Raw genomic sequence first — 144,179 nt, forward strand, 5'->3', positions numbered from 1 at the left:
TTTCCGGCCCCACCCCCACTCTGTCTAAAAGCCCAGAGCGCTTCAGTCGACTCCTGAGTCTCCATGACTGGCTGAAGTCCTTCTGCTCTTCAAACATGCTGGGCTTCATCAGCAACTTTGACTCTTTTTGGACCAGACACGAGCTCTTTAAATCTGACGGCCTCCATCCCAACACCAAAGGTGTAAGAGAACTAACCAATAACTTCATTCAGCACATTGCATTTAATCTGGACTGATATTTACCACAGCATGACCCGATCAGAAGAACCTCCATTAAAAAAGACCCCCCCGGGAGTCCTGCTCAACATGAATTATACTCCCCTTCCATCTGTGCTGCAAACCTTCCTCCAGCTCTAGACATCACACCTGACTGCCCTCTCTCACCTCCAATGACCCATCCATCTGCTGCTTCTAACGTTGGCTCCCTCTACAGGCACAAACCTGTATTGTATGACCCTGAAAAACAAACCATGCTTCCTAGCTCTAAACTAAATTCCCCACAAATTCTCAAATCAAGAAAGGGCTTGGGTTTTCTTCATCTAAATATTAGAAGTTTATTGCAGCATGATAAATTAGACCACGTAAAGATTTTAGTGTCCCAGGCAGACCCAGATGTTTTGATTCTGACTGAATTCTGGTTAAAGAAGAGTACAGATGACTCTATTGTGGCAATTAATGATTATAACTTATTCAGAATAGACAGAAACGCAAGGGGTGGGGGAGTGGCTGTCTATGTTAAATCCTGTTATTCTGTAACACTTTTACATGCTGTCTCTGTTCCAAATTGTTTTGAATTTATCGCGCTAGAATTATCTTTATCGTCAAATGATTATTTTGTTGTAATTGGTGTGTATAGACCCCCTTCAACTGTAACTAGCTCCTTAAACGATCTAACACATATGCTCTCCAGTTATGTAAATGGAGAGGTAATTGTGATGGGTGATTTTAACGTTGATTGGCTTTCTGGTGCCTCTGAACCTTTCAAAGAAATCTGTAGCAACGTTAATCTTACACAATTAATAACTGAGCCCACAAGACCCAATCTACACTCAACAAAAATATAAACGCAACACTTTTGTTTTTGCTCCCATTTTTCATGAGATGGACTTAAAGATCTAAAATTCATTCCAGATACACAATATTACCATTTCTCTCAAACATTGTTCACAAATCTGTCTAAATGTGTGATAGTGAGCACTTCTGCTTTGCTGAGATAATCCATCCCACCTCACAGGTGTGCCACATCAAGATGCTGATCTGACATCATGATTAGTGCACAGGTGTGCCTTAGACTGTCCACAATAAAAGGCCACTCTGAAATGTGCATTTTTTTGCTTTATTGGGGGTCTGGGGACTCAGAACCAGTCAGTATCTGGTGTGACCACCATTTGCCTCATGCAGTGCAACACATCTTCTTCGCATAGAGTTTATCAGATTGTCAATTGTGGCCTGTGGAATGTTGGTCCACTCCTCTTCAATGGCTGTGCGAAGTTGCTGGATATTAGTGGGAAGTGGTGCACGCTGTCGTATACGCCGGTCAAGCACATCCCAAACATGCTCAATGGGTGACATGTCCGGTGAGTATGCTGGCCATGCAAGAACTGGGACATTTTCAGCTTCCAAGAATTGTGTACAGATCCTTGCAACATGGGGCCGTGCATTATCTTGCTGAAACGTGAGGTGATGTTCATGGAGGTATGGCACAACAATGGGCCTCAGGATCTCATCACGGTATCTCTGTGCATTCAAAATGCCATCAATAAAATGCACCTGTGTTCTTCGTCCATAACAGATGCCTGCCCATACCATAACCCCACCACCACCATGGGCCACTCGATCCACAACATTGACATCAGCAAAGCGCTCACCCACACGACGCCACACACGCTGTCTGCCATCTGCCCTGAACAATGTAAACCGAGATTCATCCGTGAAGAGAACACCTCTCCAACGTGCCAGACGCCATCGAATGTGAGCATTTGCCCACTCAAGTCTGTTACGGCGACGAGCTGGAGTCAGGTCAAGACCCCGATGAGGACGACGAGCATGCAGTTCAGCTTCCCTGAGACGGTTTCTGACAGTTTGTGCAGAAATTGTTTGGTTATGCAAACCAATTGTTTCAGCAGCTGTCTCAGTGGCTGGTCTCAGACGATCTTGGAGGTGAACCTGCTGGATGTGGAGGTCCTGGGCTGGTGTGGTTACACGTGGTCTGCGGTTGTGAGGCCGGTTGGATGTACTGCCATATTCTCTGAAACGCCTTTGGAGACGGCTTATGGTGGATAAATGAACATTCAATGCACGAGCAACAGATCTGGTTGACATTCCTGCTGTCAGCATGCCAATTGCACGCTCCCTCAATGCTTGTGGCATCTGTGGCATTTTGCTGTGAGACAAAACTGCACATTTCAGGGTGGCCTTTTATTGTGGACAGTCTAAGGCACACCTGTGCACTAATCATGATGTCAGATCAGCATCTTGATGTGGCACACCTGGATGGATTATCTCAGCCAGTGTTAATTTTGGCAGCAAATTCTGATTTAGTCTTAGTCTTTTGAATATCACACCATTTAGTCTTAGTCCTATTCTAGTCATCTGAAATATTTTAGTCTTAGTCTAGTCTTAGTCAACTAAATATAAGCAGATTTTAGTTGACTAAATTTACTGTGGACTTGGTCGACTAAGTGTTTATTTCTTCATTGAATGGTATTAAGCTTTGAATATGCAATACAGACACAGATTTAATGGTTGTAATACAAAACATGTATTCTATTTCATTTGTAATAATCTCACATAAAATCAGTGTACCTGACTGGATAGTGGGGAGGGGGGCTTTAAGAGCCTGTGCCCGGGGGCCCATTATCTCATGATCTGTCTATGAACCAACTGGATTCCACAATCTCTTTTCTTTTTGCGGGGAGGATGCACAACAGTGTTTATTTTGGCAGCAAATTCTGATTTAGTCTTAGTCTTTTGAATATCACACCATTTAGTCTTAGTCCTATTTTAGTCATCTAAAATATTTTAGTCTTAGTCTAGTCTAGTCTACTAAATATAAGCAGATTTTAGTTTGACTAAATCTACAGCGGACTTCGTTGACTAAGTGTTTTTCTTCATTGAATGGTATTAAGGTTTGAATATGCAATACAGACACATATTTAATGGTTGTAATACAAAACATGTATTCTATTTCATTAGTAATAATCTCACTTAAAATCAGTGTACCTGACTGGATAGGGAGGAGGGGGGGCTTTAAGAGCCTGTGCCCGGGGGTCCATTATCTCATGATCTGTCTATGAACCAACTGGATTCCACAATCTTTTTTCTTTTTGCGGGGAGCACGCACAAGCATTATTTATAAAAAAAAATAAAATAAAGAAAATATTTTAAAAAAGTGGGGGGCCCCACACTAGGTCTTGAAACGGGCCCCGAGATCGTTAAGGCCGCCCCTGGGCAGCAGCAGCACGCAGTTGAGGTGCTCATACATTTGAGCAACCACGCCTTCCTTTAAGCAACACTGCTGCCGCTGTGTGTGTTCGGACTTCTTTTGCATCAAAGCCTTTTAGATAATACAATTAGAGGTTTTAATTGAACGCTGTCCATGCGTCGGAGTTGATTGTAACTTAAAAACAGAAACTAACGGACGGAGGCGGCAGTTTCACATGGCTCTGTGTATTCAAACTCGAGACAGAGCCTACTACAAACAGATCGCGGAACTTAGCCGTTCCCCTAGACATCGTTAACGGGCAGGATATCCCTGACTATCATTTTTGTCCATCATACCGCAGAGTTTTTCAGCACAGCGGCTCACTCCACCCGCTCACACCTGCGCGGTCTCCCGTACCGACACAGGGTTGCATTCGCTGCTTTGCACTGATTGGATTTCTTCCCAACTTGTCCCACAAAAAGAGTAGTTCTGATTGGATCTCTTCTCCATTTGTCCCGCCCTAACAGTTTCGTCTCGTTCCTATTCGAAGACTATAGTGTCAGTTATATTCGTCTCAGTCTTCGTCATCATATCTGCCTTTTTATTTAGTTTTTATTTAGTTTACGTCCGTGAAAAAGGTTCGTAGACAAATATTTTTCGTCAGTCTTAGTCAACGAAATTAACACTGATCTCAGCAAAGCAGAAGTGCTCACTATCACACATTTAGACAGATTTGTGAACAATGTTTGAGAGAAATGGTAATATTGTGTATCTGGAATGAATTTTAGATCTTTAAGTCCATCTCATGAAAAATGGGAGCAAAAACAAAAGTGTTGCGTTTATATTTTTGTTGAGTGTAAAAAACCCAGCAAAATCAACTTTAATCGATTTAATCCTATCAAATAAATAAAATAGTCTCAGCTGGTGTTTTTGATCTTGGGATTAGTGATCACTGCCCAGTGGCCTGTATCAGACAACACAGTCTCACTCCGAACTCGTCGAAAAGCTCCGCTTGGTCAGGGGCTTTTGGCGTAAACTGCTCACGCCAAAGGGTACCCGTGTGCCTCTTCATTCCACGCAGGGGGGTTTTCAACTCATTTCAATGTAATCCACCCACGGCATATATGAAGCCCTGGGAACGCGCATATTAACCTGATGGCATCACATAGAGACGCTATGACCATTCATCCCATTGGCTAACGGAGGATATATATATATACAGGTCCTTCTCATATATTTTAGATTCATTACACAGAACTGAAGTAGTTCAAGCCTTTTATTGTTTTAATATTGATGATTTTGGCAAAAAAGTAAAGAAAAACCAAAAATCCCTATCTCAAAAAATTAGCATATTTCATCCGACCAATAAGAGAAAAGTGTTTTTAATACAAAAAAGTCAACCTTCAAATAATTATGTTCAGTTATGCACTCAATACTTGGTCGGGAATCCTTTCGCAGAAATGACTGCTTCAATGCGGCCTGGCATGGAAGCAATCAGCCTGTGGCACTGCTGAGGTGTTATGGAGGCCCAGGATGCTTCGATAGCGGCCTTAAGCTCATCCACAGTGTTGGGTCTGGTGTCTCTCAACTTCCTCTTCACAATATCCCACATATTCTCTATGGGGTTCAGGTCAGGAGAGTTGGCAGGCCAATTGAGCACAGTAATACCATGGTCAGTAAACCATTTACCAGTGGTTTTGGCACTGTGAGCAGGTGCCAGGTCTTGTTGAAAAATGAAATCTTCATCTCCATAAAGCTTTTCAGCAGATGGAAGCATGAAGTGCTCCAAAATCTCCTGATTGCTAGCTGCATTGACCCTGCCTTTGATAAAACACAGTGGACCAACACCAGCAGCTGACATGGCACCCCAGACCATCACTGACTGTGGGTACTTGACACTGGACTTCAGGCATTTTGGCATTTTGGCATTTCCTCCTCCCCAGTCTTCCTCCAGACTCTGGCACCTTGATTTCCGAATGACATGCAAAATTTGCTTTCATCCGAAAAAAGTACTTTGGACCACTGAGCAACAGTCCAGTGCTGCTTCTCTGTAGCCCAGGTCAGGCGCTTCTGCCGCTGTTTCTGGTTCAAAAGTGGCTTGACCTGGGGAATGCGGCACCTGTAGCCCATTTCCTGCACACGCCTGTGCACGGTGGCTCTGGATGTTTCTACTCCAGACTCAGTCCACTGCTTCCGCAGGTCCCCCAAAGTCTGGAATCGGCCCTTCTCCACAATCCTCCTCAGGGTCCGGTCACCTCTTCTGGTTGTGCAGCGTTTTCTGCCACACTTTTTCCTTCCCACAGACTTCCTACTGAGGTGCCTTGATACAGCACTCTGGGAACAGCCTATTCGCTCAGAAATTTCTTTCTGTGTCTTACCCTCTTGCTTGAGGGTGTCAATGATAGCCTTCTGGACAGCAGTCAGGTCGGCAGTCTTACCCATGATTGCGGTTTTGAGTAATGAACCAGGCTGGGAGTTTTTAAAAGCCTCAGGAATCTTTTGCAGGTGTTTAGAGTTAATTAGTTGATTCAGGTGATTAGGTTAAGAGCTCGTTTAGAGTACCTTTTCATGATATGCTAATTTTTTGAGATAGGAATTTGGGGTTTTCATGAGCTGTATGCCAAAATCATCAGTATTAAAACAACAAAAGACCTGAAATATTTCAGTTGGTGTGCAATGAATCTAAAATATATGAAAGTTCAATTATTATCATTACATTATGGAAAATAATCAACTTTATCACGATATGCTAATTATATGAGAAGGACCTGTATATATACATACAGTCATATGAAAAAGTTTGGGAACCCCTCTCAGCCGGCATTATAATTGACTCTGCTTTCACAAAAAAAATATAAAAGTGGTATGTCTTTAATTTACCAGTAACAGCTAAGTACTGGGATGTTTTCCAAACAAAGATTTTTTGAAAAGCAGTATTTGGTTGTATGAAATTAAATAAAATGTGAAAAACTGGCTGTGCAAAAATATAGGAACCCTTGTGGTTTTGTTGATTTTAATGCCTGTAACAGCATGTAAAACTGATGACTTTAAACACAAAGTTGGTTGGATTATGTTGTTAAGCCTTGAACCTCATAGAAATGTCTGTTTAATCATGAGAAAATGTATGTTAGGTGCCTAAATGCAAGTTGCACTTCTCTTTGACTCTCTGCTGAAGTGAGACAGAATGGGATCATCAAAACAGCTCCCAAAAGATCTGAAAAACGAAGATTGTTCATTGTCATGGTTTAGGGGAAGGCTACAAGAAGCTTTCCCAAAGGTTTGAATTGTCAATTTCGACTGTAGGGAACGTTGTCAGGAAATGGAAGGACACAGGCATAGTGGCAGTTAAACCCAGGCATGGCAGACCAAGAAAAAAACAGGAGCGGCATAGGTGGAGGATTGTGAGAATGGTTGCACACAACCCACAGATCACCTCCAAATACCTGCAAGAATATCTGGCTGCAGATTGTGTATCTGTACATCGTTCAACAATTCAGCGCAATTTGCACCAAAACATCTGCTTTTTATAAAGACCAAATAACTTAATTTTTGTCTCATCAGTCCAAAGCATTTTCTTCCAATATGAAGCTGGCTTGTCTAAATTAGCTTTTGCATACTCCATGCAACTGTATCTGTGGCGTGGGCGCAGAAAGGGCTTCCTTCTCATCACCCGGCCATACAGATGTTTTGGTGCAAATTGCACTGAATTGTTGAACCATGTACAGATACACAATCTGCAGCCAGATGTTCTTGCAGGTCTTTGGAGGTGATCTTTGGGTTGTGTGCAACCATTCTCACAATCCCCCGCATATGCCGCTCTTGTACTTTTCTTGGTCTGCTAGACCTGGGTTTAACTGCAACTGTGCCTGTGTCCTTCCATTCCCTGACAACGTTCCTTACAGTAGAAATTGACAATTGAAACCTTTGGGAAAGCTTCTTGTAGCCTTCCGCTAAACCATGACAATGAATAATCTTTGTTTTTAAGATCTTTTGGGAGCTGTTTTGATGATTGCATTCTGTCTCACTTCTGCAGAGAGTCAAAGAGAAGTGGAACTTGCATTTAGGCACCTAAAATACCTTTTATCATGATTAAACAGACATTTATATGAGGTTCAAGACTTAACAACATAATCCAACCAATTTTGTGTTTAAAGTCCTCAGTTTTACATGCTGTTACATGCATTAAAATCAGCAAGACCACAAGGGTTCCCATATTTTTGCACAGCCAGTTTTTCACATTTTATTTAATTTCATACAACCAAATACTGCTTTTCAAAAAATCTTTGTTTGGAAAACATCCCAGTACTTAGCTGTTCCTGGTAAATGAAAGACATACCACTTTTATCTTTTTTGTGTGAAAGCAGAGTCAATTATAATGCCGGCTGAGAGGGGTTCCCAAACTTTTTCATATGACTGTATATATACTGTATATATCCTCCGTTAGCCAATGGGATGAATGGTCATAGCGTCTCTATGTGATGCCATCAGGTTAATATGCGCGTTCCCAGGGCTTCATATATGCCGTGGGTGGATTACATTGAAATGAGTTGAAAACCCCCCTGCGTGGAATGAAGAGGCACACGGGTACCCTTTGGCGTGAGCAGTTTACGCCAAAACCCCTGACCAAGCGGAGCTTTTCGACGAGTTCGGAGTGAGACTGTGTTGTATCAGAAGTATTCATTTAAAAAGATCTCAACCTAAAATCATAATTAAGCGTAATTTTAAAGGTTTTAATGAGCAAGCCTTTTTAAGTGATCTCCGTCATAGTGACATTCAACTCACTACAGAATTTTCGGATGTTGAGTTAGCCTTAGACTATTTCATCAATACTTTCACCTCAATTATAAACAAGCATGCACCCCTTAAAAAGCATAGAGTAAAAAGTAGATCAAACCCCTGGTTTACAAGTGAACTGTCTGATTTATTTTCCGAAAGAAATAAAGCATGGTCTCTAGCTAGACCAGGGGTGTCAAACTCATTTTCACAAAGGGCCGAATTACGACATGATAATCACACGAAGGGCCAGACATGTCGCTGCCTTCTTTTTAATCCAAAAATCAAACAACATATCTAGGTATATAACCTGCGTACATACGGGGCATAGGCTAGATTTTGTTTACATATTTTGGGGGACAAATTATAGGTGGGGGGTATGGGGGTGCTCCCCCAGAAATGTTTGTGCGTCAAACACTTAATTTCCTGTGTTCTGGTATATTTTTCCGTTTCTGTTTTCTGTGCCTTTTCTGCGTAAATTTATTGAGGAAATGTCTTTTTGTAAAGGAAAAGACAACATTCAGGTTCCTGGTGAAACAATTCTAAAGGACTATAATGCAGTAGGGCTCTCAGGCATCCTGGATTGAGCGACAATATGTTTTCTCTTGGATTTTTCAAAACTTTCTGCACATTCAAAACATATCACGTTTTTTTATTTAATTTTTTATAGGAATCATGACGAAGCAGTGTTAAATGTTTATGACACTTTACATTGGTAATGAAATGCAAAGCCACCATTGGAAATGAAAGGGGTGGGCTATCAGCGGCTATCTAACGTTAGCTAGTTAGCTAAATTGTAACTTGAGGCAAAAGTTAGAAACCAGATAATGTTAGCATTCATCCTTAGACAGTTGACACAATCAATCACCATATTAGCATGCTATTTAGCCCCATAGAGTGGCCTATTTACAGCCATTAGAAAAAACATATTTTCTTCAATGCAAGTTCATCAATTCATGGCTTAAAATCCTGAGCTGTGGAACTTTCAGCAGACATTCCTAGTGGTAAGCTGTGTGAGTGTCCTAACGGTTGGGAGCGTGTGCGACGTGCGGATATGGCACAGGCTCCGTATGAGAGAGAGAGAAAAAAAAAAAAAATCATATATATATATTTTTTTTTTTCGCGGGCCGAATTCAATGGAATTGCCGAATTGGTTCGCGGGCCAGATTAAATATTGAAACGGGCCAGATTTGGCCCGCGGGCCAGAGTTTGACACCCCTGAGCTAGACGCTCTGGAGATAATTCCAATTGGACTATTTTTAGACAATTTAGGAATAAGTGCACAGCCATGGTCAGGAAAGCCAAATCCGAATATTACCTTGAATTAATCTCCGACTGCTACTCTAACCCTGCACTATTTTGTAAAGCTGTGAACTATAATAAAAACAATTCTAGCACAGTTCCCACTCAGATCAAATTAAATTATCACACTCTCAATGATCAAAAAGAGATAGGCTTAGCTTTTAATAAACATTTTATAGCTGCTGGTCAACTCTTTCAGAATGGAGGATGTACACCTTCTACAACCAGTAGTAATGTACCGCCTGTCTCTCAAACTCCTATTTTCAGCCTTGATCTTCTTCCCACAAGTGTTGTTGTAGATGCGCTCCTCGCCATCAACCCCAAGAAGTACATGGGAGAGGACAATTTGGACCCGTTTTCAATCAAGCTTTCGACACATATAATATCAAAACAAATAACCCATATTTTTAATCTTTCCATCTCCTCTGGAATAGTTTCTAAAATTTGGAAAAAAGCTCACGTAATTCCTTTACATAAAGGTGGTGACAAAAATAATCTTAATAACTACAGGCCAATTTCCAAACTCCCATGCCTGGCAAAAATTCTAGAATCACTTATTAATAATCAGTTAAAAACATTTCTAACTAGTGCTTCCATTTTGAGCCCGTACCAATCTGGTTTTAGGGCAGGTCACAGTACTGTCTCTGCTGTGACTTTGGTTGTAGACAACATTGTTAGAGCATTAGACAAGAAAAAGCACTGTGCAGCACTTTTTATTGATCTTTCAAAGGCCTTTGATACTGTTGACCACCATCTGCTTTTACAGAGGCTGCATGACATTGGCTTTGATCATTCTGCATGTAGCTGGTTTAGGGATTATCTCTCTGATAGACAGCAGTCAGTTGAACTCGGAAGATACCAATCTGAGTTTTTAACTGTTACAAATGGTGTCCCACAGGTCTCAATTTTAGGTCCAGTTATTTTCTCAATTTATATAAATAACATTGTTTCATCGCTAAAAAACTGTCACGCCCATCTATACGCTGACGACACAGTACTGTATTGCATTTCCGATTCGGTGCACCAATCTATTCAGAACCTACAAAGCTCTTTTAACACCCTACAGGACTGTCTAGTGGACCTCAGGCTGGTTCTAAATACAGACAAAACCAAATCAGTGGAAAACTTTACTCAAGTTCATAATGAAGAAATAAAATCATTTATTCACTCAAATGACTCTGAATAGTTAGTCAGCACTCCCTACAAATGATGGAATGAATATACTTTTTTATAATGTTATTGTGACAGAAGACATACATAGAAGTAAAAAAAAAAAAAAAAGAAAGTTCCGGTCCAAATTTATGTGCATTTAATACAGAGATGGATTGAAAAGATTGAAGCTCAACGAAAACTGCAATAGAAAAACCGAAAGACACAAAAGTAGAATTAAACATTTAGATAAGAGAAAAAAAGAATAGAAGTATAAAATGTAATCAAGAATAAATATGTACACTGATGCAGCATCCCTTCTTAAACACAAACACACACACAGATACATAGGCACAGTAAAAAAGAAAAAGGTCTTATAAAATGTGGACGGGCGCACAGGAAAGAAGAGCAAAGGTGCTTTAATTCTTCTCAAACAAATCTCTTTAATGTTAAAACAGAAGCTTTATAAAAGCTGGAAGCTATTATAAGAGATTTAGGTGGGTTAATTGCAAATAATATAAAGATAATATTATCATATCAGGTAAAATTAAGTCTACCAATTAAAAAAAGCCACACAGTAAACGACGAAAAGTTAACCTAGTAACGTTGACTAAAACAAAACACAAAAAGAGCTTGGCAACCTGCATTTGCTAAATATAACTACCTTAACATGTTAATTCAAACTGAATGTTAGCTAAATGAAAGTAGCACCCAGGGACAGACATGGTGTTACCTTGGTCTATAGTTAGTGTTACGCTTCTGAACAATGAAAACCTGCCACGAAGCTCAACAGGCTCAACATATAAACACAATGTAACCAGTGTCTGGTAAGAGGACAACATCTAGTATTTCCATTAACAACAGCAGACAAAAAGCAGATCATCCTTCATTATTTAGGCTAAGTTTAACACACACACACACACACACACACACACACACACACACACACACACACACACACACACACACACACACACACACACACACACACACACACACACACACACACACACACACACACACACACACACACACACACACACACACACACACACACACACACACACACACACACCTGTAGCCCCGACCATGGTACAGTACCGTCCAGTCAGATCCTACACATAAGTATCCAGGCATGCTTTGGAAAGATGCACCAAACTGTCCAGGTATTAGTTCTCAGCTCGTTTCAACAGGTCTACGAACAATTGTTGAACAAACCCTACTAGGTCCAAATTCAGCTAAAGAACATTAATGTAAAGCCAGACAATTATGATATTGCCACATGTCAGATTGACAATTGTACCAATGTTTCAGCACATTTTCCAAAAAAATTATCTAGGTCTTGTGGATATGTGACGCCAAGAGCACAAGAGCATCCAGTATGGACAAAACGTAGTTTGTCATACTTTTACAGGTAGCTTCAAACACCTGTCAAAGTCAGACTGGTGGAAAGATGGGTGGAGCCAGCAGCAGCAGTGTCTCAGAACAGGTGTGTGGAGGAGCGACTGAATGTGTGGTACTTCCTCTCAAACATGGAGGGCAGGTTGACCATAGACGGAGAATGGCGTGCCTGGGAAAAAAAAGAGGGGAACCAGTAAGATAAGGGAACTGTGTGTGTGACAGAGAGGTAAAATATTAACACTGCATTATGTTGTTAGAAGAACTCTGTCATGTCACTAGAACAAATGTGGCAATGGACAGGAGCAATCTGCTAGAGATGCTAGAAAGAGCACATTGAACTCCCAAGTTATTCATCCTTATTTAGAAAACAAAACAAAAAAGGTGAACAAAATGAAAACCCAAAACATTCCATTGTAAACATCCATCTCTGTTTAGACACCCATCTTCTGCTTCAACTTAAATCTAAAATGTGATAACCATAGTTGTGTGCACATTAAAAAAAAATCCGGTTAAAAAGAATGTGAAATTAGATGTACAGGTGCATCTCATATAATTAGAATATCATGGAAAAGCTATTTTTCCTCTGTAATTTAATTCAAAAAGTATAAATGTCATATATTCTAGATTCATTTGATATAAAGTGATATATTTCAGGAAGTTTTTCAGTAATTTAGCAGATTCCGGCTTACAGCTCATGAAAATCAAAAATCCAGCATTTCAAAATATTTGAATATTCCGAGATCGCAGTAAGCAGGCCATGTTGTAGGTTGTTTATAAAAAAGGGCTCATTTTCAAGCCTCTAGACGTGGCAAATAACCCATAAAGCTTCTAAGGATGGGTAAGACCAAGAAAAAGAGCCCAAAGATGCTGGACAATCTTTCGGGGAGTGAAGGTGACTTTTTGTCGAGCGAGCGAGCTAGCAGCTCACCAGGCTCGGCTAGCATGAGTGGTGTCTTCGCGGCAACACTAATGGAGGATGACTCTCCGTCTGCTATCATACAGGCCATTAGACGAATGGAAAACTATCAACATAAGGCTTGACAACATAATCGTCTCACACTGAGGCAAAAACTAGTTAGGCCACACACTCATAACACACGCATAACCAGCCTGGAAGTGACTCGAGACCACTACGAGACGCGCTACGCGGAGCTGGAAAAAACTTGCAATGAGCCGTCAACACATTAACTCTTGAGAGCTAAGGTGTGTGACCTTGAAAGGTGATCGCAAAGACAAAACATCAAAATTGTTCCCGCCTAAGGAGTATGTGTCGGACCTGTTGCCTAAACTCCTGGGAGCTGACAGCTTCCCGCATGGGATCAAAGCGGACCAGGCTCACCGAATCGGGCTGCCGAGCAACAACAAGCCACGCATCATGATCGCTAAAATACACCACGACCCGGTGAAGGAAAATATAATGCAAACAGCCCGCAACTAAAGCCCATTAAACTACCAGGGACAGCGCATCAGCATCTCCCCGGATCTTTACAGCAGACGTGATCAAAGACCACAGAGAGTTTGACGGCGCCAGGCAGGTGCTGAGAGAAGCTGACATCCGCCAAGTTTGTTTCCTTCCCGGCTGATCTTTACACACGGAGGTGTCACTAAAATATTCGACTTATCACAGGTACAACAGCATGCACATCCAAACCTCCAAACTGCTGCACCCGGAGCAATAGCTTAATTGACTGAATAGCGCCGGGATGCAGTCTCTCATCTCTAACCAAACTGTAACCTACTCCATATAATGGATTGGATATATATAACACTTTACAGGATTCCAGGTTCCATTCATTCACAGTCATACCGGTGGTGGTAAGCCATGATAGTAGCCACAGCTGCCCTAGGTCAGACTGACGGAAACGTGGCTGCGATTTCGCGCCTAGGGCCCCTCCGACCACCACCTCAAACATACAGCAATCATACACATTCACACGAGGCAACAACACAACAATCATAGCACAGGTGGCAGGGCGGGAATCGAACCACCAACCATTCAATCATTGGCCGACCCGCTCTACCACCTGAGCCACAGTCGCCCCAAATACTCCATAATCCATATGTGAAGGTATATATTTAAAAGGAGCTTTTTCCCAAGAGGGCTAACAGGCTTCCACCTGGACAAAACCTGTGTGTCCCAGCTGTACAACAGACAAGCTCCAGTCTAAACTTTTGAACACACTGTGCTAATAATAGCTAAACTGGTTCTACCAGACTCTCCTACTTCATTTAATTTGTACAGAGGGTCTGGAATCGCTCAATTGACAAAGGTTAATTCACTTGGAGGCGGGTGTCTGTTGAAGTTTAAAACTATTGGATCTGCCCAGTGCCACTCTGGATCTGCCAACCAATCGCATAACGTTTTGTCGTGACGTATGTCATGCGCCGGCTTCTGACTACAACAAACTGGCGCACAACCTAAACTTCATTGTTCTCAGCCACTCCTTCTGTTCGCTGACTGGACTGCCAAAACTTTGGCGGCGAATATACCACAGGTCCAGACTGACTACTGAAGGGAGATAACAATTGAGCGGAAGTACGTAGACGGGCGGTGCCAGGCTAAATAAAAGCAGCCACTTGGTGAATACCGTCAGCCTCTACCACCACCTGTTTGTCACCCAAGTGATTCATAGGAAAAGTGCCATTCCAAATCAACCCTTAAAATGTCTGCCCTTTACAATTTCGCCAGTCTAAAGTGGGGAGAAGCATCACACACATGCTCCCTGTATATTTCTTAACCCTCCCTTCAGGCCCTAATCCAACCTCTCTATTGGGGCTCAGCTTCTAAGGAGTTGATTTGGGACCAGAAATTAACTAGTGGTTTTTGGTAGTTCATTAGCAAATATAAAGTACAGTTGCTTACTAAAGTATTCATACCCCTTTAACTTTTTCACATTTTGTCTCGTTACATCCACACACGTAAATGTATTTTATTGGGATTTTATGTGATACACAAACACAAAGTGGCACATACTTGTGAAGTGGAATGAAAATTATAGATGGTTTTCAATTTCTGTTACAAATAAAAAACTGAAAAGTGTGGCATGTAAAAGTATCCAGCCGCCCTGAGTCAATTCTTTATAGAACCGCCTGCGCTGCAAGTCTTTTGGGGTATGTCTATACCAGCTTATCACATCTAGAGACTGACATTTTTGCCCATTTTTCTTAGCAAAATAGCTCAAGCTCAGTCAGATTGGATGGAGAGCGTCTGTTAACAGCAATTTTCAATCCTTTCCAGAGATTCTCAATTGGATTTAAGTCTGTACTTTGACTGGGCCATTCTAACATGAATATGATTTAATCTAAACCATTCCATAGTAGATCTGGCTGTATGTTTAGGGTCGTTGTCCTGCTGAAAGGTGAACCTCCGCCCCAGTCTCAAGTCTGTTGCAGAGACAGCGAAGCTGGTCAGCGTTGATGGAAAGATGGATGGAGCCAAATACAGGGCAATCTTGGTAGAAAACCTGTCAGAGTCTGCAAGAGACGTGAGACTCGGGAGGTTCACCTTACAGTAGGACAACGACCCTAAACATACAACAAGATCTACTATGGTATGGTTTAGATCAAAGCATATGTGATAGAAAGGCCCTTTGAGAGCTATTTTGCAAAGAAGAATGGGCAAAAATGTCAATCTGTAGATGTGCAAAGCTGGTAGAGACAGACCCTTAAAGCCTTGCAGCTGTAATTGCAGCTAAGGTGGTTCTACAAAGTATTGACTCAGGGGGGCTGAATACTTTTGCATGGCAAACTTTTCAGTTTTTTATTTTTTTTAAACCATGTATCATCTTCATTCCACTTCACAATTATGCTTCACTTTATGTTGGTCTATCACATACAATCCTAATAAAATACATTTGTGTGTGGTTGTAACGTGGCAAAATGTGAAAAAAATTCAAGGGGTATGAATTATTTTGCAAGCTACTGTATATAGCAGAAAGTGAGGATTCATTAGAAATTAAAAATGGTATTAATGCACCCCCTTGTTGAAAATACACCAAAATAATGTTTGCTCACTTGAGACTCCAGGACTGTTTTTTTAGAGCAGAGTCTCCCTGCGAGGACTGGTTGGGACCAGCTTGTGTGGGTCGGAGGTGGGGATTTGGGGATCCCTGCCTTTGATAGAGACATGCTGGGGGAGAGCCAGGGGCCGGGGCTGGGATCCCACAGGTGCTAAGAGGTGTCTGGGCACATGGTGGCTAGACTTTGCCTGGGAGATTTTGATGTGAATCTGAGTGGAGTATTGGACAGCGGGGCTGACAGTGGAGACGGGGCGGGCTGATGAAGTGTGGTGGCCTGAGCCAGGCTGTGCTGGTTGGGCAGATAGAGGAGCCTGAAGGATGGACTTGCGTTCCTGTTTGCTAGGGGAGAAGCTGGGGTGGAGGCCGGGGCTAAGCTCAGGGCCAGGGTTACAGGGGGGACGCATACACACAGGGACCCTGGCTCTCACAGGGGGCGGGTGGTCCAGAGAGTTGGAGCGCTGCACCATAGCACTGCTCTTGGCAGAACCATTCAAACTGAATGTGGAGGCAGACCGAGACATCTGGAGTAAGGCAAGGCAAGGCAAGGCAAGTTTATTTATATAGCACAATTCAAACACAAGGCCACTCAAAGTACATGACAGAAAGGACAGACACACACACACACACACACACACACACACATATATATATATATATATATGGAGCAGGGATTTATATCAGGAATACAAGAGGAGATCAAATTATATTAAACTACAACCCCAATTCCAAAGAAGGTGGGACTTAATGTAAAATATGAATAAAACAGAATGTGATAATTTCCTAATCCTTTTCGACATGCATTCAAAACATAACAGTACAAATACATAATTTGTATTTGTTTAAACTGATTAACTTTATAGTTTGTTTGTAAATATACACAAATAAACAATTTGAAAATTGCAACACGTTTCAAAAAAGTTGGGACAGGGGCATGTTTACCAATGACTTACACCTTTTTTTTCAACAGCACTGAGTAACATTTGGGAACAGAGGACATTAATTGTTGACATTTTGAAATCAAAATTCTTTCCCATTCTTGCTTGAAATACAACTTCAGATACTCAACATTCCGGGGTCTCCATTGTGATATTTTGTGCTTCATAATGCACCACATTTTTTCAATTGGAGACAGGTATGGACTGCAGACAGGCCAGTCTAGTACCCATTCTCTGTTCCTATGAAGCCAAGCTGTATTAAGTTGTACAGAATGTGGCTCGGTATTGTCTTGCTTAAATAAGAATGGACGTCCCTGAAATAGACGTTGTCTGGATGGCAGCATGTTGTTCCAAAACCTGTATGTACTTTTCAGCATTAATGGTGCCTTCATAGATGTGCAACTTAACCATGCCATGGGCACTAACCTACCCCCGTACTATCAAAAACGCTGGCTTTTCAACTTTGTATTGGTAACAATCTGGATGGTCCTTTTCCTCTGGAGCCTTGAGGACATAACATCCATGATTTAAAAAAACTATTTGAAATGTAGACTCGTCAGACCACAGCACACTGTTCCACTTTGTGTCAGTCCATCTCAGATTAGTCCAGGCCCAGAGAAGTCTGCAGCATGTGTGGAGGTTGTTGATATACAGTGGCTTGCAAAAGTATTCATACCCCTTGAAATGTTCCACATTTTGTCACGTTACAACCACATACGTACATTTATTTTATTGGGATTTTATTTTATACACCAACACAAAGTGGCGCAACATTGTGAAGTGGAATGAAAATTAAACGTGGTTTTAATTTTTTTTAATAAATAAACTGAAAAGTGTGGCGTGCAAAAGTATTCAGCCCCCTGAGTCAATGCTTTGTAGAACCACCTATCGCTGCCATTACAACGGCAAATCTATTGGGGTATGTCTATACCAGCTTTGCACTAGGGTTGCCGCGGTAGTGGGTGTTACCGGTGTTACTCGGTGTTGAGGCCAACACCGATTACGTCACGTGCACACCGGCAACACCGAGTTTTTTCAGTTGCTGCACAGACGTTCATTAAATAATATAAATATAAGAAAGAAAATAAATGTGTGTAAAATAGGCCGCAGTTCTGTTCTGTGCAGAAGATCATAGACACAATGACCGAGCATTCGATTATGAGGAGGAGAGTTTGCAGCCGAGAGATTAAAGGCATGCTGCCATGGAACGTTATGCTGTCACCGAGCAATCCAAGGCGCACTGCCATGGAACGTTACCCCGTCACCGAGAATTGGCGCGCTGCCAGACGCTGTCATCGAGTGTTTTAATCGCGTGAGGAAGAGAGGACAGTTGATGGAGAATATGATGGCAGTTGATTTAGTTTCGAAGTTTAAGGCAAAGGCGCCTATTTGGAAGTATTTTGGATTCAAACCCAACGCAAATCGGGAACCGGAGAACACGAGCGAGGCAATATGCAGACTTTGCAACATGAAGGTGTCAGCAACTGGAGGTAACACTTCAAATTTACACACACACCTCAAGGTGCACCACAAGAGTGAGGCTGTGAAGATGGGGCCTGCAGCAGCGAAGCCTCTACCGGAGAGTTCACAGCGGCCGACACAGCCATCCATTTTTGGAGCGTTTGCGAAATGTACAAAGTACAAAAAGGACAGTGTTAGGTGGACTGCATGTACCGATGCAGTCACCAAATATCTATGCAAGGAGATGGTGTCCTTCAACACGGTGGAAAAAAAGTCCTTCATTGAGCTTTTGGCGACACTCGACCACCAGTATGACGTTCCAGGGCGGACATATTTCTCGTCCACTGCCATACCGCGCGCTTACACCAGTGTCAGGAGTGAGCTACAACGGACCCTCTTATTGGTAGAAGAGTTTTCCCTCACAACGGACTTGAGGTCGAGCGCAACGATGGCACCGTACATGTCACTGACAGTGCATTTTATTGACCAGGATTGGAAGCTGGTGTCAAAATGCCTCCAGACGACCTTCTTGCCTGAGGACCACACCGCCGTTAATTTGGCTGATGCGCTGCAGGAGGCTCTGCGGGAGTGGGCATTGAGCGCGGATAAAGTCTCCTGTCTCACCACCGACAGTGGAGCAAACATAAAAGCAGCTGTGCGGAACCTAGGATGGCCCTGGTTGAGCTGCTTCGGGCACAACCTGAACCTCGCTGTGTCAAACACTATAGAGAAGACGGAGAAAGTGCGCACAGACCGGGCCCTTGCAGTCTGTCGCACTATCAACGGCATGTTCTCTCACAGCTGGAGGAGGAGACGGGAGCTGCAGAAAGCCCAGGTCGAGCTTGGCCTCCCACAGCACTCGCTGGTGACGGTAAGTTAACTAAGCCTCATATTCTTTTTGGGAAAAAATTTAAAATATAAATAAAATTGAATAAGCCTATATTAAGCATTACTTTTTTTTTCACCCAGGATTGTGCAACACGCTGGGGGTCAAAGCAGAAGATGGTCAACAGAATGCTAGAGCAGAGGCTGGCCATAAACAGAGTGCTGTCAGAGGATCGTAAGAGCAACTTGAACCTCACTTGGCAAGATGAGGATGTGCTAATGGCAATGAACGAAGCGCTGAAGCCGGTGAGCGACTTCACTGACATTCTCTCCGGGGAGAATTACGTCACTGCCTCCTCTCTACTCCCCGTGCTGCAGTTGGTAAAAGAGGGAACGTTAGCCCCTTCTGCTGAAGACAGACGTTTAACTGCAGACCTGAAGGCTGGCATCATCAATGTCCTTTGCGAAAAATACAGAGCACTGCCGCAGGCAAGCCAGGAGCTAATGCGTAAGGCAACATTCCTGGACCCGCGGTACCGGGCTGAATACGACTCGAATGTAAACGAGCTCAAACAGATGGTGGAGGAAGAAGCAGTCATCCTCGGGCGAGCAGCGCAGCCAGTGAGAGCGGAAAATGAAGAGGAGGAGGGAGCCGCTGCCGAGCCCCAGCCAAAGAAAATAACTTTGGCAAGTTTGCTGAAGAGGAACAATTGCGCACCTGCCTCAGCCACATTAACGCTCCCCGAAAAGGCAGCCGCAGAGATTGCCAAGTATTGTCAAGAGGCCGGCATCGATGCTGATGAGGATCCTCTTGGCTGGTGGAAATCCAACCAGATGAGGCTTCCCCTTCTGGCAAAGGTCGCCAGAAAATTCCTCTGCGTGTGTGCTACTAGCTGCGCATCCGAGCGGGTGTTCAGCACGGCAGGGAACATCGTCACCCCCACAAGATCCCTTCTCAAACCGGCGAAGGTTAACATGTTGGTTTTCTTGGCAAAAAACATGTAGCCTATATATTGAGTACATTTTTTTACTGTTCGCTTAGCCCTATAAAACTGTTTTAATATTTAATATTGCGGGCGGCAGCACGGACAGGATAAGCCGGCCCGTCATCTGTCGGCTTGTTCGTTTATTTTACATATTTTATTTTTTATAAAAGTTTTTTGAGAGTTTGAAAATAAGTAGCTGAATATTGTTTCTTTGTTTTTTAGTAAACCAAGCAAAATAGTAATAATAAATGAGCCTGTTGCCTTTCAACGGTTTAACTGTAGCGATATTTTTTGTTACTTTTTATTTTGTTCCATAGGCCTTGTGTTTTGCTTAGCCTATTTAATTGTAGCCCATTCGTTTATTAATTTGGTTAGATAGTGTTTGATTTTGTTATCTTGTTTTACCCTTTGTGTTTAAAAAAAAATGTAAATAGGCTAGTTGTGGCAATTGGGCTTGCAGCCTGCGGCCCGAGGCACAAGACGAGCATACAAGTCGCCGTCATAATTTGTTTAAAAAAAAGGTTCTGCAGTTTGTCTTTGCACTGTTTTATTGTTGATGTGTTTTTTCATAAAAAAAAATATATACAAAACCTTCTAAGCATTCGTTTTGTTCAAAACGTAAGGCGGATCTACAGAAACAGAAAGAGGGAAAGCCGCACTACAGAGCCTACCCGTGTCTTTTCTTGAATGTGCGGTGTCGCCTTTTAGTTTTTTTTCCGTTGCAATTTAGCCTACAGTTGGTGTACTCGGTAATACCGGTGTTGACGCGAGTGTATTACTCGGTGTGAAAAGGTCCACACCGTGGCAACCCTACTTTGCACATCTACAGACTGATATATTTTGTCCATTCTTCTTTGCAAAATAGCTCAAGGTTCAGATTTAGCATCAGATTGGATGGAGATTGTCTGTCAACACCAATTTTCAAGTCTTTCTCAATATTCTCAATTGTTTTTAGGTCTGGACTTTGACTGGGTCATTCTAACACATGACTATGCTTTAATTTAAACCATTTCATAGTAGATCTGGTTGTATGTTTAGGGTAGTTTTCCTTCTGGAAGGTGAACCTCTGCCCCAGTCTCAAGTCTTTTGCAGACTCTAACAGGTTTTCTGCCCTGTATTTGGCTCCATCTATCTTCCCATCAACTCTAACCAGCTTCCCTGTACCTTCTGAAGAAAAGCATCCCCATAGCATGATGCTGCCTCCATCATGTTTCACTGTGGTGATGGTGTGTATAGGGTGGTTTGTAGTGTTAGTTTCCGCCACACATTGCATTTTGCATTCAGGCCAAAAACTTCATGTTTGGTCTCATCTGACTATGCATGGCTTTTGGCAAGGGTTGGAGGAAGGTGCTCTGTTCAGATGAGATGAAAATGGAAGTGTTTGGCCTTAATGCAAAATGCAATGGCCCTCATTTATCAAACTTGCGTGGAAACTGGTGCAGATTCTGGCGCAAATACCTCCCTACGCCAGGTATCGCGTGGGATTTATCAAACAGTCGTATCTCGCCAATCTCGGCGTACGCCAGGCCATTATTGATAAATGCGGCGGCTGAAAACAATCGTATCACGCCCCTATATTTTCTCAGTTTAGAGGCCTCGCCCAGAGGTTTTACGACATGGATATGCGCATTACGGCACAGAAGAGGAACTTCTCTGAAGTAGAAATTGACAAAATAACAGCAAAGAAAAAAAATAAAAGAGTTTCATTTCGGAGCATTACAAGCGGCATCAAAGAACGACAGAAGGCACCAGTTAGGAAGGAAATAACTCCTGCGGTCAACAGCATTGATGTTGACAACAAACGATCTCCAGCGCTCAAATGCTATAAAACAGCATATACAATTATATGTCGCCATTTCTTTACATAGATGAAATAAAAGTGGTCTGACTCAAAAATCGCCACAAAAAAAAGCGTGTTGCTGTTCTGAAATGCAAGCAACGTGCGGGCATAATATAAGTGGTAGGCCTAGAGGAGAAAAAGACGCACCAACTGTCCGATAATGGTCCCCATAAAATAAATACACGTCTGCAGAGATTTGAATGATTAAAATGTATTGGCCCTTTTAGATAGCACTACTCAAAAGGGGTTTAAAAACTAAAAATAACACATTTTGCATTTTACTGTATGACAGCATGTGCTTGGCACGAGTGGTCAGCCCGGCCGTCAGCTGCACAAGCCGACCAGGCAACGATCAGCTGTGAGAGCGCCCACTGTCCTGCTGAGCTGCTCCACTAGCAGATCAGAAAAACGTGCCGGTTAACGGTGAAAAAAAATCGCTTGCTTAAGCGATCAATGACGCATTAAAAGAGGAACTAACATCTAAAAAGTGCGTCAAATAAATAAAATGTTAAGTTGAATGTTGTGACGTGTATTTTTTATCATAAAGAGCAGTGTAGGCCTACTACATATTTAATACTTAGGCTAACATTTTGAATGAATGCAGCCCCTGTGCCTCAGTGTCCCCCCAGCTGCTCCAAGTCGAAGATAACTGCCCTTAAGCAGTCCCATGCAGCGCTCCTAAGTGGCCAGTGTGCGCACTATTGAATCAGCTCTCCTACTCAGTTTCACACCATAAGCTGCACAATTTTAAGTGATTAATATCTTTATTTCGGTCTGAGCAAACACTGCATTTGTATTACCTTCTAATAATTGTCCAACACAGTCATCGGCTACCCGGCACAGCCTGCACTGCGAGTCCATGCTGTTTACAAACTTGCGTACACGAGCTGAGAGCTGGCGTGGGATTTGAGCGTATCCTACGCTCACGTCCATATTGATAAATGCCGAGATTTGCATGGAAATGTACGTACACCCATTTTTCTGGTCTACGCACGGTTGATAAATGAGGGCCAATGTGTGGTGGAAAACTAACACTGCACATCACCCTGTACACAGCATCCCCACCGTGAAACATGGTGGTGGCAGAATCATGCTATGGGGATGCTATTCTTCAGCAGGTACAGGGAAGCTGGTTAGAGTTGATGGGAAGATGGATGGAGCCAAATACAGGGCATAAAACCTGTTAGAGCAGGGGTCCCCAAACTACGGCCCGCGGGCCAAATGCGGCCCGCTTTTTATTGGCCCGCGGCCGATTTAAAAAATATAATGTAATATGGCCCTTTGAATTTTATTTTTTTTGCATTTCTTAGTTAAAGGCCTACTTCACCGGTTTGAATATGAAGGTGTATTGAATTCTGAGATCCTATGTAGTATAAATGTGCGAAAAAAATTGAAATCGGATCATCCTAGCCCGAGAAAAGGCAGAAAGAGTGTTTTTTTAACCCTATATTTCTCTTTCTCGTGACATCACAGAAAGAGAAATATAGGGTTAAAAAAAACACTCTTTCTGCCTTTTCTCAGGCTAGGATGAACCGATTAAATTTTTTTTTGCACATTTATACTACATAGGATCTCAGAATTCAATACACCTTCATATTCAAACCGGTGAAGTAGGCCTTTAACCCACTAGCGCAGGGGTGTCAAACACTGATTGATTGGCCCGTGGCACATTTTAAAAATATAATGTAATATGGCGCTTTTAATTTTTAAATAAATTAAATGCACTCATTATATTACAGAGAAATATGTCCCATAAAAGAAAATGAGCAACAAGCCCATCCCAGAGGACTCTGCATAATATTTTATTTTAAATTAATATTATTATGGAAAATCTATGCGTCCTTCTCCAATAGCTTCTAATTCATCTGACACAGTGTCTCCATTTTTTTCATACAAAATTCTTCAGATTTAGCCTCTTAATTTCCCTCTCAAAGTGCACCAGATTCATGCATTTCGCTTTAAAAACTTTAAAAAATCTCCCGGGGGGGCATACCCCCGGACCCCACCAGGAGGGTCAGGACCTCGGCTGGAAATTATTTTCACCCTGCTGGACATTGGACGCAAAGGCAGGAAACACTGGGTGTATCATTGGCATATAAACAAGAGGGGAAATGTGTCTGTTTAATGTGCAAGGAAAGTGTTGCCGTGAAGAAGGATTACAATTTACGAAGACACTATGAAACTAAACATCAGAGCAGCTACATGTCCTGATAAATGTGTTATTTTTGCAAAGTGGCCTGTCCCTTCGTAGATTTGTCTGTATGTGTCCCTCAGTGAAAAAAGTTTGGAGACCCCAGTGTTAGAGTCTGCAAAAGACTTGAGACTGGGTGTAGGTTCACCTTCCAGAAGGACAACTACCCTAAACATACAGCTAGATTTACAATGGAATGGTTTAAATCAAAGCATAGGCATGTGTTAGATGTCCAGACCTAAAAACAATTGAGAATATTGAGAAAGACTTGAAAATTGCTGTTGACAGACGCTCTCCATCCAATCTGATGCTGAATCTGTAGTTCGAGCTATTTTGCAAAGAAGAATGGGCAATAAATATCAGTCTGTAGATGTGCAAAGCTGGTAGAGACATACTCCAATAGATTTGCAGCTGTAATGGCAGCGATAGGTGCAAAACATTGACTCAGGGGGCTGAATACTTTTGCACGTCACACTTTTCAGTTTTTTATTTATAATTTTTTTTTTTAAACCATGTTTAATTTTCATTCCACTTCACAATGATGCGCCACTTTGTGTTGGTCTATCACATGAAATCCCAATAAAATAAATGTACGTGTGTGTGGTTTTAACGTTACAACATGTGGAAAATTTCAAGGGGTATGAATACTTTTGCAAGCCACTGTATATGGCTTAACTTATATGACTCTCTATTGGCGACAACACTTTTGTCCTGCCAACATCTGACTTTTCTGTGTTCATTAAATGATCAATATTTCTTCAGTGAAGCAAATTTATTTTAGTTTATTAAACATAATTTGGCAGGGTTTTAGCTTTCATATGAGCCATTTCTAAAACCAATGGATTAATTAAAAGTCAGGTTATAAGCTGTTGTTTCTACAAAATGGATAAGTGACAAGACTTTTGTCCGGGACTGTATATGAAAAAGGTCCAGCACATTTAAGAGCAGACGCATTTTCCCTGCCTTTCTATCAACTTAGATCAAAAGGACAGAGAGCAAGTAGAAGTGAGAGCTGTTCCATCATGCTTTGACTGAGAGATCAATTGAATGCTTCTCAGCAAAAGAGGCCGGATGGAGAGAATAGAAAATAAATGAGGAAGAGATGGACAGATAGATCAACAGAGAGAGCCCAAACCCATCCTGTATTCACTTATCATGATTAGAACGTATTATTTCTGAAGTACGTACATATTGTGAATAAGTGACTATAGTATAATAAGCTGTCACAAAAATGCCTATAATGATGGACTAGCTGTATCCTGACTGAGCAGTGATTTGATAATTTGTTCGGGAAAGTGAAGAGAAAAACTTACAGCCAAGGTAGAGCTGCTCCCCACACGGTGTTCACAACTCAGCCTCTTCTCATCCGGAGTAGTGTTGGCCATGAAGGCCCTCTGGATCACACGCTTTGGAGTCTTAGTGAAAGAAAAGACCCGCGTCACCTGCAACACACAGAGAATCATTAATATAAATGTTGTCACATGTTACATGAGCACCTTCTTGGAATTTCAGCCTCTACATTTCATCAACACACACACGCGCACGCAAACACGGCTCCTGTTCACCTTGCCGGTCTGTATGTTACAATGAGCTACGGTTAGAACTAGTACAGTTGGGCTCTGTTGGATTGTGTTGCTAATACCTTTTTAGAGGTCTTCTTGATGGCCCGGGAGGCTTTGCTCAGGGTGCTATCCATATCCTTGGTGCTGACCTGCAGTGACTCTGGGTCTGTATACTGAATCAGGTCCTCCTGGTTACAAGACAAAACACAATACAGTCTCAAACTCAAAGGAGGAAATCATGACCTCAAGTGTGCAAGTCATGGAATCAATACCACTAGATCCATTATGCTTTGCTGCCAAAATAGTTCCAATGGGGATTCACACAGTCTTTATTTCTCTATTTTCCCTGCAGTAGACTTGTTAGTGAGCAGGGCTGGAGCTGGTTGGTATTCACATTGTAGCCAGTAAAAACAGTTTCAGGAATGCAGCTGCCAGGCAGAGCAGAGGCATACATCGCCCCCTGCTGCTAGCTCTGAGAGATACAAGCACACAGTCTCACCTCAGGCTCTCCCAGTGCCTGATCAGGCTGCTACAAGTCAGCTTTCCATCATTTCCCCCAAACCATTAAAAGGTTAAAGCTGTTATACGCCATTTCTAGTGACCGTAAATGTTATTGCAGGCCCTTCTGGGCCAGAGTTGACATGGCAGAAGGACATTTTATATTTGTAACGCCAGAAAGAGATTTTTAATGTTTCCTGCAGTGAACAGACATTCGGGTCTACCTGTACACGCATAATTACAGCGAGGAAGAATTGATAGTCGTAAAGAGGAAGAGGAGAAGCTAGCTGCACAAGCAGCTGCCTGTGGGTGACGACGAGGAACAATCGCTGTGCCTATGAACTGGTGGAGTCGATGTGTGCACTGTTTGTCCATACCGGAGCAAAGCTACGGTGAAGTTACTGAGAGAACATATCTCAGTATCGAGAAGATAAACTGGAAACGCCAGCTAAAGCCTGCAGGGAGAGACGGACATCAGGGGCCGTATTCACAAAACATTTTATCTTAGCGCTAAGAGTACTCCTAAGGAGCACTAAAAGTTCTTAGTAAGGAGTAATTTCTTAAAACCTATTCACAAAGCTGATAAGACCAACTTTTACTAAGGAATGGGAGGGACTCCTTAGCTAAGACTAGAGGGCGGTGTTGACCCTGTTGCTATGGATGCTGTCATGTTCATACCTTCTATGCCCACAGTGATTGGCTGAGAGGGAATGAGAGCTAAGAGTGAATTTATGATGGAAACACTGTGGGAGATATCGATATCGTGTCGCTGTATTAAAGTAAAGAGTTTTTATATACAATTAATGACAAGTGACACTGATTTAACATGAAACCAAGATACTGCAGGGTTTCCCACACATTTGTTCACAATTAACCTACAATAGTGCCACATAGGTCTATTAATTTTAAATTTTACAATGATTTGAATCGGAAAAATATCCTCATTGAACAGCTGCACGCCATGCACTCTCACTGTATTTCTCTCAATGGCGGACTATGCAGCAATAGTCAGACAGCGACAAACCAGGAAATTCACAATTTAGAAACAGCCGGCGAAATCGTAAAGTAGCCTACATGCGGAAGGAAAAAGGCGAGACGCGCAACTATACAGTAGCGGATCTGTGGAAAGGAGGAGATGCTGCGAAGCGCCACATATAGGCCTTCTCTAGTAGGAAATTAAACCCAAACGTGACACCAACAGTAACTTTCAGTGCATCATAAACCCAAAGCAACTGGAGGAAAATGAACTTAATAAATATTTTTTTATAACAATATAATAAATATAAATGTGTCAATACTTTCTAAATATAGCTTTACTAAGATCATTAAACCCTTACAGCTATTAAAAGGTACCTTTTATAAAGCTCACTAGCATTAAATCTCTCCAAAACACCATTAAATAGTTGTCTGTGATTTACTCTTAGTGACTTAGGAGTCCTCTCGAGGACTCCTAGCTTTTTATAGATTTAGGAGCTAGTTTTAGCGCTAAAATGCTTTGTGAATTACACTTATCTTAAAAAGTTAGGAGTCCTAAAATTAGGAGTGAAACGCCCCTTATTTTTGAGAGTTACTCCTAAATCAGCACGTTAGGACCTACTCTTAGCCTTAAAATGTTTTGTGAATACGGCCCCTGAGCACAACACAGTAAGTTTTTATTTTTACTCATCCCCGCCACACATCTTGCGTTTGCGTCTGCCTTTCTTTTTCCCCCGGCATTTGTGTTAGTAGATCAGAGCAGCCACACAGCGCTTTATTAATGGGAATTATCAAAAGGAAAATTCTATGTAAAAACTAGGCTGGTAAAAGCAGCACTGCAGCAGTGAGACACTGACTTTGCGAAACTGTATTAACACGGGACGTAGTTTGTTTACACAACTCGCATCAGAGTCAGAGGTCAGACCACCAGACAACACGGAAAAGGTGGGTGGGGCCTTTGAGGGCAGCGAGCACAGTGCATTATGGTAGTTGGCAGAGGTGGGTCGTAACGCGCTACATTTACTCCGTTACAAATACTTGAGTAACTTTTTGAATAAATTGTAATTTTAGGAGTAGTTTTATTGCAACATACTTTTACTTTTACTTGAGTAAATATTTGAAGAAAGAACGGTACTTTTACGTCGTTCCATTTGGCTACCTTATTTTTTTATATATTTTATTTATTACATGCGAGAGCTATTTCTCTCATGATTTCTCTTCCCGGGGACGTCTTCAGCCAACATCTCTATCACGTGACTATTTCAACCAATAAAAACCACATTACAAAAGCTTGCCAATCAAATGCAGCCACTTCAGTCACATGACAAGTGTTGTCATGTTGTCATAGGGCTCAACCATGGGCTCAACAATGTCCGCGGACTTTTTTAAAGGCTGCGGTTCCTCACCGATGTTGTGTCCGTGGCCGTGCCATGTAGGTTAAACGCATATTTTACCGACTATCTGGGTGAGTCGAGAAAATGGAAGAAACCGCTGATTCCGAGGAGCAATAGCCACACCCCTGGCCTCAAATACAAACTCACACACTCGCAAGCTCTCAATCACACTAACTCACAAAATAACAATCACACACTCACAATCACATTGACACAGACTCCCACACACTCGCAATTACAGAGAAACTGTTCTTCTTTGACACATGTCCTGTTCTCCCTGTAGCCTACTCACTTCGCATGCCCCAGTCTGGCTGTGTGAGAGTCTGCGAGTGGTCTCTTTGTTCAGCCACTCTAGTTTCATACGTTAAGTGAGTGTGCCAGCAGGTTTTGATGTGTAACGAAGTTTAATTTTGTGTTTTATATTTTTGGGGCTAAACACAACCTAGATAATTTTCTCAGGGCCAGTGACATATTTTAGGAATTTGTTTTAAAATGTGTATGTGCAAAACAATTGCAACAGTGTTATAAGTGTATTGGTTTTAATTAATATAATTTTGGACAAGCCTAATTTATTATCATTTTATCTGAAGGGTGATGTATTTAATTTGGCAGATAATTAATGTATTATTGTTTGAGTTCAAGGGTTATTCATTTGATTTTTAAATACCTTATTTATTGTTTTATTTAAAATTATGTTATTTAACATATCTTTATTTGAACATTGCTGTTTTATATTATGTTCGTGTCTATTCTGTACCGTTTGTGTTGCTCTGTATAAATAAATAAATCCGGAGTAATTCAGTAGGCCTACTTGTACTCTTGAGTACTTGAGTAGTCTTTTCACTGCATACTTTTTTACTCTTACTCGAGTAATAATTTTTACGAGTACTTCTACTTGAGTAATTATAATCTTAAAGTAACTTACTTTTACTTGAGTACATTTTTTGGCTACTCTGCCCACCTCTGGTAGTTGGAGGATTTCCTACTTTCGAGCCAGAGAGACCATAAAAAAACTCTTTCTGCCTTTTCTCAGGCTAGGATATACCGATTTCTAAAATGTTTGCACATATACAACATAGGATCAGCGAGTCCAATAAACCTTCATATTTCCACCGGTGAAATAGCTCTTTAAAGAGCTCCTATTATGCCTTTTCATCTTTTCTGACCTATTAATGTTGTTAGAATGTTTTTTAGTCATGTTAAACGATACCAAAGTGTCAAATCATGACTTACATGTATTTAGACGTATTCCCTGCCGACAGTCAGGGGTAGCAGTGAACAGCGCTCAACACTAGGGACACCAGTCGCGATTAATTTGTTAAAATTTTGGAAAAGCGAATTTCCACGTATATGGTAATGCTGCTACACGCTCAGGCCCGTTCCCTTCGCATGTCTTCCGGACGGTAAGCAATCACAACAGAGTAGGTTCGCGGGAGGGGGGTGAAGGGGAGGAGAAAGATGAAGCCGAGTGTTGACAGAGAATGCAGAAAGCCCCCAGATGACATGAAGAGTTCTCTTTCTTAACATTTGTTTCGATGTCTCACTATTGGATACGCCCCCTCGCGTATTCGCAGAAGCACCAATAACATTACGCCAGCCCTAATTGGCTGGCAGTCATGACGTCTGAGTCAGGACCTCACGCCTTATAAACTCCTGACGCAGCGTCACTCGTCATTCAATCACCTCTTCTCGCTTCCGAAGCAATATATCTCCGTTCTGGTTTCTGCCACTTACTAGCTCAACTGTCCTCTGTCGGAGTGGACACCTCCGTAGCCGGACGCTAGCGCTGCATTTACCAGTGGACTGCCTTCACCATAGGTACGTTTTTTTTGCGAGATTTCTTGGCTATACCTAGCAAGCTAACGACACAGCTGCGGTCACCTCACTGCAGCTTGTCTACCGCTCGAGCTAGCGTTAAATTTACAGGATTATCACTCCAGATAACCCTCTTTTTCTCTCCCTTTAGCACACCAGCTAAATGGATACAGCTGCAAAGCTGTCTATCCCCAGGGAACAGACGGAATCCACCCGCCTGTGCACCTGCGGGAACAAGATTTCAGCGAAAGTATGCTCCGCTTGCCTCGGGCTGCAGTCAACGACCCCGGCTCGTGCATGCATTGCTCCCGCTTTACATTGAAGAGCCTCCGCAGAAGGCTGGCTCGCCAAGCCTGCCTTTCGAATAGGGACCCCGTCCTGCCCGGTGCCAACCGCGAGGAACCCCAACCCGACCTGGTTGAGGAGGACATTCCTGAGGAGGAGGTTCAAGGCTGGGGCTCGACACTTGACCTGCTAAACCCGCTGAACGAGCCGCCCCTCATGCTAGACTATGAGGAGGACGAGTCAGCGGATGACTTTCTGGTGTCGGACGAGGACGACGAAGATGATTCTTCCTTCGTTCCCGCCACACAGACCGGCTCTCCGTGCCTTTCCGCCGCCATGGGGGAAGAAGGGGCTGCACAGCCTCGGCTCTCCTTGAGCGTGGATATGCACGACGTGTGCAAACGCGCAGCCGAGAAACTGAAAATCCCGTGGCCAGCTGCCGTGGCGGAGGCCCCGCGGTCCCGTTACGAGGGGAAGAAATTACCCCAGGCTAAACGGGCTTTGAGGCAACTTCTCCCAGTGTTCCCGGAACTCCTGGATGAAGTAACAGTCTCCTGGACGGACAAACCGTATTCCAGCAAGACCCCAATCCAAGGGTCGTCTTCTTTGGATTTTGAAGGGATGGATAAGCATGCCATGGCCCGGACTCCGCCCATGGAACCGTTGGTTGCTGCCCACCTCCACCCCCATCTGTCGGCTGCCTCATCTAGGCCACCAACTCTCCCCAATAAGTCCGACCGTTTTCAGTCAGCCATGACCAAAAGGGCTTACAAGGCGGCTGCCTTGTCCGTGAGAGCGCTCAATGTCTCCTCCATGTTGTCCGCCTACCAAGCGGAGCTTTTCGAGGACATGATTGACGTGCCAGAGACCGCAGTATGGGACGAAATAACCACCATCGCGGATATCTGCCTGCGCGTCCAGCGCTGCGCCGTACAATCTGTGGGAAAGTGTATGTCAATGCTGATGCTACAGGAACGGGCGAGATGGCTTAACCTGACAAATTTGTCAGAAAAAGAAAAGGAGGACATCCTAGACATCCCCGTCGTCCCGGAGGGTATTTTTGGCTCTGCTTTGGCCTCTATGCAAAAGAGGTGCGAGGCCAAGAAGAAAGATGATGAAGCTTTGCAGCTCTGTCTACCTCGGAGGGCACAGCCAGCTGCACAGCAACCTGCCAGGCGACCGTTTGCCCAGGCGGTCTCAAGAAGCGGCCCGCCCACTTTCCGCATCCCAAGGCGACCCAAAGCTCCGACACTGGCCCCAGTGTACGTCGCCCCGGCCGAGTCCAAGCCTGCCTGGCCGAAGACGGCTTACAACGCACCCCCTAATCGGGCAGGCCAGCCGACTCCGTCCACCAGCCAGGTGAGGAGGAGGAAGAAGGTTGTTTAGCGGCCCAACTACTGCTGGAGGCGCCAGCTGTTCCCTGGCGACCCCAGCCCGGCCTCCCAGTGTGCCCGGGGAAGACATCCCCTGTGCCAACTCTCCCTCTTGGCCACGCAAGGGCCCGGAGCCCTGTTTGTGTGTTCCGGCCAAGAGGAGAAGAGACGCTGTTCAAATGTTGGATTGTTCAATGCCACATTTAATATTGAGTCTCACAAGCACATTACACACTGTGAAAATAAAAATGTGTTCACTGTCGCAGCCAGGAACACAGCCGAGGGCACAGTACAATTTTTCAATCAGAAAAAAAGTGATAAACACAAAGTTGCAAAACATAGTGCTATTATCCCCTATAACACCGCCAGGGGGGGCCAACGCCCTTCCTGGGGTGACAAGTCTCAAACTCTGTCCCGAGTCTATCAGCTCGCGCATGCGCAGCAGTAGCCGGGCGAGCCGACCACTGTCAACCGCTAGAGGGCGGCATTGTACAGCAAAAGCAGATCTCCAAAGATCGTGTAGGTCAGACAGAGCTTTACTCCCCTCTATCTTTACGGATAGAGAGTTGAAAAAAATACACAGCGTCAAAGTGGGTGATAAAAACGCTCTCCAAGGGCTACAGGCTCCAATTTGCCACGGTGCCTCCTCGTTTCAACGGCCTGATTGCTTCCCGTGCTCAGGGAGAGTCTGCCCAGGTACTACGAGAGGAAATTTCCGCTCTGTTAAACAAAAATGCTATTCGAATAGTGCCGTCCGATCAGAAAGCGGAGGAGTTCTATTCGAGGTATTTCCTGGTCCCAAAGAAAGGGGGGAGCGGCATACGCCCTATCCTAGATTTAAGTGTTTTAAACAGGTATCTAAGGATATACAAGTTTCGTATGCTCACACAGCATTTTCTAATATCAACCAAACGCGCCAATACAACACACCTGAATCTTCACCTTAAACACAATCACCCGATGCAGTTTTCCCAGCTTGGGAAAAAAACAAATAGACTGAGTCAATTTTATTTATTGTTTTTGGTTGTTTTGTTAATTTATTCTGGATATTTTAAATATCTTCCAGACGTCCAGTTCCAGTGTTCTTTAAAAATTAAAGTTTATTGATCTTCGAAAGGGTGTACTTGCATTATTATGCCATTATCATTATATTTGTTGAAAATGGTCTCAAAACGGCAATATTATCGCTTATCGCAATAATTTCTGGGGCAATTAATCGCACAGAAAAAATTGTTATCGTGACAGGCCTAGTTACGACACATGAAATTCCCTTTCAGTGCTCAATTGGTGCAATTCTGTCCTTCTTACAGGACTTAATTGACAAAAAGAAGGCATTTTCTACAGTCAAGGTTTATTTGGCTGCTATTTCTGCCTGCCATATTGGTTTTGAGGGCTGACGGCAGGTCAACACCCTCTGGTTTGTAGGTTTATGAAAGGTTCCCGGAGACTGTTACCCAGCTCCAGACCTATCACGCCCTCTTGGGACCTGGCTGTGGTCCTGGAGGCTCTTACCAGGCACCCTTTTGAGCCTATAGAACACAGACATGAAGGTCTTGTCTTTTAAGGTGGCTCTGTTGTTGGCTTTAGCCACAGCTAAGCGGGTGAGTGATATGGTGGTGGGTGGGGGGGGTGGGTGTATTAAGCACTTAGTGTTACATTTGATTGTATGAAAAGTGCTATATAAATAAAGTTTGATTGATTGATATGCATGCTCTGTCTGTACACCCTGCATGCATGCGATTCACTCCTGGTAACCATGGGGTGACCTTGTTGCCTAACCCGGCCTTCGTCCCTAAGGTGATCAATACATGTTCACCGGACAGCATTCCAGCCACCGCCTAATGGCTCGGAGGAGCTGGAACGGCTACATGCACTTTGCCCATGTTTATGTGGAGAACTAGGGCTTTTAGGAAAGCAGATCAGTTATTTGTGTCTTGGGCTAAACCTCACTTGGGTAAACCCATCACAAAACAGAGACATTCTCATTGGATAGTGGATGCTATTTCACTGGCATACTCTAGTGCTGGCCTTCAGGTCCCGGCTGGGCTGCGGGCTCATTCTACCAGGGGTCTAGCGACCTCTTGGGCTCTGTTTAGGGGGGTCTCTATCCAGGAGATCTGCTCTGCAGCTAGCTGGTCATCGCCCCTCACTTTTGCAAGGTTTTATAAGTTTGGATGCGACGTCTCCGAGCCTGGCCCATGCTGTCTTGAGCGTGGGCTCCTTGGGGGACTTGCCTGGTCCACAAACCTCTGGGTGAGGGGGGTTGGTAGTCAGTCGTCGAGATAAGCTTGTCTGGCAATACAGGAGTCTCCATATCCCATAGTGAGACATCGAAACGAATGTTAAGAAAGAGAACTATAGGTTACTTTCGTAACCCCTGTTCCCTGAGTAACATGAGTGAGATGTCTCACCGGACCGCCCTTCTTGCTATTTGGGGGAAGCAAGAAGAGGTGTGCTTGTTTTTTGAATGATGAGTGACGCTGCGTCAGGAGTTTATAAGGCGTGAGGTCCTGACTGCCAGCCAATTAGGGCTGGCGTAATGTTATTGGTGCTTCTGCGAATACGGGAGGGGGCGTATCCCATAGTGAGGCATCTCACTCATGTTACTCAGGGGTTACGAAAGTAACCTATAGTTTCCCCACTATCTATTCTACATAGTTTTTTGTGCCGCGGCTACACAGTTATCGCCTTCGACCCACAGGATAAGCCGGGGCCCTGTTTTTCAAGGTTTATCTCAAGAAACGGGAAACTGTTATCAAATCTGATAAGCATTCCTCTTCAGCCACAATCTGCTGAAATAAATCGGGCTGACAATGCTTCGAACACACTAAATTTAGCTTTATTAAACATCAGATCCTTGGCAGGTAAAATGTTTTAATTAATTATCTTATTACTAGGCACAATCTTAATTTTATGTTTTTAACTGAAACTTGGTTAGACCAAGATAACAGCTCAGCTGTTCTGATAGAGTCCGCCCCCCCCCCAAACTACACTTTTGTGAGTGAATCCAGAGTGCATAAAAAAGGAGGGGGGGTTGCTATTTTGTTTAAAGAATCTCTACAATTTTGATTAATTTGAGTATGTGGCTCTCCAGTTAAATTCAGCCTCTAGAGCTATTTTCATCAATATCTACCGGCCACCACAATACAATACAAGCTTTTTAGATGACCTTTCTGAGCTGCTGTCTGTAATCTGTATTGAGTTTCACTGTGTATTCATTGTTGGAGACTTAAATATTCATATCGACAAACCCGAGGACAGATGTGCGAAAGAACTGTGCTGTGTCCTTGACAACTTTGGACTAAATCAGCATGTTGACAAACCAACTCATAACAAAGGGCACACTCTGGACCTTATCATTTCCAGAGGAATGAACATTTCAGACGTAACAGTGGCAGATATAGGTCCCTCTCAGACCATTCCTGTTTATTTTTTGAGAGTAAAATGTCTGTGCACACAACTGATTAATCAAAAGTAATCAAAAAACGGTATATTACAGAAAATACCAGTGAAACATTTATTCAAGCATTTTCTTTAAAGAGGACCTATTATACTACTTTTCTGGTCTTAATTTCTTGTTTTACACTGCTATAGAGCAACCTGACACGAATCACATCACAAAAAACTATGTAGATTTTCGGGAAGCTCTTTCTCTTATTTTGGCGATCCAGCACATCCTGTCAACACTTGAGTGTGTGTGCTTCGGCAATCTCCGCTCCCTCCGCCTGTGCATCGGCCATCTCCGCTACCCTCCCCCCCTCCTGCAAACCCCACTCCGTTGTGATTGGTTACCTTCCTTCCGGAACACTTTCAGTGGCGGGAAGCGCGAGCATGGACCTATAAGGGCGCGAGGCAGACGCGAACAGGGAAGTGACAGCATTACCATACATGGAAACATCCGCGTGGTCACGTCACAAATTTTTATGCGACGTCACAAATTATGAAAGGGTAGACCGCTTTGAAGACGTGACTTCTCGACTGGCTAGAATAGTGTTTAGTGCTCTGCACAGACACCCCAGACGGTCAGCAGGGAATACGTCGAAATGCATGTAAGTCATTATTTGATAATTTAGTATGGTTAAGCATGACTATGAATCATCATAACAACGTTTATAGGTCATAAAAGTCAAAAAGCATCATAGGTCCTCTTTAATACCACCCCTCCCCTGTAACTCAGTTAATGAGCTTTTAGACAACTTTAATGGCAAAATTACAAGTGTTATAGATGCTATTGCGCCCACTAAGATGAAGGTTGTCTCTGGTAAGAAAAGATCTCCCTGGAGAAATGCCCCGCAGGTCAGAATAGAAAAAAGAGAGTGCCGTAAAGCAGAACGCAGTTGGCGAAAAACAAATCTCCAGGTTCATTATGACATCTTCAAAGAGAAACTTTGCACTTTTAACTCAGAGATGAAAAGTGCAAGGCAGTCTTTCTTTTCTGACATCATCACCAAAAACAACAACAATGCACGTGCCCTGTTTGCTACTGTCGACAGATTAACAAACCCTCCTGTGTCAGTAGCGTCTGAACATCTCTCCACGAGGGCCTGCAATGAATTTGCCTCCTTCTTTACTGAGAAAATTCACAAAATTAGACAAGCTGTCACTGCATCAATACAAAGTTCAACATATGTGTCATCGCTAAGCCCACTTAAAATCAATCCAAATGCAATGACACAATTTTATCTGATAAACCACAAAAACCTGGAGGACATTATACAACACCTGAACTCCTCCTCCTGTTGCCTTGACATTCTTCCCACAGGCTTCTTTAAAACTGTTTTTAGCTGTATGGCCTCAGATGTTCTACAAATTGTCAACATGTCCCTTCGGACAGGTGTATTCCCACAGGCCCTGAAAACAGCAGTCATCAAGCCACTCCTAAAAAAGAACAATCTAGATCAGGGCTGTACAGTGCAACAGTTTTGATCGCATTTGCTACTGAAATTGATCACGTGCGATGATGAATACAAGTCCACTCGCACTAGTGCACAGGTTGCTAACGAGCAGATGCTGCTTTGAGGTATTGAGTATTGAGGTATTGAGTCCACCCTCCACTTTGGATGGTGAAAGATGTGTGCTCGGGATCTGTGCTCGTGCGGCGATAAACTTCACCAACGGTAATAACCGGAAGGACACGGCTCTCTGCTCTTAACATTACCGCAGTTAAGTTAGCGCGTGTGCAAACAGAACATTTCCTGTGCGCTTTCACATTAAAAGCCTGTTACCACCCAAACGTGAGTTGACTTTTGTTTTGAAGCCGGTAAGAACAGGAAGTTAGTGCTTTACAGCACTAGTGCTCTAGCTTGAAAGGCAACTCATTCAGCTGCAGAGAAAAGTCAACAGTAGTCTATTTAAACAAAGTTTGAAATAATAAGCCACGGAAGAGCTACTCCCAACACATTCACAACAACCTATTTAATTTATCCTAAATTGTGCCAATATGTAGCCTTATTTATTTAATATGCTATGTTTAATGTTTTAAAGTTTGTTTTTAATTAACAGGACATTTTCTAAAAAAATATTATTAATAATATAATAATTATATGTATATACAAAAAATATATAGATATAGATATTATTTTTATATTTTTATGGGGAGAAATAATTCTGAATCAGCGAAAAAATTGCAATTGGCAGGTTAGATTCTTTTGTCTAAATTGCAATCAGTGCACCCCTATTCATTTTTCTATCATTATTACTGCACACACTAGGATATAATATTAATTTAGATTCTCAAATGAGACCAAGATGACAGGCTCAAAGGTAATTAGAGCGAAATGTAAGGGTTAAGGTTATGCAAGTTTTCGATCATAGGGGAGAACGGGGTAAGTAGGCACACTATTTACTCTAGTGAGAATTGCTCATCACCAAAACATCTGTCAATAGCCATTCCTACATTAAATTGAAGCTTAAGGTGTTGGCTAGAAATGTGTGTCTCTCTTTTTTTCCAACTTATTGTAATGAAGAAGTAATTTACCATCAAAGACACTCTGACACATTGTGACAACCAACCCCATCAAGGGGTCAGTTGTCACACACTATGGGGTTGTTTGTCACAATGTTATCTTAATGGGAAAAATCTTAAAAAGAAGGCAAGGAGGCAGAACCAAATTTGAATGTTTAATTGCATTGTCAAGTTGACAAATAGGCCTACATAACTTACTGTAGCCTTGGCAGCTGGTCTAGTTTGGGATGCACTGGGTTGTTTTGATTTTGTTGCCCTTTTTTATTTTGCTTGCTAGCTGCCTTTTCCTGCTCTATTCTTTCCTTCTCTGGGGTGTCAGTGAGGATACAGCTTGACAATTTCTTTCGTTATTGAGTTCATTTTCTGGCTGCAGCCTTGAGATAACATGTGACAACCAACCCCCCAAAAAATTTGACGACCAACCCCAACTTGAATTTCTTGCTAGCATCAAGGCCAACAACCATCTGACAACTAGTTAGCTTGCTAACCACAATCTAAACTATAGTTTACCCTTCACACTTTCTGAGGGTAACAAGTGTTTTGTTATAAACCCATTGTGTAAAAGCCTAGAAGAAAAATACTGAGAAGCAAAATATTTTGAATTTGACATGAAAAACACAAAACATCCTCTCACCTGAAATGCAGCAGTCTAACTCCAAGGAAGTCTATGTATGTGACCTCTGATCCCAATTCTGGACCTTTTTTATATCAACATTTCAGAGCTAGCGCGCTCTGGTGGCGAGATATAACGAATGTGACATCCAACCCATGTGACAAATTACCCCGTTCTCCCCTACTTTGTGTGCTACCAAATTTATTTTTGTGCTACTGATTTTTTTTGCTTGCTAGCACCAGTGCTACCACCTAAAAAATAAGCGTACAGCCCTGTAGATACATCGCTCATGAACAATTATAGGCCCATATCTAACCTACCATTTTAAGCAAAATCATTGCTACTTAACAATGAACAACTGCTTTGATGTTTTCCAGTCAGGATTTCGACAACACCACAGCACTGAGACTGCTCTGGTTAAGGTCCTCAATGACATCCACTTAAACACAGACAGTGCAGGGTTCGACATAACGTATAGCCCGATGGCCCGGGGGCCAGTAAAATCATATGCAGGCCAATCCCAGTTTGTGTATTTTTTGTTGACAACATCATGATTCGCTAAAGTACACACGAGAGACGCTATAACCCCGCCCTCCCGCCTTTTTCAAACTGGCGGATTTTAAAAATGTCTTCTTACGCGGAAACGAAAAGAAAGCGTTCATTTTTACCGTCCTGGAAGACGTCCTTTTCCTTGGCTTGCAAATGGCGACCACGGCTTGTTTTGCCAAATTTGCAGACAGTTCCCTGCGAAAGCGGATCGGGGGGGGTGTGTTTTTTAAAGGGAATGAGAACTACAGAAAGCAGACCATAGAAGCGCACGATAAAAGCAGGAGCCACATAAACTGTCTAATCGCTAAGCGGGTTGCTGACAACCCTTCTTCCGGCCCGCTAAATATGTGGGTGAGACGAGCGACAAGTGAAAACAACGGCAGGTTAGAGAAGCTCATAAACACGGCTTACCAGATAGCCAAAACGGAGCTGCCGTTCACTCTGTACGAGCACACGATCGCGCTCATGAAGAAGAACGGAATGCCGGCCTGCTGGCGCATCAGTAGCCCCTTTTACACAGCGTTCCGGAATGAAAGAGGTGCTTGTAAACAGCATCAGGTGTGACGTAAACATTTAGCGCCGCGCTGGTCAGCTGCTTTCCAACAACAACACTGGCCGGTGAATTGAGAGCAGAAGTGCTGGAGCTTGCAGTAAGAGGGCCGTATTTTACTGTCCCCGTGATGTGCCAGTTGATCTCGCTATGCGCTGAGTCCAACATCACTGGGACTGTTAACCAAACTGACAAAATCACTCCGCTCACTGTGTGTTTGTGTGACAGGTTGGCTGTGAGCGAGTCTCTTTGTGAGGGCAGCGATCTGCTAATCAGACATACACATACACACAGTGTGTGAAGTCACGTTACTGTAGACAGAAATAAAGTGTGGATATACGCTCAGACTTAGGATAATAATAGCGGCGGCGATCCGGTCGCAGCCTAGCTTAGTCTAGCCTAGCTTTCCCATTGTACAACTTCCCCTGGGCAGAAATAGACTCATAAACTCTGCAAAATGAAGCGTGGGGGTTTGGATTGAGCAGCGGACCTTATGACCAGCTAGATTAACTAGTTCCTTTTATTTGGTGATTTTTACGGGACATCAGGCCGCCGTGGTTAATGTTAAACACAGGTCCTTAAACTGCTAACATGGTTGCATGTTTAGAACGTAGGCTATGGAACGTCAAACGCCCCCCTGTTCCGCAACAACAAGCTGGCCGCATTTATACAGAGAGGCAGAACTGATTGTGTCTACTACCCCCCGAAGGTAGTAAAATTCCCGGAACAATCTCTCGCACCTTTCTTCCCCCGTTCCGCAACGGTCACATTTATACAGCAGGGCAGAGGGCCGAAATTCCGGCATATTCCCGGCTTTCAATGGCTGTGTAAAAGGGGCTATTAATGAAAAATTAAGACCAGAAAAGTAGTATACAGGTGAAACTCATATTAGAATATCATGGAAAAGCAATTTTTTAAATCTAATTTCATTCAAAAAGTGAAAGTTCCATATATTCTAGATGTATTAGACATGGGGAGAGTGGCCTAAGTTGTGCCACTTTTTACTCAAAATTATGTTTAAGCGAGGCCTTGACAGTTATGTCTCCAACTCAAATATGTACATATATTTCAGGGTGTTGTGCATCCTTGGCAATAAAGACATTGGATCTGGAATAAACCGTTGAAGAAATATAGCTTTCGGAAAAAAAGTTGTCTTGTGGCACAACTTGCCCCCGGTGTGGTGTAAGTTGTGCCGTTTGAGAAAATACCATGGGGTAAATTGTGCCATTGATATACAGGTGAAACTCGAAAAATTAGAATATCGTGCAAAAGTTAATTTATTTCAGTAATTCAACCTAAATGGTGAAACTAATATAGTATATAGACTCATTACATTCAAAGTGAGATATTTCAAGCCTTTATTTGTTATAATTGTGATTATTATGGCTTACAGTTTATAAAAACCACAAATTCAAAATCTCAGAAAATTAGAATATTACATAAAATCAATAAAAAAAGGTTTTTAAATACAGAAATGCCGGCCCTATAGAAAGTATAATCATGCATATGTACTAAGTACTTGGTTTGGGCCCCTTTTGCATGAATTCTTGCCTCAATACGGCGTGGCATGGATGCTATCAGTCTGTGGCACTGCTGAGGTGTTATGGAAGCCCAGGTTGCTTTGATAGTGGCCTTCAGCTCCTCTGTATTGTTGGGTCTGGTGTGTATTAGGGGTGGGAATCTCTTGGCACCTCACGATTCGATTCCGATTCAGTGCTCAACGATTCGATTCAAAATCGATTTTCAATGCATCTCAATGCAAACATTTTTTTATGTACATACCCATGTGTGAATTTCAAAAATATATTTATATGCACATCTGAGTTTGCTACTCAGAGTTTGCTAATCACTTCCTACTTTTGTGATGATCATTTAAGACAATCAACAGATGAATTGCCTTCTCTAATATTGTATTAAGAGAAAAGCTTTTCTTGTCACAAATATGACTTTCTATGAACAGTGCAATAATCAATGCAGCTTGCATTTCAACACAATATGGAAGTATGTAAAAACAAAACCGATTCAGTTTTATTTTATTTCTAATCTCGTAAATCATGTTTCTATAGGATTTCTATTCTATTATCTATTATTTTCTATGTCATTTCAACACATTGTACAAAAAGTATGGCTTGGAATTCAGCTCTCATACAAAAACGTAAACAGAAATATAGCCGGTGCAGGTCATGGGTTTGCTGCTCTCTACCCTTTTGAAGCCACTTTGGAAACAACTCGCACATGTGTGGTGTGCATGCGCAATGGCGCAGGAAGTATTAGTATTTACAAAAAAAAAAATTAAAAAAAAAAAATAAAAAAAAAAATCGATTATTAACTTTTCTGAATCGATTCAGAATCGTCCGAGAGAGAATCGATATTAATCGGAAAATCGTCTTCCTCTTGACAATAGTCCATAGTTTCTCTATGGAGTTCAGGTCAGGAGAGTTGTCTGGCCATTCATGCACAGTAATACCATTGTCAGTCAACCAGTTACCAGTGGCTTATGGTACTGTGGGCAGGTAAAATAAAGTAAAATAAAGTAAATATTTTACAAAGATTGAAGGACAATTTTCTTAAACAAGGCCTAGCAGACCTAATGGTTTTACCTGCAAGGCTCACAATGACAAAGTCACCATCATCATCTTTATGGCCATCTGAACTCTTATCAGTGGTGTCGTTAAGTGGAATGCAGATGTCAGTCTCTTCTGAGCTAATGTAGACAATCGCTTACTTTTGGTGACAAGCGTATACAGCCATGCCAATGGCACAACTCTCAGAAATGTACTTTGCACTAGCTGCTCCGCCCTTGTAGAACCAACTGCCATCTGGCATATGCGATTCCCCCTCCATTTCTGCCTTTAAATCAAGGCTCAAAACCCATCTGTACACCCTGGTTTTTCCTCCCCATTAACTATCTTACCTCTGCACTACTATCTTTGTTTATATGTGGATGTCTGGGCTTCATTACTTTTATTTTGGTTATTGTTATTTTACCTTAATTTTTTACCTACTGAATGCACTATTTTCAGCACTTTGGACAGTGCAAACTGTTATAAATGTGCTTTTATTAATACATTTTACTTACTTATAACTCACCCCAGGCCCTCTGGCACAAATCACCCCAGTTCCAGAATTTTGGATAATAAGCATGATGCAGCAGTTTAGGGCTGACATCGTGCTAACTATATAGACACAAAGTGTAGCATACTAAAGCACTAAAACATGTGTCAAATGTTTTCAAACGTGTCTATAATTGTTCAGACACAATAATCAAAAAACCTTGATCATGTAAATTGTACTTTGAAAGGCAAAAAACTGTTTTTTGAGCTTAAATGAGCTGATGTCTTATTCCATTTTCTCCCTTCTTAGATATGTGGTCACATTATCAATTTCTTCTATGGTTTTCTAGAAACAAGGGGTGGCACAACTTCCCCACCGGCACAACTTAGGCCACTCTCCCCTATAGTGATATATTTCAGGCATTTTTTTGTTTAAATTTACAGGATTCCGGCTTACAGCTCATGAAAACCATCGAGCATCTTAAAATATTAGAATATTCCATAAGGCCTATCAAAACAAATATTTATGATACAGAAATGTATGCATCATAATTATTTTCATTCATCTACTATATACTTGGTCTGGGTTCTTATTTTGCATGAATTATTGCATTAATGTGGCATGGCATGGATCAGTCTGATGCACTGCTGAGGTGTTATAGAAGCCCAGGTTGCTTTGATAGTGGCCTTCAGCTTGTCTGTATTGTTGGGTATGGTGTGTATCATCTGCCTCTTGACAATAATCCATAGATTATCTATGTAGTTACGGTCAGGAGAGTTGTCTGGCCAATCCAGCACAGTAATACCATGGTCAGTCAACCAGTTACTAGTGGTTTCTGGCACTGTGGACAGGTGCCAAAACTTGCTGGAAAAGGAAATTGTCATATCCATAAAGCTTGTCAGCAGACTTATGCATTAAAGCGGCTACGAGTAACATTTAAATATCTTTTAAACAGCCTCATGTTTCCTCTGATAATCATAAATTACCTTTAACAGCAAACGAGACCATCAGTGCAAAGAAAGATGTTTTTAAATAGTTTTTATTACTGCTTTTGGTCTGGTCGCACACCCAGTCCGATTTTCGGTTCGCTCGTGCAGGCTCTATGGTCACATATCCATATTGGTCCCAGATTTCAGTGTGGCGCAGCAACGTGATTTGAGAAGCCTATCCCTCCAGGTGAGGGAAGGGGAGCGGGAGCCTTGTTTGAGACAGTTATTTGTCGTCATAATGACTGATAACGGGGCTGAACCATCAAAGAAAAAAAAGAAAATGCAATGACGAAAAGCTAAAAGGGAGAGTGATATAGGCTACGGGGGACGAGGGCGTTGCCAAGCAACGTGTATACAATTTCACGAGAGTGAAACTAGACTGCAGTGTTTACTCCTAAATGAATGAGCGGTTGGTACTAACACAAAGTTTGCTTTGCTTCATCATCATCAGATAACCATTATCTGAAATAGTCATTATTTACATCAACAACACAAACATTACCTCATCGTGATCCATACTAACTGCCGTCTCTCGTTCATTCGCTTTCTGTGAGGACACGTCTTTCAGCTCCGTGAGAGAGAGTAGTTAGGTGACACTGCTGCATCTACTCATTGCAATCAGGTGTGTGTGGCAGTGACTGGCATTAGTTGATGCAGTGTCAAAACCACTCTCACGGAGCCGAAAAGAGTCCTCACACTTTCAACACACGGACATGCACTAGGCCTATATTGCGCCCTTCTCAGTTCACAGTTGCACGCCTGTCACGCGCTAGTAAACAGCTTTGCGACAGCGGGCGTCGTAAAAATACTACCGCTTTTGTCCAAAGGGGACGCCAACGTGCCATCTTACTCGTAGTGGCATCAAGTGCTCTAAAATCTTCTGGTAGATGGCTGTGTTGACTCTGGACTTGATAACACAGTGGACCAACAGCAGCAGATGACATGATACCTCAAATCATCACTGATACAAATGAAAGGTTGCGTTTCATTTTGAAATCAAGGTCCCACAGTCTAGAGGAAGAGTGGAGGGGCACAAAATCCAAGTTGCTTGATGACCAGTGTCAAGTTACAACAGTCAGTGATTATTTGAGGCACCATGTCATCTGCTGGTGTTGGTCCACTGTGTTATCAAGTCCAAAGTCAACACAGTCATCCATCAGGAGATTTTAGTTCACTTCATGCTTGCGTCTGTTGATTAGCTTTATGAAGATGCTGATTTCCTTTTTCCAGCAAGACTTGACACCTGCCCACAGTGCCAAAACCACTAGTAGCTGGTTGACTGACCATGGTATTACTGTGCTTGATTGGCCAGACAACTCTCCTGACCTGAAACCCATAGATAATCTATGGAGTACTGACAAGAGGACCCAACAATACAGACGAGCTGAAGGCCACTATCAAAGCAATATGGGCTTCCATAACACCTCAGCAGTGCCACAGGCTGATAGCATCCATGCGACGCCGCATTGAGGCAGGAATTCATGCAAAAGGGGCCAAAACCTAGTACTGAGTACATATTGTGCATGATTATACTTTCTAGAGGGCCGACATTTCTGTATTGAAAATCCTTTTTTTTATTGATTTCATGTTCAAATGCAGGGTTTTTCCTGGCTCAGAATGGGCCTTTGGGGGGTCAGTACGCCGACCAACTTTTTTGGGGTCGCGACTGTGCAACAGTAAAGGCAAAACGTTTGTGGATTTTAAGAGGGGTGTGGGGTTGGGAGTTTCTGTCCAGATAAAGATAATTTCAGTCAGCCTGTAAATCACTGTGTTACCATGGAGATCACTGACTGGTAAAATCACAATAAAGAACCTGTAGGTATGAAGTCAAAATACTAATAATGACTAGCTATTTAATAATGTAATTGTTTCTAATTGATCAAAATCATGGAAATTGCAAGAAGGTAGGGCTGCTCGATTATGAAAAAATCATAATCATGATTATTTTGATTGACGTGTAATCACGATTATTAAAGACAGCTAATCATTGATTTAAGAACATCATGCATTTATTTAACTTTTAACAAGGTTGTTTCTATTAACACAATGATTTTGGACATCAAACATAGGCCCAATTGAACTGAAAACAAGGAAAATAGAAATAGGCTAAATAAGTGATTTTTTTAAAATAATTGAATAAAATAATTGTCAAAATTAAAATAACCCGTAGCAAATTGTGTTGATAGGGCAGGTATTTTGCTAGCAGGAATGTGAGTGCATCATATATTTATGTCTCAAGGAGCTGGCTGGATAGGCAGTTGCATTGTACAGTGTTGACTGTTGTGGTGGCAGGAGTCAAGGAGCTTCAAACTCCTATTTTTTTAATTCATTTATTGCTTGGTCATAGACCCCTAACATTTGACTTAAAGTGAGTAAACTAATTGGTTGAGATGTTTTGAGGTGCAGACATGGTCGCATTTGCCTTTTTTCTCTCTCTCTCTCTCTCTGGCGGTCGCGTAGGCTATGTCACGTGATTCGCGTGTCCGCGTGTGACATATCTTGCACATTATTTTAGTTTGTTGCGAGTCTGAAGTGTTTTCAGACCACACAATTAGTTTTACCTTTCCTCTCGGCTGACTTACTGCCGTCCTCCGAAGTTTTTCAAAACACCCGGCAATGCGCAACATCTCCCTCCTTCTCTCTGGACCAGCCGAAAGCTAAACTATCAGTTGAGGGAGGGGCCGAGCGGAGCGCACAGCAGAAGGGTTTGCTGCATTTACAAACCTGCATGCCCCGGCGCGCGGAAAAATTATAGTTTAAATACGATTATTTTGTTTTCATGATTAAGGGAAGCCGTAATAGTAATCGAAATTGAAATTCAAGTTATTGCCCAGCCCCTCAAGAAGGGTGACTTAAATTGGGCTGAATTTGGAGAGGTTTTAAATGGCTATATTTATTCTCAAATTGTATCATTTTGGCGCTAGTGATTTTCCTTTGGCGGGCGCCAAAAATTGCGGATGAATCGCGGATGAATATGTGAAAAAAAAATAAAAAATGAGTTTGTGTTTTTGATATTAACATCATACTAAGCAAATGTAAGTGATCATACAAAAAAAGTAATACAATGTTTTGGTCTAGATAGTTAATAGCCTAATAATTGAATCAGATCATATAGCCTATTTCAGCCTTGTCTGTGGAAATAAAGGTAGCTGGACAAGAGTTTGTTAACGAAACTTTGTTCCTTATATATATTATAACATTGTAATGCTAAAACATTACATACTGTTTTCTATGAACTTTGTCCTAGTAAACTTAAGAGCCTCAAAGATTATGGCTCTATACAGATGTATGACGTATGTGTTCACGATGGTTAAAAGTTCATGGAGGAGAACTCCCTAAAAATCTCCTGGTGCATTGCTTGATTGCAATGTATGAGTTATTACACCCTTGGAGAGAGAGAAGAGACTCCCTTATTCTTTCAGACATTGTATGAAGAATAACACCTGCTGATGATGCTGGGAAACAAGATGCAAGTTTCTGGGAACATCCTTATCAGTCTAATTAAAACTCATCTACGTCATCAAGGACCAGACACACAAACCTAGTGTGTTCGCATACTAATTTTTCATGCATAAAGCCTTGTACAATTGTTCATTTCGTTGTCTCAATCATGTATGCCACACTTGTGATGCATGTTGATTCCCTTGCTGCTGTTGCAAGTAAAAACCAACCTGCTTTGAAAATGCCCGACTCAGATCTCTTTATTAAAAACACTTGGGTTTTTTGATAAAATAATTCCTTTAACAGAGTTCTTCTGCTTCGTTCCTCTCACTGCATTTAAATATTACAGAGAAATATGTCCCGTAAAAAAAGATGAAAATTGTTCTCTGAGGGGGGGCTCACTCTCTCACACTTTGAAAACCCCTGCTGTAAACCATAATCATCAACATTATAACAAATTAAAGCTTGAAATATCTCACTTTGCATGCAATGAGTCTATATAATATATTAGTTTCAGCTTTTAAAGATCTCCTATTATACTACTTTTCTGGTCTTAATTTCTTGTTAAAAACTGCTATAGAGCAACCTGACACGAATCACATCACAAAAAACCATGTAGATTTTCGGGACACTCTTCCTCTCACCCTAGCGAGCACAGCAGTCTGCTCCACACTTGGCTCTGTGGTTCTCCGCCCCCACCCACCCCCCTCCTGCAAACCCCACTCCGTTGTGATTGGTTACCTTCCTTCCGGAACAATTTCAGTAGCGCGAGCGGGAGATTTCAGAGAAGGAAGGTGGGGGCATGGCCGGAGCTTGCCTGAGCAGCATTACCATACATGGAAACATCCGCTTGTGTGACGAAAAGAATGTCCGGAAATTCTGAACCGATTTCTCGACCGGCTGCCTTAGTGTTAAGTGCTCTGCACAGCCAGCCCAGACGGTCAGTAGGGAATACGTCGAAATGCATGTACGTCATTATTTGATAAGCTAGTATGGTTAAACATGACTATAAATCATTATAACAATGTTTATAGGTTATAAAAGTCAAAAAGTATCATAGGTCCTCTTTAAGTTGAAAGTTACTGAAATAAATGAACTTTTGCATGATATTCAAATTGTTCTTGTTACGAGGAAGGTTGAGAGGTTCACCTTCAGAGGAAAGCTGCTGTAGACAGAGGGCTGATCTGTCTAACTACCTCCTCTTCCCTTGGTGTGTGTGTGTGTGTGTGTGTGTGTGTGTGTGTGTGTGTGTGTGTGTGTGAGAGAGAGATTAGTGTAGATGTGTCTACTCACAGCGTCGGCCTTGCAGATGGTGTCGGCCACGTGGCGACACAGTGTCTTCAGCCAGAAGCTTTTAACAGTTTCCTCTCCAACCAGCTGGAAGCTGAACAACAAGTTCTCCTGTTCAGTGGGAGGACGCACCACCAAGGCAAAGGCATTGGCACAGTCTGAAGGCAGAGAGTGAGAGAGGGCGAGAGATAGTGAAAGATGGACACGGAGTGATAGAGTGACACTGAACAAGTGAAGAGATTGACATTGATAAAGATCATGGAATAGTGTTGCACAGGGAGAAGACAAACAGCCACTTCTCAAAGATGTATAGATGATATTTAAAGGTGGAGTCAGCGATTCTGGAGAATGTTGGTTGACAATTCCCTTTTTGTCAAAATCTTTGAATACCTCCTCAGAATCTGCTACCTGTCAGTTCTGTGTGTGAGATTAGGATGAGTGTTAACACCAGATTTTTTTTTTCCTCCAGCGCACACACAGTACGGACTGTAGATTCTAAGGTAATTGTCTCAGGTCAGAATGTCCGGTTGAAATAATTCCCTCTGCACTTTGAAAGATATGAAAATCACTGTAGCATATGTTAACTAGGGCTGTCAAACTTAACGCGTTAACGCTGGGTGATTAATTTCTGGAATTAACGCGTTCATTTTTTTAACGCATGTGCAGAATGATCAGCCACATGCATCCCACCCGCTCTTTACTACAGTCACTCTAACGTTGTGGCTGACCCAGGATCAGTAGCAGCACGCTAGTCTGTGTTTTAAACTGCCAACCTCGCGGGCGGCAGTTGCTCTCGGAAGCAACAGGAGAAACATTCTGCTCCGTTCACGGGAGGAAACAAACGTCTGCAGTTTTCAGAGGTGTGTCACATCAACATAACGTCGGCTTTCTGTTACAAATGAACACTCCCATAGAACGTGGTCGCGCGTGCAAACACACACACCCGCGAACTGCAATCAGGTTGTAGCCTATTCAGGGATGCAAAACCATGGATTCACCAAATAAATGCCATTCTATAGCCTATCCAATATTTGCTCGAAGACATAGGAATAGAGACAGCCAAATTGAAGTATGGTGTGGTAGCATATGTTTTAGTTGATTATAATTTATTTGCAGTATACACCATCATTTGGAGTTTCAATGAATACAAAAAACTACATTTAAATGTATATATTCACCTTCTGTCCTTTATCTTTCCATTCATACAACAATATACAGAGAAAATGTTAATTTTTCGGGCCTATTTAGAATTAATCGTGATTAATCCACAGAATCCCGTGGTTAATCTGATTAAATATTTGAATCGTTTGACAGCCCTAATTTTAACAAATTAGTTTTACTGAAACAATGAACAATCATGTTTTTTTCATTTAGAACAAAGACTGTGGGGTATGAATGAAAGGCGATAAAAATACATGACTCCCTCTGATGAATGCAGTAAACTGGTTTTCTGGAGTTTGTTTGTCATCGTTTCCAACATTGCTCTGTATACAGGCACACTCCTAAAAAGCCTTCTTGGTAGGGCTGGGCGATATATCGAATATATTCGATGTATCGCGAGATGTGCTCCAGGGGATGTATAAAATGACCCTATCGCGACCATCGAATACAAATTGGCACGTAATGTGTTTTTTTTTAGCCGCCACCGGCAAACTCGCTGGTGTTCGCTTCTCTCGCTCTTTCCTGTGGCTCTCTGCCTCAGACTACATGCATTGGCAACTCACTCACTCACCCCTCCCAACCAGAGTCTCCAGGGCGCGCACCTGTGACGTAGTCTGTGCCTTGTGAGTGTTTACTTTAATCGCCATGTGAAAACAACGACGAGAGGGGGAGAAAAAAAGACGAGGGCTCTGATGCTCTTATGACAGCCGAACGAGCGGGTGGAGGGGGCGCGAAAGACGGCGATGGTGGCCGCCGTTCATAGCATGGACCTTTTTTGTAGACGGGCGCTTGACAGCATAAGCGGCCGCTGTACAGAGCCTGGTCCTTATGAGAGGAAGGCGAATGAGCGCCCGGGGAGTTTTTGGTCCAACGTCACACAACAACGGCATCCCATTTATTACGGGCAGCCTTTTATAATAGGTCCATGTCAGCACCAAGGGAGGTGCACACCGTTTATTAACTAAAAGTCTATGTAAAGTAGGCTACATTTGCGAGTATTTTTTATAAAATAAAACAGTGTTTTAGTGATAATGCAGGAGGGCTAGATCAATAGGTATGAATAGCATCCAGGAATGGTGCATCGGTTAGAATGCAAGGAATGATGATGATGAGACTTTGCTTTCTTTAGACTATAGGCTATTATTCTCAGCCGTATTTATTTAAATCCTCTGATTGTCTTCCAGTTTTATTTTCATTAACTAAATACAGGAGAATCAAACAATAAGGCAGGTAAGAGAGGGACGATGAGCCACCTGCTGTTTGCGCTCGCATGAATCTCTCTCTCGGACTAACAGGCAGAAAGCGAAACTTAACTTATACACTATAGACTGGGAGCAAATGTTCTTAAAGCGACAGTAACCATTATACATGTTAGAGCCTTTTATACACATAGACTACTATTATGGATCAAAACCGGTTCTGCATTTAAAGTGTGGCTGCTATCTTCAGGGGGTTAGTGGTGATAAACAATTAGTAAGTGGTTGTAATGAGTCATAATTAGTGTTCTCAGTTTACAGATTAACAGAAGATGGAAAAAAACTGTTTCCAAATAAAATAATGCTAGATACATTGTATGGGAGTGGAAGGATGTGGAATAATCAATACAATGTGCAAACTCTTTGCCATGTGCAAGTTTCAAATTGTTCCAATAGAAAGCACTAAAGAATATAAACATGTTTCATGTAGCCTAATGCATTGTTAGTGCAGACACATTTTGCAGGGACTATTTAAATCATGTTACTGGTGTGATGTTATGCAAAAAATTAATTAAATTGAGCATTTAGGATGTGCTCAAGAGGAGATTTGAAATATATCGAGATATATATCGTGTATCGAGATATAGTAAAAAAATATTGAGATATTGATTTTTGCCCATATCGCCCAGCCCTACTTCTTGGTATTCCAAAAGAGTTCAGGTTGAGAGGGGAACATGCAGATGAAATGATAAGCAGCAAGTTGATTAGCAGTGTGTGTGTGTGTGTGTGTGTGTTGTGACTTGTGTTACCGTCTGAGTCCTGCAGGTCCAGCACCCTTCTGATCTGGGACAGGGGCATCAGGGCGATGTGTTTGAGTGGAGGAGGGGGTCTCGTCTGTCCCAGCGGACTCTTAAATGTATTGATCACCTTGTGTCGCTTCCTTGCAATCTGTGGACACACACACACACACACACACACACACACACACACACACACACACACACACACACACACACACACACACACACACACACACACACACACACACACACACACACACACACACACACTTAAGAAAGGCAGTGTGTGGCTGAAACTATCGGCTACTAAATCAATGGGCCTTCATAGGGGTAAACGATGCAACTCATTAATGCCCCATTAATTAGATGCTGAGAAAGCGGAAAGAGAGAAGGAGGGAGGAAGAGAGGAAGAGAAAGAGGGTGTAAACTGGATAGAATGGGACACATCATCATGGCTCATTGTTATTGTGGCAGTGGAATGGAAGAGGGGCAGAGTGATTCTATGATTGCAAGAGTTCATCAATGATTAGTGATGATGGAGCGGAGTAGGCCACCCACTCTAAACATTACAATCAGTCAATATACACAGAGAGGACTATATGGACAAGTTTTAGCAATGCATGTGTATGGCTGTTCAATACACACACAGTGACACACACAGTTTGACATAATAATTACAATTATTTTGATTGATATTGTAGGGGAGAACGGGGTAATTTGTCACATGGGTTGGATGTCACATTCGTTATATCTCGCCACCAGAGCGCGCTAGCTCTGAGATGTTGATATAAAAAAGGTCCAGAATTGGGATCAGAGGTCACATACATAGACTTCCTTGGAGGAAGACAGCTGCATTTCAGGTGAGAGGATGTTTTGTGTTTTTCATGTCAAATTCAAAATATTTTGCTTCTCAGTATTTTTCTTCTAGGCTTTTACACAATGGGTTTATAACAAAACACTTGTTACCCTCAGAAAGTGTGAAGGGTAAACTATAGTTTAGATTGTGGTTAGCAAGCTAATTAGTTGTCAGATGGTTGTTGGCCTTGATGCTAGCAAGAAATTCAAGTTGGGGTTGGTCGTCAAATTTTTTGGGGGGTTGGTTGTCACATGTTATCTCAAGGCTGCAGCCAGAAAAGGAACCCAATAACGAAATAAATTGTCAAGCTGTATCCTCACTGACACCCCAGAGAAGGAAAGAATAGAGCAGGAAAAGGCAGCTAGCAAGCAAAAGAAAAAAGGGCAACAAAATCAAAACAACCCAGTGCATCCCAAACTAGACCAGCTGCCAAGGCTACAGAACGTTATGTAGGCCTATTTGTCAACTTGACAATGCAATTAAACATTCAAATTTGGTTCTGCCTCCTTGCCTTCTTTTTAAGATTTTTCCCATTAAGATAACATTGTGACAAACAACCCCATAGTGTGTGACAACCGACCCCTTGATGGGGTTGGTTGTCACAATGTGTCAGAGTGTCTTTGATGGTAAATTACTTCTTCATTACAATAAGTTGGAAAAAAAGAGAGACACACATTTCTAGCCAACACCTTAAGCTTCAATTTAATGTAGGAATGGCTATTGACAGATGTTTTGGTGATGAGCAATTCTCACTAGAGTAAAAAGTGTGCCTACTTACCCCGTTCTCCCCTAATCAAGATTATTAAAGAAGATTTTCATTGATTTACAACACCATTTCCGAAAAAGTTTGGACGTTATGTAAAATGTGAATAAAACAGAATTTGATAATATTCATAATATGTATTTGTTTAAACTGATAAACGTTTTATTTTTTCGCAAATATACAAAAATATGCTATTTTAAAATGGCAAAAAACACGTTTCAAAAAAGTTGGCATAGGGGCATGTTTACCGCTGTGTTACATCACCCTTTCTTTTAACAACACTGAGTAAGCGTTTGGGAACTGAGGACATTAATTGTTGACATTTCAAAAGCAAAAATATTTCCCATTCTAGGTTGAAATACAACTTCAGATGCTCAACATTATGGGGTCTCCATTGTGATATTTTGGGCAAATACTAGATGACTGTGGTTTGTCCTACATTTGGATCACACAAAAGTGCAACACCATTAACTGGTTGAAACTAACTGTTGAACAGAGGTTGAAAGATCAATTTATTCAGAGGTGGCAGAGCGAGCTCACAAACATGACTTCTTGTGACACTTATGTAGAATTTAAACAAGAGTTTAAATTAGAAAAGTATCTGCTGTATGAAAAAAACTAAAAGTCCAGGCAGGCTATCTGTACTTTTAGAGTCAATAACACCACGATTCCTAAGGTCATTGGAAGATATAAAGGGCTGGCTAGAAGTCAGAGAATGTGTAATCTCTGAGATGATAATTGTTTTGGTGATGAGTACCATGTCCTGTTTGAGTGTAAGAATATAAATGTAATGTATTATAGAAAAAAGTACCTGCCAAAACATATTGTGTTAACTTTCCATCTATGTTTAAACTGATTTTTCTTTTGAGGTCAGATAAGCCAAAAGTTATTGCTAAGACAGGTGCCTTTCTAAAAAAGGTCCTACCATTGTTTAAGTAGTGTTTTTGTTTTCGCCCATGCCGTGCACCATTGTTTTGTTTCGTTATTATTTGAATGGTGTGCTCCATACCATGTACTATGGTCGAGAGCCGTTAATAAATAAATTAAAAATGAAAATAAAAAGTACTTTTAGCCAACTGTTGTACTTCTAAACAATATTGAATGTGGTTAAACTTTTTTTTAAAAATAAGCATGAGGAGTTTTGTCATGTGTTCAGAATGTTAAGAAAATCTCTTCACATAGACTAGCATCTCTCTGCATCCTACAGACTGATAACAAACAGTTGACAAACTTCATAATCACTGTATCGCTTTAGAAAATAAAACTGGATCCAAATTTCTATTTTTTTCGTCAAGAAGAAAAAGAAAAATCATTAACATTTTTGCGGGTCAAGAGGTTAATATATATTCTAGCTTACTTTTTTTAAATTAATTGATTGTTGTCTTATATGTTGTGTTTACATTGTTGTGCTTTGTCCTGGTTTGGGGATTTTGGGAATTTCCTGATTTTTTTGCTTTGAATTTTTGTGTAAAGTTTTGATCATCTCCGTTAAGCACTTTGTAACCGTTTTGAAAGGTGCTATACAAATAAAGATTTTTCTTATTCTTCGTATTATTAGCTCTCACCTCGAGGCAGTCGTTGAAGAGGAAAAGTGTGACATGTTCTCCACGGTCACATGGCTGGTCTCCCAGGGCGATGGTTTCTACTCGGTGAACAAGACTACGGTGGGACGAAAGCAGGTTGGCCTGCAGAGAAGACAAGGCACATACAGTAAGAGTAGAGTGCTGGACCAGACAGACAGACGGAGACACAAACACACAGACAGACAGGCAGGCAGAAAGAGAGAGACAGACAGATGGACAGAGAGACAGACAGAGAGAATAGAACCACGAAGGACAGTTACAGTGGCTTGCAAAGATAATCATACCCCTTGAACTTTTTTTTTTCCAATTTGTTTTATTGGGATTTTATGTGATAGACCAACACAAAGTGGTGCATCATTGTGAAGTGGAATGAAAATTATACATGTTTTTTTCAATTTTTGGGCATACACATGCGCCTAAATATCTGTGGAGTTCACCTAGATATTTTCACTGGTCGCACAAGTGCACCTAAAATGTACAGTAGGCTATAATGTCATATTAAATGTAATATCTAATGTTGCACGATTACTCTATTTGCAATCGCAATGTGAGCTAGTGCAATTACATAAGCGCACAAATGGCTGCGGTTGCGATTTAATATATTTAAATGCGCATGCGTGTGTATGTAAACGTTCCAACCGCTCCTCTCTTCTTTCTGCTAGCGCACATCGGCTCCTCTGACAGTGTATGTGTGTGTCGGTGTATTTGTATCACCTACACGGCGTGCAGATAGCAGACTAAACATGGATGCCCACGCGCAACAGCATTATGGCCGAGCCAACGCTGAACTGTGGCGGAAAACAAACCCAACATCTGCTCTATGGGGATATTTAGGATTCAGGTACGGTGTTGTTGAACAGATAGAAGGGCTGTTTAAAACTAGGAAAGTTATAGTCGCTATGTCACGTGGCAACACGGCCGGCCTATCAACACATGACAGCACAGAGAAAAGTCAGATGTATGCATGAGAGTGAGGGTAGTAACGATAGACCAACTCACTATTCGATTTGTATCACGATTTTTGACCCACGATTCGATATATACAACGATTTTCAAAATTTGAAAAGCATTTCATTTAAATAACATGAATAAAAAACATTTAACTTAATGTAACATTTAATATCAAATAACCTGAACAGATTTGAACACAAAGAATAGCTAAATGAATAAATAAATAAACAAAGATTTGCGATTCCAGTTTCGATACGCATAACGTTACAGCCCTAAGTGAAGGCCCACGCAAGTTTCAGGAAGTCAACAGACACTGCTACTGTCTTTGCACTTAAGAGAAATGCATTTATTTTCATGGGGAAAAAACTTTTTGTTTTTTTATAAAAAAAAAATTAAACTATAATTTTTATTATTTTGAAAACTGTTTAAGCTACTACTACAAGGTTTATTTTTATATTTTCAGTGATTCTTAATATATGTATGTTTCAAAATGAGATATACAGGTTTCAAAACTATCAATAATCTCACATTTTCCTTGAAAACCAAGCAAGTAGAATCATACTACCATTTATTTATTATATCTCATCACAAATTGCCATATTGGCCACTATAATCGCAATCGCACAATTTCTCCAAATCATGCAGCACTAATTGGGTGCACCCAAAATATATGCTGGTGCACCTAGATGAAAAATTTAGGAGCACCTGTGCAACCAATGAAAAAGTTAGTCTGGAGCCCTTAAATATACGGAGTGGACTACAAATTAAAATAATCCTTCGTTTTGGGACTACCGGGTTAGCATGTGAAGGAGAAGGACGTGCAGCGCGAGGGCTCCCAAGCGTTCACCATTATTTGACATATTTTAGCACCACACACTACTTGAAATACGTTTTTTTGCTTGGTTATTGCGACCACTGACTGTTTGGCGTTGATGGGCCGCAGCAGGCAGAAAGAGAAAAGGCAGAATTCGCCGGAAAAAGAGGCAGCCACGATGTCGCACTGTCATGGCGGAGACGATATCCTGCCGCAGGACCTCGACAAGCTCCGCGCTATGCTGCTATCCGACCTCACAACAACCCTTACTACAACCATGAAAATGGTAGTGAGTGAAGCCTTGAGGCCAATTTCCGCTGCCTTAGATGCCGTCAAGTCGACCACCGCCATGGAGACAGCCCTGTCTGACCACAGCGACCGGATCACCGCCCTCGAGCAGACATGTGCTCGTTTGCAGTCTGAAAATACACAGCTGATGGCTAAGACCGAAGATTTGGAATCACGGTCACGTCGCAATAATCTACGCGTGATTGGAATCCCGGAGAAGACAGAGGGAGCAGACCCAGTAAAGTTCATGGCTACCTTTTTCACCGAGGTCCTCAACGCCGGCTTCTTTTCCTCCCCACCGGTTCTGGATAGAGCTCACCGCATCGGCCCAGCACGCTCGGCGGAGGAAGGCAGGTGGTCCAGACCGAGAGTATTCATTGTCCGATTCCACTACTTCAGCGATAAGGAGCGTGTTCTGAGACGAGAGAGGGACGCGCAGCAGCTCAAGTACCATGGACAAAATGTTTACTTTTCCCCCGACATGACCGCCAACATCGCTAAGAAGAGAGCATCCTTTGCCGGTGTGAAACGCTGCCTCTACGAGAAGCAAGTTAGGTTTTCCCTCCTGTTTCCTGGCCGTCTGCGCGTGGAGCACCGAGAAGAGGTTTTTTGAGTGCCCAGGCATTTTACGATTCACACTTTTCTGCTTGCTGAGGATTTTCAGACTACTGAACTCTCCCATCCTGTAAGGTAAAAACAGACTTTACCCTAGATATTGGCCACTTAAAGAATATTTTCCCAGCTGATGTGTGTGGGTTTTTTTTTTTTTACATTTATCTAGGCTACTCCATCCCCACACGGGCTTCAGGATACTATTATAAACCACACTGTTTTAGTGTTGAACGTTAATAGGGTTTCCCAGCTGAGTTGCTGTGTTTTTTTTTTCTTTTCTTGTTTATTACACATTGTTTTGTCGATCACTGTTATCCGGCCCCATCCAGTCGCCCAGAGTTTTATTTTGTTTGCCGTTAATAACATGCATAAACTATAACTTATAACAGCGATCGGGACTGCATGTAGGCTACTTACTCACACGCGTGATTCACATGAACTCAAATAAACACGTTTCACATGTGGAATGATCGATTACTGCGGCAACATGCACGCTCACACACATGACCGAGGGAGAAGAGAAAGGAAACTTACTAAACAGACTCTCCGGCCGACTGACGTCACTGCCCTAACTGACAGTTATCCACACGGAATAAAACACATCTTAACACTCTGTAAGAAATATCAAACACTAATTTATGAACTTTGGGGCCTTTTCTACACACACACAGACACACACACAAACTGCAATCAGGTTGTATTCAGGAATGCAAAACCATGGATTCACCAAATAAATGCCATTCTATTGCCTATGCTATATTTGCTCAAAGACATTGGAATAAACTTGCAGTATTTACACCATCATTTGGATTTTCAATTAATAAAAAACTACATTTAAATGTATTCACCTTAGGGCTGGGCGATATGGACCAAATCTTATATCACGATAAAGGTAACTTTATATCACGATATGGATATATATCACGATATAGTATTTTTCCTTTAAATTCAATGGATTACAATAGCCGTACTGAACTTTAATCACAGTGTTTCCCCCACGTTCATTCAGCAGCGGCGCAGCGCCGCTGCTGAATGAACGTGCGCCACTATAAAAATCCTTCTCCTCCGCATTTTCTATAATTTTTTTGGTACGTAGCTCCTTTTAGAAAATGGGCCGCGCGTAACGTAAATTGCGCACCGCGCGTAACGTAAATTGCGCTGCACGCGGTACATAATCACGTAGCCAACATCAAAGAACAGCGAGTGTGGCAGTTGTTGGCAGTAGTAGCCTACACGGTTGCAAAGTTACATTGCAAGCGAGTGAAGCGGAAGAGCGAAGAAAGAAGGAAAGAGAGAGAGAGAGACAGAGAGAGAGAGAGAGAGACAGAGAGAGAGTAAGTTGCTAAAATGTGTCGCTACATGACCACCAGTGTTAAAAACCCTCTGAGCCCTATCGTAATTTTATTTTATTTTATCTAGGCTATAAACCGCAACCTCCGTCCCGTTTTTCCTCTAGTAGACTACAGAGTGTGTGTGTGTGTGTGTCAGTGTGTGTGTGTGTGTGTGTATTTTCGGGAACTTTGAAAAATGAATCCATACTGTTAGATCCGATGTTGTTCTTTATTGCCATATAAAATCCGTTTTCATCGCATATTTTAGTTAGGGATTTATGCTAATGGCCTGTAAGCATGTGGGCATTAGCATAAATGCAGGGAAAGGGAAAAAGCCTATGGACTTTTTAGAGCATGAATAGTTTCTATTATGTATAACTTATATTTATTTTATAATTTTCGCATCACTTATTGACTCCCAAGACAAAGAAGAAGTGTTTTAAGCAATAACAAGCTCAATCAATTTGCCTTTTTATGTAATATCAATAAATAATTGTGAGATATTTTAAGCTTTTTTACTGTCTAATTGATAATTTCCTACATTCAAACAACATCACTGCAGCACACATATTCTGATAGTCCAGGTTGTGACCCAAATAAATGATAGCTTGACAGCTATGCATTATAGGGGTGATGAATGCAATCTTAATAAGAGAATAAATCCAGGTAAACCAAAACATCTCAAAAATGGCTTAGGGCTCAAAGGTTAAAAGGCTGGTACAAGCTCTTAAGGGATGTACTGTGCACAATGTATATATACATAGTTAAATAATATATTACATTTGCAGATGAGTCTAAAAAGCTGGGTGAAAAAGAAAGGCAGACGGGGACAATGGAGGAGCTGAGGTTAGTCAAGCAAAGTCTAAATATACAGCAAAGCAAACTTTCAAGCTAATGAGAATTTTCTTTTGGATTTGAATGCATAATGCTAGGTGATATTATTTGAACATTACAAATACATGTATATAGGGTAATTTGAAGGAAACAAATAAGATTTCTAGCATTTCTTACTTGTTGTTTAAGTGCTCTGCTTTATTACAGAAAATACAGGTAGACCAAGTAAGGGAGGAAAGAGAAGTGACAGAGAAGCAAGGAGAACAAGAGAGAGGGTGCAGTGGTAGATCCTGAGAGGTGTTTTTGTCCAAGATTGCAGGAGATTTAATTTTTGAAGAATGTGTCTTATGTAAAAAACAGTGTGTAGTGTTTTGAAAGAAGTGTGTTGGAGAATTTCAAACACAGTGCAAAGCTGTGTGTTTGTAGGGTTGGTGCTTTTGTTTAGGGCATGGTTACAAAAGTCAGAGGTTGTAATGCTTCGGGCATAGCAACCACTTTTAGTGTTTAAGCATTAGGCAAAAATCTGTAAATAAATTGTGCAAATCATTTTTGCCTTGTGGCACTTTTTGTTTAAATATTAATTTCTATACAAAAATGTCAAAATCTGTAAATGAAGACACAAAAGGCAAAGTTACAACACCAATAATCCTATCTACAGTATTACACAGGACTGTGTGAATAGGATTTAAGTGCATATTCTCCTCTCAAAGTGCACCAGATTCATGGATTCCAATGTACAGGGTACAAAAAAAAATCGGCCGGGGGGGCATGCCCCCTAACCCCCCTAGAGGGTTCGGGGACCACAGCACCGCTGCTGAAAAAATCCTGCGGGAAACACTGAATCACATTAGATTATTTTCATGTTTTGCTTGTAATTTAAATGTCCATACAAAAGAAAAACTGGTGCAAAATACCACACCAGTATGCCTTTAGTCAGTCAGTGCAAAATAAAAATTACAGCTTCAACCAAATAGCCTACATTTTCCAATTGATAGTAGCCTATATCAAAATAATTAAAGACTTGAATTTTCCTGCAGTATTTGCTCATCTTCATTTAAAAAAGCTGTCAAAATTAACTAATGAGCACATGTCTGGTAATACTTTAACTCCAGCTTCAACACAAATAATATTTTCAAGTTTGGCATGTTATAAAGTTACATAAAACCAGCCTTGCTGGCTGTCTCCAACAATAACAGCACTGGGGTGAAGCCCTGAGTAGGCTAAAGATGTCATTATTAGCCAGCTAGCTCACGAGAGCTAACCTATGTAGTTTGCGGCTTAAAACAAGCCAACTCTGCGTCACGGCAACAGCACGCTGAAGCAGCAAGCAAGTTTCCTTTGCCCGATGATATTTTTGACCGTTAATACCAGCTGCTCTGCCACCGTGACACGGAGTTGGTTTGTTAACTGTAGTGATGGCGCACCGGAGCTAGACAGCTAGAGCAACAGATGAGGCTTCTTCTGTTGCGGGTAGAGAAGCTGTATTGCAGCCCAGAACTCTGCTGCAGAGCCCCCGTGTGGCGCGGCGGTGTAACTGCAGTGTAACTGTAGGGACTCGGAGGGACAGCTGCCTCCCGCTCTATCTATGCTCCCGCCACATGAACTGTTTTTCTCCGCGGTATAAACGGTATGGCCAAATCTCTCCCGGTAGACACTTCCATATCGTCCACGATAGGATATCGTCATATCGTCCAGCCCTAATTCACCTTATGTCCTTTATCTTTCAATTCATACAACAATATACAGAGAAAATGGTAATTTGTTGGGCCTATTTCGAATGGTAAAATTAATTGTGATTAATCCACAGAATCCTGTGATTAATCTGATTAAAAATTGTAATCGTTTGACAGCCCTAGTTTTTTCACAATTTTAATCTCTATCTGCCGATATTGTGTTCCTCCAAGAAACTCACATTAGACCATCAGAGCGGAACCGACTGCGCTGCAGATGGGCAGACCAGATATATATATATATTTTTTAAGATATTTTTTGGCATTTTTTAAATGCTTTATTGATATTGTAGAGACAGAGTTGAAATGGGGCAGAGAGGGGAGTGACATGCAGAGAACGACCGCGGGCTGGAATCGAACCCGGGTCCGCTGCTGGCCGAGGCCCATGGGGGGGACGCCCTACCAACTGAGCTAAGGGCGCCCCTAGACCAGATATTTCAATCCACTTTTTCAAGCAATAATTGTGGCAATTATTATTAAGAAGAGCATAGATTTCAGACATATCTCTACAGTAAGTGACCCAAATGGTTGTTTCCTTATAGTAACTGGGTACCTTTGCTCTGTTCATGTAAGACTTCTTAACATTTATGGCACAAATATTGATGACGCTGCCTTTTTCTGTAATACCTTTGATATGTTACCCGACCTTTCGGGCACAAATGTGATTGCTGCAGGGGACCACAATGTAATCCTTGATTGACATATGGATAGGTCATCAAAGAAAACAAGCTACCCTTCTAACTCATCTACAGTTCTGAAAAACTTGATTTCAACTACTAATTTAGTTGACATCTGGAGAATACAGCACCCCACAGACAGAGACTGCTCCTTTTTTCCCAAAATGCATAATTCGTATTCTCGTATTGATTATTTTTTATTAGACTCAAGACTCATCATACCCAACATAATAGACACCAAATATCACAACATCATGATCTCGGATCATGCCCCAGCGGCCATTATTCTTGACTTTGGGAGATCCAAACAGCGAGCTAATTGGCGTCTACGCCCTTCACTGCTCAACGACAGAAATTTTTGTAAAAATCACTGAATATTTAGAGACCAACGATACCTCGGATGTCTCTGACTCCACCTTGTGGGAAACTTTTTAAGTGGTCCTGAGAGGTTATATCATTCCATATGGAGGGTCTTTAAAGAAATCTAGAGAAAGACGTTTATAGGATATTGACTTGGAGCTCACCTCGCTGGAGAGATTATACAGAAACAAGAAATAACCCCGAAACTCTGCAAAATATTATTAGTCTTAAATACGAGTATAACACTATTTTAACTAGTCAAGTGAGTGATCAGCTTCTCAGACTTAAACAACATTATTTTGAATTAGGGGATAAACCACATACCTTGCTGGCCCGCCAGCTCAGAGGGCAACAGGCCAGCAGATCCATACATACAATAAAATCTAGCAGAGGTGTGGCTTTAACTGACCCGAAACAGATAAATAAACGCTTTAAGGAGTATTATCAGGAGCTGTATAAATCCAAAGCTAATGGTGATATCGATGCATGGTTAAAAAAGCTAGACATACCAAAACTAGACAGCGCCTCCCGTGAGGCCTTAAACTCTGAACTGTCCCCTGCAGAAATCGCGGACGCTATCAAGTCGCTGCATAACGGCAAGAGCCCTGGGCCAGATGGCTTCGTAGTTGAATTTTATAAGAAGTTTGCTGACCAAGTAACCCCGATCTTGCATAGAATGTTCTCCCACTCAACCGATGCGAATAGGGTCCCACCAACACTGTATAACGCAAACATTTCTCTCTTGTTAAAACAAGACAGAGATGAAACTAACCCGTCCTCATATCGACCAATTTCTATGCTTAACTTGGATTTCAAAATTTTTACAAACATTCTGGCAAATAGACTAAACAAATTTATAGAATCCATTATTCACACAGATCAGACTGGGTTCATCCCCAATAGGTTTTAATTTTTTAATGTTAGGAGAGTCCTAAATATTATGTATAACAAATTTGACAACTCTGCCAAACAAGCTGTTCTGTGTCTGGACGCAGAAAAGGCTTTCGACCAGGTTGAGTGGGGGTACTTGCTCAAGGTGCTGGAGGAGTTCGGTCTTGGGGCCCCTTTTATTTCCTGGGTGTGTTTAATATATGCCCATCCCACCGCCTCCATTCTAACAAACCAGGAAAGATCCACACCCTTTGCCCTTCAGAGGGGCACGCGCCAGGGTTGCCTCCTCTCGCCGCTCCTCTTTGCGTTGGCCATCGAGCCCCTGGCTATTAACATAAGAGGGCACGCACTTCTAAAGCCAATATCAATAGGTGGGATGGACCATAAGATCTCTCTGTACGCAGATGATCGCCCTCTTTGTAGCCGCCCTGAGAATTCCATCCGCCACCTACTCCAGCTAATTAATTATTTTGACGACGTCTCGGGTTACACCATAAATTGGCAAAAAAGTTAACTCTTGTCTTTAACAGCAGATCTGGACCCAACATTCCTAGCCAGTACGTAGTTTAAAACAAATCTGGTCAGTATAAAATACCTGGGCATTAAATTATCTAAAAACCCAAAGACACTTTTTAAGTTAAATTTTACGTAAAGATTGAACAAACTAAAGGAGAACATAGAGAAATGGAGAACATTACCGATCTCCCTTATTGGCCGTGTGAACGCAGTAAAGATGGTCTCCCTGCCAAGATTTCTGTATCTATTTCAGAATGTGCCAATTTATATTCCTAAATCTTACTTTAAGACAATTGATTCATTATAATGCCTTTCATTTGGAGATATAAAGCACATAGGATCTCAAAAGCCCATCTTCAGAAACCCAGGGAGCATGGCGGACTGGGGTTACCATGTTTTTTACATTATTACTGGGCTGCCAATGCTAGAGTGATGGTGTATTGGCAATGTACAAATGAAAAAGGCATTAGATCTGATCTGCCCCCCTGGTTGGCAATTGAAAAAAGCTCGGCCCCAAAAACTTCTCTACTGCCCTCCTTTTCTCTTCTCCCAGACCGCCTGCCTCCTTTAGAGGAGACCACTTTACCTTGTCCAATGGTCAGATAATTTGGAACCAAATTAGGAAGGCCTGTGAACTATTGAGCACGACCATACATGCCCCAATCTGGCATAATCATGCCTTCCCCCCCATCGTTCACAGATTCAGAATTCAGAGATTGGAGTCGGAAGGGAATAGTAACAGTTGAGGACCTTTATATAAATGGTCACTTTGTTTCATTTGATCAGCTAGTATCAAAGTGTTCACTGTCGAAAGCTCAATTCTTCAGGTATCTACAGTTAAGGAATTATGTCAGACAGAATATACCATCCTTTGAATCCCTGCCCGCAGATGATTCATTGTCCAAAATTGTACTGGGCTCACCAGAAGCTAAAAACCTGATTTCATCTTTTGTGGGAATATTTTTAGACCGGCAGGACAAATCTACTTTAAAAATAAAGCAATCCTGGGAAAAAGACTTAAACATTGGAATAGCTGACGATGTCTGGGAGGGAGCACTAAAAAGCATGAAGGCTTCAGTTAATTAAATTTAAGGTCACACTTAGGTTGCACTATTCTAAGGTTAAACTGCAAAACATTTTCCCAGATCTTTCGCCTTTATGTAACAGGTGTAAGATTGCAGAGGGCTCACCGCTTTTGGGAAAGTCCAAATCTTTACAACTTTGGTGTTTTGTATTTCAATGGTATTCTAATGTTTTAAATGTTTCTTTAACTCCTGATCCGGAAACCGCTCTGTTCGGACATCCATGCATAATCATAGTTTATGGCAGGGCTATTCAATAGGCGGCCCGCGGGCCAGGTGCGGCCCGCGAAGGAATATTTACTGGCCCCCGCCTTGACTACCGACCGTCCCAAAAAAAAAAAAATTTTTTTTTTTTTTTTTTTAGTGGTGCACAATCAATGTACTAGCACGTGTGATGTGTGCTTTTGCATGGTCATAACTGCACGAAAGGCCGCGATCTGCAGTAAATAAATGTGCACATGTGTCTCCAAGCTTTTCTCTATCAGCTGCTCTGTGTATGCAGCTTTGCGGGCGCAATTGTACCGCAGTGTAAGTGTATTGTCCATTATTTGTATTTAGTGTGTCTGCATAATATTGCACCAGTAGAACTTTGCATGTTTGCACAAAATTTGTACCTTCACATAGCAAACAAAATTGCACAACTGTAAAGTCAGTGTCTGTAGTTTTTTTGTATTCAAATAAGCAGTTGTTTATTTCTGTACTGTGCATTGGCATCTTTGAGCAAAATACAGCCAAAATGTTTGCCGGGGCGCCCTGCGCCGCGCCTCCCATGGCCCTGGACAGTGACCCCTTGACAAACACATTTTTGGGGGGAACCACTGTAAGGTGTTGCACTTAGAGTAGCCTATATTTATTTATATGTTTTTTGATAAGCTGTTGCACTCTTAGTAAACCTAGGCCTACCTGTATTTTGATAAGCTGTTGCACTTAGAGTACATTTATTTCTATGTATTTTGATAAACTGTTGAAGAGTTAACCTATTGTGTTTTCCTGAACTGATAAGATTGTTAAACACTTAAACAACAGGCAACCTATGTTAATCAAATATGGATTTTTTTTTTGATAAGCTGGTGAACTCTATTTGATAAAATAAAGACAATATATGCACTCCTATGTCGTTGTAGTGTTTTATAGTATATGTAGCTATTGATGTGATGCTCATCAATTTTAGGCATTTTTTTCTGGCCCCTCATTTTGGATCATTTCCACCAACCGGCCCCCATTCAAAACTAATTGAATAGCCCTGGTTTATGGCATGGTAATTGCTGTAAAGATGTATCCTGAAGCTGTGGAAGTCCGACTTGGCCCCTCAGTTCGATACCTGGCTGAGGGAACTGGTGGGCATTCTACATGTGGAAAGGCTAAGATATGAGCTGTCAGGCCACTCCCATAAATTCCCCGCTGTATGTATGGTATCTGCAAATTTTTAAAGTTCAAATTTAAAGACATTTAAGACCTTTTTAAGACCTCTAAAATGAAAAAATAATACCAATACCGCGGTAACAAATCGACAAAGTACACTACAGTATACTCCGTAAAGGTGCCGGATATCTTTGAAGTATATAAAACACAGATAAAATAAAACATAGAAATCTAACAATTAAACTAGAAAACTAGAAAGAAACAAATAAGGCAATCTCATTAATTCTGCCCCCGATTAAATTTTATGCCGCCCACCCAATAATTCCAGACTTTTTAAGACATTTAAGGCCTTGAATATTGAAACTTAAATGTAATGACGTTTAATACTTTTCAAGATCCGCGGCAACCCTGTGTATGGGGCCCAGTGCTGCAGCACATAGGGAATGAAAATGTGTGAGGTTTGCCCCAGTTTTGTTTTAGCTTTGTTTTTTTTCTTGTGTATTTATAGCTTATTTTCTTAATAATTTTGTCTTAGTTATTTATTTAACTTTTTTTGTGTTTCTTGTCTGTTTATGTGAGGGAGGGAGGAGGGAGTGGGGGTTGTGTATGTATTGTATGTGTTTACTTATTCTGTTTTTTTTTGTCCGTATGTAAAAAAAACTGTAAAACCACTAAAATAAAAGTAAAAAAAATAAAAAATAAATAAAAATCGTTTTCAGGCATTTTTTAAAGAAAAACTTCCTGATGCGCTCTCTGATCATGTACAATTCAGTTTCTAACCATTGTAAGTATTTTGTAAAGGGAAAACATGCAGAGCCTTTTTCAGTTTGTTTTTTCAAGTATGATAATATGCATACAAAATTCCAGAGATAGGTGTACACAACAACACACATATAAATAATAGCAATCTTCAAACTTACAGGACAGCCATCAACTTCATACACAACATCAAAGATCTGCTTCTGGCCTTCAGTCTTCCTCTTGTCCTCATTGATGTGACTGTTTGGAGCAGGGGAGTGACAGGGTTATTTTTCATCTCACTGCTACTCAAACAGTTAGAACGTCAATCAATTCCTTGACCTGGTCAACTAAATGATTTTCTTTTTAATATGTAGGGGAGAACGGGGTAATCTGAGCCACTTTTTAAATTTGCTCCCCTCTAAGGGAGCTAAAATGATTTATCACTCAAATTTACACATTTCCCATTAATTCAGGATGTTTCCTAGAAATGGGCATTAGCAGAATTTCTTTAAGACAAAGGGCAGTGAAAATATGATTGTTTTAAAAAAAGTTGTCATGTGGCTCACTTTACCCCAGCTGTGGGGTAAACTGATCCACTTACTTTTTCCTCTCTGAAACTACCATAACAACACATATTGTAACAGTAAGAATCCTGAAAGCTAGCCACACATTCCAGAACTAATGTCGGACTAGTAAAAGAATGATGGGGTTTGGTCAATTAAGCAAGGCAAATTTTCTAAACACTTGAAAGTAACTGAACAAAATCAAATACAACATATTATAATTGAAAAGGTTTTAATAAGATTCAAATTAAAGATAGAACCAGTTAGATTAGAACACAGTCTGGGGGTCAGAACACAGGACCCTTAGAGCCAGCTAGTGTCTGGGGGTCAAAGCATAGGAAAATCAGAACCAGCGAGAACAGCCTGGGACTCAGAACACAGGAGAAGACCCAACTGGATTATAACATCAGCCTGTCATACTCTACAACTAGGCCTACTCTACATTCCAGCCCTGAAGGTTACAGGGAAAGATGAGAAGGTGCTCTTTCCGTGTGGTTGCCCCAGGTCGTCTTCCAGGTGTATTTCCTTGGCATGATGGCTTTTCTACAATGTGTATGACATTAAAGTAAAACATATGTCATGTAATATTACATTAAAATATGTTTAAGACTAAACTTAACTTGTGCCTCATGGTGGGGGAAAGTGAGACAGTGGCTCACTTTCCCCCCACAGCATTTGGCTCACTTTCCCCCACCACCACAATTTGAGAAAAAACTACCTCTCTTAGCATTTCAGGCTAATCTTCAGTTATCAGCATCACATGGTTTCATATGTTGGTAGTTCATCAACACGTATGATAGAAGTTTTTCTACGTGAATAGATTTGCTTTGGCACAACAGTTGATTAAGTTGGCAGCAAGAAAATGTACTTTTACATGCAAAATACCTATTTTGGTGAAAAAAAACATGCTTACCACAGCACCATGAGGTCCTCTCTTTCAGGGCCATGGGGAAATGAGGGGCTTGAAAACATATATCTCACATGACCACAAATGTTTTCTGTTGCCTAGATACAGGGGGTGGCTCACATTACCCGATGCCTCAGATTCCCCTGTTCTCCCCTATATATTCTAGATTTGACTGTACTGTATGATCTTGTGAAGCACTTTGTAACTTTCTTTTGAAAAGTGCTATATAAACAAAGTGTATTATTACTTTTTAAGATGTTCAAACAAAACATCTTCTGTTGAATCTTGGTCAACAGTAAATTATTAAAAGTTGAACCTACATGATGGACAAGACAGTATAAGAGATGGTTAACACGAGGTGTTAGGAATGATCAAACAATTGCTGTGTGATCATGAAACTAGAAAGGGTTAGGTCATGGTAACTCACGTCATGACTTCTTTCAGAGACTCAATAGCTTCCTCCAGGGTTATCTTGTCAGGGTTGTCCTGTGACGTATGCTTCTTTATGTCTGTATGGTGCAAGGCAGAGAGTATGAATACATGGAAATCATGTAGAGGAAGGAGAGGAAAACAGAAATGGTACGTTAAAAGACAGGTAGTCACAGCAGATAATGGAGGAAGTAAAGGAAGGACAAACAGACAAAAAAGGATTTTTGTTTGACCAAAAGTGTGTGTATGCAAGCGTGTTACCGTTAAGGAGAAGGGCCACACTAGGCAATCTCTGTACCGGTCTGATGAGCAGCTCTGCCAGTGTCTGCCTACCACACTCTGGCTTGGCCTGGTTGATCTGCACAGTGAAAGCTTTAGTGTGAGTTTGTGTAAAATGTGAATTGGAAATAAAAAGCGAATAATCTGCTATAGACTGCTTCATCTTTGAAATACTAACTAGATTGTGTGTGCCCCAACTATTGGTTGACCGACATGGGTTTTTACAGTATACCAATATTAAGGGAACAGGTTGGCCGATAGCCAATATATAATGCTGATACCACGTTATTAGGGGGCCAAGCCCGAGCAGGGAGCTGCTGGGCAGGGAACCCTGTTGTTTTTCTAAGGATTATTATTATTCTTTTTGGTCCCCAAAAGTGTGTCCACAGCCCAAACTGTAAAGGGTGTGGATATGCCACTTGCGTGACTAGATCCAGGTATGTGCCTGGTATGCATACAACAAAATTCAGACATGCTGGCCACTAGGTGGCGCTATACCAGGGAAAACTTGTTTGGGGCTATAACTCTCACACCGAACATCCCACAGTCAAAAACTTTATATCCAAAGATTCACTGGAGTCAGCAGTACCTTACTACTCTCTTAGACTAATGTAACCGCATTTGTCGAGTGATATATTTGAGGCCGGCACGAGACTCCCAGCTGATCACAGTGACGGTGCAGCGGAGACACCGTGCATGTTGTCTTCTAACTGGCGTGTGGCTACTTTGACAGCAAATGTAACAGGCCTACGCATATGTGGATTGGAGCCGTGATGTTATCGTTATCACAGGGAATGACATTGCTATTCACATGGTGACGCTGGAGTTGCGCTTTGAAAAGATTCCACTCTGGAACCTGGTTTCAAAAGTTTACATTTGCAAACTGCAAACTCTGTCATCATGTTCAAACGTAAAAAATACTTTAGCGTTTATGTCGAAATTGTTACTGTGTAAACATGGCTTCAGAAAAAAGTGTTCTAGAATACAATTGCTAAGTTTGCCATTAAATATTGCCATAATGGACTAAGGGAATAATAGAATACAAGATAAATAGAAAGAAACGCAGAAATTGCTCCACAGAAGCCACACTGACAAGGATGCCCGCAGTATCTTCACATAATATAAGTGTATTTGTTTTAATCGGCCTCGTGAGCGCAGATATTTTCTGGATTTTCTTTTTGATATTCTGTCTATCACTGTTAAAATAAACCTAGCTTTAAAATTATAGACCGCTCATTTCTTTGTAAGAAAATCGGTGAGTGATCAAATACTTGTTTCCTCCACTGTATGTAGCTGAAGGTGCAGGTAGGGAGAGACCGACTGAGCCAACAAAGGGGGGTAAAAAGCTGCCAACAACCACAAGGGCTAGCGCAGCACCTATACCGGAGCGTCACCAACATAGCCTGTTATTAATGTAAAGATGCTAATAGATGAACGTTCAGAAAGCATGAGACCCAAAGCTGTCAACCTGCTGTAAGGATGAAGAGACAGACAGATTAGGTGACACTAGTTAGACTGTGTCATGGAGATTAAGTACATTTATAAATACTCTAATTGACAAGCTTATAGTTTGCAGTGTATCAGGCAGACAAATACATACAGTACAAATGAAGAGCTCATACCTTGAGAAAAGCATGGAAGCGTGGCTTTTGTCTCTCACACCGAACAATGGTCTCCTTGCTCATTTCAAAGAAGTTGACAAAGGGCGGGTAGGCCTTCACCAGCTCTCTAGACTGGAGAGAGACACATTCACACACATTCAACAATCAAGTTTCACATATAGGAGAACAAACACTTTGAATCACAATTAGATTGTTTTTTTTATGGACTTCCTCCTCCTAACCTATGCCCCGAACCCCCTAACTATAACCAAACTACAGAAAACCTAACTAACAGCCCCCCCATTTGATAAACTAAGAACGTAAACAAAATAAGCACGAGCTGCACGTCGACGGTCTGGAACTGTGCCCGGAGAGAAGAGCTAAAGGTGGAAGCGCGTAACAGTTTAAAGTGGTTTTCAAACTCGTTTCAAAAGTATCCTCTGGCAAAGCACCATACTTCTATCCCTCCTACAGATGTGTGTGTAACAGCAAGAGCATTAATAACCACATGTTTAGACGTTCTTGTATGAATAATATTAGGGCTGTCAAATTAACGCGTTAATTTCGATTAATTAATCACAGAAAAATGAACGCGATTAAAAAAATGAATGCAGATTAATCGCACTTCTATATTGCCCTTTGACCCGATGCAAAAGAGGTGAGGCGATAGCGGAGCTGCACCTGTAGCTTGCTGACACGGCCCGCACGGGATTAAAGAGTAAAGAAAGAAGCATAGAGAGGGCTCTATGGATGTTTTATGGGAAGTTCCGGGCACATAAGCATGAAGGTAGGAATATGTCTTATGTTATTCTCCGTAGTGTCTGTGCATTATTGATTTAGTGGGTGCCTAATTAACAATGTAGGTTCAAAACAGTCTCTCTCAATCTTCCTCCGTGTCTCACTTTTGTTTGCTAGCTGCGATCGACACTCTCACTCTTCCTAGCATATGCCTGTTTTTTTCCTCCTTTGTGTGTGTGTGTGTGTGTCTGTGTGTGTCAATATTTTTGGTTATGAGTAGGACGGTGAATGAATCGGCATAGGCTATGCGCACCGCACCTGTGGCAGTGCAGCGCTGTCTGTTGTAGGAGATAGACAGTCGTTATTTAGCCTGCTTGTTTTTTTGTGTTTTTTTTCCGGCGCTAGTAGTTCCTAGCTGAGAGGAGGAGAGAGAGAGACGAACAGTAGCCTACAGTTGTTTATAAACAGGCATAAAAGTGTCATATAAGTATGCGATTAATTTAGATTAATTAATCACAGAGCCTGCAATTAATTAGATTAATTTTTTTAATCGCTTGACAGCCCTAAATAATATACAAATGTGAAATTGTTATCGATCATATAGCCGTTGTGTTGCACAGTGTGAGTCCCGCAGCACAGCAATGAATTTCACTATGTGGCAGTACCAAAGACTGTATGGGCAGCAATCATACATCCTACCAGCAGGGGGAGATACTTAACTAGTAGTAGGACACAACAGAACAGGCTCAGGCAGCAGCCTGCGAGCTGCAATAGTCAAGGCGAAGTTTGGCATCGGACAGCTTTAGAACCGAAAATAACTAAGTTCATTAAACATTGTGAAACCTTGTATAAGCGCAAAACCTCAACAAACCGAACTATGTACCACCTGTACATTGAAGCCTACATCGGACCCTGTTTAACGTGTCGCGTTAGCGCCGCTAGCATTAGCAGCTAACTTTAGCGGCTAACTTTAGCATCTCAGCTTTCCTCCTTCGCCTTCATCAGGGAACTAATGTGCACATTTTGTTCATTAGATGAAGTAACGTTAGGTCCTTTACCACTCAGAGAAACGTGCCGTGCCCTTATACAGTCTTTGGCAGCATCTTAGGAGGCGCATATGTGTTTAAAGGTATCGTAGCATTGGCTCATTGTTGGCGCATAGCCTCGGGCTTTAACCAGCGCCGCATTTTATTATTATTTTATTTTAAAAGTTGCCTTGTCTTAATGGATTGTTGTTTGCCTAGAAGATCATGGAATAAAGATGCAATTGGGTAAACACCTCTTGTATACAGTCTATGGTAAAAACGCTGAATTTTGGATGTTCTGTTGGCATTTTTTAATATGTAAAAAGATAACGATTAAATCGATAATTGATCGTTAATTTACCCAATTAATCGATCAATTAAATTTCTTAAAATGCCCATCCCTAGTCTGTACTCACATATTTGAGAATGATGTCTCCTACACTCTTGTCGTCTGACCAGTCTGAGAGGAGCTCCTCAAGGTCATTCTGTTGGACCAATCATTACATACAACAACAATAACATCATCAGAATCATTTCAGTAAAACTTTGAATTGAAAAAAAACCAGGTGAGGACACACTACCTTTATTCTGGTGTGAACCTCGTGGATGTCTGGGATGCTGCCGAATATGGTCTTCATTTCCTCCTGGGCCAAGATTGGTCCGCCCACCTGCTCTTCTTTTTCCAATGGAAGCTTGAAAACCTTCAAAGAGAAAAGAGAGAGAAAAAAAAAGATGTGTAAGAAGTGCATTAACACACAACAACATTTTCCACTAAAATTGAACAAAAATCAAAACACCAATAAGCAGTTATGCTTAGGCATCAGTTATACATTTTTCCAATAAGGACACTGAAGAATCAAGCTTATGACTTGAATACACTGGGGCAAAGTGCAATTGGTTAGTACTTAGAAACAAGTGATTTAACCCTAAATGATGCGGTGAATAGCTTCTTATTTATTTAACAACCTTGTCAGTAGACATATGCTGTGGTTTTGGAAAATATGTAACTCTGTTTCAGAGGGGTGAAATGATTGTAATTATAGTGACGAGCAGTGATGCCTGAGACTGAGTGGATGGGAAGGAAGCAGCATCAACATTGAGGAAGCCTAAAGCTTAATTTCCACTGAGCGGTACGGTGCGGCTCGGCACGCTTCTAGCTCTCTGTTCATTGTGTGGTGTTTTTCTTCTTCATTGAGTTAATAAGTGGGCTACACTGTGTCCCACTGCTATGATGTCACCATAGTTACCTAGCTGCCGCAGCCAATGACCCATATTCTGGCAGCGGGTATAGACATCAGGCATAAACCCCCAGCCCTAACAATAGGGTAGTGTCGGCGGTGGAAACGCAAGCCAGATCTAGTGTTACCGAACCGCACCAGAGAACAACAGATTTTGAAGGGAAGAGAAATGTCAGGAAGGTCATTTTCTCCCTCAGTGGTCAGCTATCCGACTGTGTGCTGGGACCAACAGATAAGAAAGGCCAAGTGAGAGCACATGCACACATAGACTTAATGAGTGTAGCTTAGCCTGAAACGGTTGTCAGGGGCAACTGACTGGCCGACCTGTGAGAGGGAGTGTTAAAATTGTCCACATTGAGCACACCGCTACCTGGAGGATGGTGGATAAAATGTCCACATAGTTGCTCTCGGTCTGGTAGAGCTCCTTGGAGACCTGCCACCGGGCTGACTGCTTGGACACACAAGGAGTGGAACTCTTGGAAGGCTTGGAACTCTCTGGAGGAACAAGAAGGCCAGCTGTTAATACTGCACTCAAACAGTGACAGGGGTTCATCTTATAGTTTTTGGCAAAGATGAAATAAGGAAAAATTGTACTGAATTTCATGCACTATAGTATGTTGTTTCAGAGGAGGGGATTTGTTGATTGGCAGGGCCTAGAGTTAGTTCTCTACATGTAAACCAAACTGTGGGCCCTGCTGCTGTAAACAACAACAGTGAAACAGTAACATTTCAGGAAGCTTTCTAACTTCAAACAGTGTTCCAGGGATCAATCTTTCCTGTGAGGAAAGTTTGTTATGAGAATATAACTGAGAAAATGTTCACTTTTCAGACACAGCCAAAGTCGCATAGTGCACCTTTAATGTTTAGGTAAAACCAATGAGCAGACTACTGGTGCATTCTATATATTTGGACAAAACCCATCATATGTGTATGTGTTTTGAAGGTCTTTAATTTTGCTTCATCCCAGCAGATGGTAATCCAATCATGTTTCAGTTTGATTTATGCCGCTTTTCCACTGCACGGTATCAGCTCTACTCGCCTCAACTTGCATTTTTGGCGTTTCCACCGCAAAATCTCTTGTATACTCCTAAACTGTCCGGGACTTTGAGTATATTTTGTCTCGCTGCGTGCAGCCTTCTCTGGCTCTCCTTCATTTGATTTGAATCACAGATCCGAAAAAACATAATGAAAAGTCCATATATTGGCTAAGCTCACCCAGTTGTGTTGGTTGTTGAGGATGTTACTTTAAAACATACTGTACACGACATGAGGAGACATGTAGGGCAGCTAGCAGCTATATATCCTAGTTAGCCAGCTGGGACAGAAATTATAGCGAGCGATTACATTACAAGCCTCGGACTGCATTGATTACCTCAATAAAATATTCATGCTGAGACACGGCTTGCATTTCAAAACACGTATCCTGAAACAAGCACTAAACAGTCAACTTTAGTCAACAGCCCGTGTTTACGTGCATAGGGATGTACGCGACGCATCCTTACAGCTGACTGAGTGGCCAAGTCCCACATCAGTAGCCTACACCAATCCTCCCTTTTATGGCCCGTAGCAATATTCTTTTACTTCTTTTAGCACAGATACAAGGGTGGTTTTCCTTAAACATATTCGATCCGTATTTTTGGCGGTTGGTTCAGTTAATAGTACAAGAACTGCTCGTAATTTCTGCTTTGCTACTTGGCTCCGGAGTCGGCTTTTTGCCCCTTTGTATGATGACCCCGCCCACGTTCAGGAGGTACTATTTGCAGTGGAAAACCACCCGTGTTGCTACCAAAATTGAGTTGAGCTGAGTAGAGTTGAGTCAGTAGAGCTTCATTTGCAGTGGAAAAGCGCCATAATGGAACTGTCATCCTTCCTACAAATAGAGGTGTGGACATTTCTCAATTATAAAATGCATCATGGTGCAGACATGGAAAATTCTGCATTAAAGCACAAAGCAATGGCAGAGGGTGGCAGCGAGCAGCAAAAGTATTTTGAAAGTGTTCATTTCTCCTATCGCTGTCTGAGCTCTGGCTGATAAAACAGCACCCTCACCAAACCAACTGCTGCAGGACAGGACAGTTCTGCTGATTGTTAAACATTCATTATGGGTTTTGTAAGATTTTTTGGCACAACGTCACTTAAGCCAAAAGTTTCTTTTGACTATTCCTGGTGCATCTCTGTTGTCGACGTTCAAGTTTTTTGTACCCCTGGAACCATTAAAATGAGGTGGTGTAGCCTCTAGGCTGTAAACACAACTGTAGCTCTGTGCCAGGTTTCTGTCAGGAACATTACAATACAAATGCTCATTTCACCATGGATTTCACAAAAAAAACTGACAAAAATCAAACTACCTTTTATACTTAAAACGTCTTCCCTGAAATAGTATTAATGTGCACTGTGCAGTACTATAGAAATTGAAGGATGCAACACATTGCAGATGTATGGAGAATCGTTTTGCAATCTAATAGTTATATCAAACCTTAATCAAATCGAACGGTTGAGTGAAGATTCATGCCTCTACCAACATCTAATATCAACTGGCTTGATATGTGTCTTGAGCAAGGCACCGAGCCCCCAAACTGCTCAGTGCGCCGTCTCTGTGAGATTGGCTGTCCACTCTGACATCTTACCGTTGGGTGTTGTGTAAGAATTTCTCCCCCGGGATTAATAATAGAATAAGAAAAAAAATATCTACTAGCAATGAGCAGGAAAGTCTTGAAGCTGACCTGCAGAGGTTCCTGGCTGTTGAAGGGAACTAGAACAAGGGTAGGATGGTTTCCTCCTCTCTTCCCTATCTGTCCTAGTCCTCCTGTCCCTGGTTCTTCTCCTTACCCTATTCCTGGACACATCTCCTGTCCTCCCTGCAGCCTGCCCTACTCTGTCTGCTGGAATCAAGAGGGGTTACTGGGACAATCAACTACAATCACACAATAGAATATCCTAATAAGACATGGGCAGGTATAATTTTCTGACGGTATGAAAACCTTAAGCCAACACCCGCTCAACAGCTCTCAAATGTGTTATTTTAAAATGTCAAGCAGTCCTTTAAGTCACTTAAAGGACTGCTTTGAATTAAATTTGGTGAGCAGCTCACCAAGGTTTTTAAGAGACATTCTCACTTTCTACACATTTGTCTTTTAGTCAACGTTATGTTTAGGGTTGGGTGGGTATCGGTTGGGTTTTTCCAATACCGGTTACTACTCGGTACTTTTGAAACGGTTCCGGTGCTTAAACGGTACTTTAAAGCCTTAAATTGTACAAACTTTGTAAAAAAATAATGCCCCTTTATATCCAGTGCTAAATGTAACACAATTAACTTTAACAATATAATTACGAGTAACTTACAAATATACTATTTTAAAATTTAAATAAAATAAAATTCACACAATTGACATACTATCTAATGCCGCTTTTCCACCGCACATGTAGCTCGACTCGACTGAACTCGAAGTTCAACTTGGTTTGGTAGCAGCACGGGTCGTTTTCCACTGCAAATAGTACCTTCTGAACGTGGGCGGGGTCGTCATAGAAAGGGGCTGAAAGCCAACTCCGGAGCAAAGTAGCAAAGCAGAAATTACGAGCAGTTGTTCCACTATTAACTGAACCAACCGCCAAAAACACGGATGAAAAATGTTTAAGAAATACCCCCCTTGTATCTGCTTGTTAAAAGAAGTAGAATAATATTGTGACGGGCCATTAAAAGGGAGGGTTGGTGTCCCGATGTGTGACTCTGCCACAGTCAGCTGTAGGGATGCGTCACGTACATCCCTATGCATGTAAACACGGGCATGATAAAGTTGACTGTTTAGCGCTTGTTTCAGGATACATGTTTTCAAATGCAAGCCGTGTCTCAGCCTGATTATTTCATTGAGGTAATCAGTTCAGTCCGAGGCTTGTAATGTAATCGCTCGCTATCATGTCTGTCCCAGCTACTATAGGCTATTTAGCCTAGCTGCTAGCTGCCCTACATGTCTCCTCTCGTATGTTAAAAGTAACTTCCCCAACAACCAACACAACTGGGTGAGCTTAGCGAATATATGGGGAAAAAATTGGTGACGCAAATCAAATGAAAGAGAGCCAGAGAAGGCTGCACGCGGCGTAAATACACTCAAAAGTCCCGGAGAGTTGGGGAGAATAAACATCAGAATTAAGCCGGTAGTCTCTGGCCAATCAGAAGCGTTGGCAGACGGCCGGCCACTGATTGGCCAGAGACTACCGTCTGTCGACGTCACCTTTTAGCATCGGCTCAGCTCGCTTGGAACCTAGAGCGAGGCGATACCAAAAAAAGCAGCCGCTGCAGGTACCAGATACCATGTTTTCGCGGTGGAAACGCCAAAAATGCGAGTTGAGTCGAGTTGAGCTGATACCATGCAGTGGGAAAGCGCCTTAATACAACAATACTGTTTCAAACAATATAATAATGGAGATTAATGTGGAGTCTACCAGGTAATCTAATCTCCGGGCTATATAATGGTAGGGGAAACACTGCTTTGGTAAAGCTCACTATCATTACATCTCTCCAAAACACCATGAAATGATTGTCTGTGATTTACTCTTAGTGACTTAGGAGTCCTCTCGAGGAAATTAAAAGCAGTATTGGACTTACAGTAAGGGAATAAGTACACCCAATGAGAACCACAGACTGAAAACATAAATTGTCATGTTTGCCTTCTCAGGATGGATACGAGATCTTTAATGTAGCCTACATGCTGTTCTAATGTGCAGCGCGCTGTTTATTATTAATATAGCGGCCCGTCATCAGACACATGTAGCCTACCGGATGGTTTTATACATCAATCGCTCCATAAAGTTATCCAAGTCAGAGCTTTTTGTAAGGGCAGAGATCGTTATTTTAAGTGTGTCTTTATAAAGTTTCTGGTTAAACGTTTCCATATCACCGGGCCGCCGTGTACCGCTGTGTGTTTTTTTGGGTTCATCTCCACCGCTGTGCATAAAAGCAGCACTAGAACAGCTGACGGGAGGAAGCGTGCAGGCGGCCGCAGCCTCATCGTCAGCCTACACGTGCCTAATACATCCGTGACAATACTGCTAGATCGCGTATCATTCGCAAAAAGAAATGCATTGCATTGCCGTTCAAAAATAGTCTGACATAAAGAGCGATCAGTCTGTGAAACTGCGAACGTGAGCGAGTGTTGAGCACTAGTGCGCGCGCTCCTCGAGACGGTTGGGCTCGTTCTCGTCACTCACAGCTCGGTGAGAAATGCTCCTCTCGGTGTACACATAACAGCATCCGCGAGCGGACACGCTTCATCGATCATGACATAAAGAGCGATCAGTCTGTCAAAATACAAATGTGACTACAGCATGGGGAGGCACCAAAATGAGGCACCGAAACTTTCATTCTTATTCGGTCTGGTTACTACCGTTTACATCATACTGGTACCGGGTTTCGGTGCACAACCTAGTTATGATGCAGGAATATTCTGAAGATGAATACACTTGTATAATAACATCCTGTGTGTGTGTGTTTTTTTTTTGGGGGGGGCTAATAACTTACAACAGTATAAACAGAAAGTAACAGCGGTTTTGATACCTTGACTTTTTCAAACTGCAGTATCGGCCCGTGCCTAAATCCTAATATCAGTATATAGGAGAAAGTGGGTTGAGTGTGTGATCCATGAGGATCTTACCTGTGTCAGGTGTGTTGGAGATATCCAGCAGAGAGCCTATGGAGTGCTCTGCTGAAGGCCTCTTGCGTGGCGGGGGGAAAGGGGAGATGTCTGACTCCTTGGTGAGCTGGGCCAGTGTGTCCCTGAGGCGCCGGCGCTTCCGGTTACTGTTGGGAGTGAGGAGGGACAGCTGGGAAACAGCCTTCTTCATGACTGGGCTGTCGTTCTGAGGGAGAGAGAGACACATGCAGGATGGGACCGGCATGAAGACAGTAACTCTGAGGGGAACAAATGCAAAGCACTCAAACCCCAAAGGAAGCAACTTAAAATGGGGTAAGGTTGTTCAGGTTTATTCTAACCGCAGCAATATTTGACGCTCAGAGCGAGTGGCCGGGCCATTCACCGAAACATAAATCGGCGAGGTTCTGGCCGTGGTTAGTATAAACATGTCCAGCTGCTAGCTCTGAGCCAGGCTCTTTTGATGGCTGTTAGTGGAGCCGCTGCTGTGTGTAACTACCTGACTTTTCTTCAGCATGCAGACACAACGGGCATGTAGTGATTGATAGTGATGATAGTGATTAGGTATTAGCCAATTTTGTCAAAAGGTGTAAACTCTTTCCTTCAGGCACAAATTTATTATTTTGCCTTTTTTATTTTTGGAGAAAATCCTGGGCAGACACGCTCTCCAACGGGGACTGGGGTTTCAGGCCTTAGGTCAGTGATGTGTTTCCTGTAAGGGCGCACTCACACTAGGCCATCTGTACCGTGCCCATGTACGTTTGACCCCTGAAGTCTAGTTTGTAGGTCCCCTAAAGTGAGTGCTCTGTTCCGTCCTCAGGAACAGTACTGTACACTTCCTCTGCTACGGCACAGTTGGGAGAGGTGTGCTCGGGCACGGTACAGATGCTAAGGAGCCAACACAAGCACGCACATAGAGGGCGGTCCTGACGTCAATTTATATGAGACTGTTCCCTTTGGCCCAATACGTCAAGTGCAATGGACATAAAAGGTTCCTGAAGGATTCCCGTTGGTCTGATGTGGAAGTGAAATGTTTGCTGCAAAACTGGACGGATATAAAATATTATAATATATATATGGATACAGCCTATATAAACGTGGTGACGTATGGCACGAAACAATTGTGCATAGGCCCTCAGTAGCAGGAGTCAACCTTGTACTGTTGCAGCCAGGAGCAATTTATTTTTGCACTTTTTTCAAGCGTAGTTTGGCCAGGGAATACTACACCAACTTGCACCAGTGCAGGGCAGAGTATCCTACATTTAGTTTACAATTGAACGGATATTTATTTTTTGAGGTTAGCATTTATATATATGGAGAAAAGCGATTTTCTGCTGTCCCCCTTCTGCTACCAAGACGTCTCTCCCAAAATCCTTAAAATGACACCTCTTATCGTCATCATAATTAAGGAAACACACTTACTAAGCATCTCATACAACCACACTTCAGAAATACTGAACTCTCCCTTTAATACACCTACATTAACATCAGCCATAATAAGGGATGGGCATCGGAACCAGTGCTAAATTTAGAACCGGTTCCAAACTTTCAATTCCAACGGAATAGGGTTAAAAAAAACTTACTTTATAAATATTACTGTGATGTCTTTTACTGTGACATCACAGTAATATTTACAAAGTAAGTTTTTTTTCAACCCTATATTTCTCTTTCTGTGATGTCACGAGAAAGAGAAATATAGGGTTAAAAAAACACTCTTTCTGCCTTTTCTCAGGCTAGGATGAACCGATTTAATTTTTTTTGCACATTTATACTACATAGGATCTCAGAATTCAATACACCTTCATATTCAAACCGGTGAAGTAGGCCTTTAAGGAATGAAAATTTCAATTCTTTTGATCGATTCCTGCGCATGCGCAAAAGGACGTGCCCTCGTCATGCGACGTCACCGCGCAGGCATGTCTGTGTTTTGATTAGAGCTAACGGTTAGCATACAACAGCATTGCTGTCACGGACCTATTCAGAAAGATTGCTGTAACCTGAGCGAATTAAATGGTCAAAGCAGGCGACCAGGGATAAATATTGCTACTTTTACTGGTCATTTGAGGAATAACTGTTTTAAGAAGCTTCGCAAAAGCATCTCACATATCCGGTCGCATTACAACCGAGCGCCTGAGAGCCGAGTGGCGAGCGCTGCCGTGCCGTCTCCTCCTCCTCACACTAGAGATAGAATCGGGCTGTAGGGCTCATAACCTAAGCAGTGCACAGCGGCACAGCAACGCGACTTACTACACCGGCCCATAGACTGTATATAAAGCACAAGCAACGTCTGTATCGCGGCTGGTGCTGTCGGGAGTAGGCTACTCTCACACGGCCAGTAGCAGCCCCCAGCCTGCTGCTGTAGACAGAACGCACCGTGATCACTGCCTCGTGACCTGCCTCAGTTTGTAAATATAGCAGGCTACGTGAATAGCTATAGATAATAGAAAGAAGAAAAGAAGCCACTATGTTGATTTCAGGTAGAATATATCAGAGATTCCCCTTCTGATTATCTAAAATATGACTTATTAAAGAGCCTGATTAAAGACAATATTTCCCATTGGTTATGTTTCCAAAAGCTAAGAGTTGTGATTGTGGGTTTCATTTATTTTATGTAGCCTGTTTATAAGAACAAGATTGAGAGAGAAAAAACGATAAATAAATGTTTTTTACATAAACATTTGACCCCTTTCCTTTATCTTATTGGAATCGGAATTGGGAACCGTTAAGAACCGGAATCGATAGTCAGAATCGGAATTGGAACCGGAATTGGTCAAAACTCAAACGATACCCATCCCTAGCCATAATACACTCACCTTCTCGTAGAGGTACATGGACTCTCCGGCCCGAGCGTCCATCTGAATGCTTCCCCAGAACCACTACAACACAAGACAGAAAATAGGTTGTTTTTATAGCCCTGGGTTAGGCCAAATAAAATAAAAGGGATTTGATAAAATAATCATATTGAAACCCAATAAAACTGGCATTGTAGGAAAAAATAGGACCATTTTGATTGTGGGGTTATAACTAGAGCTAAACATCTGCCCTACCTTTGTTCACATTAAGCATCCCTTGCAGGGGGAATCTAATATTGATCCCTGTCTCTGACAACACAGACAGAGAGGGAGAGAGCAGAGACTATGGACTTACAGGAATCCTGATCACTGGTCATTTGGCATTGGGTTTAGGTAAAATGGACGAGGGAATTCATTATTTTCTGGCCTTGTGTCTGTGTCTTCCTTTGGAAAAACCTCAGAGTAAACCCATTGTTTTGTTATGTCAAGGTAGCACTGGGCCAGCATCATGAAGATGTCAAAGTGTTTGCCTTTGGAAGCAGCACTGAAACAATTCTTTCCACAAACACTGAAGCCCTACCTCCTGTTTGACCACAAAGAGTTTCTTGCAGGGAGGAAATGGCAGATCCTTTACAGAGTTCTCCTCCACCACCATGTGTGTGCACCTCAAGTCTCCAACCTCACGATAACTGCCACCTTAAGCACAGAAAAACAAGGACATGATGAGAAAATTATGATATACATATGAATATACAGTTGTGGCCAGTATTATACACCTGAAAGATTGGAAAATATTGACGTTGTTTTGCCTTAATTTTTATATCTCTTTCCCTCCCTCCGTCAAACATACACTCTTCACCTGTTGCCAAACTGTTCTAACTTGGACTCATCAGTCTACAACACTTTAAACCAATCTTCCTTTGTCCATTTCTTGTGATCTTTTGCCAATTTCAGGCGTTACACTCTATTTTACTCTTTCAATAATGGTTTCTTTGTTGCTATTCTGCCAATAAGTCTTTCTCACAGTTTCCGACGCAGTTCTTAAAGACTCTGGCTATGTTCGGAAAGCCATACTAGCGTCCTACATCCTACATACTCACCATCTATATACTGCATACTGTCTACTCAAAGATCGATTGTGTATGCGAGCTGCGTCCAAAACGTTTTCAGTTGAAGTATACTCAAGCAATGAAGAATTTCTTCTTCTTCTTATAAGATTCAGGTGGTCAAGATGCTGTTTAGCGTATAACCGCCCTCTACAGGTTAGATATTGAACTAGATTTTTACAGTCCTGTGTTCATCATCTGTGTTTCAGACCTCTTGTTTTATAATTATGTTTTGAGGCGGAGGATCCCTCCGACGCTCTCTGTCCGGCTCATCAGCACTCAGCTGTCTGTGAGTTGAGCTGGACGAGCCGCGGTGTGTGGAATAGCGATCTGTCCTGATCTCTCTCCACTATCAGACTCACATCACTGATTTCACTTAGTAACTCTAATGTTGTTAGGTATTTATCTTCATCTCTTATCTATTGTGAGAGTTTTATGAATGACTGCACGTACAGTTGTCAGATCGCGGACCCCAAACAATGTTGTTGCCTAGCAACTTGCTCGAAAATATTTCATTTTCCTGGGCGGGTAGAATTGACCCAGTGCATTGTGGGGCGGTTGAGTAGGAAAAGTATACTATCGATTCATACCCAAAATCTTCCCGGAAGTTAGTACTCATCCGGGAATTTCTCACATACCCAAACTCGCATACCCAACCGTCACATACTCAAATTGAAGTCAAAATGAGTATGAGTAGAACGTTAGTATGGCATTCCGAACACAGCCCTAGTTGCACCATTAGTCATTGTGGTGTTGATCTCGTCACACAGTTCTCATGAGGTCTTTCCTCGGTAGCCTACTGAGAATTTAGAGATGCTTCATTTGTCCATCTGAAAGTTTCTTTTTTTACTTTTCCCTTTTGGATTTGGTGTGAATTGGTGGCATCATGGTGGTCTAAAGTGTACTTTACAGTGCTTGTGTGTAATAGGCCTACGTTTTTTTTGTAATGAAAATGACCTAAATCTCTTTAGCATGGCTCTATTTTATGTTTTATAGAGCATACTGATGACTTTGTTGATATTTCATTAGTTTTATGGGTATTTAAAAAAAAATATGTATTTACAAAAACAACTTAAATTCAAAGTGTTCTAATCATGTTGGCCACAACTGTATATACTGTCTATACAAATAGTTTTTACTAATGTCAGAACTGACTATAAGCTAAAGCTATTTTCCAAACAGCTATCGTCCAATCATAGCGTAGCAACTCAAACTAGGCACAGCAGTTCTGTCAAAAGTTGGACTTTCCAACATGATGTCCCAATGGAACTTTATTAAGAAAAAATACTGAATATCCAAAGAGTGTGGAAGCGGATCTCATAATTTATGCAATTTTCTGAAAAAAAGAAGAAAAAAGGGATGGAACTGCAACCAAATGAATGAGTAGAGAAAAAGCAGCCATTGCAGAGACACTGACCGTGTTTGATAGTCCTCTCCTCCATGTTGGCCTTGTCTTCATCAGAGAAACCCAAAAAACTGAGAGTGCAGTCCTGAAATGGAGGCACTTTGAACTCTGTTCGAAACTCCTCTTTTCCTGCGTGGAAATGCCTGAACACATGAAGGTGGGACAAGCAAGGTTACTATCCAACCATTTTAATTACTCAGTATGTGTTCTCAAAGTCTAAACATAAAATTTTACCATAACCATAAGGACTTATTGTTAATGCCCATCAGGCTAGTTTAATTTGGTCTTTTGTTATTGCTATAATCCAATACACTGCCTGGCAAAAAATAAATTAAAAAATCACACACTCAAATATCTTGTTGGACCAGCTTTGGCTTTGAAAACAGCACATATTCACCCTAACACATTCTGATAAGCTTTTTTTGGCACATAAGGTTGTTTAGAAACTAGACCTGACCAACTGAAGCAACCCCAGATCCTACTGTACACTGCCACAAAGGCTTGTACAGTAGGCACTAGGCATGATGGGAGCATCACTTCATCCACCTCTCTTCTTACCCTGATGCACCCATCACTCTGGAACAGGGTCAATCTGGTCTCATCAGAGCGCACAACCTTTTTTCATCATTCCAAAGCCCAATCTGTATGCTCCCTGGCTCCCTGCTAAACCCCACTGATAATTGGTTTTCTTAAGGCTACACATCTGCATAGTCCATGTCCCTTATGTTCTCTTTGAATTGTGCATGTAGAAATGCTCTTACATTCACTATTTAACATAGTGAGTTCTACAGTTGATATTTTAAATTTTGATTCTGCCAAATAGTTTTATTTATTTTAAGTGATCTCCCATCATGATCATTAAAGATTATTTTACGACCACATTCCTTCCTCAGAGATGACGCTTCACCACTACCTATCCAGGTTTTAATAATGCGTTGGACAGTTCTTAACACGATTTTAGTAGTTTCATCTTCTCCTGAGTAGTTTTCTTTGTTTGATGCAGGCCAAGAATTTCACCCCTCTGAAACAGAGTTACATCTTTTCCAAAACCACAGCACATGTCTTCTGACATGGTTGTTTAAAGGTCCCATATTATGCAAAACACACTTTTTCAATGTGTTGGAACATAACTATGGGTCCACGGTGTGCCTAGGGACTGCCAAAGTTTCAAAAAACCCTCCCCCCTTTCCGAAAACCTCTCCAATATACTCCAGTCAGTATTCTCGCCGACTGTAACATCACAGTAGGCACAGCCACTTCCCCATATTTTCTTTATATGTCCATGCTTCCCCCCCACATTAGCAACCAGAAACTTCCACCGTGCAGTAGTCTATGATAACTCCACCCCCCCCCCCCATTTCTTATTGGTCCACGGCCCTGAAATCCTCTGGAAAATATTCTGATCGACAGCCATGTTGTTTTCCCCGCTAAGCGACAAGATGCCCATAGTACAGCAAAGCATGCAGAGTGTTGCATAAACCAACACAGAAGCATTCTGCTCATAATCCACTAATCTTAATCACAGCCGTCTTAATAATGCCGCGTTTATAACGAGACAAAGCTTAGGAAGCTATTCCATCGGTGAAACTAATAGGAATCTCCTCAATGGTTGTTTGCCTGTTATTTACCTAGTGTAGCATGTAGATTCGGGAGTAGCACCCAGCGTTTGGTCCTATTACACTAATTTAGCTTTCCCATTGCAGTCTAATAATGCCTCGTTTTTAACACCACAAAGGATGGGAAGTTATTCCTGTAGAAATAAAACTGTGAAGCTGCTGTTTTCACTGGTTTTAAATCGTCTGAGTGTTATTTTTAGCCGTTAGCGCACATGTAGCTTCAGATGTAACACCCAACGTTTGGTCCTATTACACTAACTTAGCTTTCCCATTGCAGTCTAATAATGCCTCGTTTTTAACACCACAAAGGGTGGGAAGTTATTCCTGTAGAAATCAAACTGTGAAGCTACTGTTTTCACTGGTTTTAATCATGCAGGCATGCAAACTCATAAACCATGAAAACGGTGAGAAGTCCGAAAACAAACCCTGGTAGGTGGGTCTGGGGGCATCCCCCCCAGGAGATTTTTTTTGTGATTTGAACATTTAAGAGAAGCAATTTGGTGTATTCTGGTGAAGAGAATTAAGGACAAAGAAAACTTTGTCAGATGAATAGTAAAATGAGCAAAACAAGTTAGTCAGCCAACCTTCTTGACTTTTACAATACAAAGTGTGTAGGTAGCCTATTTACCAAGAAAAACTTTAAAAACAACTTAGAAAAACGGTTAAAAGTGCTGGCAAAACCAGCTTTAAATAAGACAGACAATAACATGTAGCCTCAAATCAATCACACCAAATTCCCTTACAATAAACTAACTATTTATATTGTGGCAAACAGGATTTGCCTTATCTCTGTTACACAACCATCAATCAAACACAGAAGAATACACTCTGTCACCATAGTTAATCTCGTGTTCACGCACTCACACCTCAGTCGTGCGCAGGAACTGAATGGTGCAAAATGGGACAATAGTGGAGGAAGCAGGTGAGTGTGTTATTTCAGCGCTGATCTGCTGTAATCACTACATTCACCTCAGGTGTGTCGGCCAGAACACCACGCACCATTCAAAAACCGAGAAAACAGCAATAGACAAAAGCACATTATTAATTTGAGGTGACACGTTAATCTGCAGTGACAATCCGCCAACCGCGGCCGTTAATCAGCGCGCGCATAAAGCAATGCAAATGGCTGTAAAACAACGGTTGGCAAACTCCGTGAATGTATTTAAAAAGTGATTCACATAAACCGAGTAGGCCTAGGCACATTAACACGGTAAAATACTAGTACTGCGGCTGCGGCTACTTGAACGCTCCGATGACTCGGAGAGAAAAAAATTTAAACTTCCCTGCAGACACTCTGACTGACTGATGTCACCGCCCCTCAATGACAAATACTGTTTCTGATTGGCCAAATGACCGTCAAAGCTCATATGATAGGAGTTAACATCCGTCAATCATAGTTAGTCACTATGGTCACTCCACTTTCTTAATAGGTCCATGCTCCACACAACCCCCCCTCTTTTTTTGGCCGGGCACTGTATGTTTTTTGTAATGTATCATAAGAGAAAACCAGTTATTACGATTACTATCCTAAAAGGAAATAAAAAGGGAAAAGCTTCTCACACACCCACATAAAAAAAAGCTCTGTATGCACAACTAACTGGAAACAATGATAAATTGATCTTAACTATATATAGAAACTATAGAAACATTTTCTGTAGTTCACTGGCAGTTGTACAGCAGAGTTACAGAGTGGAGCCTCTTCCTTAAAGAGGACCTATTATACTACTTTTCTGGTCTTAATTTCTTGTTTTACACTGCTATAGAGCAACCTGACACGAATCACATCACAAAAAACTATGTAGATTTTCGGGAAGCTCTTTCTCTTATTTTGGCGATCCAGCACATCCTGTCAACACTTGAGTGTGTGTGCTTCGGCAATCTCCGCTCCCTCCGCCTGTGCATCGGCCATCTCCGCTACCCTCCCCCCCCTCCTGCAAACCCCACTCTGTTGTGATTGGTTACCTTCCTTCCGAAACACTTTCAGTGGCGGGAAGCGCGAGCATGGACCTATAAGGGCGCGAGGCAGACGCGAACAGGGAAGTGACAGCATTACCATACATGGAAACATCCGCGTGGTCACATCACCAATTTTTATGCGACGTCACCAATTATGAAAGGGTAGACCGCTTTGAAGACGTGACTTCTCGACTGGCTAGAATAGTGTTTAGTGCTCTGCACAGACACCCCAGACGGTCAGCAGGGAATACGTCGAAATGCATGTAAGTCATTATTTGATAATTTAGTATGGTTAAGCATGACTATGAATCATCATAACAACGTTTATAGGTCATAAAAGTCAAAAAGCATCATAGGTCCTCTTTAACAAACAATCTTTCACTGAGTAAAGACACTGACAGAGAGCAGACAACAGACAACTTTCACCTTGGCCTGCCATCAATGGATCACTATGTCACTGAAAGAGACAGACACTACAACTAAAAATTTGAAAACTACTTGAATGCTTTGCAAATGTAGAGCCAGAGTAGGTAGCCGGGCTGAACTCAGCCGAGTCTGCCGGCAATTTGATTTTGCTCTGCAGACTAGTCTGGACCCAACCACTGTTTGGCCCAGTTTACTTCCTCCCAAAGATTCTGGCACCAATCACAAACGCCCAGGGAAGCTAGAGGCAGGCTTAACATAATGACGACAGTGAAGCTGCGATCATTGGTCTAATTGGTTTAAGGTCTATCCAATGCGTACAGAGGCATTTTGATCTAGGCCCGTTGATCCCGCCTCTTCAAACTCAGAAATGCCAACGTCATTATAAAACACAATCTTAAACAGGAGAGGGTAAATGAGCTTTCTTTCCACATGTTGAGCTTACACATCATCTCTTCTCTCCCAGGCCTTCAGAATCCAGGATGGGGTCAGGATGGGCGTCCCCATGCACACTGCCAGCTGAATGAGAAGAGAAAAAACAGTGAGTTCATGTGCGACCCAGAGACAGAGGTAGCCACAGAAAGAAGGCCATGATATATAGCTGTGCAGTTTTACAACCAACTCTCATATAGTTCCACTGTCAGTGCTCAGAGAAGAACTATCTCCCGGGTCTGTCTTCATTACTCCTGATGCAGGGCTGTACAGTGCGACAGTTTTGATCGCATTTGCTACTGAAATTGATCACGTGCGATGATGAATACAAGTCCATTCGCACTAGTGCTAGTTGATAATGAGGAGAGGCTGTCTTTGAAACACAGAGGAGAGATGCACAACACTGCTTAGAGGGCTCTACATTAACACTCCAAATGGGGGTAAATGTAGTCTTAGGCAAGTAAGTTATTGAGTACACCCTTCACTTTGGCTGGTGAAAGATATGTGTCCTCGGGATCTGTGCTCGTGCAGCGATTCTACCATATAAAAACTTCACCAACGGTAATAACCGGAAGGAGATTACCGCAGTTAAGTTAGCGCGTGTGCAAACAGAACATTTCCTGTGCGCCTTCAAGTTAAAGGTCACATATTATGCTAAATGCACTTTTTAAATGTGTTCTAACATATCCATGGGGCCACGGTGTGCCTAGAGACTGCCAAAATATAAAAAAAAATAACAATCTCTCCTTTTCTCACTGTCCCCCTTTCTGAAACCCCCACCCCTCCCCCCCAATATACTCCAGTCAGAATTCTCGCCGTCTATTACGTAATAGTCGGCACAGCCACATCCCCATATTTTCTTTATATGTCCATGTTTCCGATGCTCCCCCCCCACATTAGTAATCTTAACATCTTAACTACAGCAGTCTATGCCTCGTTTTTAATAACACAACGGATAGGAAGCTACTTGTGGGTTTTTGCAAACAGTGAAACTGAAAGAAATGTTTTTATTGGTATGTTTGCCTGACTGGTGTATAGCTATTTAGCTTTGGGACAAGCATTCAGCTTTTGCTCATAAAAACATAATTCTATTACCCATACCAGTCTGGAAATACCTCGTTTTTAACAGGACAAAGGATTGTAACTTAATAGTGTGGAAGTCAATTTTGAAAATGTTTTTTTCACTGATTTGTGTGGTGCTTTTAGTCTTATTTTTAGCGTTAGCGCCCCTGTAGCTTCTGTTGTAGCACCAAGTTTTGCTCATAACACGCTGTTTATACTCCCCACAGCAGTCTGAAAATTACTCGTTTTTAACATGACAAAGGATGGGAAGATATGTAGAAATCAAACTTTGAAGCTACTGTTTTAATCATGTCAGGTCATGTCAAACTGTTCTCTTAGCTTAGCCGAGTAAACAACTCTGTTCGCAGTCACGACTCACGTAGTGTCTCTCTAGTATCGCGAGAGCACGGCAGAGACGGTGGGAGAGCCCCATGGCCATATAAAGAAAGCCCGGCAGAGAGGTGGGAGGGGCCAGCCAGATCGCACAAATATAGGTCATCCTGAGACCAGAGGACAATCAGGGTATAGAGGCTTGCTACAATAAATGATCTGAACGGGTTTTTCAGCAAACATCTAAAAAAAGAAGTATTAGGGACTACTTAGTCCATATAAAATTGACAGCAAAGTGCATAATATGTTACCTTTAAAAGCCTGTTACTAGCCAAACGTGAGTTGACTTTTATTTTGAAGCTGGTAAGAACAGGAAGTTAGCGCTTCACAGCCCTGCAGTGCTCTAGCTAGAAAGGCAACTCATTCAGCTGCAGAGAGCAGTCAACAGTTGTCTAAAAACAAAGTTTGAAACAAGCCACTGAAGAACAACTTCCAACACATTCACAACAACTTATTTAATTTATCCTAAATTGTACCAATATGTATACTTATTTATTTAATAGGCTATGTTCAATGTTTTAAAGTTTGGTTTTAATTAACAGAAGGACATTTTCTAAAAATGTTTATTATTAATATAATAATTATATGTATATACAAAACATATATAGATATAGATATTATTTTTATATTTTTATGGGGAAAAATTATTCTGAATCAGCAAAAAATTGCAATTGGCAGGTTAGATTCTTTTGTCTAAATTGCAATCAGTGCACCCCTATTCATTCTTCTATAATTATTACTGCACACACTAGGATATAATATTAATTGAGAATCTCAAATGAGACCAAGATGACATGCTCAAAGGTAATTACAGTGAAATGCAAGGGTTAGGGTTATGCAAGTTTTCGATCATACTTTGCTTGCTACCAAATTTATTTTTGTACTACTGAATTTTTTTGCTTGCTAGCACCAGTGCTACCACCTAAACAAATAAGCGTACAGCCCTGTGATGGCCCTGTCACTCAAAATAACAGTACTAATAATACCACAGGTAAAAACGCTTTCCACTTCAGGCACAACACAGAAACAGGTGGTTGAAACAGTTCCGTTTTAAGCTTTTGTTTTTTAGTTTGCATCACACTTTGAAATGGAAAACATTGACTGTGTCATGAAGACACCAGGCTCCTGTTATAGTTAGTCTTTTTATGCTCGAAATAAATACACCCTTCACAAGGGGAAAAGGCAGAGGAGGAAAAAAAATAAAATAAATAAATATAGTATCAAGCATCTGTTAATCCATGTAGCGAGAAGACAAGACCATTCAAATTGGCCATCTTTTCATCCAGGCATTCCTATAGCTCTATATATCTCCAGGGAGTAGGCCATGAATTCAATTCAGATTTTAAAAAACGGGTCTGAGTGGTCTTCTTGACAATGACAGTGAAATGAAAGCTAAACTGATTACACACAGAGTAAAAACATTTCCAGATCACAGTAACTCAAGAAGTAGGCCTGTACACACCCTGTATTTCTCTCCATGAGTGGAGTTGGCGATGAGGTGAGTAACCTTGGTACTGAAGTCTTTGCGGATGGTCCCACCCATGTGATGGACCAGATTCACCCAGTTCTTCTACATGGAAAACAAAATTACAAAGCACAAGCTAAGCACACAAAGACAAATGAAATATCAAGGGGTATTATGACAGCCATGTTGCCATGCCATTGGCTTTTCTTTCTTGACATTTTTCCAGGTAGTTACCACCAAAAGTACCAGGAAGGTTTAGTTCTAGGAACTCTTAAAGGTCGCAACTTAAAGGTTCATGTGGCCTGTTATCTTTTTAGAGGGTAAATCAACTACCCAGGAAACGCACAAAGAGGTCCTGCATTCTTGAGACTATTATGGTCCATGATTAAATGTTGTCGGGAAGCACTGGTACATGCATTTTTTTCCCCAAATACCATGTATTCTTTGTATGGTAGGTATTGGAAGGAACTTGTTAAATGAACTTTATTCATCCGAGAATAAATTTGACAGAATTTGGCGCCCCTTCCTAAATTATTTTAAAAAACCAACAACAACTATAGAAGAGTAGCTACCTCCCCCCCGCCCTCTTTTATTTGATTCAATTTTATTTCTTTATGTGTTTTTTCATTTTTTTTTCATATTGATTGTTTATTTCTGTTTCTTGTAGTGGATATTTTGTGTTGTTGGGTGTGAGGGTGGGATGTGGGTGGTGTATGTTCGGGAAAAAATTTGTATTCATTGTGCTACAACTTTGTTACTAACATTCAATAAAAAAATCTTTGAAAGAAATGAACTTTATTCACTAAGAAGCAAAGACAACCACGGAAGACATGGCAGATAAATTGTGACTTTAGTCCTGGGAGTTGGGAGTTTTAAATGACCATATGGACATAATATATTATCATATAGCTATTAGCTTTGCCATATTGTGCAGTGGAAAAGCCCCTTTTCCATCATGCTACTGTCCAGGCCATGGCTCAGTGCCACTTCCACCTCACAAAAGGACAAACTGATGAAAGCAGAAATGAACTATAAAACTAACTCAGATGCCATGTCCATGCATCATGTATGTATGATGTTCCCATTAACATACATGGGAACAACAGATCCGTGTATCTGTTGATAAGAAAAGCTTGAGTCCAATAACACTGACTTTTTTCACAGAAAAAAAGTTTAGGAATAATTGAAGGTTTTTCATTCATCAACCTTCTATAAATAAAGAATCCCTCACCATTTCATCTTTGTTCCTGAAGCCGGTGAAACACATGGACAGGTTGAGCATGGTGGTGGAGTAGAGGGGACGACATGAGAACTGGAGAGGCTGTGGAGGAGGTCAAGAGCAATGATCAGCTTCACCGGAACACTACAGACAATACTAAAGACTTCACATGGACTCATTTACTTCTAGAGGAAACTACAATTGTTTTATCAAAATATGTATAAGGGCTGTGCTTAAAAAACAAACAATGTTTCAATATTTTGAAAAAAGAAATTTCAAGTTTCAAAAAGGTTGGAACTACACCTCCGCTCCTGTAGATGCCGCAGTACGGGTTTTGAATTTGAAATCAAGTTTTGAATTCAATTGTTTTGACCCAATTTATCCGCCGAGATATCAATATAATGTGATGTATTTAGACCACCCAGATCATACACAGCAACTTGTATTTCAGCTCTCTATAGAAATATGGTCACTATATGTGGAATGCCGCAATAGCGGACTTAGTCCTTGACACAGCACTATTATTTATAAAACTAAAACATCAAAAAGTATGGTTTGGAAAAAACAAAAGGGACTGAAAGATGAAAGTCTTACTGATTTTTGTGTTATTGTTAGGGCTGTCAAAATGAACGCTTTAACGCAGGGGGATGAAATGAATTAATGCATACATTTTTTTAACGCATGTGCAGAATGACCCACCCAATACATCCCACTCGCTCTGCACTAGTAATTTTTAAATCAGATTAATCACAGGATTCTGTGGATTAATCACGATTAATTTTACCATTCGAAATATGCCCGAAAAATTTGAATTTTCTCTGTATATTGTTGTATGAACGGACAGAAGGTGGATATGTACTAAAATTAGTATTTTTATTAATTGAAAATCCAAATGATGGTTTTAATACTGAAAATAAATTTAAATCAAACTAAAATACAGTCCCCTCCATAAGTATCGGAACAGTGAGGCCAATTCCTCTATTTTTGCTGTAGACTAGAAACATTTGGGTTTGACACCAAAAGATGAATATGAGACAATTCATTTCAGCTTTCATTTCCAGGTATTTACATCTGGATCTGATACACATCTGAGAAGATATCATTATTTCTAAAGGAACACCACATTTTTAGGCGAGCAGAAATATTGGAACAGATAGACTTTAAATAAATTAAAGTGAATAAAACGTAATATTTTGTCGCAAATCCTTTGCTTGCAATAACCGCATCAAGCCTGTGACCCATTGACATCACCAAACTTTTGCATTCTTCTTTTGTGATGCTTTTCCAGGCTTTCACCGCAGCCTCATTCAGTTGCTGTTTGTGTTAGGGGGTTACTCTCTTAAGTTTGGGATCATGAGTAGATCGATTCTTTCTCCAAAATTTAGCCTTTCCATCACTTTGGTAAAGGTTCATCTTGACAACAACACAGTAACACATGATGGCAACAGCAAAATGAACTTAAAAGTCTACAGAAACATTCGGTCTGCCTATTTAAAGAAAGATGTAACCAAACTGATTGGAAGATGCTCCATCATGCAGCAAGATAATGATAAAAAAAAACTGCAAAAACAACAAAGGAGTTCATCAGGGGCAATAAATGGAAGGTTTTAGACTGGCCAAGTCAATCTCCAGACTTAAACGCTTGAGCATGCATTTTACCTGCTAAAGAGGAGACCGAAGGGAGTAACCCCCCCAAAACAAACAGCAACTGAATGAGGCTGCGGTGAAAGCCTGGAAAAGCATCACAAAAGAAGAATGCAAACGTTTTGTGATGTCAATGGGTCACAGGCTTAATGCGGTTATTGCAAGCAAAGGATTTGCGACAAAATATTACGTTTTATTCACTTTCATTTATTTAAAGTCTATCTGTTCCAATACTTTTGCTTGCCTAAAAATGTGGTGTTCCTTTTAAAAAAAATGCTATCTTCTCAGGTGTATCAGATCCAGATGTGAATACCTGGAAATGAAAGCTGAAATGTTGATCTATTGTCTCATATTCATCTTTTGGTGTCAAACCCAAATGTTTCCAGTCTACAGCAAAAATAAAGGAATTGGCCTCACTGTTCCGATACTTATGGAGGGGACTGTATATACCTACCTACCACACCATAATTCAATTTGTCTGTCTCTTTACTATGTCTTTGGGCAAATATAGGCTATATAATGGCATTTATTTGGTGAATCTATAAGTTGTGCATTCTTGAATACAACTTGATTACAGTCCACGGTGTGTGTGTGTGTGTGTGTGTGTGTGTGTGTGTGTGTGTGTGTGTTTGTACGCACGAACACGTCCTAGGGACTGTTCATTTGTGCCAGGAAGCCGGCGTTATGTTGATGTCTACTTACACACACCTCTGAAAACTGCAGACGTTTGTGTCCTCGCGGGCTCTGTACAGAGCGGACAATGTTTCTCCTCCTGTTGCTCCCGACATCAACTGTCACCCGCGGCAGTTGATATTATATACTATCAATGCCCCCGACACAGACGTGACAGTTAGCAGATTAAAACACGGCAAGGGCTAACGTGCTGCTATGTTTGGCTGCACGCAGCTACTGATCCTGGGTGAGCCATAACGTTAGAGTGACTGTAGTACAGAGCCGGTGGGATGCACGGGGCGGATCATTCTGCACATGCGTTAATTGCGATAAAAAAATTAAAGCGTTAATTCCAGAAATGAATCACCCTGCGTTAACACGTTCATTTTGACAGCCCTATTATATTAACATAAATAAACCGCTTACTTCACCTTTAAGGGGCATAGCAAATAGTAGGGCTGGGCAATTAATTGAAATTCAATTTCGATTACGATTTTGGCTTCCCTCGATCATGAAAACAAGATTATCGTAATAGCACGATCATTGTGTCGCACGCCGTGTCTTGTGTGGTAAATGCAGCGAACCCTTCTGTGTGCGCTCCGCTCTGCCCCGCCCCCGCCCGAACACTTTTGCTTTCAGCGACTGCAGTGCAATGGTTTATTCAGCATAAAGTTAAAGTACTCGCCCAAGAAATCGAAACAAAAAAGCTTTGCGCGAGCGAAGCAGCGATTGCCAGTTGAAACTCTGTGACAGTGGGTAACAGTGTCATTCACAGTGACACCTCGCCAGTGTGAGCCGCCGCACAGAAAAGCCCTGTGGCTTTACGGCTAAAATTATCCGGGGATTCTCGCCCGCAGTCGTTCTCTGCATGTCACTCCCCTCTCTGCCCCATTTCACCTCTGTCTCTCTGCACTATCATTAAAGGCAAGGCAAGGCAAGGCAAGGCAAGGCAAGTTTATTTATATAGCACAATTCAAACAAGGCCACTCAAAGTGCTTTACAGGGGCAAGATTAAAATACATAAAACACATTAGAAGACATTTAAAAGCGAATGAAAAGAAGTAAAACATTTAAATTAAATTAAAAGTACAGGTTAAAATGGAAACAGAAAAGTCTTCAGACTCGATTTAAAAGAAGGTTGAAGCAGACCTCAAGTTTTCTGGGAGTTTGTTCCAGATAGTAGCTATAATGTGTGAGAATTAACGTGTGTGTAGGCCTAGGTGTGGGCTAATAAAAGAGGGAGAGAGCTAATTAGGTCAGCTCAGAAAGCACAGCAAAAAGGTTTTCGTGTTTCATAACTGCCTTTACGCATGGCGGTGGAGACGAACCCAAAACAACACACCGCGGCCCGGTGATAAGGAAACAGTAGCCTACACTAACAAGAAACTTTATAAAGACACTAAAGACAAAAACGATCTCTGCCCATACAAAAAGTTCTGACTTGGATTTGATGGAGCGATCGATGTGTATAAAACCATCCGGTATATACGTATGGTCTGATGACGGGCCGTTATATTAATAATAAACAGCGTGCTGCACAAATATGAGACTGTCCACCGCAACCTATTACGTCAAAGCTACATTAAAAAACAACAATAGCTTAAGGATTCTCGTTGCTCTAATGTGGAAGTGGAATATTTGATGCAAATTTGGCTGGATGAAAATATTCACAAACAGTCGTATAGCCTACAAGTAGACTACGCTCCGAATCCTAAACGCGCATGGTGACGTAGGCAAGGTGCAAGTGTGCCCAGGCCACGAGCAGTGTGACCACGGGCCAGTGGGGGAAGTGGGGAGGGGGGGGGGGGATCGTGCTGAATCGTGCTGAACACGGAACAGTCAAATGGCACTAGTGTGAGTGCACCCTAAGTAAACCTTTCCCAGACGACCTAAGGGCTCTGGACGGTTCATAACGTATCAGCAGATCAGTAATGTATTTTGGCGCTAAACCATTTAGTGCTTTATAAACCAACATCAGTATTTTGAAATCAATTCTTTGAGTGACAGGAAGCCAGTGTAAAGACCTCAGAACTGGGGTAATGTGATCCACTTTTTTGGTCCTAGTGAGGACTCGAGCAGCAGCGTTCTGAATTAGCTGAAGCTGTCTGATAGATTTTTTTGGAAGGCCTGCAAGGACACTGTTACAGTAGTCAAGTCTACTAAAGATAAATGCATGGACAAGTTTTTCTAAATCTTGCTGAGACATAAGTCCTTTAATTCTTGATACACTCAACAAAAATATAAACGCAACACTTTTGTTTTTGCTCCCATTTTTCATGAGATGGACTTAAAGATCTAAAATTCATTCCAGATACACAATTGTACCATTTCTCTCAAACATTGTTCACAAATCTGTCTATATGTGTGATAGTGAGCACTTCTGCTTTGCTGAGATAATCCATCCCACCTCACAGGTGTGCCACATCAAGATGCTGATCTGACATCATGATTAGTGCACAGGTGTGCCTTAGACTGTCCACAATAAAAGGCCACCCTGAAATGTGCAGTTTTGTCTCACAGCAAAATGCCACAGATGCCACAAGCATTGAGGGAGCGTGCAATTGGCATGCTGACAGCAGGAATGTCAACCAGTTCTGTTGCTCGTGCATTGAATGTTCATTTCTCCACCATAAGCCGTCTCCAGCAACTTCGCACAACCATTGAAGAGGAGTGGACCAACATTCCACAGGCCACAATTGACAATCTGATAAACTCTATGCGAAGAAGATGTGTTGCACTGCATGAGGCAAATGGTGGTCACACCAGATACTGACTGGTTGCGAGTCCCCAGACCCCCAATAAAGCAAATAAATTAACATTTCAGAGTGGCCTTTTATTGTGGACAGTCTAAGGCGTTTATATTTTTGTTGTGTATGTTTTTAAGGTGGTAGTATGCTGACTTATTAATTGATTTAATGTGTTTCTTGAAATTCAAGTAAGATTTCTGGCTTGGTGTGTGGTTTCTAGCGTAACAGATGTAAGCTGTGCGCTGACTTTTAATTGTTCATCTTTGGCACCAAAGACAATTACTTCAGTTTTGTCGTTGTTTAATTGAAGGAAATGTTGGCACATCCAATCATTGATTTGTTCAATGCACTTACTCAGTGCTTGTATCGGACTGTAGTCTCCTGGTGATATGGTTATGTAAATTTGTGTGTTGTCTGCATAATTATGGTAGCATCATTTGTTCTTATTCATAATCTGAGCTAGTGGGAGCATGTAGATGTTAAACAGAAGAGGCCCAATAATTGAACCTTGGGGGACCCCGCATTCAATATGTGTCCGCTCAGATGTGAAATTGCCTATTGACACATAGTAGTCTCTGTCCTTTAAAGCATAAAAATGCCCCAAAAAATATCTTAAAAAAAAATAATAAAAATAAAAATGAGTTGTTCACAATCACATCCCTAGTAAAATATTAATTTTACTCTTAGATTTGAAGGTGTTTATTTATTTAGGGTGGCTTTTTCGTTGTAGGCTATGTTTGAGGAGCACATTTGGGAGTTTAATTTATGCAATGTTGAAAGAATTTACAGAATTTTCATTTTGGGGCATCCCTACAGTGAATAATCGTCTTTAATAATCGTGATTACAATATCATCAAAATAATCGTGATTATAATTTGCCATAATCGAGCAGCCCTAGCAAATAGACGGCCAAATTGAATTATAGTGAGGTATGTTTTAGTTTAATTTTTTATTTATGTTCAGTATGAACACCATCATTTGGATTTGCCATGATTAAAATAACACATTTTAAATGTGTATATCCACCTTCTGTCATTCATCTTTCCGTTCCTACAACAATATACAGAGAAAATTTGAATTTTTTTTTTAATCGTGATAAATCATGATTGATCCACAGCTACCCTGTGATTAATCTGATTAACAATTGTAATCGTTTGACAGCCCTAGTTATTTAATACTCACCAGAATGCGGAAAACAATGTATTTGAATCTCAATTTTTTCTGGGGGAGGAAACCTATTTTTCTATGTTTCTGAAGGCAGGCAAGTAAAATGTCAAATGTTTTTGCCTCTGTTGCACCTACAGCATAATACACAACAACAACAAAAGTGTAAACTAACCACTGTGTAAGGCATATGTTTAGAAGTGTGTACAAAATGCAATGCTGCATATTCCAATTTTGGCATTAAGATTGACAACCGGGCCCTGGATTTTTTCAAATTAATATGCCGGTCTTTGGAACAAAAAGGGTTGGGAACCCCTACTTTAGACCAAGGTAAGGACATATAAGTAGAAAAAATCAAATTAACGAACATCATTATATGCAAGAATCGAGTTAGAGACACAGTTCGCTATGGTAAATAAATATGTTGTAAATCAATGACTTACTTCCCCCTTGGCAGCACAGTACAGCACAACAGGTGGTCCGACAATGCGGTTCTCGCGTTTGTATAGGTAGCTGTAGTCAGAGGAATCAAAGTCTGTGAGCACAAACACCGTCTCATATTCAGTGTTGTCCCCATCGCCAAACTCCTGGACGTTGTCTGTCATTAAGCACGGGCTGCTGATGTCCTGAATAAGAAGAATCACAATATGGAGTGATTAAGCGGTGCATGATGGTAAAGCCCTGGTAAAGCAAATGTAACAAAGCACAGTCATTAAGCAAATGACCATAGCATGTGAAGGAAAGGTGTGTTAGCTCTGTTGGTGAGGCTGCCAATGTATTAGTTCATTCAATTATATGAAGATATTCTTTATAATTAGTTAACAAGATTAGTCCATTATTTTATTGATGACTGATTCAAATGAGGAAATTTGGTGCTAGTAAGCTGTTAATACATTTTATAAATTGAGATTCACATTGTTGTTTTGTGAAAAAAATGTAAGTATACCAAGAAAGGTGAGCTCTTATAACTACGGGTGAGAACGTTTACAAAAATGTCTAAACCGGTACACGGCTACAATTTTCTCATGTAGGGGAGAGTGGCCTAAGTTGTGCATTTTCGAAGTTGTGCCACCCCTTGTTTCTAGAAAACCGTGGAAGAAATTGGAAATGTGACCACATATTTAAGAAGAGCCATCCATTTGACTCATCCTGTAAAGAAGGGAGACACACGGAATAAGATATAAGCACATTTAAGCTAAAAAAAACTGTGTTTTGCCTTTCAAAGTAAAATTTCCATGATCAAGGTTTTTTGATTATTGTGTCTGAACAATTATAGACAAGTTTGAAAACATTTGACACATGTTTTAGTGCTTTGGTATGCTACATTTTGAGTCTATACAGTTAGCACGATGTCAGCCCTAAACTGCTGCATCAAATTTGCCAGGGATGCACAACACCCTGAAATATATGTACATATTTGAGTTGGAGACTTTACTGTCAAGGCCTTACTTTAAAGTCACTTTGAGTTAAAAGTTGCACAACTTAGGCCACTCTCCCCTACAGATTAAACCGTTTAATATGGGGTGGGTGTGTTATCTGCTTTAGTAGCCTACAGTAGCTCAGGCCGCCCCCCACTCCTGGAAATAAATGAAGTAATTTTCCAAGCGGTTTTCGTTTATTGATTTTTCCCAAGCGGTTATGATTTACCAAATGGTAAGACGTGTTCACGTGCAAACCCCTATTTATAACCACTGTGCATCTTTAATCCACCAGGAGAAAATAGGCCGTAGTACATAATCATTCACGCTTACACACAGTAGACACAATCATACCGTTTCTCTCCTCCATGCCATACACCAAAAGAATTAGTGCAGCATGAAAATAATAATTTCTGCGGCACAGATGACAAAATGCATTAATCTGAGTCAGAGTCCAGTTCTTTGAATCAATGGCTTCAATAACAAAGGGCACAAATGAAATGAGAAACTGTTGCGCTGCTCATGGTCAGAGCAGGCCATGCAGGAGGGGAAGAGCCCCAAAAACAAAACACCTGAGAAAGATGGGTTTGAGTAGGTGACACACAACCAAGGCAAAAGTAGTGGGGCGACATCAGGGGAGTGACATACACCGTTAGAAATAGATTTAGTGTTACACAGTTAAGATCAATGTTGCTTCAGACACAGGTGTGTTAAAGGAATAGTTTAACACTTTTGGAAATACACAAATTTGTTTTCTTTCTAAAAAGGTGAGATGAGCAAATCAATACAAATCGTATCGTACCCCAATTTAGCTTAAAGACCCAAATTAGCCGCCAACAACAGACATGATTCAGTTCACCTACCAACATATCTACAGTTACTAGTGAACATTTACTTTGTTTAATCCGTACATACAAAGTTGACAGCCTAGCTAGCAGCTCTAGGAGTCTGTAATTAGGCACAATTGCCATCTGAGTAGATTCCAGCTTTACCTTAACTCGTCGAAATGACAAAGTTAGCATATATACAACGTTAACATGTTCCCTCTCATTGCTGAGCATGTTAGCCGACAACAAAGCCCTAACTAGCTGGTAAAGGCTGCAACAAGTCCTTGCCAGAGAGGGAAACATTGTTGTTGTTGTTGATGAAAAAAAATGACGGCACATACAGCAAAGCTATGCGTTAATGAGTGAGCTTAAGAGGTGTAGATACTGTAGTGAATTGGACAACTCACAATAATTTGAACAAAGCCAAGCTAGCGGTTTCGTACTGCTTGCAGTGTTGCCGATTTAAGAAAATGACACACTGATTCTGGCTCTGTGAAGACATTGCATTGTTATTGATATTCTCATCTCACTTTCAGAAAGAATGACATTTTTTTCACATTAAGCCAATTGTTTAAAAAAAAATGTAACCGAAGATAAAACTCACAAATGAAAGCTTCATCGAGTAATTCCAATTAACCACACTACAAAACCTGTTGAATTATTTTGCCTACAACATTTGCCTCTGGATATTAGCCATTTTTAAATGCCATGAGGATAAGTAGAAAAGCCTTGCAATTCCTTTAATATTACTCCACAGCTTAGAAGCTTGCATTGACATTTGAGTGCAAATCTCTGTTATAGAGCAGTCTAGGTCTCAGCATTACTTGGTTTACATTTAAATATTCATCCAAAAATCCCTTCACCATTGGTGACTTGACCATGCACAATGATTGACCAGCCAGAGTGAATTAAGAGTCATGCAGCTGTCCCAAGTTCCCATCAAAGTAGAGAGTTAGACAGAGAGGCAGACACTGTACTGTACCATATTGACTATAGATTTTATCATCATTTTCTCCTCGCCAACCGCTTCGCCTTCTCTTATCTTTACCACCGGTACCTCCATTACTCTGATGGCCTGGAAGAAGCAAGCAGTGACAATTGCATGTCAAACACTGGCATTTGAACAGAAAGCAGGAGATATAAAAAAGGGGAATATATAAGGTTGAAAAGGAATGAGAAAAAAGAAAGGTTTAAAAAAATAGCCAGTGATAAATACATACAAATGAGCCCCCACATGAGGACAAAAGAGCTGATCAAGTGTTAGGTAGTGATGGGGGGGTGTGTGTGTGTGGGGGGGGGGGGGGCAGCAGCGTCCCTCTCCTTCCAAAAGTCTAAGACAGAGACTACAGATATCAGGCTACAGGGGAAGAGGCTGGGGAGGAGGCATTTCAGCTCCAAATGAATACAAGCCGTTCAAAGCCTCTGCAGGCAGGAGGAGGAGAAGGAAAGGATGAAGGAGGTGTAGAAATGGTGGGGGGCCGGTTTGGTGCAGGCTGTATTAGCATGGTGGCAGGCGGTCGGGAAGGCAATCCAGAGAGCTTTGATGGAGCTGACGGCACCTGTCTTTGGACGTTGGCTGCACTGTAGATTGGCAGGGAGGAATACATGATTTAAGCAAGTGACAGGACTCAGGAAACCTGGGAAAAAGGTAATTCTAGCAGCACTCAAGTCTGCCACTAGCCTGGCAACGCCCGCCTACACACTTCCGCTCAATTTTCATTTCCCTTCAGTAGTCAGTCTGGGTGTATGGTATATTAGTGGGATCTATCACGCCAGATTTCTACCAGTCCAATCAGCAAACAGAAGGAGTGGCTCAGAAGCTGGCGCATGACATACGTCACGATAGGGCTGGGCGATATGGACCAAATCTTATATCACGATATAGGTAATTTTATATCACGATATGGATATATATCACAATATAGTATTTGTCCTTTAAATTCAATGGATTACAATAACCGTACTGAACTGTTATCACATTAGATTATTTTCATCTTTTGCTTGGAATTTAAATTTCCATACATAAGAAAAACTGGTGCAAAATACCACATCAGTCTGGCTTTAGTCAGTCAGTGCAAAAATAAAAATGACAGCATCAACCAAAGAGCCTACATTTTCCAATTGATAGTAGCCTATATCAAAATATTGAAAGACTTGAATTTTCCTGAAGTATTTGCTCATCTTCATTTAAAAAAGCTGTCAACATTAACTAATGAGCAAATGTCTGGTAATACTTTAACTCCAGCTTCAACACAAATAATATTTTCAAGTTTGACATGTTATAAAGTTACATAAAACCAGCCTTGCTGGCTGTCTCTAACAATAACAGCACCCGAGTAGATGCTAAATATGTCATTATTAGCCAGCTAGCTCACGAGAGCTAACCCATGTAGTTTGCGGCTTAAAACAAGCCAACTCTGTGTCACGGCAAGAGCACGCTGAAGCAGCAAGCAAGTTTCCTTTGCCCGATGACATTTTTGACCGTTAATACCAGCTGCTCTGCCACCGTGACACGGAGTTGGTTTGTTACTTGTAGTGATGGAGCACCGAAGCTAGACAGCTAGAGCAACAGATGAGGCTTCTTCTGTTGCGGGTAGAGAAGCTGTATTGCAGGCCAGAACTCTGCTGCAGAGCCCCCGTGTGGCGCGGCGGTGTAACTGCAGTGTAACTATAGGGACTCGGAGGGACAGCTGCCTCCCGCTCCATCTATGCCACATGAACTTTTTTTCTCTGCGGTATAAACGGTATGGCCAAATCTCTCCCGGTAGACACTTTCATATCGTCCACGATATGATATCGTCATATCGCCCAGCCCTACGTCACGACCCATTTTGGATAATAGGTTTGGTGAGGGAAGCTTTAGCTGTTAAAGCCACTATGAGTAACTTTGTCAGTTGGCGGCCGATTTGGACAAAAGCGGTAGTATTTTTACGACGCCAGCTGTCGTAAAGCTGTTTTCTAGCGCGTGCCGGCCGTGCGAGTGTCAAATGATTAGGACGCAATATAGTGCATGTCCGTGTGTTGAAAGTGTGAGGGCACCGGACTCTTTTCGGCTCCGTGAGAGTGGTTAGCGACAACTAATGCTAGTCAGTGCCACACACACCTGATTACAATGAGTTGATGCAGTGTCACCTAACTACTCTCACGGAGCTGAAAGATTCCGTGTCCTCACAGAAAGCGAGAGACAGCAGTTAATATGGATCACGATAAGGTAACGTGTTTATGTTGTTGTAAATAATGACTATTTCAGATGAATAATGGTCATCTGATGATGGTGAAGCAAAGTAAGCTTGTGTTAGTACCGCTCATTCATTTAGGAGTAAACACTGCAGGCTAGTTCAGTCCCGTGAAATTGTGTACACGTGGCTTGGCGACCCCCTCCCGCCCGTCTATCGCTCTCCCTTTTAGCTTTTCTTCATTGCATTTTCTTTGATGGTTCAGCCCCATTATCAGTCATTATGATGACAAATAACTGTCTCAAACAAGGCTCCCGCTCCGCTTCCATCACCTGGAGGGATAGGCTTCTCAATCGCGTTGACACTACACTGAAATCTGCGACCAATACGAATATGTGACCATAGAGTCTGCATGCGCAAACCGAAAATCGGACTGGGTGTGCAACCAGACCAAATGCAGTACTTCTACATGAAGTGTCAGCTTCACATTAAGAGTCCGGTGTGGGACCATTTTTTCAAATTATTGATAAAAAACAATGCAGTGCAAAATATGCAGCATAATGTTAAACGCTCGTCTAATCACCTTAGGAACACACAATGCCTTCGTCCGAGCAAAGCAGCGTTTCACCGTGAGATCTCGCCAGTGAGTGAGCGAGTGAGCCGCCGTGCAGAAGAACTGCTGGGTTTGTGGCTAAAATAATAACCGGGGATATTCTCCCCGTTAGCGATTTCACTGGGAAAGACTTCCGCGATCTGATTGTAGATCATGAAAACAAACTGCGCGACTATAGGAACTGTCTATAGAGTCCCTCCGTTTGTTTCTGTCTACAACCGACACAATCACCAGAGACGCATTCACATCGTTTAAATAAAGCCTCTCATTTGTATTACCATTGGGGCTTTGATGCAAATACTGTAACATTACAGCGGCAGGAAAAGCGCAGTTATCACTTCATTTTCTGCACCTCAACCTCTGCTGTGGGAAGAAAAAAAGGGGGCAAAGTAAGTCGATTGATTTGTCGACTCGCAGGCGGACAGTAGGCAGCTCTGCCAATGGAGCGAGAGTGCGCCTGCTTGTTGCTCCGCCTGTCAAAACGCCCACGCATCGTTTGTCCACTGGCCTTTAATTAAAAAATATATTTTATATTATGTTTATTACAGGGTTCGACATAACGTATAGCCCGATGGCCCGGGGCCAGTAAAATCATATGCAGGGCAAGTTGATTGGCCAGTCACTGTCCCGCCCGGGCCAGTGACTGGCCAATCACAGTTCAGTATCTTTTTGTAGACTAGGCTACATCATGGTTCATTGAAATGCGCGTTGAGAGTCGTAATGAAAGCAGTGTTTATTTAAGACTCAATATAATAAACCTAATATAAAATATATTTTTTAATGAAAGGCCAGTGGACAAACGATGCGTGTGCGTTTTGACAGGCGGAGCAACAAGCGGGTGCACTCTCGCTCCGTTGGCAGAGCTGCCTACCGTCCGCCTGCGAGTCGACAAATCAATCGACTTGCTTTGCCCCCTTTCTTTCTTCCCACAGCAGAGGTTGAGGTGCAGAAAATGATAACTGCGCTTTTCCTTTATCTGCCGACGTAATGTTACAGTATTTGCATGCAAGCCCCAATGGTAATACAAATGAGAGGCGTTATTTAAACGCTGTGAATGCGACTCCGGTGATTGTGTCGGTTGTAGACAGAAACGAACGGAGGGACTCCGCTCACTGTACAGTTCCTATAGTCGCGCAGTTTGGCACTGTGTTTTCAGGCTCGAGACGTTCAATCAGATCGCGGAAGTCTTTCCCATTGAAATCGCTAACGGGGAGAATATCCCCGGTTATTATTTTAGCCACAAACCACAGTTCATCTGCGCGGCGGCTCACTCGCTGGCTAGATCACACGGTGAAACGCTGCTGTGATCGGACGAAGGCATTGTGTGTTTCTAAGGTGATTTAACGTCATAGTCTTAGACGAGCGTTTAACTTATGCTGCATATTTTGCACTGCATTGTTTTTTATCAATAGTTTGAAAAAATGGTCCCACACCGGACGCTCACGACCAGACGTGAACTCACATACACGGTGAAATCTCCCATTAAAAAAACGGCATAACCCACTGATTTTCGGATTTCTATTCTATTTTTAAAGTCAACTTGAGCGCAAGTGGAAAACCGGTCATTCGGTCGACACATTCACATCCCTAATGCATATAGAGAAAGTAATAAAAACAGCCTACCACACATGACTTCTGCAGGTGAACTATTCATTAAACTGCCCAAATTCAAGAATAAAAACAACCATCAAACTACTGGACTTTAAAATACTGGCCCACTCTTTCAACATACTTTCAGTTGTAGGCTTCTAATTCAATATGTTTGCCTGGTTTTATATTATGTGTATGAGCAATATCAACATTTCATATAATTAACTAAAAGAAAAATAACCAAATCTAAAGGGAATATATATACAGTATCTCACAAAAGTGAGTACACCCCTTACATTTCTTCACATTTTTCATTATATCTTTCCATGGGACAACACTGAAGAAATGACACTTTGATACAATGTAAAGTAGTCAGTGTACAGCTTGTATAACAGTGTAAATTTACTGTCCCCTCAAAATAACTCGACACACAGCCATTAATGTCTAAACTGCTGGCAACAAAAGTGAGTACACCCCTTAGAAAAAATTTACAAATCGGGCCCAAAGTGTAAATATTTTGTGTGGCCACCATTATTTTCCAGCACTGCCTTAACCCTCTTGGGCATGTAGTTCACTAGAGCTTCACAGGTTGCAACTGGAACCCTCTTCCACCCATTTATGACAGCATCACAGAGCTGGTGGATATTAAAGACCTTGCGCTCCTCCACCTTCTGTTTGAGGATGCCCCAAAGATGCTCAATAGGGTTTAGGTCTGGAGACATGCTTGGCCAGGCCATAACCTTTACCCTCAGCTTTTTTAGCAAGCCACTGGTCATCTTGGAGGTGTGTTTGGGGTCGTTATCATGTTGCAATACCACCCTGCGGCCCAGTTTACGAAGGTTGAGTGCACGTGGTCAGCGTCGTACACAGAGGTTGGCTTTGGAAAATAGACGTATGAGTGCTGCCAGCATTGCTGAAGGGCTTGAAGGGGTGGGGGGTCAACCTGTCAGTGCTCAGACCATACGCCGCACTCTGCATCATACTGGTCTGCATGGCTGTCATCCCAGAAGGAAGCCTATTCTAAAGATGATGCACAAGAAACCCCACAAAAAGTTTTGCTGAAGACAAACAGACTACGGCTTACTTACTTAACAGACATGGATTACTGCAACCATGTCCTGTGGTCTGATGAGACCAAAATACATTTATTTGGTTCAGATGGTGTTAAGAGTGTGGAGCGGCAACCAGGTGAGGAGTACAAAGACAAGTGTGTCTTGCCTAGAGTCAAGCATGGTGTTTGGAGTGTCATGGTCTGGGGCTGCATGAGTGCTGCCAGCACTGGGGATCTACAGTTCATTGAATTCTAACATGTACTGTGACATACTGAAGCAGAGCATGATCCCCTCCCTTCATAAACTGGGCCGCAGGGCAGTACTGCAACATGATAACGACCCCAAACACACCTCCGAACGACCACTGGCTTGCTAAAGAAGCTGAGGGTAAAGGTTATGGACTGGCCAAGCATGTCTCCAGTCTTAAACCCTATTGAGCATCTTTGGGGCATCCTCAAACGGGAGATGGAGGAGCGCAAGGACTCTAATATCCACCAGCTCCTTGATGTCGTCATGAATGGGTAGAAGAGGGTTCCAGTTGCAACCTGTGAAGCTCTAGTGAACTACATGCCCAAGAGGGTTAAGGCAGTGATAGAAAATAATGATGGCAAAACAAAATATTGACACTTTGGGCCCAATTTGGACATTTTTTCTTAGGGGTGTACTCACTTTTGTTGCCAACAGTTTAGACATTAATGGCTGTGGGTCGAGTTATTTTGAGGGGACAGTAAATTTACACTGTTATACAAGCTGTACACTGACTACTTGACATTGTATCAAAGTGTCATTTATTCAGTGTTGTCGCATGGAAAGATATAATGAAATATTTGAAGAAATGTTAGGGGTGTACACACTTTTGTGAGATACTGTATACTGTTACAGTATAGATATTCCCTTTAGATCTGGTTATCGTTCTTTATTTTTCTAATACAGGTATTATAATTATTGACACTAAATTATGAAGAAAAAAAAAGTGTGTGCAGGGCCAGTGAAAATATACAAGGGGCCAGTAAAACTCGGATCCACTGGCCCGGGCGGGCCAGTAGGAAAAAAAAGTTATGTTGAACCCTGTATTATATTGATAAACACTGCTTTCATTCCGACTCTCAATGCGCATTTCAATGAACCATGATGTAGTCTACAAAAAGATACTGAACTGTGATTGGCCGTTACTGGCCCGGGCGGGACAGTGACTGGCCAATCAACTTGCCCTGCATATGATTTGACTGGCCCTGGGCCAGCGGGCCATTGGTTATGTCGAACCCTGCCCTGAAGGTGCCGACCAGCTCTCTCCCCATGATTCCGGCCCAAAACATGACTCCACCACCTCCTGTCTGACGTCGCAGCCTTGTTGGGACATTATGGCCATTCACCAACCATCCACTACTCCATCCATCCGACAATCCAGGGTTACACGGCACTCATCAGTAAACAAGAATGTTTGAAGATGAGTCTTCATGTATTCCTGAGGCCACTGCAACTGTTTCAGCTTGTGATCATTGTTTAGGGGTGGCCGAATAATATGCACAACTGCAAAACTTCTGGATCGTACACCTTGAGGTTTGCGGGACTCCAGAGGCACCAGAAGCTTCAAATACCTGTCTGCTGCTTTGTGATGGCATTTTAGCAGCTGCTCTCCTATTCCGATGAATTTGTCTGGCAGAAACCTTCCTCATATTACCTTTTTCCGTACAAAAACCGTCTATGCTCTGAATCAGCCACAAATCTCTTCACAGTACGATGATCACACTTAAGTTTTCGTGAAATATCTAATGTTTTCATACCTTGTCCAAGGTATTGCACTATTTGACGCTTTTAGGCAGCACAGAGATCCTTTTTCTTTCCCATATTGCTTGAAACCTGTGGCCTGCTTAATAATGTGGAACGTCCTTGTTAAGTAGATTTCCTTTGATTGGGCATACTTTGCAAACTGATTATCACAGGTGTCTGAGATTGATTTCAATGATCCAAAGCGCCCTGAGACACAATACCATCCATGAGTTTAAATTAAATACAAAAAATTAAATGTTTATGACACTTAATTCCAATTTGCATAATAATTTGGAGCACCGTTTATATAAAAACGTCTTTCTTTGCACTGATGGTCTCGTTTGCTGTTAAAGGTAATTTATGATTATCAGAGGAAACATGAGGCTGTTTAAAATATATTTAAATGTTACTCTTTAAGGCTTTAAGTGTTTATTTGTTTTCTAACTTGATTTTTGGTTTACAGCACAGTTCAATATTTTAAATTTTTCAACAGTATTATATTGTTACAGAGGAGAGACATGTTATATCTTTGGTTATTTATTCATTCATGTTGCTTATTTTGTTATTTGTGTTCAAAGTTTTTAAGTTAAATGTTACTATAAACTAGGGGTGTAACGGTACACGTATTTGTACCGTACCGTGACGGTACAGGCACGTATTTGGTGTTACAGAGGTGGACCGCGGTCCGTTCGTGGCGTACATAACGTTATTATATGGCGAATGTACAGGCTTGTTTTGCGGTGTGGAACTTAAAACTTGTCGTCGGAGTTCCCCCCGGACCATTTAGCCTCCGGCTCGGCTCGCACGTGCGCAGTAGCTGCCAGCGATTGGATTGAGTCTATTAGCTCCATGGTGAGCATGAGGGTCAGGCAGTGTTAGCAACTTAGCCGCAATATTCAGCGACTTTTCAGATCCCTCTGGCGACTCTTTTTTTTTTAAAGCGACCAGCGACCAATCTAGCTACTTTTTCTGGTGTTATTGGTGACTTTTGGAGACCCTGTGCTGTCGCTAAAGCATGTATCGCTCTTAACACTTCTAAACGAGCAGCGGGTGCTCAACGGCCACTCCCCCGTTCCCAGAGCACTGACAGGCGGCCGAGTCCTCACGCAGCAGTCCCTCCCAGCTGCGGTCAGAGCAGGAGATACACACCTCTCCGCTCTAGTGTTCCGTTTGCATCACTATTAGCAGTTGTAGTAGCAGCGTTCCCCCCTCTTTTACTGTCTATGAGTAGTGCAAATCAAAATGTTATACAGTGCTATCAAACAGAGCGAACTGCATGCATGGCGAAAGACAACAGGAAACCGGAGCGCGCAGGCGCCCCCCTGTCATTCAAATCCCGTTTGAGGGATAACTTCGGATTCCAGGTGAATTATGAAAACAGTGATAGACGTGTGGAACAATGTCGGCACACAGGTTATTGTTTCACCGCGATCGCTTATGTAGGAGGCAACAGGTCGAACATGCATACACATTTGAAAAGGCACCATCAGGTGTTTGGCTACTCTCACCATTACTGTGAAGAAAAACGAGCTGGGCAAAACCCAGACATTATTTTCTTTTTTATACTGAATATAAACAATCTGTCATTTAATTAATGCTGCAGTAGCACTTTTATTTGATAATTGTTATATTTATAAGAGCACTTTAGAGTTTAAGAGAGCTGCAGCAATATTTTGTTTTTTTAAAGTCAAAAAGACCCTTAAATATGGCATACCCTTTGTTTACACCAGCTTACAGAGCCTGCTGAGCATTAACACTATATTTTTTTCATTGCAATTTTAGTTTATGCTGCACCTACACTAGTATTTAAGTATTTTATTTATTGGAGAATTGCAGCAGTATTTTTATATTTGTTATGCATTTTATTTATATCAATCAATCAAACTTTATTTATATAGCACTTTTCATAGAATCAAATGTAACACAAAGTGCTTAATACAACTCCCCCCCACACCCCCCACCCAGAGATATGCATACATGCAAAAACATTCCCCCTCCCACCCATCCATACCCCAAAATAAGAAATTCATTAAAAACAGGAAGTGCGCTGAGGAAACGCCATCATCAGAGAGAAAACACTAGAGACTGTAAAACTAAAACAATTAAAAATAAATATATGTTACTGTCAGCTAGTCACTGACAGCTAAAGCTGTTCATTCTCCGTTAACTATGAACCGTACCGTACTGTACCGTACCGTGACTTCAAAACCGAGGTACGTACCGAACCGTGACTTTAGTGTACCGTTACACCCCTACTATAAACGTTGATTAAATAAAATAATTTTCAAATATCGTAGTATGTATCGAATCGTGGGTCAAAATCGTTATACAAAACGAACCGTGAGTTTTTGTATCGTTACAGCCCTACTAAACAAGTGTCCTAGTACAGAAATGGAAGTCCATTGGCTATTTACAGAGCTGCTCAGAGAGCTATGCCTCCCTGCATGCAAGATTTAAAAACAGCCAAATACAACATGTTAATAAATGAAAATGTTTAAATCAAAAACTAAATAACTTCCAAGATAAACCTTTTGACTTTTGATAAACCTTTTGACATTGCAATTGGATTCAGAAAAAAGTGTTATAACTTAAGTGTACCTTTGAATACAGCCATTTCATCATGAAAGATTGTTTGTTTTTTTCAGTAACACCATACCATAAAAACATGCTGTCTTTTAAGATGGTGACACAGGGTGAAACTTGACATTAGAAGATTATATCACAAATCAAATCACAATCTCTCAGAAAATTCACAGGTTGATATTTCCCCCAAATGGTTCAGCCATGACATAGGATGATAGGATGTCTATCTCATGGACAGTTTAAACCCCTATCATCCTTCAAAAACCTAGTTCTGATGTCCTACTTATCAAACCAAGAACAGCGGTGACTGTGGAGGCCTGACACCTTAAGAGAAGCTTGTGCACCTCCAGAGGAATCATGTACCTGCAGTGCTTTAAGCAGCGCTTCATTCCTGACAGCTTCTCCCACCAGAACAACCCTGGTCTCCACTTTAGGCAGCATATCTGAGAGAGAGGAGCACAGACAAGGAGATAGAGTGAACACAGGTGAATGTGTATCTCTATCACACACACACACACACACACACACACGGTTGTGTCTGGAAGGTGATGTAAGTTTTTCCTGACTTTGACTGATGAAGCTGTTAATGTAAATTCAGTTGTAATGTGTGGCGCTCTGTTTATTATTAATATAACGGCCCGTCATAAGACACACGTGGCGGATTGATTTATACACATCGATCGCTCCATCAAGTTATCCAAGTCAAAGCTTTTTGTATGGGCAGAGAGGGTTATTTTAAGTATGTCTTTATGAAGTTTCTTGTTAAACGTTAGTGTAGGCTACTGTTTCCTTATCACCGGACCACCGAGTCCCTCTGTGTGTTGCTTTGGGTACATCTCCACCGCCGTGCGTAAAGGCAGCACTAGAACAGCTGATGGGAGGAAAAAAAAAACGTCTGACAAACGAGAGTAAACACAGCGGGCCTTAAGGCAGCGGTCAAGAAAACCTTTTTGCTCTGCTTTGTGCTCTGACCTTTTTATCTCTCTCCCTCTTTTATTAGCCCACACATACAGTGTAGGCCTACATAGGGATGGGGCCGATCCGATCCAGTATCGGTATCGGGTCCGATATGGCCGAAATCTGCGTATCGGATATCGGACTGACAGCTCCGATATTAAAATCCGATTTTTTTTTTTTTTTTTTTATAATTTTTTTTTTTTTTTACTATGTAACATGCGCCGACGTTCGGTGGAGGGAGAGAGGACATCACTTTATAATTTGACATACAGTACATATGAGTTTGTTAGCCAGTGAGCTAACCAAAGCTAATCCAAGTCAAGGAAGTGGAGAGGCTTGTGACAAATTCTACTATGTAAAATACAGCCAGAGAGAGAAAGACTGTTTAGACAAACAGACCACCACATATTCTAGTGGGGCAGAAGTGATCATTGAGAAGGATTTCTGCCTTTAAGATAAACCTATATGCATTTGTGTATATTTATTGCTCTTTTAAATTAGAATTGCTTAAGCCTTCCTATACATAACATCACCACCAACGAAAAAATGTATAACAATTATGATATCGTATCGGTCAGTATCGGTATCGGCCGATATCCAAACCCCAGGTATCGGAATCGGATCGGAACTAAAAAAAGTGGATCGTCCCATCCCTAGGCCTACATACACGTTCTTCTCACACATTTTATATTCAAGTCCAAGTGATGGAAAATAAATTACAAACAGTATATTTCTGGTGACGACTAGTAAAGTAGTGGACGTTTAAACGTTTAACCGACTATGTGCATCCCTAATAAATTGACATCAGGATCGCCATCTATGTGCGTGACGGCTCATTAGCATCTGTATTGTGGCCTGAGTACACGTCTCCCAAGTGTGCCGTGGCCGAGGGAGTGTACCGTGCTTGAGTACGGATGGTGCACTCACACTGGTCAAACGTACTAGACTTTAGGGGGCAAACGTACTGCACGGTACCGATGGCCTAGTGTGAGTGCGCCCTAAGAGGTAAGACATGTTTTTATTTAATTGTTTTACTGACAACAGAGACAGTAAACCATGTTAGGCTATATAGTTAAACCCTAATACACGATAATATAGTTAATAACCCCTTAAATTCACTAGATTTCCACTAGGTCATTCCCACATTTAAAACAGCAACACTTCACAGTGAAATCTATCCATTAAAGAGGAACCACAGTGATTCATTGATTCACTTGCAGGAGCGGATTATGGTCACGTTCATTTTGTAGGTCAAGTTCAACTTTGGTGAGCTTTGTGCTGCAAATTATGCCTCAACAGCGATAGCCGGCGCCAGAATATGGGTCAGAGCACCGAGCCGTGGGACAACAGCAGTCAAACCAGCCTCTCCTATATGTAGGTATGTGAACGACTCATTATTTTGCAAGTCGAAGTGTTGAAGGCATGAATCAACAAATCAATAAATTTACTGTGCCAGACAAAAAAAAAAAAGCAGGGTGCCACGCAGTTGTGGTGCTGCAAAAAATCAAATAAAGTAAAACCCCCCCGATTTTTCCGATTTCTATTTTTAGAGTCGACTTGAGCACGAGTCAAAAATCGGTCATGAGTCGACACATTGTTCACATTAGGGGTGTGCACGTGTACACGTTTAGTAAATCATAACCGTTAAGGAAAAATCAATAAACGGAAACCGTTTTTTTTTTTTTTCTTCAAATTTCAAAGTTTTTAAATATGTTCTGGAGACACGCGTTTATTGATTTTACATCACTAATAAACTAATTGGGGAGGATAAAAGCTAGTCTGCCGAGAATCTGTCTGTCCCTCGGCGAGTGTGTGTGAGTGAGTGTGTGTATCGGCGCACACACACGGGGAGTCGCCGTGCTGGGGCTCGACTCACAGCCACGGAAGAGTGATGAAAGATAACCTAAAGATTAAAGTTACCCGGTTGACGTGAACTACGCTCGTAAGTAGCCCGAACTTTATAACACCTGTTCAACATGCATTTAACGTGGACATGTAGAAAGCGATAGGCTATATTAATCAGGAAATTAATGAAGCGCGATTATGACGGCGAACGCGCGCGTGTGTGTGTGTGTAACATGGACCTATTATAAGAGGTGTGTAAACGAGCGTAGTTCATGTCAATTGTGTGTTTACAGGCGAACGAACGCGTGTGTGTGTGTGTGTGCGCGCGCGCGCCTACAAGACGGCGGGGGCACAAGGACAATGACGTCACGGTTAACCGTGTACACGAAAAAAATGTTGTCGTGTACACGGTTAGGCATTTTTGTAAACGTTCACACCCCTAGTTCACATCCCTCATTTAAAGCCCCCAGTATTGCAAGCCTATTCACGGTAAAAGCACAGAGACGGAGGGTGCCGAAAATGGGAGCAGCTTAACTTGCTTATTTTTTTACCCTACCCAACTTTTGACAATGGAAACGCAAATAAAAGCGGGCTGAGCCACACCACTCGGTGGAAACAAAGCAATAGTAACGTTGATCAACTGCAGGTTGTGATAGCAATGCTGACCCTTGAGGAAACGGAGTCTGAAAAGTCCACCACGTGAAAGCAATCACAGCTAATTAATTTAACTGTGTTGCACTATTCCCTTTTATGTAATCTCTTCTGACTGAGCATACATACAATATAGGGATGACCATGGTTAACCTGTTAACCGTTAAGAAGATCTTTAACCGGTTAATACTAAAGGTTAAACGGTTAAAAAAATTTTAATCATCTTAATTTCTCTCAAATCCGGACTCTTATTTTGATAACGTTAAACCGGATGTAAGAAAGTGAACTGTGTCAAAATGCATTTACATAGGCTACTGGTCCCTGAATTGTTTTTAAATGAATATGCCGGTCCTTGGAACAAAGAAGGTCGGGAGCCCTGCTATAATGCTTCAGGTATTTCACTATACATAGGCTACATTCAATCTTAACGGTTAATAATCGTTAATTCTTGTGGTTAAAAAAATCTAAATGGCCATCCCTAATACAATTCAATATAGGGACTGCAGAGTTAGGGGCAGAATTCTCTTCTAGCTTTGTTTCCATTGAGCAGTGCAGCTCGCTCAGAACCCTTTTATTTGCGGTTACAATGGTCAAAAGTTGGGTATGGTCCCAAAATAAGCGAGCTGAGCAGTTCCTCTTTTCGGGACCCTTCCGTTTGGGTACCAAGCTGTCTCATAGGGTCCCAAAAGGGTGGAGAGCTACACACTGCAGTCCGTTGATTGGTTGACAGAATCATTTCCATGTGTATGAGGGGGGTGTTAATGGTGACCACTGCACACTGACCTTCCCCATCTTCACATGCCATGCCCAGGAATAGATGGTCCTTGGTGGTTTCAGCGTTCCTTGAATCATAGATTGAAGAATCCACCAACAGACTCCGAGCTGTCCCCAAAGTCAGTATGCTACTGTCAGCCATGGCAAGGCACCAAACTGTCCAAGCTATCAAAAGTTACAGGGAATGAAGACAGTCACACACACAAGGAGAAAACAGCAAGGAGAGAGAAAGAGAAGGAGAAGGGTGACAACTGTCCAACTAAAAGGCAAGAGACACAGCCTGACTTCAATCACAAATACAGCATCAGTCTAACTATTCAAATGGAGAGAAAACTAAATATGTGTTAACTTTGGTAAACCTAGGCAAGTGGATTTAAACAAACAAATGTTTAGCGAGATTTTAGAATGCGGTTGGTTACATAATATTAGATACACAACGGCCTCTACCGGATCGCATGGAAAGTAATGTCAATTTAGATGAGTTGTATAGAGACAGTACATTTCAGAGCTGAAAAAAAAGTTATATTTATGTCTGAAGCGGAGGGGATAAAGTACCGTCTCAAGATGTACAGCAAGTTGGGTTGGACGATTTGTGTTTAACAGTTAAGAGTTTACTTTATTTTTCTGATCTATAATATAATGGGCAAAATGTGTATTTAAATCATATCCAACTTGATGTTAACGCTTGCCCAGTTAACGTTAGCTAGCTGCATTCACAGCGGCACCACATTCACTTAGCTTAACGTCATCTCAGTAGGCTAACGTTAAATGCTTAGTATGGTGCGTTGTCAACAGCCCTCTGAAACCTTATTCAAAGTAAACCAAACTTACCGACTGTTTCGTTGGCTGGTACCTTGCCGAAAATAATAACAACAAGTAAATTACTGTAATGTGAGCTAGCGGAACTTGAAGGACAACTGAACTAGTCCGATCCGGTAAGCTCTTTAGCTAACTTAGCTAGCTACCAGGCTAACAAGTCAACAATACGATGAAGAGTTCCCGGAAATTCCTCGTCTGTCCCAAACGCTCTTCAAAAAATCAGCAACATCTCTCCGTTAAGTCTCAAGCCTGGTGTGCATTTTGCCCGTTAAGCGTAAAAAGAGTCCAACTTGTCTAAATGTGTCTACTTGATTTGTTTACAGCAAACTATCTCATTGTAATCCACAGTAGATGTCAGACTGCTGTTAGAGCTCAATTCAAAAAGCAAGGCAAACACCGGGCAGCGCGCTGATTGGGCAACAGCGACGGAACGGCAGTGGCTTCCGTCCCTCGAGGCCGCTGATTGGTCCTTGCATTCAAATCACGACGCGCACTTGCACTGCGCTGGCTTTCCAGTCCTGCAACGTTCAGGTAGTGTCGGAAATATTATATAGCTTTTCGAGTCGAAAAAAACACATGGATAAGTACCGTAGCAATAGGCCATTTAAAGTTAATTTCACACAAAGTTATTCTGCCAACGTGATTCAAATGTATGGGCATATAAATTAATGTATACACAACCTAAGGATTCAAAAGGAAGGATTTTTTTCAGCTTCATCCCTTCCTGTAAGCCTATGCAATTTTAACAGTGGAAGCCTTTTCTATTTTGAAATGTAGTTATATGTGTAGACACAGACACCTACAGAAAATCTAGGAAAACAAATTAAAATAACTAAATTTCCACATCTGATACAAAATGTATTGTTGAAAAAAAGGATAAAAACAAAGCAAAGCATGTCCTTAAAACGTATAAACTATAAACTACATCTGACTTGAATATAGGGTAAGGTTAGGCAAGTGACACAAGTATGTCAGATTGTTTATTTCACTCAATAATATATAAGCTACTTACAGATAATCATTAACTGTGAATGTTATGTTCGATTCTCCTCAAGAATTTGATATAACAATGCTCTCATACAACTCTTGTTTTTTCAACAACATTTACTAACACGTAGACACCCTACAAAATATTGGCAAATATGCCTTTATGAAAAAGGGTGTACAACCTATTATTATTGTTTATCATCAGTAGATTGCAGATTTCTGATTTCAGAAGGTCATCTGAATGACTGCTTTCCAACCACTCGACATCTCCTCTGCAGACCCTGATCTTTTCCTCTCACATTTTTTCATATACACTATAGCACCAACTTACTATGCAACTGCTACCTGCAAAATCCCAAAACTATAAATATTCAATAAGGTTCAATGAATTATGTATTGGTTGGCTACTACACTGAGTAGTTGTTTTTATATTGATTTCATATCATGTGAATGTGATGTTACTGTCTGTAGGTCTATCTATAATCTGCATAGGGACTGTACTGTATATGTCTCAAGTATATTATGATGCCTATGGGGTACCCTTATCTTTTCTCTCTTATTGTTCCTAAAATAACACAATGTTATAAATGTGTTTCCATTTTTACTCAGATTATTAAAACATGGGCTTCAAAAAGAAGATTTATTTTTGTCTAATGCTTATTAAAAAAAATACTTCATTTCTGTTCCTGAAACCACATATCTTGTTGCATTTATACCTTTGGAGAAGTGGATGTGACTGTGCATACTAACCATATCAAAAACAAAATGTGTCATTGCCATGCTCCTCTCAGACCAAAGGGGAGGTTAAAGGGCACATTTCCACAGGTCTTTTGTGTACAAGAGTAAAGCATGATTTGTAAACGGCTCAGAGCCCTGTGAGCATAGTGCATGGTCAAACAAAGGTGTGTTCAGAAGACAAACAGAGATGATGAATTCCTCTCAGGCAGAAAGCAACCCCTCTGCACACACACACACACACACACACACACACACACACACACAAACACACACACTTTGTTGTTTTAACCACGCATCTCTAAGTAAACAAAACACAATCTATATAGTGTACCCAAATGTCATTGACCCTAATAAAATCTTACGCTCACATGATGATGCAACTATATTATGGAATGACCTGAGTTTGGAGAATGTACCTCATCTCTCTGCCCTTATGAAGACATTGGCTCCAACAATAGAAATAAAAGACATTACACTCTCAAAGTCACACTAAAGCCCATACTCAATGATACAATGAGGGAGACACAAAGGTATAAAGACAAACACACACACACACACACACACACACACACACACACAGTACAATGTAATTACATGGGGAAAGGGAGATACGCCCATCTAGCTGACGTTTACCTCAGAGGCGAAGTGAGGGCCAGCGGCTAGCTGTCACTCAAGAGGCCGCGCCCCTAACATTTTAACCTCCAATAGAATAAAAACTAGCCTGGTCCAAAAAAAAATTCACACATACACATTCACAGTGGCTCTATGGGTTGCAGCATGCGGTCACTCTGGAGGAAAGGGAATATATTTACTTCCAGAAATTCTTCTACTTTGAATTTTGTGAAATCCTTAGTATGCTTGGTACATTCCTGAAGCTGTCAGACCGCTCCTCCAGACATCTTTGACACACACACACACACACACACACACACACACACACACACACACACACACACACACACTCTCTCTCTTGGTTGTCCATCGACTTTCGATGATGACGTCCAGCTTTGAGATGGTGATTTTCACATGATCCACATCTATAAGTGAGTTTTGCTGTGGCTATACAATCCAATCCTACACTGTAAAACTTTTTACCATAAATTTACAGTATTATACTGGCAGCAGCTTCGCCAGTAAACTACTGTGTAATTACAATAAGCATACTGTTTTTAAAAACTATGGTATTTTACTGTAAATAGACATACAGTCTCTTACTGTATTATTTTAATTTACAGTATGTTACTGGCAGCAGATTCGCCAGTAAACTACTGTTTATTTACAGTAAGCATACTGTATTTTAATTTACAGTATGTTACTGGCAGCAGATTTGCCAGTAAACTACTGTTTATTTACAGTAAGCATACTGTGTTTTAATTTACAGTATTTTACTGGCAGCAGATTCACCAGTAATCTGCTGTAAATCTACAATATCTATCCTACAATTGCTGTACATTTACAGCACTTAATTGCCATTAAGTGCTGTAAATGTACAGCAAATTCAGAGTTTCCACCAAAATAACTGTATTATTCCACATTTTCATAATTGCGGTACACTGATCAATTAATTTTTTTTCAACAGCTTCAAATTCCATCTTATAGGTACGATCAAATAAACAATCAGTCTTAAATAACAATGGAAAAAGAGAAAAGAATCAAAATGTAATTAACTATTTATTTTGCAGTCAGCATACAGTAAGCAACAACATTTGAACTCGAAACACACACTCAAAAGGGCGAGGCAAACAAACTCAGGGAAAGCACGTTTCAACCGTGGAATGTTACTGCGGCAACTTGAGAGAAACACAACTGAGAGAGAAAGAAAACTTCACTAAACAGACGCTCCGGCTGACTGACGTCATCCACACTGAATAAAACACATCTTAACCCATTGATGACTATGGCAATCTAGGATGCATGTCCTTAATGCCTGAGGGTTTTCTGAAAAAATTGTATGAATTGTAAAGTCTACCAAAACCTTAATATCTAAGCCTGTGTAGCACATGGAAACATGAAATAAAATACATTTAAAAGTTAAGGTTCACAGGTTTTATTTAAACATGCTCCCTTAGCGCTTACAAACCAACACATTTTTCTAAAAATCGTCAAAATTAGATGGGAGAAAAAATAAATAAAAAATAATATAAAATATTTAAAAATGATGTGCTAAATGAGGTTATAATCCTGCTTCCTTTTAGCATGGATAGTAGCGACTGAGTGTGTAGTGGAGGGATAAAGATAGACAGATATAGGAAGGAGAAGATAGCTTTATTTTATTATTTAGTTCTGTTATCACTGGCACCATAGATCTGACTTCCCAGTACAACTGGAACGCAGACTGACTCCTGCTGTCGGGAGCCGATCAGCTGGTCCAAACGGCTGTATACCACGGAGATGAAAACGAAACTGAAACTTAATTATCGCCTGGCTGGGCTGAATTTGAGTTGGAGCAGCAAAATATAGCCTAAATTCATAAACATTGTTAATAAATAGATGCAATGTGTTGTGTGATTTTCGTCAGTAGCCTATAGTAGACCTTGATTCTGCGCTCCGAACGCCACTAACTGTTCTGTAATACACTATCGCCGACTATTGATTGGCGTGATTTTCGGCAAACCACAAATTTTTTGGGTGGTCACGTGGTCTTTAAAAATCAACAAAACCCACCTCATGTGTATTTGAACCAATGACGGTGCATTCTATGTTGCGCACGCCATGAACATTAGATAAAGTAACAATGCTGAGCAACGCAGCATCAGGCAGGAGATACAATGTGACATCGCGGAGCAGCCGTCATCAATGGGTTAAAACACTATAGGAAATAACAAACACTGTAACCTATAAAAACGAAACCCACCCGGTCTCCTCACTAGTGTAGGATGGAGCCAGGGGTGCGTTCGGATTACACAGTTTATTCAATCAATTCATAGTAACGCACCGCATTCAACGTTCAGTAAAGATAACGGCGTTGTAACGACGGAAACAATAATTAGTTAGTTTACCCCGTTACTGAAAAAGTAACGGAGTTACCTAACGCCGTTATTTTAAACTGCATTATTCCCAACACTGTGAGACAATGAGATACAGGTGAGAAGGTGGGTGGAGTAAACCAGGTGTTTTCAAAGATTATTGGGTAAGTGGGAACATGTTTGAAGCTCGCAGGTGAACAGGAGGGAAAGTCTGAGGACACCTGGAGGACCAAGAAGCTCTGACCTGACTCGCTCTGCTCGGTGGAAACGAGGCATTAGAGTGTGTGTGTGTATCCATGTGTGTGTGAGGGTAAACAAAGATCAGACAAAGTCCCACTTGAAATCAAGGAGCTTCTTGATGAGTGAAGAGACATGTGGGTTGACGGTGAAGGACTTCTTCTGGACCATCTTTCCAGTTTTTTTGCTTGGCACCTGGCCATGGCATGCCTTTGATCCCCTCACTGGATTGATCCCAAAGCAGATCCTAAATGACAATACAAACAGAAATACAGTATATGTAAGTTGAAGTGTGGCAGAGAGGGGAAGACATGCAGAGAACAACCCGGGCTGAATTCTAACCCAGGTTTGCTGCGGGTTCTGGGCCCGGGGGGCGACGCTCTGACCACTGCCCCGCAAATCATACTGTTTTAACCAATAAATATACAGTATTAATACTTTCCAAAGGAAATAAACAACAAAGCTGCCAATAATCCAGAAATGTCCATAAATCGGCCGATTACTTATTTTTAAAAATCCCCAAAATATATATTGAAAAAATTTACTTTTTGAACCCTTAAATATATATAAATATTAATGTCGATAGGTGTACAGGAACTTTTTATTTATTGGAATATGCATTATCTAAAAAAAAATAAGTGTTATAAAAATGTCTAAAGTGACATGACACATTTTTAAACTCAGACATTAAGCATTTTATGTAACTGCACCCAACCCTCTGGAACTCCCTCCCTCCAAACATCAGCATCTCAGACTAAATAAACTCATTCAAAAGTCAACTCAAAACTCGCCTCTTTAAGAAAGCATAATTACACCTGACTCCATTCCAAACCTTATCTTTAATTTGTCTGTATTTTGTTTTCTTTTTCTATAAGTATGATTTTCTGTATGATAAGTGTCTTTGAATTACCTCCAATAAAGCACTATATAAATTCTATCAATTATTAACAGTCAAAAGATGACCAATGACTCTGCTATTGGTTTCAGGGGGAACTGTCAAGTGTGAATGAATCCAATGTATTACAACACACCTTCTGCTGCTGTTAATAGGCTATAAGGTCAATGCTATGCATGTAGGCTACTTCCGGGGCAGCAAAGCATCTCACTCAACATGATTGCTTAATAAAAAATAAAAAAAAACAAAATCGGCCATTTTTTGCCGATTTCGCGGAGATGTGCTATAATCGGCCGATTAAATCGGCCCGACCGATATCGGTCGGGCCCTACTAGGAGTAGCAGAAGTAATATTGTTAGCCAATGCTGCTTGTAGTAGGACGACAACAGCAGTTTTAGCTATGCACATTCTAAGCTTGGAGCACTTGTAAATAAATGTCAATCCAGGTGTGCGATGTGTGGAAAGTCTCCTACCTCTGAATGAATTCGAGCGTGCAAGCTGCATTTTCCTGGTACTGCAGGTTGAAATTGTAATAAGCAGAAAAGAGGACAGCAAGCCCCAGCACAAAGGACGATCCTTCGCTCACTACGTGGCCCTCAATGCTCATGCACCACCGCTCAGTCAGCGAAGTTGGACCTAAAATAATATGAATAGTTATTACAAAATGGTAACAAAATTATTCACTGTACATTCACTTGAATTAATGGTATATTCAATAGTTTTATCTATGGCATTTTGGCTTAACCCAACCAATTCAAACCCAGGCAACGGCAGGAAATAAGTTTAAGTATTGTTTGTCATAGGTCAATCCCCTATATCCACAACTCTGGCTAACGCAAAAAAAAGTAGAAATGTTGTCAACAAGCCCAAATTAAAGGATATTTCCTTATTAAAAAAGCTGTTTGTTAATTTAAGAAAACAGTGCATAAATATGATGGTTCTCAATTGATAAAAAAAAAAAAAAAAAAGACATTACATTTTTTTTTACTTTATCTGTTATTTAATTAATTGTTTTATTTATTTATTTTTAATAATTTTTTAAGATATTAAGGCTATTTATAATTGTCATTTAATTAGTTTTATTTTGGTTGATCATTACAATGAATTCAAAAAGGTGGTTAACCTAATATGGTTATTAGCTTTATTTTGACTATTTGTCTCATTTGTGGTCTTAGACTGCCACCTTGAGGCTAAACACTAGAATTGCCACAGGGTAAATTTGACCTTGATTTTAGTGGGTTTATCTATACAGCGAATCCTGGTGGTTCTAACTTATTGTTTTAAATAAATGTTTCCCCCCACAGACTACATACCAAGTAGAGCTGCAACGATTAATCGACGAATGGATTATTAATCGATTATTAAAATAATCGCCAACTATTTTGATAATCGATTAATCGTTTCGAGTAATTTTTTAATAAAAAATGTCAATTCTCTGATTTCAGCTTCTCAATTGTGAATATTTTCTGGTTTCTTTAATCCTATTATGACAGTAAACTGAAATATCTGTTTGTTTTGGACATAACAATGGGCTTTGGAAAATGTATCAACATTTTTCACCATTTTCTGACATTTTACGGACCAAAACACTAATCGATTAATAATCGATTAATCGAGAAAATAATCGACAGATTAATCGATTATCAAAATTATCGTTAGTTGCAGCCCTAATACCAAGCACAATTAAATCGTGTGCTTTATCCAAAACTGTGGCTCACTCAAAAAAAGTAGAAATGTTGTCAAAAAGCCCAAATTAAAGGATATTTCCTTATTAAACAAAGCTGTTTGTGAATTTAAGAAAAATAGTCCTTAAATATGATTGTTTTTTTGGTTGATCTTTTACTTTATCTGTTATTTCATTAAATATTTTATTTATTTTGTTTTAATCAATAATTTTAGTTATAACGGCTATATAGTTTATAGTCTCTAGTGTTCTCTCACTGATGATGGCGTTGTCGCTACACAATCTGAGGAGCCTGCACGATATTAGGACCACATGCGCAGAACGGCCGCCATCTTTGATAGCCCGCTATGGCTACACCAGTTGTTCACATGTGTAGGCCTATACAGTAATACTTTTATTTACTGCAGCGCTTTCTAAGACAGTCGCCTAGGCAACGCATGTCAGCGTCCTCATCTCCCCCCCCTGAAGTTCCCCGTGAGCAGCGGAAGTCGTCTGTCCTCCACACACACACACACACACACACATCATGGATCTGGGGTTACGTGTATGAATTCAATTCAGTTATGGGGCCGCTGACCCACGGACTTTGTGTGTGTGTGTGTGTGTGTGTGTGAGTGTGTGTGTGTGTGTGTGTGTGTGTAGAGGACAGACGACTTCCGCTGCTCACGGGGAACTTCAGGAGGGGGGGTGGGGGGGGGGGGGCGACACTGACATGCGTTGCCTAGGCGACTGTCTTAGAAAGCGCTGCAGTAAATAAAAGTATTACTGTATAGGTCTACACATGTGAACAACTGGTGTAGCCGTAGCGGGCTATCAAAGATGGCGGCCGTTCTGCGCATGCGGTCCTAATATCGTGCAGGCTCCTCAGATTGTGTAGCGACAGGCGTTTCCTCAGCGCAGTCTCTTCTTCCTGTTTTTAATTAAATTTGTCACAATGATATGCTTTGGGTTTGGATGGGTGGGAGGGGGGATTGTTTTTGCGTGTATGAATATATCGGGGTGTGTCGTAGGAAGGGGGGAGGGGTTGTTTTAAGCACTTTGTGTTACATTTACTTGTAAAAAGTGCTCTATAAATAAAGTTTGATTGATTGATTGACTTATTATTTATTATTATCATTTGATTAGTTTTAATTTTGGTAGATTTTTTATTATTTTTTGACTTATCCTTATTACTCTGGCTCACTCAAAAAAGGTAGAAATGTTGTCAAAAAGCCCAAATTAAAGGATATTTCCTTATTAAACAAAGCTGTTTGTTAATTTAAGAAAACAGTGCATAAATATGATGGTTCTCAATTGATTAAAAAAAAAAAAAAAAGACATTACATTTTTTTTTACTTTATCTGTTATTTAATTAATTGTTTTATTTATTTACTTTTAATTATTTTTTAAGATATTAAAGGGACACTGTGTAACATTTGAAGTAATTCATTAGCTAAAATCAATATCCTCATTCATAAATCTGTCCTCATTGGTGTAAAATCACCTCTGCCAATAATCTGAATTATCCTCCTGAGCGGAGAATTACAATTATTAATATTACATTTTGTACATTGAGCAGGCAAGTTTTATGGAGGCATCCATGTTTTTGGAATGTCATCAGGTGCATTGTTTAAAATTTAGAATTGTTCTTGTCCTTGAAGGCCACTGTAGCTTCTGTTATTATTCAAAAGGGGTGGGGTTACCCAGGGAGCGTTGCATTCTAGAACTTTGTAGAACTTTCTTGATGATGTCATATTACACACTGCACCTTTAAGGCTATTTATAATTGTCATTTAATTAGTTTTATTTTGGTTGATCATTATAATGAATTCAAAAAGGCAAGGTATGGTTATTAGCTTTATTTTGACCATTTGTCTCATTTGTGGTCTTAGACTGCCACCTTGAGGCTAAACACTAGAATTGCCAAGGGGTAAATTTGACCTTGATTTTAGTGGGTTTATACAGCGAATCCTGGTGGTTCTTGTGTTAAAAGTACATTTTCCCCCGCAGACTACATACCTAGCACAATCAATCGTGGGCTTTCCAGAAGTTGGACAGTCATCTCTATTATAGCTGGAGTGGCAGACACCTACAAAAAAAAGACAAACAAAATGAAGTCAATACCCTATATTTGCAATTTGATAGAAGGAAACAACGGGAAAAAATGTGTGTGAGGGAAGGAGAAAAAATGTATTTGTAATTTCATAACTGCTTCGATGCTCTAAAATCAAACTGACTGTCAGATGTAAACTTACATCGGCTTCAATGATGAGGGCATCCAGTGGCTCCTTGAAATGCGCCATTAACAGCTGGAGGATGTTAGGCGCCGTCACACTACATCCAGTCTGGTAGAGAACAGCCTTCACTTCTTCATTGATTGTGTTTTGCTTGAAAAACTCAGTGAGAATTTTGCCATGCTCTTCAAGAAAGGCCTCGATTTTCCGGACAATTGGAACGTCGGTCAGCAATTCAAAATGAGAACACATGCATTTTGGGACAAACAAGAAGGGCCATTGCTTCTTCACGTGATCCAAAGCTGGCGCAGGAATGGCATTCATCATTTGCCGCTGCAAGCTGTATGTTGTCTCCATGATGTTTGTCACTTCTGCCCTGTCTACTCCTGACAAACCTTCACGTGAAAAGATCTCCGTCATCCTTTCTCTCATCTCTTCCAAGGTTTCGGATGTCTCCCCAGGTGGAAGTTCAGGCTGCCATCGTATGCAGCCATAACTGTCTGCAGGTCCTCGCTGTGGTGTTGCCCCAGTTGTTCCCTTAGAAATTCTACGCCGAGCCAGGGTATTGTTTCTGTTCAAATGCTCAATGCGTGTTTTTGTTTGTGATAAAAGAGATTCATATCCTGCTCCTACTGTTGTTTGTCCATCATCCATTGTATCTGCAAATGACTGAGGATACTGTCTCACTATGGCCTTTGCAATGATCAGGCATTGGGCTCTGCTTGGATTCATTTCAAACTTTCGCATGTCGTCAACAAGTATCCGAATGAACTGCCGCCTGTCCCCTGGTCGAGGCCTCTTTCCATTCTGAATGGCTGCACGCAGATCAAGGGGCATTTTGTCCCACTTAACTTCAAAATTGTCAGGCCAGTTTATTCTTCCAGGCTGAGGTGGAGACGCTGGGGAAGACATGAAGCTACTTGACAATGAAGATGTTTCCACCGATGGGGCACATGGAGACATCTGCATGCGAAGGTCAACACTGTTGGCTGGCTCTGCAATGACAAAATATAACATTTATAGGCTGGAAGTGTTACATAAACAGAACAATACCCCTCATTAAGATTTTCAAGTATTGGTGCATATGCTCTTTTGTGCATTTTTATCCGAACATCATTCTGCTGCTGTGACATATTTTGGATATTTATCTGTTGATTATTGGTATAGAATATCTACGTTAAATTGTGTCACACGTCACTGTACATTTTAATAGCCATCTGTAAATGGGTAGAAACATTTGACATACCATATGAATATACTGAATTTAATTATTAGTAGTCATATCCTTAGAACGAAGGAACAGGAAAGACACTAGCAAAGTGTTAACAAAACAACATACTGCAACACCTGTCGATATTTGTTGACATTTGTGTGAACAAAGTAGACATTTATTTATTTTCTGTACTTTTATCTTCTTTTGTCATTACTTTTTGTACACGCTCTCTCACATATTGCAAGTCTTCTTTTTACTGTATCTATTCTCGGAATGTATTTTATTTTCTCTCATCTTATATTACAGTTTATTCTCTTCTCTTTCACATTGTCTCATATCTTATTTCCTCTCCTCTTCTCATATCCTGTCATATCTTCTCTCATTGATATAACTAGCAAATACATCAAAGGGTTTGATTACCTTTTGGTTTCCAGGCATCCAGAAGTTTTCTGCACTGAATTGGTCGGATGAACTCGTCAATGTCCTGTTCTGTCACATACTGCAAGTCTTCTCTGCTTTCCACTCCTTGCCCCATCAGCTTCTCAATCACATGTTGTAGTGACTCTGGAGTGATACTGGGAAGAGTACAGAGGATGGCCTCTCTGATCAGAGCACCAGGGTCTGACATCCTATAGAGGTGGAAAAGAGTGGTGAAGTGTTATCACTGATAAACCCTGCATGTCATACTCTGGCAGAGGATAGTAGTCCAGTAAGTTTGTGTGATCAGTGCAAATGTACTGTGCATTGTGTGCATCAGTTGTAAGGCAATACACCCCCTGATCAACTAGAAAAACATATCTGCATTGTTCTGTGACAACAGAAGCGTTTTGAGTTAGAATCAACTTGATTCTTCCAAAGACCATGTCCTTCATCGTCTTTTGCTAGCACAACACACATGTTCTTTTTATAGATTGTACCCTTTATGGTAACTTCAGGAGCAGCAACAGTGTTGCCTGGCTGAAAACTAAGGTGAGCAACTGCCTCTTGTATCCTATCGTTGTAGTCCTGTACAAAGAAATCTGTACCTCTTTCAACAACTACACACTGTGGGAGGACATCACCAGCACTCAGGTAAGCTTGCAGAAGCTGATGCCTTTCAGCAAGCGTAGAAGACAGGTTCTTGAAGTTGTGTAGTTTGCGAGCACACTGTTTAAAATAGGTATGCTTACTCTCAAATCTAAGCGTCCATAGGCGTATGAGAGGCCCAAAACGAATGGTAAGATCTGGGTAATGCGATACATAATGGTGCTTCGGCTTCAATGGACTCTCTGGAAAAGCTTCCTTTCGGCTGAGTAAATACTCCTCTGTCAGAACTTTCAGGTAAGCTATCTGACCAGTGGTTATCTTTGGAGCACAAATCAGTTCAACAATTTGTCTGAGTTGCAGCACCAGTTGCCAAACATTGTTGTCCATTCGGTTGTCAATCTTGTCCCCAATCAAGACTGGCAGAAGTCTAAGAAGACACCAATTCTGCACTGCGTGCCCACTTAGTTTCTCACTTCCAGGATTGACATCACTCGGTTTATTGTTGGCATCACTGCCAAGGTAACGGAAATGATTAATGCGGCTGTTTAGTTCGATGTAAGTGAACTGCTTCTGCTTTGTAATGAGATGTCTGATATACAGAGCCAGATTGTATGACACAACACCTTCAAAAAGATCATGGCCTATACATGGAGGTAGCCCAGGTTGGCATACATGGAAGTGGGAAAGTTCATTAAATTTTGAATCAAATTTTATGCCACCAACTGAATCTGAGTTTGTCTCAACCTTTTGCTGCACATGGCCATTGTACGATTCGACTGTCCTGAATGAGGCCTTTGCCAAGGGGTCGGTAACAAATGTTGCACGATCAATATCACAGAATCTGCAGAAGTAAATACTCCTGCTAAAATTCTCAAGGAAACCACCGATATTGTGTGATCCAAGGTTGTCACCTGCAATGGCACACAGTGTGCCTCTGTACACCTTTCCATCAGACAAGGTTACACCATTTTCCTCTAGATCTTTTAGATCTTTTACAAGAGAGCTAAAGACTTTGTCTTGGCCAAAGTGCTTAAAATCTTGCTCTCTACATAAGAGCGCGAGCTGCATTTGATCTACACTTGACCTGTTGTGGGGGGCGATGTCTGCCAGTGTAAAGTAAACAGCAAGAATCTTATGCTTCTTTTTGCCCGAGCCTAGTGGATTAGCAACTTCGAAGGCATCCTGATATAGTATGATGCCCAATGAGTTGGCATCTGATTTAAGCAATGAATTTTCTATCACATTGCTACCATCCCACACATCCTCCAGTGTATCTTTTGGTTGAGCTGAGGATTGCATCTGCTGCTTACGTGAATGAACGTGTTGCCTGACTGATTCACACTGAAAAAGTGACTTGAGTGTCTCTTTCACGGGCACATACTGGGCAAAGCATTCTTTTCCTGACTCATTCTGACCAAGATACAGAGGGACTGGTTCAACGTGTCTGAACTGTTTTTTAAAAACAGTTTTTCTTCTTTTGTCAGTTTTTAATGTACCAGAGTTGCATGTCCGGAATAGGTCTTCTGATTTAAGCACATCTAAAATGTTGTTTATATCACCCTTTGGGATACCCAGGGTAACCAACTTCTCTGCAAGCTTATGAAAAACATTAGACTGGCTGATATCATGTATCCCCTGGAAATCCTCAATGATGGACTGTATGACTGAAGCTGGTAATAACAGCTTTGCCTGCAGTTTAAGATAAAACAATGCCAAACTGTTCAAGAAAAGGGACTCATCTACATGTTCAGGAAAAACCTCTGAATGCTCCCCCTCTGTATCACGATTATCATTACCAGCCAACATGTCTGCCTGCATACCTGTGACTTCTGTCTGCTCATCCAAGCCTTCAGCCTGCTCACTGACACACTCTTCCTGAATATTTGCTCCCATTTCTAAAGAGAGACCTCTCACTGCACTTTTTTTGTGATTTCTTGACAAATGTGACAAAAATGGGTAACACTTTATTTGAAGGCGTATACATAACGCTGTCATAAGACTGTCATAAGACTGTCATGACACATGTCATGAACATTATGAATGGTTATGACTGTTGTCATAAAGTGTCATTCGGTAAATTATGTCACGTTTAATGACACATTGACATTGTATGAGATGTCTTTTTTATGACAACCTGACATAAGCTAAGACAAAATAACTTGTCGATGTCTTGGTAATGACAACCTGACATAAGCTAAGACAAAATAACTTGGTAATGACAACCTGACATAAGCTAAGACAAAATATCTTGGTAATGACAACCTGACATAAGCTAAGACAAAATAACTTGGTAATGACAACCTGACATAAGCTAAGACAAAATAACTTGTCCGTGTCTTTGTAATGACAACCTGACATTAAAAAAGACAAAATATCTTGGTTATGTCGACTTGACATTAACCAATAACATGACCTGTCATAAACATGTAATAGTAGGCTTAATAATCAAATGTAAAAAAACTATTTTGATTTATGTTGTAAGATTATATTAAACTGTCATATGTGGAAGGTTTTGATATTGACTGTCATGAGACCTTTATTATACTGTCATGAATGTTTCTGTTGGCCTGAAGTAAAGTGAAACAATTTGGACAGTTCATTAACTTGTCATGAAGCGTTATTACACTGTCTAATGCCTTTATAACAGGCTCATGAATGATTATTTTGGCCTCAGGTAAAGTGAAACAATTTGGACAGTTCATTAACATGTCATGAAGCGGTATTACACTGTCTAATGCCTTTATAACATGCTCATAAATGATTATTTTGGCCTCAGGTAAAGTGAAACAATTTGGACAGTTCATTAACATGTCATGAAGCGTTATTACACTGTCTAATGCCGTTATAACATGCTCATGAATGATTATTTTGGCCTCAGGTAAAGTGAAACAATTTGTACATTTCATTAACATGTCATTAAGTGTTATTACACTGTCTAATTTTGACATTGACTGTCATGAAACCTTTATTATACTGTCATGAAGTATTGACTTTACCTCAAAGTGAAACAATTTGGACTTTTCAGTAAATATTATTACACTTAATTATACACACACAACAGTGTTAACTGCAGTAGTATCCCCTTCATAGATGTAACATGAAGCATATCAGTATTACATGTGGAAAATACCTTAACAAAAGCAAAATAAGTCAAGACAGTCTGTTTTATTTGCATTGAGACACTAAACAAAAAATATACACTTAAAACAGAAATAAGAACTACTTTAAAATCAAATGCACTTTCCAGTCCTTAAATTAACAATCCAGAGATTGTATGTTATATAATATATGTTATAATGGCTGCTAAAAATCACCAGGAAGAGATCAGCTTAAACACAAAAGGAGGGCAAATGGCACTCAGCCTTCAAACTTTGTAGGCATGTTAGCTTCAGCATACTGTATAACTAGTGCAAACTTGTAAGTGAATACGGTGCTTAAACAGGCAGATTGCAGATCAGGAAATCATAGAGCTATTAGCACACACAATAATAACAGAAATATACATTAGATCAGGTTGAAGTAAATAAAAGATACATAAAATAAAAGAGACTGTGTAGGCCTACTGCCCTGGCAGTGCGTAGTATGGAGCATGACAGCCAGCTAACATTTAAAAGCCCAATAAAGAATAAAAGACACAATGCTTGACTTCTCTTGTTTCTTCGTGAACCTTGTATTGGTAGGTTTTTCTTTGTAAAACTGTAACATAGACATGAAAAAGTAAATCAATATACACACAGTACCAGACCTATACAGACAGTAGACAATACACACTAAGTAGTATATGGTAAGTATACACACAGCTATGCCTATTCCTATTTGTATTAAACAACACATGACTGTAAAAACACAGCTTAGCATGTGTGACAAAGTATAGTGAGCTAGCAAACAATTAGCTTCTGTAGTAGTGTACCTGCTAGCTAACAGGGCCACATGTGCAATCAAATAAACATACAAGTAGCTTACTTTACATTCTTACACCTGAAAGCTAATGTTAACATTGCACACTATCAACACTTACAGACAAATAGTCTCCAAGGCAAAGGCGTTATAAAGATTTTTTTTTTTTTTTTTTTACAAATTTATTAAACAATTATGCAATTACATTAAACAAAACAATTATGCAATACAAACTCAGAGAGCAACACAATATTTTACATACAATAAACATACACATACATATTTAATACATTAATTGTCATATTAATTATATAAATAAATAAATATACAAAATACATAAAGGATGGATGAAAAAAAACATTAATAAACATTTGTAAAAATATAAAGAATAAATTTAGCTAAAGAGGTATGAATTCATTTGACCTGTTGTCAAGGAGATTCATGAAATCTAGTTTGGTAACACTCAATAAATCTAGAACTTTTTTTATTTTTTAACAGGGAAAGGGACTTAAAAAATGATTTAAATTCTACAAAAAAAACCTGGAAAGAGGGATGGGATTCTAAGAATTTTTGTTTGTGAATAAAAAATGTCCCAAGTAAAATAAAAAAATTAACCATATAAATAAGGGACTTATCTTTACCATCGTCAAAGTAACATATCACATCTTTAAGAATAAAATCATGAATAACCATGGGTGGACGGAAAATGAAACAACTTAAATCAGACCAAAATTTCTTCGTATATTCACATTAAAAAAAAAGGTGGGCAAATGTTTCATCAGCGAGTCCACAAAAGGAGCAGGAGCTATCAACATCCATATATTTAGAAATTATAGAATTGACTGGATAGATTTTATGTAAAATTTTAAAATGAATTTCTTTTACCTTGTTGGAAATACAAAATTGATGAGGTAAAAGCCATGTCTTTTTCCAATTTATGTTTTCCAAATGCGAATTCCAGTAGAATTTTCCTCTTGGAATAATTTTGTTTTTACTTTGCAATGTTTGACGAATGAATCTATTATTAAATTTTTTATCTTTTAATTCCATGCCATTCAAAGACAATGTAGGTAGATCATAGGAAGTATGTACTTCATTAAAACAAACATGACTCTTAATCAGATGAGACAAACCTGAAGGAATAGCCTTAGTTACGGCATTGAATTCCTTGAAGGGAATAGGAAAACTGTGCTTTGTTATAAAGTTCTCATATGATATTATTGAGCCATGTTCATCAAATAAAGACAAAATATTTACAATATTTCTTTCGAACCACTTTGGATAAAAGAGGGAAGTATTTTTAATAGTTATATTATTATTATTCCATAGGAAAGTTCTGTGAGGAGAAAAGTTGTGGATGTAGCATAACTTCCAGGCAAGAAGAGACTGCTGATGAAACTTTGACAATGCAACATGGAAGTCTGTTTGGTGCGTAATTACATATCAAAACAAAAGAGAGACCACCAATTTTATCAAAAATGTGGTTAGGGATGAAAAACCATAAAGAATTTGGGTTAGCTAAGCATCTTTTAAGCCAGTTAACTTTAAAAGTATTAACAGTATCGATGAAATTTAAAACTTCAAGACCTCCGTCCGCTCTACTGTTAGATAATACTGCTTTTTTAAGTTTGTGGGGTTTATTTTTCCAAATAAAATCAAGGAATAACTTATTGATGACATTGGCTGTGGAGTCATTAACAAAGAGAGAAAGTGACGGATAAACAAAACGAGACAGCCCCTCAGCTTTAGATAACAGTACTCTACCATACAATGTTAAGTCCCTTTGAAGCCAGAGATTGAATATATTTCTAGTTTTCTTAATTCTCTCGTTAAAGTTTAAATGCTGTCTAACTAAAAGATTTCTTGTCATATGTCATCACAATCATGCAAAGGCAATAATTCACATTTAGATATATTTAGCTTTAATCCTGAGGCTGAAGAAAACTGTTCAACTAGCTCAATAGCCTTTGGTAATTGATCTCTATCTCTGAGGAAAAGGGTTGTATCATCCGCCAGTTGCGAAATTCTTATTTCTCTATCAAATATAGTTATGCCTTTAAGGTCTGGATTTTGGGCAATATTTATGGATAACAGCTCAACAACTAAAATAAATAAAAAGGGCGAAATAGGGCAACCTTGTCTAACACCTCGCTTTATATCAAATCTTTGAGATGTGTTGAAGTTTAATATAACAGAACTATTAATTCCTTTATAAAACATATCAATTATTTCTACAAATGTTGTCCCAAAACCAAAGAGCTTGAGACATTCTATAAGAAAGCCATGTTCAATGGTGTCGAAGGCTTTATAAAAATCTAAAAATATAATGAAAGCTTTCGAATGTACTTCGTTTGCATAGTCAAGTAGGTCTAATACAAGTCTAATATTGTTACTAATATGTCTACCCTTCATAAAACCTGACTGGGTTTCAGCCACAATATTATCAAGTCCTGTCTTTAATCTGTTTGCAAAGGCTAAAGACAATATTTTATAATCGATAGTTAACAAAGTAATGGGTCGCCAATTGTCTATTAATAAAATGTCTTTATCTGGCTTTGGTATTAATGAGATAATACCTTGTTTCATAGTTGTACTCATTTCTCTCTGACTGATACACTCCTCATACATGCAAAATAAAGGCTTTTGAATAATGTCCCAAAAATGGATATAAAATTCAACAGAAAGACCATCAATACCTGGTGATTTTTCTTTTTTCATTGAAAAAAGAGCTGTTTTAATTTCATTTATTGTAACCTTTGAGTCACAAAGTATTTTAAGGTCCTCCTCGACAGCAGGAACAACCTCCTTTAATTTAGAAATGTAAGTCTCACATAAGAGGTTATTAAATTTGGATGTGTAAAGCTTAGTGTAGAATGAGGAGACAAAGTTGGAGATCTCTTTTGAATCTGTACAGTGATTTCCGTTAATATTAAGAGTCTGCAGGGATTTTCTCTTGCCATTTCTTTTTTCAAGAGCAAAAAAATAACTGGAGTTGGTTTTCCCATCCTCCAACCACTTGGCTCTAGATCTTATAAATGCACCCTTAGCTAAATCTTTGTAAATTTGATCTATTTTGAGTTGTATCTCCTTTAGTTCTATTTCTTCCTCAGAAGTTAAGTTAGTTTTAGATAAAAGGGTGTTTATTCTATGTAATAATTCAGATTCGTTTTGATTTCTAATGACCTTTAGTTCCTTACTTCTCCTTATAGCAGCACACCTAGACATATATTTAAAATATTCCCATCTTTTTTTATAATCACCCTTATTGTTTTCAGTATATATTTCTTCAATTATTTCTTTAATTCTATCATTAAACTGGTTATCCTGAAGAAGAGAATTATTGAATTTCCAGTAACCTCTTAAATTTGTAGTATCCTGTGAACCACATAACTTAAGACTAATTTGTTTATGGTCCGATAAAGGAGCAGAAGAGTGAGACACATCTTTAACAAGATATAGAGCATTTGTGGAGATCAAAAAAAGATCAATTCTTGATCTACAAGATAAATTCCTATTTGACCAAGTAAAGTCTTGCATATCGGGATATAAGAAGCGCCATGCATCAGTCAGAGACAAATCACAACATAGTTTTAAAATCAGATTGTTACTTTGCGAAGTTTGGCAATTTTTTGGCGGATACCTGTCCTTTGCATCATCAGCACATTCATTAAAGTCACCACTTAAAATTAAAAAGGAATTTGAATATTTCTGTAATAGTTCTTTTAGTTTCAAAATTATTTGGGAGAAAAGCCCTTTGTTTAGAGAGCGAGAATTGTGACCATAAACATTGCACACAATGAAAATTGCATTATCCTGTTTGAGAATAATAGTCAACCATCTACCATCGTCTGAAGAGACAACCTCTAAAATATCACCCCTAAATTTATGTAGAAAAACAGAGACCCCCGCTGAGTGATTGGTGCTATGACTACAGTAAATTCCATTTCCCCATTGCCCTTTCCAAAACTTAATGTCTGACTCACTGGAATGTGTCTCTTGAAGTAGAATTAAATCAGCTTCACTTCTTTTACAAAATAAAAACATAGCTTTTCTTTTAACAGCATCACGTATACCCCTGACATTCAGTGTCATCAAAGTAAGAGGGTTTAGCTTAATAACATCCATCCAATAACTAAAAAACGAACAGTAGGACAAACAAACAGAAAAGCTCTCAAATAACAGATAACAAGAACTGTAGGTGTGCTTTAGCTTTTTTTGAAAGAAGGATTGATAAACCACCAATAATAATGTGGTGGAAACATTAAGTAACTATAATAAAAATAAATATTTTATACCACCATGTATTTGACTTGACTAATAACTAAAAATAAATATAAGATAGGCGTAATACATAAATTCCAGGCTACCTTTAACATATCCGTGCAATCATACCCTGCACCTGAAATCAAGGTATTTTATATTAATTAAACTATATGAACACATTATGTAATGTGTAACAACGATTTCAAAACTAACCATTAAGGACCAAAACATAGGTCACCAGCTTTAAATATGAATAAGAGCATTCAACCAAAAATACTATGCATAAAGCATTCTTATCCAAATTATTTAAATAAATAAATAAAATTAATATTATTATAATATATATATATATATATTTTTTTCATACCAACTTTTGTGTTACTTGAAATGGAGGAATATCCAACATGAGTCCAGCCGGACCGCAGATCAGGTGGAAGTTGGATCAACGGTCCCACATTCTGGAATCGAGAGGCCGTCAGGCAGGTCCCAGCCAACCAGCTGTCAGTAGGCTAAAACATTACTCAATGTCTAAGTGGTCGATCTTCTTCCCGTCAATCAAAGCAAAGGGGCCCAGGAATGAAGCCTTCTTCCCCTCCTCTCTCGCTTTCTTTACCAGAGGCCACAGTTTCTCCCTTGCCAATCTGTCCTCCGGAGACAGAGCCTCAGACAGTCGCAGCTTGTTGTCCCGTAGAAACCGGCACCCTTTCGCGCATTTCCATACACCATCACGGATGCGGCGGAGTGCGAACAGGATAATGATGGATCTGTGGGGAGTCTGGGGACCATCGTGTTTTCTTGGGCCGACCCGGTGGACTCAAGGACGGATTAACATGACCACGGGCCCTGGACACAAACTAGTCATGGACCCCTACCAACACGCAAATACACGCACTAGCACACCGTGCAATCCACAATCACACACATTTATAATGCAGTGCACGGCCTAGAGAGAGAAAGAGAGAGATAGAGCGAAATACAATTCTATTAAGTCTCTCTGGTGCTGCGCAAGAGAAAGAGATTCTTTGCGCCTGAGCCTACTAGACAGTTAGATTGGGGCAGAGACACCGACGATGCGAGCGCGCACTTAGCGAGCGAGCAGATTTTTTTGCCATTGTAAGATCTCTGCGCCTGCTTTTTGGCCCACCCTTGCCCCCCTCGGAGCCTACACTCAATGTCTGAGCGAAGCAGCGCGTCACCCGGTGAAACGCTGTGTTGGTGTCGTTCAGTGAGACAGACACACTCTGTGGTTTAAAACTAAATGATCACAGGGGATTCCTGCACGTTAACGGGTGTCGAGGGGACAGGCTCCGCGATCTGATTGCATGTCCCGAGCCTGGATACCCCAATCTCACTGCCGACTAACTGTAAAGTGAAACAACCGCCTCGCTCGTTACACTGGTACTGGTGCGTAAAGGGAACGCACAGTTGGCAAACTCTCCTCACTACAACTGCCACAGCAGAAAAGCCACTGTAGGTCGATCGCTTTGTCGATTCGTGCCCCTGACACGTTGACTCGCATCATAATGAGTCGAGGCTTTGATTTCAGTGCGGGGATGTGGAGCTCTTTGGCCATTTCCCGTGCCTTTCTTTCTCTAGACACATCGTTCTCTCTCCAAGCGCACACACGCTTGTCCCGGCCGAATATAAGACCCCGAATATAAAACAACTCGACTTTTTACGACCCATTCCCAGGGGGGAAACCCCCGTCAAATTTTTTTAATAAAAAAAAAAAATCAAGGGCCCCCCTATTGGCCAGGGCCCTGGACATGTGCCCACTTTGCCCATGCGGTAATCCGTCATTGGGTGGACTATGTCAACCCCCTCCTCCAGATACTCACACAGCCACCTTTCCCATCACATCAATAGACAGCTTTCTTGTATCTTCATTAGTTTCCTCTTTCATCCCATGTAGCTTGAGCGCCCACCTCCAGCTGTACCGTTTGCAGTCAGCGACTCCTGCCCTCAGGATTTTGTTTTCTTTTTTTAGGTTTTCAACCTCCAGCTGTGTGGTTCTCAATATTTCTTTGTGACGCTCAACGTCCACTACAAGTTGCTCAACAGTGGACGTTAATTTCTCAATTTGTTTGGCAGTAGAGTTCGTAGTCAATTCAATTGCAGAGATTTTGCCGAACGAGTCGTCCTGTTTTTTAGCTAGCACCTGAATCGCTGCCATTATGTCCGAGAAGCCGCTCTCACCGTTGCCATTGCTGTGCTCTCTCTTCTTTTTTTTCGCCACAGGTTTCTCTGTAGAGAAGACTTCTTCAGTGTCTGTTTTCACCTCTCCTCGTTCTTCTTCCATATTAGCCTCCATTACAGTGGTACAACTGTCTTCCATTTGTTTTTTTTTCGTTTCAGTTGATATGTTGGTCGGTGACAAAGAAAAACCGTTAACGTAACCGTAATTTTTTTTCCTTCCGTCGACTGGGTTTTTTACATTTATAAAGTTAACTTTGAATTATTCTGCCCAGAAGTACCGGAAAACTTTCTTCTCTAATTTACGCAGCCATATATATCGTTTTCAAGTCGAAACCATTGAGGTTGTGGTATCAAAGCCTCCAAGTTTTCCGGAGGAAAGTTTAACGCAGCCTCCTCAGAACAGCGCCATCTTGGCTCCCTCGTTATAAAGAAATAGTCAGCAGCATGTATAGGCTATGATGTCCCGGTAGACTGCATACAACTGTGAAAAAAATTGTAAGCTAGGCAACTACCGGAGATTTGGCGCTAGATCCTGTATGCAACACGTGAGGGCTCACTCTGACGCTTTTTCCAAAAATGAAAATATTAAAACTTCATATTTACTTTGAAAAACTGCTATACAACAATAATTATTGACTTATAGTTTAGGCAGCACAGACTGTCTTGACATATTGCAATTGCAAGTATTGTTATATAGCAGTTTTCCTAAGTGAATATGAAGTGTTAATATTTTTATTTTATCTTGGTTTTTGGAAAAAGTGTCAGAGTGAGCCCTCACGTGTTTCATACAGGATCTAGCGCCACATCTCCAGTGTTTCATGTAGCCTACATTTTGTTCACAGTTGTATTGCAGACTATAGGACCAGCATAGCCCACAGATAAATGCTGCAGGGTATTTCTTTATAACGCCTTTGCCTTGGAGACTATTTGTCTGTAAGTGTTGATAGTTTGTAATGTTAACATTAGCTTTCAGGTGTAAGAATGTAAAGTAAGCTACTTGTATGTTTATTTGATTGCACATGTGGCCCTGTTAGCTAGCAGGTACACTACTACAGAAGCTAATTGTTTGCTAGCTCACTATACTTTGTCATACATGCTAAGCTGTGTTTTTACAGTCATGTGTTGTTTAATACTTAGATAGGAATAGCATAGCTGTGTGTATACTTACCATATACTACTTAGTGTGTATTGTCTACTGTCTGTATAGGTCTGGTACTGTGTGTATATTGATTTATTTTGTCATGTCTATGTTACACTTTTACAAAGAAAAACCTACCAATACAAGATTAACGAAGAAACAAGAGAAGTCAAGCATTGTGTCTTTTATTCTTTATTGGGCTTTTAAATGTTAGCTGGCTGTCATGCTCCATACTACACACTGCCAGGGCAGTAGGCCTACACAGTCTCTTTTATTTTTTGTATCTTTTATTTACTTCAACCTGATCTAATGTATATTTCTGTTATTATTGTGTGTGCTAATAGCTCTATGATTTGCTGATCTGCAATCTGCCTGTTTAAGCACCATATTCACTTACAAGTTTGCACTAGTTGTATGCTGAAGCTAACATGCCTACAAAGTTTGAAGGCTGAGTGCCATTTGCCCTCCTTTTGTGTTTAAGCTGATCTCTTCCTGGTGATTTTTAGCAGCCATTATAACATATATTATATAACATACAATCTCTGAATTGTTAATTTAAGGACTGGAAAGTGCATTTGATTTTAAAGCAGTTCTTATTTCTGTTTTAAGTGTATGTATATATTTTTTGTTTAGTGTCTCAATGCAAATAAAACAGACTGTCTTGACTTATATTGCTTTTGTTAAAGCTACTACGAGTAAGTCGGCACGTTGGCGACACCTTTGAACAAAAGCGGTAGTATTATTACGACTAGGGCTGGGTATCGTCAAGGACTTCGCGATACGATACGTATCACGATACACTGGTCACGATACGATATATCACGATATATTGCGTATCTTGATATATCACGATATATTGCGATATTCCATAAACAAGTTGCCTTGTCAAACATAACAGCACACTATAGTGATAATTGTACAGACAAATGAAGTCAAAACTATTTCATTCACAACTTCCTTTACTATTTTTCTTCCTTTTTTTTGGTTTTGGCAAATTATCAAACACTGCTGCAGCTGCCATAACATCAAAATAACAAATCCAATTCACTCTTGTACTAACTGTACAGGACACAATGAAAATTAAAACACATCAGTGTGCTTTTGTGACACAGTGAATCTTAAGTATTTTTATAAACAAAACTGATCTAACTTCAATAGTCAGTATCCTAGAGGCTCAGGCCTGACAGAAGACATGGGTTTGAATCTGACCCGTGGTTGTTTCATTCCCTCTCTGCCCCACTTCATATCTGTATCTCTGCACTGTCAATAAAGCCATGAAAAGCAAAAAAAAAAAAAAAAAAAAATCATAAAAAAATTAATAAAAAAAAATCGATATTTTGATATAAAAATCGATACTGATATCGGGAAACTAAGTATCGCGATATATCGATATTTCGATTTTTTGACACAGCCCTAATTACGACGCCAGCTGTCGTGAAGCTGTTTTGTAGCTCGTGCAGGCGTGCAAGATTCAAATAATCAGGAAGCAATATGGTGCGTGTCCGTGTGTTGAAAGTGTGAGGGCACCGGACTCTTTTCGGCTCCGTGAGTCTATGGGTAGTCTGGCATGACCACTTCCGCCAGCGTCTATTCGCTTGCGTCGAAAAGCAACGCAGCCCTGACGCAGCCCCCTCCTTTTCCGGTTGCTGGCTTTCCCCTATTGTGATCCCCCTCAAATTCGGAAACAATTCGCTCACAGTCAACCCGTGTGCTTATGTGCAGCGCTCTCTCACACACACACACACACACACACACACACACACACACACACACACACACACACACACACACACACACACAGGGTGTGAGAAGTCACATTACTGTAGACAGAAATAAAGTGTGGCTATACTTCGGGATAATAATATTGGCGGCGGCGGTCCGGGACGCATCCTAGCTTAGCCTAGCCTAGCTGTCCAACTTCATTGTACAACTACCCCCGGGCAGAAATACCCTCATAAACTCTGGAAAATGAAGCGTGGGGGTTTGAATTGAGCACCGGACCTTATAACCAGCTAGATTAAGATCCGCCGTTCCCTTTCTTTGGTTAGGGACTAAGCAGCGGTGTTTTAGCGACGGGGAAAGATTCCAACGGCTTCCACTATCACCTAGCAACTCTTACGGCTACTTGCTGCAGTTGGTGTAGCGCTCACAACGTCAAAACCCTGTTCTGCCTGTAAACAGACGGACTACGGCTCTGACTACAGCGATAGGAGGTGGTGACATAAGTTCTCGAATGCTAAAAATTCTACTCGACCGCAGTAGCCGTCCTCTCAACCGCCGATGATAATGTTACCAGAGATAACACTACGTGGCTAGTTAACTCCGGTTAAGTTATCCCGTGAGCTCCTCGGGGGCTAAAGTGTATGGTGTCTTGACATGCTGGTTAGAAAGCAACACACTATGTATATTCCTTTTGTCTTTAATAGTTTTTGTGTGGCGTTTGCGGGTTTAGCCATTTCTCTGACAGTCTCTGGACGTGAAGACGTTCCGTCAAAATAAGTCCCCCCCCGGCACTATTTTGCAGGACACCGCTGCTGCTTCCCGGGGTTAGCCCCGCCCTAGATGATTGTGATTGGTTTAAACAAATACAAACAGGCTAGTCCAGTTTCCCCGGTTTCCCCACCCGAATAGACGGCTCTAAACAGAGTGCTTCCAGACCATACTACGTGCTGTAGTTTGGTCTGGCTTTGCGAGACTAGTCTATGGGTGACACAGCATCAACTAATGCCAGTAAGTGCTAAACACACCTGATTGCAATGAGTTGATGCATTGTCACCTCTCACGGAGCTGAACGAGTCCCCGTGTCCTCACACAAAGCGAATGAACGAGAGATGGCAGTTAGTTAGTATGGATCACGATGAGGTAATGTGTTTATGTTGTAGGCCTAAATAATGACTATTTCCGATGAATAATGGTCATCTGATGA

At 41.0% G+C, this 144,179-nt stretch overlaps 1 protein-coding gene across 1 annotated transcript; it reads right to left on the bottom strand.

Moving 5' to 3' along the window:
- Nucleotides 1–11,515: 11,515 nt before the first annotated feature.
- Nucleotides 11,516–117,910, bottom strand: ect2 (epithelial cell transforming 2). The gene is made up of 25 exons (XM_080032528.1): nt 117,813–117,910; nt 116,991–117,146; nt 113,118–113,197; nt 102,953–103,045; nt 100,169–100,351; nt 93,511–93,600; nt 92,277–92,384; nt 89,376–89,449; nt 84,948–85,078; nt 83,005–83,120; nt 82,446–82,508; nt 79,636–79,840; nt 74,358–74,482; nt 73,331–73,450; nt 73,166–73,234; nt 71,008–71,118; nt 69,368–69,464; nt 69,105–69,186; nt 67,387–67,465; nt 55,001–55,120; nt 51,817–51,964; nt 48,663–48,817; nt 25,949–26,056; nt 25,620–25,748; nt 11,516–12,218 (listed from the first exon to the last, which is right to left on the bottom strand). The coding sequence occupies exons 2-25, from the start codon at nt 117,121–117,123 to the stop codon at nt 12,129–12,131; spliced, it is 2,709 nt and encodes a 902-aa protein (XP_079888654.1). The 5' UTR covers nt 117,124–117,146; nt 117,813–117,910; the 3' UTR covers nt 11,516–12,128.
- Nucleotides 117,911–144,179: the final 26,269 nt, after the last annotated feature.

Source organism: Ammodytes marinus (assembly GCF_949987685.1).
Source record: "Ammodytes marinus genome assembly, chromosome: 8".
NCBI lineage: Eukaryota > Metazoa > Chordata > Actinopteri > Uranoscopiformes > Ammodytidae > Ammodytes > Ammodytes marinus.

What these genes read in the sequence shown, in the direction of transcription:
- ect2 (XM_080032528.1), bottom strand. Translation starts at nt 117,123, where the DNA reads ATGGCTGACAGTAGCATACTGACTTTGGGGACAGCTCGGAGTCTGTTG. An exon ending in GCTTCCATGCTTTTCTCAAG is followed by an intron (nt 69,465 to 71,007) that starts GTATGAGCTCTT and finishes TTCACTGTGCAG; the next exon opens with ATCAACCAGGCCAAGCCAGA. An exon ending in TGTGGCCCTTCTCCTTAACG is followed by an intron (nt 69,187 to 69,367) that starts GTAACACGCTTG and finishes TGCACCATACAG; the next exon opens with ACATAAAGAAGCATACGTCA.